A 144179-nucleotide genomic window follows, 5' to 3' on the forward strand; every position below is an offset into this window, starting at 1 on the left:
GGCCGCCATGTTTTTTTTGGCACCAACCTCTGATGCTCTGCTGCTCGTTCTTGATTCTGACGGGTCCTTTTGTGTCAACGGACTTCACGTTTGTGACACATCACTCCATGCATCTTGGTGTCCTGTTAAACTCTGACTTTATTGTAAAGAATGTACGATACGATCTGAAACTTCGACGCTGAAATTTCCAAGATTTTAATCTCGATCTTTTGGCTCCTTCCAGCTCCTTTCTCAGCCGTCTCAACCAGCACTTAGTCTGTCACTTGGCTCCCTTCACTCCATCCGTCTCTCCCTCTCCTTTAATTTTTCCTCCTTTATCACATTCTTGCCTTCAACTCCTCATATTATTCCCCGTGTTTATTTAATTCTTTGTCCCTGGCCCGGTCTGTTTATGTCTCCTTGTCCCTCTCCCTCTCCGGTCGTCATAAATCGCTCTCTTGTTGCCTGTTGAAGTGTGAGGAATGGCAGATCAGATGGTTTCTCACAGCTGCTGCAGGCGTTCCCAGGTTCACTTCGCCACACACCGCCTCCTGTGCTCCGGCCTCTCGGACCTGAAGGCAAAAATATACAAGACATGAATAGGATCTTAAATATTTGCCCAGCTTTGATGTGCGCTTCATTTGTCTTGCCAAATGGTACAACGAGACAAATCTCAGTGTAGAATGAGATAAGTCGGACATTTTGACCAATGGGATTCATGAGTTCCATGTAAATTGCCTTATTTGTGTCATCATTAAAACACGTGTAATTTGCGTGAATATCAACTTATGGAGATGACAACAGGACGCCAGAGCAAAGACTGGAAACCTGTGAAAATAGTAAAGTGTGTAAATGCACGCAGTTCTGCTCAAAAACATTTACGTCCATTTAACCTTTTCATACATTCTGTCAAATTGATACTGCAAATGATGTAGTTTGCATGCCAGGCCTGCAGGAGGCGGTGAAACTTTACAAACTGTCTTCTGCAGAGGCGTGTTTTCGTAACCCCTCCCTTGTACAGGGATGAACACAAAAGGGAATTCTTGCATCTTAAAAACTCTGCAGCTATTATTGAATAATAATAATAACAAGAGGAAGGAATCTACAAAGGAATCTTGCATCTTAAAGGTTTTGTCCAACCTCTGCGTTTTTTTGTCCGGCCAAAACGCAACAAAGACATTTGCGATTCACCGTCCTGGCGTTGTCGTGTAAACAAGGCCTCCATTTTTTGGACATGATCCAACAAGTTCAACATCGGTCTGACCTGAACAGACCGCTTTCAGGAGTGGCTTTGTTCTTGCCACTCTTTATTAAGGAAAACAATTAGTGGAAAGCATGACTAATAGTTGTCTTTGTTACTAGTTGTAGCTAGTTTTGCTTTTCCCTTTCCCAGATCGTGAACTAAACAGTTTTATGACCTTTCTTACACTTTCTGTCATTTGCTGTCGTTGGTCTTCATGGTGCTGTTTGTTCACTAATGTTCTCTAACAAACATCTGAGTCCTTTACGGTATATTTGGATTTATACTACATGTTTTAATGTGTAGTATAAACGTTTCAGCCCCCTTTTTTTATATCAGAAAAAGGAGGCTGAATGCAAATGCACATCGCCTATGTTGGATTTTATTTATGCAAAGTTTTGTTTATCCTCTTCTGTACATTAATTTGTCACCTTGTGCTCGTCTATGATATAACGATATAATAAAACCCATAGAATTTTGCTGCAGTAATGCAGCAAAACTGTAAGTTGTTCAGTCAATTTAAAGAAATAAAATCCGATAGTGTCTATGTCCTTTAGTTGAATCGGACACATTTCCGATTATTTTCCTTTTATTGTATTTAAATGCTATCCCAGGGTAGAGTTATGTAACTCCATAATGCCGTGTAAAGCATATCGCCAACTAATTGCAGGCAGCCTTTGTCTTCCATCAGCAAACTGTAAAAGCACTGTAAGCAGCTCAACTTGGACATTGTCAGTGTGAGTCTCTGTATGGCCCCTCCAGGTTGGGCCTCAGAGTGACGGCTCTGTGGCTGCATGGAGGCCCTGTGTGTCCTGTGTCAGCACAGTACAGCACAGCACAGCATAGCATAGCAGCCCCCTGCCAAATATCCCCTCACCATTCCCCACTTCTCAGCAGTTCTCTCTCTCTCTCTCCCTCTCTGTCTCTCTCTCTCACACACACACAAGCTCGTTCCAGGACGATCTCACGTCCATCATGTGACCTCCTTCTTCTCTCTGGTGATAGACTGAGCAAATTTACATTTCTACTATGAATAATAATAATAATAACAAGAGGAAGGAATCTACAAAGCAATAAATGTTTGCCTGCCTGTTCACCAGTTGTCACGCCGTCATCATGGATCAGATCATTATTATCACCGACAAGGATAAACAAATTGCGACCTCTGTCTTTCTCACCTCATCCTTCTTCTCCACTCGCTCCCTCCCTCCCGCTCCTCCTTCTCTCCTTGCCCTCGTTGACTGAATAGTGATCATGTTTGGCGTTTCATCGGCTCTTTGCGCTCGTCTCCTCTATTAAGATTGATGGGCCGCTCGACTATAAATGTACGCGGTAAGATTGAGACGGGGCCGCGTCCACGCAAAGACACGCACACACACACACACATGCACACATACGTAGAGATATTGGGGTCCGCGCGCAGCATCCCAGATAGCTACAGGAAGCCAGAGTGGAGGGGTGCCGAGAGAGCATGTGAGAATATTGCTTTCTCTTTATATGCATCAGTATCTAAACTGCCTTCATTGACAGCAACGTGGAACCGAAGTCAGTTTCCTTGCTCGTCTGCGCAAACGTGGCTGATTTGGATTCTTCTGGCCCTTTCCGATGTTGTGCAAATTGGATTTACGAAAATAAATGTGCTTAATGGAAACAAACTTTCTATAAAAAGTTTTTGTGCTAGGATGAAGCGATTTTATCAAAATGAGTGTAGTTTGCAAACTGTAATGCAAAGATGTTTTCCGCAACCTGCAAGTTATGTGATCAGCAATGCTGTTACCACTGGCGAAAAATACGAAGGCGACACAGGAAGTGGTAGGAGGGTGACGGCGAGACATGTTTCTGCAAAGACTTATCCGGTGAACAAACTTTTAATTGCGTCTCATAATTAATGGAAACATCGCAATTGTGAAATTGTGTTGTTTCGACATGAGCGGAATATCGACAAAGTGTTGCGCACATTCGTAATGGAAACGCAGCTACTTTGTGCCGCTCTAACACACGTGTGAGGTGATTCCCCCGGTGGATAAGAAACGGGGCTAAGGCACCCAACTAGCTCATCAAAGTCACTTCGATCCGTTCAAATTGTGGGACTTGAAGGAATTTGTCACGAGAAACATATGCAATCAGTATGCTCAACGACAAAATTTTAACACAAGGTACGCATGATTAGGTGAGAGACTTAAATTAGCTATGTTGAAGACAATAGCGTATAGCTACGTTCTTCATTTTAAAGAAATGCCTAATAAGAAATGGTCAATTTATGTTCTAAATGTACTGGGCCTGAATTTAATAAAGGCTTTTTGGAGGAATATATTTAATGGTTTTAATGGATGGGTGCTTTGTAAACATGCTAATTTTTAAGGAATAGCTTTATTTTTCCAAATAAATGGAAGTCCACTTTTGTATCTTGAGATTGTTTCAATTTGATTTAAAGAGAGATTTAAAAAAAAAAAAGGGCAAGTTTCTTTGATTCAATATCTTTGGTTTTTTTACATTCATTATTAAACATTTGATCTATGTGTTTCTGGAAGTCCTCAAACTGCATAGTTACTGATTTAAAGTGTAAGTGATAAGTGTGGTCAGTTTCAGTTTCAGATGGGGTGTTTTAATTGGTATAAATTTCAAGCCGCTTCCCATTTTGCAACGATTTAAACAGACGATGCCATATCTTCACCTCTCGGCCTTGACCCAAAGCCGCATTCGTTTCTCAAGACGAAGGCCGGAAAACCTTTAGGTTAATGACAACCTGTCAGTCTGTTGTGTTTGTGTGGCTGCGGCTCGGACGTCGGCGTTGTAGTTTTATTTGAACATTTTCCAATTCGTTGCAACACTTGCTTATTAATAGTGTGTGACCAAGCTGTTGACCAGCACCAAGAGAGAATGCCGACACATTTCTGTGTCGAAATGTTGCTTTGCTTCTCCTAACTTCAATCGTCCCACCAGATGAATAACACCAAGCAAGAAACAATAGCAGAACAAGCTGTTTGGCATTGGGTGCCCCCGCAAATGCATTTTCCTTACAAATGTGGAAACATTTAGCGGGGAAATTAACAGGCTTCCCAACTGTTTAAGCTTTAATACCAAGAAGCATTGTTGCAACGAGGAAAGAAAGGAACTAAAAACAAATTTATTTACTTCTTGTGGTCATCCAGTGTTGTACAATCCAGTTCAATAATAAAGTCACAGCAACTGATATGTATCTGCGTAGCTTAAAGTGCGGCCCGCGCTTTGCGACATGCGATTTTCTTTTACTCTGTGCATCTTGAAAAGATTCCTTGACTCCGAGGTCTGGTCGGAGTCCTTCCATCATTTCTTCTTGCGGCGTTCGACATAATCTTTTAGGGACGTACTCGTGAGGTTTAGCTTTCTCTCTTTAACAAGTGCACAGGTCAGGTGGTAATTTGAGTTTACTCAGCCCTTAAATCTGTCCTCTAAGGCAGCTGTGAATAACTGTCCTGCGTTAGGTTATGTGTTGAGCAGACGCTCCGGGAGGAACAGAGCAACAGATCGCTCGGCCAAAGAGCTGACAGACGTTTACTAGACATTACAGGGCCTCTCCTTTCTTTTTGGCTCGACCCAAAGTCTGTCTTACTGTCCCACAGAAACACAGAGCAACACAAACTGTAGAGCAGGGGTCTCAAACTCCAGTCCTTGAGGGCCGCCGTCCAGCAGTTTTTAGATGTGCCACAGGCACAAAACACTGGAATGAAATGGCTTAATTACCTCCTCCTTGTGCAGATCAGTTCTCCAGAGTCTTGCTAATGACCTAATTATTCTATTCAGGTGTGGTGCAGCAGAGTTGCAGGACTGTGGCCCTCGAGGGCTGGAGTTTGAGACCCCTGCTGTAGAGATTGCCCGTCTCGTCCCGTGAATGAGCGTTTACGTCGTCGTTCCATCGCTGCAGAATCGGGAAGAAAGTCCTAGAAGGTACCCGTGTCCTTGTTGTCGACTCAGAAAGACTGCAGGGGAAACACAGCGTCATAATTATTTCTCTAGTGGAACCTCACAGGGCCAAGTTCATGGGGCGTCTAATAGGGGAATCTGAGATTCATGGCATGAAGAGACAGTGATAAATCAGCTCAGTCGGGACAGATTTGATGACAAAAATTTAAAAGCTGCAACGGACACCCCCGAGCGTCAGATTCTTGCAACTGTCATCAAATACCCGGTAGACCATTAATGGGTCACGCAGACGCAGCTGAGCTGAACCTGCAGCACCATTAGCACACTCCCTGCCCTCACCCAGCCGAACCGGAGCACAGGTGCACTTCTTAAGGCAGAAAAGCCCCTTTTCCACTCGTCCTCTCATTTCCTGTTGATAAATCTGTGGCTCGTTAACCATTCTAAAGCACAACCAATGTCAAGCTTCAAATCTAAATCCTGTCACTGAAGTCAAGCCCACTCGGGTGTCGGCACACCAAACGTCTTTGTGGAAATGGTTATTCTGATTCAAGCTTGCTGCTCTCCAGCTATAAATAGGTACGCCAAACCGTAGCTTTTACTCCAGGGAACTTCTCCGTCACAGTCCAGCATGACCTCACCTGTGGACCACCACTTCATATGCTTGATCACGTCCAGCAAGCCACAACTCCACTCTGGGCGTCAAACACACGGCCCCGTCGCCTGCCTACATGCTAAGCAGTAGGCAGCAGTCTCAAACCACAGACCTGGCCTCTGTGCAAATAATAACTTCGGTGTTGAGTGCACAGGGCAGCAGATGCCACTGGTTCTAGTCGCGTCTTGCTGAGCTTGCAGAACTTTGTATTACAGAATTCATCTATACTGACGTCGCCTTTCTCTCATCTTTCACTCGTTTTATATTTCTGTTCCGTTTGTTAAGAGGTATTTTTGATAAGAAGCATTTTCCTTGTCCAAACAGTTCTGGTTTTCACCACAACCCAAGTAGAAATTTGACGAGCAAACAAAAGGAACACAAAGCTAAGGTTTTATGCTGGATGGGGAAATCTACCATCCCTACCATATGTGGAAAACGGTGTTGCAAGATGACAAGAAAACCTACTTTAAATCTCCTTTCATACCTGAGATGTATGAAAGGATTGTATTTTATTGTACTTTTTCTTTTTTTAGCATCCAACCAAACAACATCATTGTATATTGGTTTCAAAAGCACTTGTGTCCACACGGGACCGTTATCAGAAATGTTTTTGTTCACACGGAAACATCGAGAATGACCCAAAATGCTACTTCTACTCCTCCAGACCTGTAAGTGGCACCAAACATGGAGTATGAGAAATTTAAATTTAAATTTTATTGTTTTGTTTTTTTATTTAACTAATAAGTGGGGAGCTCTCAAGCTCATTTTTGAGGCCAGTTACCTGACAGGAGAGTAGTGGGGACGTTGCAGCACATATTTCAGTGCACAGAAGCTGGAAATCAACTGGTAAACACAACAAGACAAAAAAAAAGACAAAAAATCAAGACTGGAGTCTCTTGTGTGGAGCGTCGACCAAGTCAGTCTTCTTCTCCATGTCACGTTGGATTGTAACGCTAATAAAGCACAAAACGAACACGTAAGCTGCCATTATGGTTGTTATATACGAAACGTCGGACACGTTTAAGGATGAGGTCGGGCGTTTTTGCTATCCACATGAATACGGGAAAAATTTTCACTCTGGAACCCATTTAAATGAAAAAGAAAAAAAAACTCTGTTTCCACGTGAACGCAGCCAACATAAACGTTCCAGTTTTAGAACAAAACGTTCCTGTGTAGATGGGGCCTTAGTTTGCTTACGCATTTGCTGCTCTGTGAGACCCAATGTTGTTTGTTTACACTATCATGAATTGGTAAAAAGAAAAAATAAAGATTATTTAAAAATGATAACGAAGCCTAAAACTTTGCAGACACAAGATATCTCAATCTTTCTGCTGATCAGCCTCTTAAAAGTAACGCTGCGCCTCCCTTATTTATCTATACAACAATATTAACATGCTCTTTATTGCCACTGCTTTCTGCAGTTTTCTGTTGGTACTTCTGATTATCTTTATCCCAGAAAGATATTGTGCTGCTGTGTGTACCACCGGACTGACTTGGCTTCACTGCAGCCCCACTTCTGCAACTAATCTGCATATATGTGTCATATATTTTTGTTCGTTTTTTCAAACCAGTGCAAATACATTTAAACCACAGTCAAAATCTTATTCTCAGCTCAAAAACAGACAAAACATTGAAAAGGGGTGACTAATAACTGGCACAACGGTCGATACAATAGCTGGCTTAAAAGCCGGGGAAGCCAGTTATTGTGTTTTCCGTTTTTTTGGGGGTTTTTTCTCGGAATACATTTTCATTTTATTCTGTCAAAATATGCATGCAGCCATGGAGACACATGTTGCAAACAGTGCTGCTCCAGGAGAATAGGAGCCATTTTGCTTCTGGTTCTAATTTACAAAAGTAGGAATAAAGATTTACTTTTTTTTCGTTTTTCTGCCCCCAGAATTCCATCCACGGTGAATCATTTGATTGTGTTTTAAAAGAATCGGCGCAGAGCAGCACAGTTTGCTTCAGAGCCCAGTTGATCATTTGCATACACAATTAGTCGGACGTCATGGTTTCAACTTGGTTTGGACACACAGTCCCAGCGTCCTGATGAAATTCACTTATAACATAGAAAACTATATATATATATATATATATATATTGCTATAGGTGAAGTAATCGGCCAGTGGAACAAGTACTTTTCATCAATATTAAGGAATTAACTTAAAACAAGTTCATATATCTTGCAGAAAAGTTACTTACAAGTTAGTTTTGTCCAAGCGTACTAGTATTTGCACAAGAAACTAAACCAAAAGTATTTGGTCAGATTTTGTGGTTTTTAAGTGTCGCACCAAGAATAGGCTATTGGTGAAATTATACCGTTTTTTTTTTTTTGCTCCTGGATTAACTTGAAAATGCTCTTGGGTCACAAAATTCTTCTTTTTTCTTTTTTTTTTAATAAAAGTTCAAAACTATAATTTAATTTTGTTTCTTTATTTTAGTACTGTCTGCTCAATAAGAAAGTAGACAAAGCAATACTTTAATGAAAGAAACAATGTGGCCTGGTCCTGGATCTACTAATAATCTACATTCAAAACATGAAAGGTGTTTGGCATTAGATGTGTGCATGTGTACGCAGGCATTAGGACGCCTGTTTTGTCATTTTCTGTTTTGTATTGATTTGTTTCAAATAATGAAATAAATTTAAAAGAAAGGCACATAGTTCCAAGCATTTTTTGTAGGTTGATTCTTTTCTGTTGTCTTGGATTAGAGTCTCCAAAAGAACGCCGGATTTTACGCTTTTTCTATGAGAAAATCCTGGAAAAAACGGAAAGTGGAAAACAGGATTGAGTAGAAAAACGAATTCTTCTCATTACGCCTCACAATTTCCATTTTTATTTTATTTTATTTTTTAAAATACAAATTAAAATATCACCTTAAAAACTGTGTCCGTCTGCAACAATCGTCTCTGCAGGATCAAATCTCTGACCGGGTTTCAAATCAGTTTTTTTTTTTACTCTTCAGCTGTCCTGTCGGCCGAGGCACCAGCCCGACTCGTCAGTAGAAACTCCTACGCTGCTGCTTGCATTCTTCTATGTCACCAAAGGTCGATTCCTACCTACTGTGATAACCTATCGACCCCCCGTGGTCCTACTGCCGTACATGTCACTGAAACGTATTTTGCATACGTTCAAATTCATATGGCAGCACCAGCTCAGATAAAAACATAACGTGGAAGAAACTGAACAAGATTTATGATTCTTTTTTTTTTTTCCTGATTAGAATTTTACTTCCTAAAAGTATTTCCTACAAATGGCCTACGCTACTGATAAAGAGAGCAAAGATTCATCAGACCTTGGAAAAACACACGGATACACACACATGCAGAGGGCTCCTCCTCCGTCCCTCTGTCCCCCTCCTCCAGGCAGATAGCGTGACAGATCTGTCACGTCGGCACCTGGTCATCCCCAGTGTTAATGTCCTCGCCTCAGCTGAGAACCTCTCCACCACTGACACCATGCACAAGTGTGTCTCTGCGTGTGTGTGTGTGTGTGTGTGTGTGTGTGTGTGTGTGTGTGTGTGTGTGTGAGAACATACTGGTGTGCGCATATGAGATGTTCCAGTAGCTTTAAACTAACTTTACCTTCACCTCGCATATCACGAGCCTGGAGATGTTTTTAAAAGGCAGGGAGCAAAAGGAAGCTTTTGACCTCTCATGCACATATGTCTATGTGTGTTTGCCACATGTGTGTTTTCTGAGCGTGCTGTACAGACGCACCAGGCAGGGTTTCCGTCCTCTGTCACTCAGGAACAACAAGCCAATCATTCCTGGATGCTAAAATAAGCCATCCTCCCTCCCTCCGTCCCGGCCGCCGTGTCTCGCCGCCTCACATGTGCTCCTCTCGTCAGCACCTCTCCCTCTGAAGAGTGACGGGAGGCAACTGAGTTGGGAAGGAATGGATGATGGAAGTCGAGAAAGCTTGAATAATGGAGACGATTTGAACTCCTGCCAATTGCGGATGATCTAGAAATGTTTAGAAGAGGTTTTAGCAGGGTGGCATTGCTGGATCCACACACTTTTTCAATCAAAAAGTCCCCCCCCCCAAAAAATAAAAATCAAATAAAATAAACTTTTTATTGCATCTCTGTCTCTTGGGGAAAAAACAAAGACAAGTTTTAGGTATAACTCATTTAGTTAATTTGAAATTATGTTATTTGTTTGTATTTTTTCCTCAAATTGTAGTCACTAAAATACCAGAATTTGCACTTAACTTTGTTTGACATTGTTTCTAAATATTAAGTCAGGTATTGTGATCGAACGGTTACTTGTTACCAGAGCAGCTTCTTTCTAAAATGTACTTTTTTACATTTGAGTAATTTCTTGGACTGCTACTTTTTTCTTTTACTTGAGTTAAAATATGTCGAGGTAGTGCTACTTTTCACCTGAGAAGAACTTTTGGTGAATTAATATTTAATTTGAAGGCCACAAGAGACTTCTAGTCAAACAAAGTTAAATGTTTGTATGATTTTAAGGACCTAAATAGTGAGGCGGCTGCTGTGGGGATTGGGTTGGGGACCTAGCCCCCCAGCTGCTCCTCTGTAGATCCGCCCCTGACTGATGTCAATTAAATTACAAACTGTGAAATGAAACCAGAAGATTTATGTCCGTGCTGTTGTTACATCTATTACATTTCTGCTTTTTCTTCATACATGCTGTGTAATTCAGGTGGGAGAATAAATTTGTGCACTCCACAAACCTGGATTGAGAATTGTTGATAAGATTAAAGAAAAAAATAGGGGGGGGGGGGGGTGTCCAGCAGTTTGTCAGAAACATGGCGGTGGCCGTATGACGTTGTAAAAATGTTTTGGTTTTTTTTCTTCCTCAGTGACAGGAAATCTGGTCAGAGTTGATGGGGCTGTAGAATGTTTTTTTTTATCAGTCAAATCCAATCAATGTAAATAGATGTTCAATATTACTTAATTTTACTCATCTAATGCAGAAACATATGTTTATTAATGTTTTAACAGTTTGTTGTTGGGTTTTATCGATACGTTCTGGCACAGCCGGCCCTTTAAGGACGTTCATGATCTTGATGCGGCCCAGAACGAAAATGAGTTTGACACCCCTGTGTTGGAGACAACGACCCCAAACATGCAACCAGAACTACTAGAGGAGTGGACTGAAAATAAATGTCCACAGTCGCTCTATGCCCTAAGGTATAGAGCGACTGTGGACGCTCTATACCATAGAGGTATAGAATGGACGGTTCTGCATGGACGGTTACGTCGAGTCTGACTTTGTCGGCTCGTGCGTGTGCAGAAGCAGGGTGTCAGTTCTCAGGGATCCACATGAACTCTGAGACGATAAGGTCACACACTCACTGACAACCCCGCCACCTGTTGCTACACACATAAATACACTCGTATCCACACTTTCCCACCCACATCAACATTTACCGCACACCCTCTCTCGAGTGAGTAGTAACTTCTGCATACTTTGAGGTATTAGCTTACATGACCGTTGCACAGTAAAAAAAAAAAAAAAAAAAGGATATATTTTTCTCTCTCTCGCTCTCTCCCTTTTTGTGCTCATGCGTAGTTTCTTATCTGCTTTAGATAAGAAACTAGCCGGTGCTCCGTTTTCGGCCTCTCGGGCAAAGGTACACATATTTTCATCTTAAATGGCCTGTGACGGATTTAACTGATTCGTGTTAATAAAACCACAAGCGGTTATGTGAACGAGAAAGGCCGCACACATCGTCATATTAACAGATATTATTTTATTTTGGCTTGAAAAAGATCACAAATCGTGTCGACCTCCGCAGGCTGTCCGTGGTTTGACTTCAAAGAAAAGCTGTGGGTAAAGTTTAAAGGTGGACGTCCGTGCACCTGACCCCAGCCTGAAGAGCAAAAGCAGGTGCACCGTTGATTTTTCTTCTTCTTTCTTTTTAAGTGCGAAGGCTCTTTGTAAACACGTCTGCTCGTCCAGCCGTCCTCCTCCGAGTTGCGTCCACGTGGAGGTGGCTCTCTCTCCAGGAAAGCTGTGTTTTTCAAAGAACTGAACCGAGCGGGCGTCTGTCCTGACCAGATGTAGAGTAAGCAAATTAGTTTGTTATGTGTATTTTTACAACAGTTTAGTCCAAAACAGGGAGATCTCAGATGGTTTCTCATCAGCATGATGTCATCTTGTTAACATTTGTCAAGGCCCAGATGTTGGATAACAAGAAGAAAAGAGGCTTTGGTGTGTTTTTTAGTCCAAGTGGTGAAAGAGCCCTGCCTATAGTGTGTGTCAGTACAAACTCAGGCATGTGGCGTTTTAGCAGTTCAGTCTAAAAACAGAGAGAGCTGTGTGGGCATCATGAGGTCTTCTGCACAGTGGTTGGTGCAAACAAAACAAAGACATAAAAAAGAAAGAAACAAATATTTTAACAAATGAATTATCGTTCTTGTTTTTGCAAGTGGCGCAAACCAGAAGGGGCTCCGCGCCTCGTCAAGGAGTTTACACACGACCTCAACCAAAGTCAACCAGATAAGACGCTACTGTAGCCCCTCTCGGATTCCCCGTCAACCAATAAACACAGAGCGATTCCTCCCCCTCGGTTGGTCACAGTGATTTCACGTCTGGTTCAGAGATGTGCAAGTGGCAGATGAAACGTTAACCCCCCCATCTCAGTCTGCCTGCACCCTTCAAGCTCCGTCTTGAAAGTAACTGTGGTGAAAAGGTCTACGGTTAATGTGTTGGGGGGCTTCCTGTCAGGAAATTGAAGTGCTCGCTTTGATTCTCTGGACCTGCCCAGATTTTGCCCCGTCCGTGTGTTACTTTCTCACACACTCCTCCTTGCGCCGTACAAGTAACTTACAAGAACCATGCTCACAAGATAGGAAACATTCCCCAAATAAAACTTTGAGACGTTCATGTGTTTATTTGATCTGTCCTTCTTCTCAGGTCAGGTACACGGGAACTCAATTCATAGAATGCTCTGGACCAAAAGACACTTGCACCCGTAGCAGGGTGTAACCAGCTTTTCCTGAAAAAAGCCGGGGTAAAATTCATCCCATATGGGCTGTGACCTGCGATGCACCGCCTCCCGGCTGGCTGCCTGCCATTCCTAATGTCCGGGAGTCGAACAGGAAGCCCTGCTGTCCTCCGCCGAGCACGCCGAGGCTGTCCGTTAAAGTCCCGCTGGGAGACGAGCCGTGAAACGGACTCTGGTGGCCGGCGGTGGCCATCTTGTCGGGGCTGGCAGCGAGACGTGGCGAGGGTGGGAATGTGTAGCCGTACAGGCTGTAGGGTGGTGTGTGGAGGCGCAGGCCGGCGTAGCCCTGCGGGGCAGGGTTGGATAGGTAGCCCAGCTGAGCAGCAGGAAGGGCGAGGGAGCGGAATCCTTCACCTTCGTAGCCGGACGGACCTCTGGGAGGGGGGAACGGCTCGGGGGTGTTGCCGTAGCAGTGGAGGGGGTGCGTAGGCCGACTACAGCTGTAGTCCGGAGGGCTGAGAGGGCAAACCTGGAAAGGCGACGAGCACGGGGATGTGGAGAGCAGATGAGGGGGTGTTCCAACTCCTCCGTGAGTTCCTGGGATTCCTAAGGAGGAACCAAAGTCCGATTACAGCTCAAGTGTTTTGGTAAACAGTCAATTTAGAGGACAGACTGAGATAATTACCTAGATAGAATGAGCTGACCCTTTTGTCTTCTTCTGTGTAGTAACCACTCAACCATGATTTATAAAAGCAATCATGACCTGTGAACTTCTTCACATTGCAACCAATAGATGCAACAGAACAATAAATTGTAGAAAGAACAGTTTTCCCATTCATTCCCGATCTCAAATTTGTTGTTAATTTGTATTCCGGCTCTCCGAGTCATTTACTTTCTAAAACCACCTCTAGCTACAATTGCAGCTGAAAGTCTTGGGGAGTGTGGCTACCACCTTTCCACAAGACAGAGTTTTATTCATTCTTCTCAAAATAGCTCAAGCTTAGTCAGTTTGGATGGAGAGCGTCTCTGAAAACCAATTTTCAAGTCTTGCTACATAATGCCAGTTGGATTTAACTACATTTTGTTGTAGCTCTGGCTTAGAGGACCTTCATGCTGGAAGGTGAACCATTGTTCCAGTCTAAAGGTTTTTACTGCTGGTTCCTGCATACAAATGCATTCATGATCAACCACAGGGTTTCCTCCAGTGTATTATAAGCCTGGCAGGCCACCAGGCCTTACTTGTGCCCCCACCAGGCTAAGCATTGCTTATTTATTTAAGTCTTTTCAAAATGTTTGCATTTTTTAAGACTTTATAGGTGGTGTTCAGGTATTAATCATCCAATCTCTCAACAACACATAACAATCAAGGAATATTTTCCAATTTTCTGTCAACTTTAAACATTTTTAAACTCACAAACATGCTGCGCCGCTGGATGCCCTGGCACCCAACTATTGGGCTTAGCAGGTTTTCTGAGGGAAACCTTGTTTTTCCTTCTAATTCCCAATTATGAACTACTTTGTTCAGGTTGCATATCTTGAAGTTTGTGACAAACATTGAAGTGCTGTGAACAGCTGTCTAACCCCCACTGTCTGTATAACTACATATGAGCCGTTCCAGGTGGTTCATACTGGATCGTTCTCATTGCTGTGGAGCACATTGTTCGTTGCCGTTACCTTGCTTGGCCATCCCGGGGATGTCCTCGAACGTGAGTGTTCTCAGAGACGGACGCCAGAACGCGTAGGACTCCACTAACGCCTCCAAGCCCATCCTGCAACACAAACAAAACGCCCCCTTTTAACTGAAACACCTCTGAGCTCGTCTCCGCCAGCCCCCTACCCCAACCGCCTTAGCTGTAGGTCACGCTACATGCCAACCACCTGGCGGTCATCTTTAGTCGCCCGTGGGGCCTCCCTTGGCATCTCCATGGAGACGCTAGGTAATGAGGAACATAAACGCCACACTGCGATTGGCTGCTGCCCGTCGGGTGCTTGGAGGTAATTGCTTTCACACGGCTTTTACGGGCGAATCAAGACGAAGGAGCAGGAAGCCGCAGCAGCGATTTATGAGGTGGGACTCTCCTTCCCCCCCCCCCCCCCCCCCCCCCCCCCCCCGTCCTCTCCTCCTCAATCTGAGGCTCCCTCCCTCTAGGTAGAGCACAGGATTGCTGTGGTGGTGTAATGCGAGTGCTCTGTTACCGCTCGTTAGCATGAGGATAAAAGTACTCCCTCCACCACCACCACCCTTCAACCCCACTCCATCCCACACAGGGTTGTAGCCTCGGTGATAATTTAGACAAGCTGCCCGGAGCGGTTCTGTGAGCTCTAAGGCAGCCTATCAGAGCCGAAGTTTATTTAGCAAACTGCTTAAGTCTTCCTGTAATATTTAAGGGGAGGTTGTTTTTTCCCCCCTTTCCCCCCCACAACCTCCCTGAGTTCAACTTTTATAGGGTCAGCTGCCGAGGTCTCTGGGTTATCCAGCTCGCTGTTCTCTACCTTTCCACCCGCTCCAATTTTCGGTCTCACACATTGCCTCTCCTTTTCCCTTCTCCTCCTCTCTAATGATTTCTGCGAGGCCTCCGGGGAGTGGCTGTTTGGAGAGACTGCTGGAGTTTTACTGCCGTGTTGTTTTAATGCAGTGTTTATATATGTTTAGAAAATGTGTTTATACAGATTTTCCTCGGGACACTCTGCAAGTTTTATTATTCCGCGTTGAGGTCAGCTGGAATCCGACGCTCCATTAAGTTTTGCAGCTAAAGTTTGCTTTTTCCCCGTTGGAAAACATGCACGCATCTTTGTCAAAATTACATCTCATTTCGGATAACGCTGACGGCGGGCCCCGGAAGATGTGGCGGCGCTTTTCGCTGCTGCTTGGGACAAATCTGGTGCGAGCACTGGACAGTTTTTGTTTGAAACAAAAATATATATATATATATATATAATAATAAAATAAAGATATGCCTAACTTTTTTTTCCTCTCCTGTGGAATCAGAATGGAAAAGGAACAAGAGGAATCCGACAGAGCCAGAACAGAACGCAGTCGTGCATGTCGTACCCCCTCCTCCCTCCTCCGCCTCCTAATGGACTAAATAGTGTGCAAATCTCTGAGGTTAAAATAAACTCACCGGTTTCTGCCAGAGTCTCTGAAGCCTTTGGCAAATGGGTTTCTGTCAATTTTCAGCCTTGTAATCTGAAAAACAAAACATGACTAATTATTTCCTTGAAAATCTGTCTGCGATAATATAAACTGTGTGATGAATTTTTTTCTCTCTCTCTCTTTTTAAACAACCAAAATCATTTCTCTCTCTATAATCATTCAGTCAGCTCTGAAAATAAATACATTTATTCTTCTAAGGGAAGTTTTCTGGCAGAGAAGATTTTTTTTTTTTTTAAAGTTATGCATCTGAGTGGAGCAACGAAGGGGCCTGATCAGACGGTGGGTGGTGTTTAAGGCCCAACGCCGTGACCCGGATCAGGAGGGACTTTTATAGGCGTCGCCAACGTGTTCTGACTTCAGCCATCATGCATTCAGAGCTGACCCACTTCAGCTAACCCTCGCGCTTAAAAACGTTCCCTATGCTGGGCAGCATGTAGAGAGCCCAAACACCGTTCTCAACAGCAGGTTACACACTCTCCAAAAAATGTTTTTTAAAATACAACAGCTAGACGACAGCAATCTCTCTCCCTCAGTTTTAGTTATTTTAAGCAACAGCCAAAAAGGGGATTTATTGTTACAAGTGCTAAACTTTTACGTCACACTCATTCCTACTGCTTTAATTCAAAGTTTTAGTTTTTGCAAGCTTTACGGACAACTATAGCTATAGCAATGCCCCTCCTACACCTGATGCTGCACATTGCCAGTCAGCTGGCTGGAAGACGACTACTACTACATCTTTCTATGTTTTGCAATAAAAGCAAGTTTGGCTCTTTGGAAAGATTTTCAGTTGTGAAGGGGGAAAAAAAGGGGTGAAAGGCTCTCTTTAAGCTAACGGCACACACATCTGGCAAGCTATTTTAAAGTAAGCGTTTGGGTGTTTTGGAGTGATGTTACTTTAAGTAAAGGTTTCCTCGCTATTAGCCAGGTTGCAGTGGATTTGCAGACATCTTTGTCCTCTTAGTGGTGGTAGGCTAATGGCTAGTCAGACAGATCCCCATTTTAGTTGGTTTTAGTGTAATAAATAAAGCTTCTCGAACTGCAAAGGTTTATACCAGTTAGCAGCTATTAACCGTCCACACTTTCACTGTCGCTGTTTCTCAGCCCAACAACATTCTTGTTGCTATGCTAAATTTAGGGTGGCTGAGGCTGCCTGTTGTGTGAATCACTTCAGTCTGCTGTAAGTTCACCAATTGGCTTGTAAACTCCTGGGGTTTTGTTCCAGCCTGTCATTTGTGCAACAGCATCAGAGATGGTGAGTTCCAGTGCTTCTCCCAGGTCTCCTGGACTCGCAACCAGCCGATAAGCCAGATTGATAAACATTAGTTACTAAGTATTGACAGGAAATCTGTCTGACTAGATGTTAGCCTTCCACGGCTAACATCTATGGAATAAATTTATTCATTTCTCTATATGCTCATAGCAATATAGCATCTGTCTGCTACAGGTATGCTAAGGGAACTGTTATCTATATATCACCACAACAAAACATCATTTCAGAAAATCTGATCTCGGTCTTAAAGAAGCCAACTGCAGATAGCAACCTGAGCAGGCAGCCTTGCTAATCATCATTAGCTCATATTATTAGGCTAATATCAACTTGTTTCTACACTATAAAAGGCAGAAAACCAAAATGGTCTAAAAAGCTGTACAAAACATGTTTGCCTGAAAAGCACGGTTAACATTAGTCGTTTCTTCTTCCATCTTTTTGCTTGAAATATGCAAAAGTATGAATGGTTGCAATACAAAGAGAATCTCATATAACACAAGACTGGTTACCGAAGTTACATTTTAGCCAATAAAAGTGGCCGATGTTGCTTTTCATTGAACACTGTCGTGTGAAACGCCAAAGTGCATTTTTCAGATTTCATCGTTCACTTCGAGTTTCCAACCTATGTGCGCCACCAGTGTAGGATCGGATGCTGGCGTGGATGTGGTCTGTACCTGCTGGTTCTGATAGGCCGTGACGGTGGTGAAGACGGTCTCGGGGAAGGAGAAGGTGCGCGTTCCCTCCCCCACGGGGATGGCTCTCACCGGAGATAACTCCTCTCCGAACTCCTTGTGGATGACGTGGACCCGGGGTTGGTATTTGTGCATGGAGTGCAGAATAATCTGAGCAAAAACAGAGAAAAGGAAGACTTCGTCTTTCTGACAGCAATGGAAAAATGAGGTGAGAATGAAATTATCCAGAGTTCAGTTAGTAATAGGTTTTTTTTTTTCCCCTTAAAAATAAAAACACTCTCCATCTGCGATTAGGCATATTGCAGAACGTAGCATAAATTTGGGGTCCTCTGAAAAATAAGGCGTGGACACGTACATGTCCCTGGTCGTCCAGCTCGTTGTTGGTCAGCTTGAGCTTGTCAAAGCTGACAACTTGACGCATCCAAGTTTCTCCTGAGGCCGGAGAGTCCGGGTGGATGTACACCCTGGGGGGCACGGGGGAGTCGGCGTTTCCCGCTACCATCCACTTGGAGCTGTGATACACGTACCTTCACAATTCAAACACATGAAACGCACATTTTAATCACGCTGTCCATTTCCAGTATTTTCTTTTTTTTTTCTCACCACATGTTGCCAAATTCAAAGGCTTTCATTACTAATTGCTGCACAGATTTAATCACGTCACATTTTTTTTGAAAGGATTTATTTCAGGGCCTGTGCAGCTGATTTCATATTTATTTTACTTTTAATCTTGCGAGGAACTAAAACAAACGACGAAACGCTGTAAAGTTATCAGCTTGATGCAATGTGGTTTACAAAAACCATTCCATGAAGTCACATTAAAGAATGCCACATGATTTTTTTTTTCCACCTCAAACTGTACAACGTCAGACTTAATAGTGTTTCTTGAAAACTTGCCATGTTTTGTTCAATATTGATAAATTAAAATATGACATTTACTCAACACAGTTGCTGGATCCAGTCAAAGAACCTTATTTTTCATTTATACCAACTTATTATTACCAGGTTTGTCCTCTTCTGTTATTATTCTATCCATGTGTTTTAATATTTCAAATGTACGTCTGACATAACTTCCTTCTGGCATCAATAAAGTGTTCTGTTGATATTACTAACTGTAATAAATGACTGGGATAAATTGGTTGAGTGGAGATAAAACAAGTGTTTTATCAAAGAAAAAAGTGAATGATGGAAACTGAACACCTACTAAACTAAACATTCCGTATATATATATATATATATATATATATATATATATATATATGTGACCTAACTTGCAGACTGCATCCTGCACTCTTCATAATATTAAGAACAATTACAGTAAGAACAAACTGTGACCGAGCAGAGAGAGCTCTGCATTTCTCCGGCGCCGCTTCAGCGCTCTTTTTCAGGCTCGGTTGGGAACTCGTCTTCCAAGATTATACACTCGTCACTCCAGCACGCAGCTAAAAGTGCAATCACACATAAACGGCTTGTGAAAGTCTGGAATGGCAGAGCCAGTTAACACGCAGAGCCTTGGCCGCGCCGGCTGCGCTTTCAGAAGGACTTTTGTTGGTTTGACCCTCCGGGTTCGAGAGGTGAGGCGTCCAAAAGGCCCTCTCTTTCCAAACGGGACGGCAAAACCGCCGTGACAAAAAAAACCCCGCTGCCAAGCGCCATTTGTAGCGAGACACGAACAGGAAGAGACAGAAAGAGAGAAAGAGAGAGAGAGAGGGGGGGGGGAGCTGGACCTGTTCTGCACAGCTGAAAAATATCTGATTTGTCCCCATCATTCGTTTTACTAAATTCAAACTACTTCAGTCCTGCAGCCTCAGTTGCCATGTCCGACTGAAGGCTTCATTATGGGATCACGTGGGTCCCTGCTGCGTGTTGGGTCGGTTCGTTACCTGTATCGCTTGTTGTCCACGGGGATTATATCCATGGCAATGTAATACTGCTGATGGGGGTCCAGGCCCGAAATCTTCACACGCATGGCGGGGAACATCCGCCTGCGTGGAAAAGCAAAACATTTTATTTTATTTTATTTATTTTATGTATTTAGTTTTTTTGCGTCAAATTTGTCGAATAATAACTCTACTTCTCTTTCTTACAACAATAATAAGAATAATAATGTTTTTATTTAGAACGTGATGTCTATTCCACTTTTTCGGACTTTTTAAATAAAAGCAAAAAAATGTACTAGTAAATTTCTTTAACGATGCAACAGAAAATGTTGAGATTAAAACAATACTATTTGGATAAATAATTATTTGATTGTAACATATCTTACAGTTTTGCTGTAAAATACAAGCAATTATCTTTTTTTTTTTTTTTTTTACATTTTAAGTCTTTTGTCAATTATGAGCGGCAGATGCAGCTGTTAATCGTCAGAGTTAATTGACCTGCCTCAGTTCCTTCCCACCACATCTCCCGTCCTCACCGTCCGGCCTTGGTGATGATCATCTCCGTGCCGATCTCGTGGAACCTCTTCCACAGTTCCGACCCCTGCAGCTCCACGCTGGTCTCCTCTCCGCTGCCGGCTCCGGGCGCCGCCGCGCACTGCGTGGATGCGGGCTGCGGGCTCTCCAGCAGGGCGTCCTCGCTCTCTGCTGCAGCCGGAACGAGGGCAAGATTTTTTTTTATTTTCTTATTTAACATTCAGGTTTGTTTGTTTGTTTTTTTTGTCTTGTTTTTTTTTTTTTTTTTTTTTTTGTTGTTGTTTTTTTTTACACGATTCGGTTGGTTAGCATCACGCACCCATAAGTCAGGCATTACGCACTTACAAGATTACAGTAAAAAGCAAACAACTTTACAACCGGAAAGGGTTGTTATGTGCCACCCTATAAGATAGTTTTGTTTTTTTGGAGATTCAAAAAAGTTGCAGAAGTGACTGAAAGGACAGGATAACAAAATTATTTATAGAGTTAATATAATATAATATAATATAATATAATATAATATAATATAATATAATATGACTTCAAGCTGTCGCAGTAAGGATACCTAATTATATCCAAATTGTGGGCCAGTGTCTTTCCATATGTTTCATGCTGCTATATTTTATATGGCAGCATGTGTTTACTGTGTTTACTGTGTTTACTCCTGGCATTATTTGCACGTATCCAACGCAGGTCTGTCTGAGTGGTGCGAGTTCATGCAGTTTAGACATTGGCTCGATAAGAAGCCAAGCCCCCGTTAACCTCTCCACACACTCCAGATCCCCCCCCTCCCCATTTGTCAGGCGGTTTCTGCTTCCTGCAGGTCCTGCACTATTCTTTCCATCGCTTTGTCCCGTCTTTATACGCTGCTAATTGGCGTGTTTATGATAGCTGCATATCCCATAAACCCTCTCGCATTAGCCACACGCGGAACTCCTGTTTACTGGGCCCGTGGAGTGATCGCATTCTCATATTTAGAAGTGTGACAAGTGGTAATATGTTTACGTTTCTGCTCCTGATTCCTGTTGAAACCAGGCCTGAAAATACATCATCAGCAACCTACTGTTAAATAATAATAATTTATTATTATTATTATTATTATTATTATTATTTGCTTACGGGATCCGTCGCTTGTACATTCAGCCTCACTGCCCCGGTCGCTGCTGCACGCTCTGCCGCCTCTCAGTGCCGGACTCCCGGTTAAATCCGAAACCTCGTTTCCACCCTCGTAGCCGCCCGGGGACGCCGCAACATCCTCCCCGCTCGTCCTGCGTCGCTTTTCCGCCCCGATCAACGCCTCCACGGAGAAGGCGTGCGCCTTGACGCTCAGCGCGCACGGGGACCTCCGCTTCTCTGCCATGCTCCTCTCCGTCTCGCGGGCAGCAGGGCGAGGCACAAACGGCGAGGCGAACTTGCGGGGGGAAGTGAGAAAAGTTCAAACTCAGGCGCAGACATCTACAGAGGCTCTCCACCCGGCGGCTGTCGGCGGAGGACAGTTTGTCTCCGTCTTGTACCGAGAAACACGAGAGGGACCAGAGCTGTGACAGCGTCTCCGTTATCCGTATAGGTTAAGTGCTGACTTTTTTCTTTTTTTTTTTTTCGTTGTGGGGAAAGTGTCAACAGCGGAGCTTAGAGGCGCTCGGGAGAGAGGGAGCTGTCAATCCCAGAGCAGGGCAGCCAATCACGAGCGATTTCGGCCCCCCGGAACTTTCCCTCCCCTCAACCCCACGTCCCGCCCGCTGTGGGGGCCGCCCGTGCCGCCTTTTGTGGTCAGAGCGGAGCCGGTGAATGAATCATGTCCTCGGGCGGAGGAGAGAGCTCCAGGAGCGTCCCTCCGGGGACACTGCGCGCATTTTCACACTGCGACCCGACGTGCTTTGCATATCTGGCCATTAGAACCTCCAGCACGGTGCTCTCTACTTGCGATTGGCCCCGACCTAAACCTCAGGAATGGGAGCGTTTCTCGCAACCCAAACTCGTTTTGTACATACAGCAGGCCTGCTAATAAGAAGTAAAACAATTGCAAATAAAAAAGCCGAAACATTGTTATAATAAGATATTTTGGGGCTGTTATTCCTAGTTGACTGCAGCATTTCCTCCATGTTGGGGGGAAAGAAAATCACATTTTACGATGTTATATGAGCACGCAAGTTAACAGTTAACCCTTGTTAACAGAACATAACAGTTTAATGATAAATGCGCGCGTTGTCTCTGCCTTACAAACCGCGGTGTAACTAAGCAAATGTACGCGATGTGAACAACGATAAACACAACATGACACATTGGAGACAATAGAGCAAAGAATAAAGGTTTGATTCGGAATGTATGTGGCGTTCAAGTGCAAAGAAATCAACCCGGATTATTGCTGCTTTTGTCTTTAATTTTGTCAACAGTTATTCATCATCATCAACATTATTATTATTATTATTATTATTATTATTATTATTATTATTATTATTATCATTATTATTATTATTATTATTAGTCCGTGTCCCGCCCATCGCCCAATTACAGCTGGAGAAAGGCACAAGCCAACCAGGCAACCTGCAGGGTAATAATAATAATAATAATAATAATAATAATAATAATAATAAAAATAATAAATAAACTGACTAAACCCCGTCAAGAAAACCATGAGTGTGGTGAAAAACTTACTCTTGGGAAGGTTTAAGATATTAGCTGTTAGTAAATGTAATGTTAAATAATGTTTACACTCTGTCAGTCCTACATAAACGTTTAGAGTTTAATTAAAGATGGCGGCCTATAGTCAGCAGTTATTCTCCTTCTTGGTGTCCAGCAGACACGACTTTTGTTAGCCACAGTGTCTCTTTTAAGCAAAAACAGAAAAAAGGAAGGTGTTTGAATCCAGATTTTTTTTGTGTGTTAATAAAGTCAGACTGGATGGAAAGCTCAGTTTCTTAACCCTGAAGTAGTTAACGCGTATATGAATAACTCGGAACACTCAGATCGGAAACCTTGACATGAGTCAAGGTTTTCTATTGAGAAAGGGTTTTTAGACCTTAACTGTAAAACATTTTTTTTTAGCAGTGCAAACCAGATGAGCGAATCGTCTTAATCTTAAAGTCGCAACATTTAATATATATATATATATATATATATATATATATATAACTATATATATATATATAGTTATTGAATAATTCATTTGGTAATGTAAGCTGTTGGGTTTAGAAATATCGATTAAAATCTACGGAAATAAAATATTGATGCTTTTTATCAAGGTAAATCTTAAGCACTCATTTCATCAGTGTGCATTTTTTTTTAAATGTGATAAACACACTTGCTTAGCTCTAAATGTTTCATTCCGGTAGCTGAACTAATTGCCACTGGTGTGTGAAAGCAAAATAAAAAATAATAATAATATGAAATAAGGTACAATAATTCATCAAGTTAAGGTCAAACTGATCAAAAATAAATAAATAAAACAGACAACAACAAAAAAACAAGTGCGATTTTTCTAGAGGTCCTGGTTCAGTTTATTTTTTTTAATTTTTGTTTGTTTTTATGAAGCCCCCCCCCCCCTGTTTATGCGCGCGTGTGAAGAAAACAAAGACGTCGCGAGGACCGCCCGCGGTGTGGGTGCAGCCAGTGCACATGCGTGGACTTCCCGACGAGACTCGCCCCTAACACACCGCAGAGCTCCCGAGGCCCCGCTGACCAACCTGCTGACTCGTCACAGCCTCCAAACGTGGCGGAGTTCAACAATCTGAAATGTCGCCGTTTACATCAGGATGGGATTATTTTCCTTTCCACTCAGTTGGGTTCCGTCAGCTAAAAATCCACCCCCGTCGTTGCCCCCGCTCACGTCCTGCTTAAATAAACAGCACGTCCGGCCACGTTTGCTGGCATAAATTAAGACTAAATGCGTCCAGGAGAAGCGCCGTGCTCGTAATCCGCGGGGATTATCGCGCTTTTCGTCCCGTGGGCATTCGAGAAAAAAAATAAATAAATCTCCCAGCTCTTTATAATTACCTTCGATAAATGCTTCAAGAGTTGTTTTCTACTCAATAAAATTTCGATTAAAAAAAAATGAAATTGCTTACACTGTAAAAAAAAAAAAAAAAAAAAAGGAAAAAAGCTTCATTTTAATAAAGAGTGAAGTGAAATATCTGGGGTCTGTGCAGGAACAATAAAAAAATGTATATTTAATTTTTTATTTGTATTTTTTTTTTTTATTTATTTACAGATTTTAAACGAACGGCGTTTTCTATTAAACTCTGAGGCACTCAGACAACAAACTGTTAGCATTTACAGGATATGGTGCAGCGATAACCATTGATTTAATTTGGGTCAAACTAATAAATATTTCTTAATAGAAATAATCTATTTTCAGTAGCTGATAGACGGTTAGATTAGGTAAAAATAGATGGAAGTTACATTTAAATAAATAAAAAAAAAACTCAGAATAAAATCCAATTTGGAGCAAAAATAATTGTAAGTTTTCAAATGATTCCATTTCATATTAACTGGGTTTTAGACAAACAGGAAATGTTGGTCAAACGGAGAAAAAAAACGTATCAGCGGGTTCATGCAGCAGGTAAGCTAGCTAGGAGGTTTGACGTTAGCATTAGCATGTTGCTATGCTAAAGCTGGATACCGACATAAATTATTACAACACAGCGACGTTTTGAGTCTTATTAAAAGCTTCAACTTCCACAAATTTCATGTGCCAAGTCATAAAACACACACACACACCCACAACGTCACAGAGATGTTGTGACGAACGAGAATAACAAATATATTAGCTTAGCCACATCTTAGCTAAATTCTAACCAAACTGACTTGTTACCAAATGTGCTGCTTATCCGAAATATAATTCATTTTAATGACTTATATTTTACATTCTCCAATATTTTTATATATCGCACATGGTGGATTAGACTGTTTGTTTCAGACTAAACACAAATGCAAAACCTGTGTATTCATTGGCAAAGATTAAGCGAAGGATTTTTGCAATATTTTCGTGGAGAAACTTGAATATTTGAAGAAACCTAAAGCAAAAAAAAAAAAAAATAAATTGAAATAACAATAAAATATATGAAATTAGTGCACAATTCTGTTTTCATTTTGACTAATAAAAACTACATATATATAATTATAAGCAACTAATATTTGATCGCTTCAAAAAAATATGGCACGGCTCCTGAATTTGGTCTGTTAGTTACACTTGAGTATAATTAAGGTTTAGTTAATGTCATAATCAGAATAAACAAACACAATATTTTAAAAAAACAAACAAAAAAAAAACATTTCAAAGAATACGAAGTAACTGGTGATATTTTCCTCTCGCTATTCTTGATTTAACTTTCTGCGTCTCTCCAGTGATTTGGCGTAAAGGTTTGGTGAAAAGGTTCCCTGTTTCTTTTTCACAGATTATAAACACCGTCAATCTTACCAAGACCGAGAGAGCAAGATCGAAGCAACCATTCCTACCCTACATATAACTCTTATAAGTGGCCATTTGTGTCTCATACGTGTAAATCCCTCTTCGCTCATAGCAGTTCTGCTGCTACAGATAATCATTTATCCGCACTTTCCCTCCAAATAATCCTTTTTTTTTCTTTTTTTTTTTTGCCGGCCCTATACTGGTTTACCTCAACGCTGTAGCTTTAAGCAGGTGCGCCGTGGCCTTGTGACATTTACCACGAGGGCCATTAAGCCAATCAAAGAGCAGCACACGTAACGTCACCGTGGAGGAAGGCGTAACCCAATAGGCCAGTTATTAAAACCTTTAGCATAATTAGCTGGGAGCTTTGAAGGGAAAATCGGAACAGGGGAGTCTGGGTAATACATTGTTAACAGTTATTTAGCGCTCGCTAATGGGCACGTGCAGCACTGCCAGAGCTTTTAATGGCGGAAGTGGCATTAGGAGTAGGTTTGTGTGAACGAGGGACACTATAATAGCGACTGCTAAACAGTTTTTAAATCGTTTTTTCTTTTTTTAAGTGAAACTGTCCTCGTCGTGCTCTAATGTGTGGAGGACAAGGCGGTTTAACGCTAAGGAGTGAAACATCAGATTCAGGGCTATCTGTACATTTTATTCATCTGCGGCTCTCTCTCTCTGCCTCACTTTGTCTGAAGTTCTCTGGAGGACTGCATCGTTAAAGACGAACGCTAAGCTATAAATCCTGCAGGGTTTGTCTCCAACAGCCTTGAATATAGAACCTGACATTTCAGCTTACTCTTTTTTTTTTTCTTTTTTTTTTTTTTTCCAGAAAAGTTCAAACTCAGCCGGAGAGGATGCAGACAGGATGCAGAGTGTGTCCTCATCAATTTTCAAGTTGGATTTTGACTGGCTAATTCTGACACACGAATGCGTTTTGATCTAAACCAGTCCTTTGCATTCAGTGACTTTGCTATATCTACAGATTTTCTTCCAAAATTGCCTTGTTTTTATCTTCATTCAACTTTCTTGAAGAAATGTACTGGCATAGCATGATACTGCCACCATCTTGTTTTTTTATTGTGAGGATGGTTTAGGAGAGCTAATATTCTGTCACATTCACACCAGTAAGTTCAACTTGGACTCTAATTACTAAGACATGCAAAAATGAAAATCGCCAAATAGTATAGTAGGATTCAAATAAGTATAGCACTTACTTGATGTGTTTTTACTAAAATGTAGTCATTCAAAAACTCACTGAAGTAAGAGCAAAAAAGTATTTGGTAAAAAAAAAAACAACAACAAAACAAAAACAAAACGGCTACTGAAGTACTCAGTGCTAATTTAATCAGACTAAACACAAAATTATCTGCAGGTTGTGGTTCTCGGAGTAATAAAATAAAAAAACAAGCATAAATCGCATCATTAGAAAAGAACAAATTCAGGCAGAAGAAACCAGCTTCTCCAAATCCAAATCGTGCGCAGTGAAAAGCGACAACATGTTCACTTTGACCTCCAAGTGTCACAAAACACTCAGTAAATATGAATGCGAACAACAACAGCTTGTGTGCAAGTCTCACGGCGCTTCTGCACATTTTTTTCGGTTTAATGGTTTTTGGTTTGTTCGTTGTTAGTTTCCTCCTGAAGTCCTCAAAGTAATATAATAAGTGTGATGTAGTGGAAACTGCTCCTAAACGTGCATTTCTTTTCTCAAAAGGTTATACTCGAGTAAATCTGGGCTCTCCTCAGCCCTGCTTTTTAACTTAAGTTTATAAAAATAAAAACAAATGTTTGCACTATATTTAGGAGTGTCATTGTAAAACGGGATGAATACAATTGCACATTACATTTTGTAGATATTTATTTGAAAAAAACAAAAGGTCTATATTTTTTCTATACGTGCATGCTACTTTGTTTTGATTTGTCTCATTCAAAACAAAGGTGTGGCAAAGTGTGAAAGTATCTCCGGGGTGTTAATACTTTTCAGATTCTCTGCTAGCACACAGTCTCTCATCCTCCAAGTTCAGCTACTCCTGCCTCCCCCCCCCCTTAAACTGAACTGTACATTAAAACTGCTGTATTTACCGACATGCTTGATAAAAAGTGATGAATACGCGACATTTATTGGCTTCTTTTCTTTCTTTCTTTTATGAGCCAGCTCTGCTCTTCGTATGCTCAGTCCTCGGTGCGTCTCAGACGTTGTTGGAGTTGAACTTCCGCTCTGGCCGCTGCAGCGCACAGCAGGACGCAGCAGGACGCAGCAGGACGCAGCTGGTCTCTTATTTACAGCTCGTCGATGACCTGAGCCGATGCTGCTGTCGCATCGTTAGTTTCGCAGGATCCGACGAGAGCGCGTCATTCTGCCTCTGACCGTAAATGAAGCTCCTGAAACGCGGGCCAAAGCTGCACGTCTAGACGGGATCGCGTGGAGTGGGCCTGTTGAAACTGGAGCAAAGGTGGAATGGGAAAGGAAATATAGACGCTAACAAGGGGGGAGCAAATGCACAAGGATCTAAATTAGGAAATACATGTTTTATTGTATCGTGATGTATTTATTAGAGACAGATCCAGACATCAGACAGATCCAGCAGATATTTACAATCTATGGGGCAAGACGTACAGAAAGAAGTGTGCGAACGTAGTCACGTTCTCATTCCTCACATCGTTGCCCAAGCAGAGATCGCAAGCAGTTGTTGACAGCGGCCGGATGGAAATCTGTTTTTTATTTTTGCATTTTGTAATACTTTTGTTATTTTCCACCTTGAAGAGTTACCAGGGCTCTTATTATGACCGGAGTTCATGCGTGCAGTCCAATGGACATTTCATTCTTTCTGGAGCACAAAACACATAAAACATTTTTTTGTGTGTGTGTGTCATGTCAGAGAGACGATCATTTTTTTATTCATTATTTTTTTCTTTTTTTTTTCAATTTCCAGAACCCAGTTTTACCCGTCATGGCTACAGACACTTGTGTGTTATCTTCAAACACAGAACTTTGAGTTATGATGATTAACATACGTGCCTTACTTGACTGATATATGTTGTCTCGTTTTTCAGATTTTGACCATTAATCAGTAATTAAAACCTCCTCAACATTATAATTTACTTATATGAACCAATGAAACTGCTTCTTTTATGTACTGTTAAGGGCGCCTCTGGCTTACACTGGTGATTTTGGACCTATACAAACTCAAGTTGACATAGATATCACTTCATATGAAAGGATAGGAAAGGTTGGATTAAAAAAAACATTCTGTGGGAGTTTGTGCTACTGTGGTGAAAGATTTATTAAAGTTGAACCCTTTATCTTATAGATTTTGTGGAACTAGTGACTAGTATTCAGGCAGGAAATTGGCAGAAGGAGGCAAAAGTCTCAAAGTCCGAATCAAACCCCAGACAGCTGCAACAAAGACTAATAGCCTCCCTATGTGGGGCACCTGCTCCACTGCTAAACCAGCCCCACGCCGTCAGATCTGTGCTAGCTTGTTTGTGTTCTTTTAATGAGCTATTTATTCCTTTCACTCAAGCAACAGGTTTCCATAGCTACACACAAGACGTACACAAGTCTTGATTTGTGTTTCATTTGGTCTTTTTCTCTACTTTACATGCTTAACTCAAGATAAGCTCATTTATTTTATATCATAATGTGCAGTTGGACTGTTAAAGCTTTTTATTCTGTCATTTCAGCATTTTCTTTTAAAGGAAAGTAAACTTTAAAGAGGTTTGAGTTGACTATAACTTTATGATTCTATTACTGGAAAATTATTTTTTTTAAAAGTGTTGTATGTATCAGTACTTAACAAACAAACAAAAAAGGAACGAAGACCAATATCTACAAAAAACAATAAACTTTATTATTAAAGTGCAAAAATCACCAAAGTGTTATAAACATATTTTCTGAACGTTTCCATGGCAGCAGAATTAAGACTAACAAGCACCTTCTCTTCCTTCATGAAGTAATCTGTTTTTATCTAGCAAGTTAAAGATGAACAAGAAATAAAAGTCAATTGATAAAATAGTAATAGTACTTTGAACCCATTCAGATAATCTATATTGTAAGCTGTTTCCCTGACAACCTGCTGCTGTTTGTTGGCAGCGCCGGAGCCTAGCCGCTTCGCTAGCAAGCAAATTTTGACGTTAGCATTAGCTCTGTCGATAGATATGAGCTTAAATTCTTCCACAAACACATAAAGTTTCTGAACCACAAGATTCATAACAACTCTTAACTTTAACATGTACATATAAATTTTTAGTACAGCTCTTATAACGAACGTCTATTTAAAAGCTAACCCTGGTCAGCCAGAAAACACAGCTAACACTTCTAGAACTTTCCCGCTGTCGGAAAGTTGCATTTACCAACTAATGTGCTTGATTAAAAGCTGACTAATTATGACTTGCACTCAAAACTCCCTCTATTTAGTGTGGTAATAGCTTGCAGAGTAGATTCTAACCTCTACCCTTGAGCAAGGTGCAAAGCTGTACCCTCTAAATCATTTTAAGAACTTTTCAGTGTAAATGGGATCAAGTGCAAATGTTTTCTCCTTTTATGCGGCAGGGAAACAACTCATTACCTCACAGCCTGACTTCCCTCCCATCTCACCCCCCAGTCCATCAAAGAAATAGGGAGGGGAGGGGCGGTCAGCGTGAGGAAAGAACAAGCCAGCAGGTGCTGTTTTTATGGTTTTCTCCATCCAGCGAAGAAGAGGTGAAAACATTTTCTCCTCTCATAACCCAGGAAACCATGTGAGGAGTCAATGTGTGTTTGTGTTTGAGCTCATTAGAAGGAAGGATTGTGTATGCGGATGCTTTCATTGCCCCCTGTTGTTCAGGAATACAGAGATGTGTGTGTGTGTGTGTGTGCGTGTGTGTGCGTGTGCGTGTGTGCGTGTGTGTGTGTATGTGTTTCGGCGTGTGCACCCCTACGTATGCGGTCTATCTCCATTATAGTTTCTTGTGATCAGCAGCAGCTAAAAAAAAAAAAAAAAAAAACAACTAATAATGATACAAGATTGTACTGACCTAAATGAAGCTCCGAGACTATTTTTGCTCCATAGAAACGCAGAGAAATGAGCCTCCTCTTAACAGGGCCAAAGCTCAGCATAGAAACGCCACAATTTTAAAGTAACAACAATCATTAAAAATAAAAAATTTAAAAAAAATCATGCAAACATCTGCAGCTCGTAACTGACGTCTCGGGCCAACCCCGCGCACACGTGCCTCTTAAAGTGGAGAACAACGGGTTATTTTCATCTCTTAGATGTTCGAGTTTTTCTTTCTTTCTTTCTTTTTTTCTTCTTCTTCTCTCTCCTGCTCAACTGGAACCGTTTAGACATTTTATTTTTTTTTTTAATCAAAGAACGAAGTCATTAAAACTGAGAATTGGCGGCGAAGGCGTCCAGTGATTCCTGCCTGCGCTCGGCGTCCTGGCCGGCGCTCACCAGCGTTTAGTGCAAATGTAAGGAATGCAGTTTTATTACTGCATTTAAGCGAAGCCTGCGTTAAAGCATGCTCAAAACAGATACATGTATAGACCAGATTTTTATTACTGCGTTATAAAGTGCTTTTATTTTAGTTTTCTGCTGTTTTGGGGCTTTTCCCCCCCCCTCCCATCTGTTTCACTTTGTCCTGACTGTTTCAATTAAACTTAAAATGTTAAAGAAGTCGAGCAGCTGACGACTGACGAGAGGGATGGAAGCATCGACAACAACAGGGACAAAAATGAACAAAAACGATTCCTTTTGATTCAATTCAGCTTGTTTACGTGGTGTCAATTCACCACATAAGACACTTCACCCCCCCCCAAAAAAGTCCGTCCAGTCCAATCATACACAGTTTATTCTTCAAATGAGTTAGAAGATAAGGAAACACACGGAAAGGAGCGGACAGAGCATGCGTGGCGACGGTGGAGAGGGAAAAACTCCCCTTTAACTGGAAGAAACTTCCTGTGTTAAGTAGAAGAGAAACACATTTTAGAAACCGGTTTTAAAAGTGTATAGGATGAAAGAGAGCACATAGAGTTGTGCCTCAAAAGCTCAGCCAATAACATCGTCTAGCAGAGAGACGCGGTTAAACAATGCAAGCGCTTCATCTGTGATGTGAAGCTGTGGGCAGCGGCGGCTCCGTCCCTGGACGGACAGAACGCCAGACCAGGTGTAGCTTCTACGAAGAGCAAAAACCAAACAGAATACACAAATAATGCTTTATCGAGGAGGACATCATTAAGCCTGGTGTTAAAGGTCAGACAGTGTGTCTGGATCTGTTGAGAACATCTGGAACAATCAGATCTGTGGCTCGATCATTAGGGGCTTTGAATGTAAGAAGGAGAATCTTAAATTCTACTCTGGATTGGACAGGAAGTCGATGGAGGGACTTCCTGGGAGAAATGTGATGTCTCTTTTTTAAAACTATTCACGAGGACATGATCAAATTTACTGTAAGCTTTTGTAAAAATCGGACATTATCCCAAAATACCGTAACAGGCTTCACCGCTCAGTGAGAGACTTTGCGAGGACGGATCAAACTCAAAACAAAACTCAAATCGAAGACTCATTGATAAACAACGCACATATTGTTAAAAGCATATGACAACTAAATGTATGGGGGGGTTCTTCATGTCTTTGAATGTAAGAGCTAAAGAATCTTTTTTTTGCATTTGCATAAATGTTTTGCATAAAGCATTTTGCCACCTCACACATCTTGTCGGCATCCGATTCATCGGGAGTGGGTTTGTGTTTGTGCTCTTATGTCACGTCAATCCCATTTGGGTAGATGTGGTTTCAAATGAATCCAGATTTTCTAACAAAGGAGGTGTTCTCTATCGACCACATCCAACGACTACAACAACAAAAAACAAGATCAGAAAGAAAGGAAAAAAGAAATCGAAAGAAAGAACAAGTGCTCGATCCGCTAGTAGGATTTCTTTTCTCTTTTTTTTTTTGCACTTTGTGCAGATAGTTCATGCAAATGTCATTACTCTGTGTGCTTGTCAGCGAGCGTGCGCAGGGCCCTCATGAAGCCATCTTGCTGAAATGACACAGCCTCGGGGAGAAATGTGTTTTTGATATAGAGTCTCTTCCTCTCCCTGCGTGCGTCTAATACTCTCCCTCTTCCCAGGATAACAGGGTCACAGCACGGAGACCTCAACGACTCCACACCTGGAATAACACCACCCAGAATATCCGCTCCGCTCCGCCTGTGAGCTCGCATGTGGGCGCGTGCAGGGGTGTGTGTGTGTGTGTGTGTGTGAGAGAGAGAGAGAGAAAGAAAGGGGGTGAAAAAAGTGGAGCGAGTGCGGCTTTATGAATGACAGGGAGGAGGTGGTCATGTGGTGCTTTCAAGTCATCTGTCTTGCTAATTTTTTTCTTCTTCTTCTTCTTTTGTTTCTTCTTCTTTCCCAGTCTCTCCCTCTCCCTCTGACACATACTCAGAAACAAACCGAGCTTTGGTGTTTTATTTTTTATTTTTTGCGACGGCCGTTTTTTTTTTTTTTTTTTTTTTTTTAAGAGGAGGGAATATGAAACACCCCAAGACATTTGTAAGTGGTCAGTTGCATGTCTCTGCTCTTTTGTGTGTGTGTGTGTGTGTGTGTGTTCACACAACTTTTTCTGCCTTTTTAAAAAATAATAATAATTTTTTTACAAACCAGTGTGCGTCACCGCTTTCCCCTGTCACACTGCTGAGGTTTGATTAATAAAAGATGAGTTGAGGGGAAGTATGAATGTTTGGATTGCTCCCCCCTCCCCTCCCCACCTCCCTTTTTTTTTTTCTTGTCGGCCAAAAAAAAAAAAAAAAGAGAAGAGAAGAAAAGACGGGATGAAAGAGGACGAAAACCGAGTTAAAGAGGGCAGGGTCCGCTCTGATCACCCCAGGACTGAACTGTGAATGGAGACAACTGAGAAAAGAAACGGAGTGAGGGTGAAGGAGAGGAAGGGGGAGAGAAAGAGACAATGTGTGGAGCCAGAAAAAAGACAGAGAATACATATATTCAACACTGCATTATGTCTGTAGTGTGCGTGGGTGACTACAGGCCTCTTTTTCTCCAGCTCCCACACCCCTCCTTCTTTCTTTTCCTCCCTTCCTCCCTCCTCTCTCCCCAGTTTTTTAATATCCCTCTCCTTGCCCTCTTCCTGCTGATCTGTGCCAACCACCATGAAACCACCGCCACATTAGAGCCTTTAACAGGCACTGCCTGGCATCTTACTTTGTCCAAACACATTATAGCCTAGCCTTCATGCACACACACACGCCCACATCCACACACACACACACAAACACCCCGACACGCTCACAGCTAAGAGTGTGTCCATGTCTTAAATCAAGGTTCTCAATTCATAACTACATAGTTATAATATAGTGGAGAATAAGAAGCGGGATGGTGGAGAGGGGTAAAGGGGGGGGGAGATCGTTTATCCTTCCAAAACTACCACATGTCATTATGGCTCCAAATAAACTCCTTTAAGCTTGATTTAAAAAGATTGGGGATGGAAAAGCGAGGGGAATTAATGGTTCAAATGTGCCGAAAGAAAACTGCCACTTAAGTTCAATTTTTTTTTTTTTTTTCCAAGAAATATAGTTTGGACTGAAGTTTATAGACTAGAATAATGTTGTAACATTTATACTGTGTTCAACGCTGGATCCTGCCTGAATGGCGTACGAGGCAAGTCCCTCTTTTTGTACTCTTTAAATCAGCATTTCCACTGATAGCCCGGTTTAGTAAAGGGAAAAAAGTTTGTTTTTGTCACCTGTGTCGCCCCTCTGTTGCAGCCCTGGGCAACAGCTTATTAAGAGGAACAACAAGAATCAGATCTTAGGAGCATTTTAATCCCACTACAACCTTCTGTACAGATATTTCTGAAACAGAATTGAATAAAACAACAATTGGTTGAGTGATGAGTTGTAATTAGCAGTTTGAGCTCAATTTGCACGTTTTAAATATGGAAAAATGAACCGAAAGCTCCGCGAAGTTGGACATTTCTCACCGGCTCAAAATCCGCTAACATTGCCCTGAATATAAATTGAAAACAAAATGTAACTTGTTTCACAAGACTTGCGACAAAAACAAACTGCTTTACCGCAACTGCCGCTATGCTACAGGAAGCCGTGCCCACTATTAACCCGATAACTAACTAACTTTAGCTAACTTGTTACCGTGTCTCCTGCTAGCTTGTGTTGCTAGCCGGAGATAGCTAAACTGCTGAGCACTAGCTGGCAAATTCTGGTGGTTTTCATTAAAACAGGAAGAAAACTTTGAAATTCAGAGTTAAATAAATGAAACACAAGCATTTGTAGTCAACAACAAGTGTTACTGCTTTCAAAATTTATTGTGTGGTCCATTAAATGCTACAGTATAGAGAGTCTGAGCTACTCCAGCTGCAGACTTAGTTAATCTCTACGTCCATGACATTAGCTGCTTTTCATCCACGCATACCAGCAGATGTAGTTCAATTTCTCCCCCTAATTATGTTTGCACTACGTTAAGCTGTATGTAATATATTTGTATATTCATAATTGTACTCACAAGCAATTCCAATTTTATGATTTTGGGCAACTTCTTCAGCCTTTTATCTTCCCAACCAACCAACAACATCTCTCTCACACACACGCACACACACCCACACACACACCAATACATAACAAACACATTACACAAGCCAAACCGGCCCATGTGAAGATTTTATGATTTTCTAATGAGGCAGGAAAGATGTTGCTCACAGCCCCCCTGAGCAAGACGCAGCTGGACGGCGCTGACCCCACCTGCTGATATCACGCCAAGGTGATGATTGTTTGTTTGGATGTTGTTGTGGAGATCTTGGATTATAAGGGGATTATTGTGTTGATAAGAGCTGCTGTTATCCTTTCATAGCTGAACTACAAAAACAAAAGAATCAACCAATGGTATGATGCAATCTTATAATGCGCCAAAAAATGCCAACACACTCTCATTCACATTCCAGATGAACAGACATCCGGTTTGTGAACAAATAGGACACAAATGTTTGCCACAGATTTGCAATGGAATAAAATTGTGCTATTAAGTAGTCCACCCAGAATTTTCAAAATTTGTAATAAAATCTTCATTACAAATTCTGGACATTTCTTAAATATTTAGTGCCTTGCAATGTGTCAAAAGGTGGCCTGGTCAGGTAAAAATGTTGGAAGTCGGGTTTTGAAGACAAAACACAACAAAGACACTAAATGTTAAAGATGCATTTTCCATTAATCATCTACTGTACACCAACTTTGCTTCTAGGAAATCACCTTACTGATAGAAAACTACAACTTTGTGGCAAAATTGGATTCAACTAAAATGCGACCCAATTGTTCTAAAACGGTGTTTTTGTTAACCTATGCATTATTATAGAGACAACAAGGATTCGCTCCTTGAGTTTAGGAGCATCAACAACTAGAAAAAGGTCAGGTGAGGGACAGTGAGCGAAAAAGCAGACAAAGTCTAAAGAAAAACATTTCATTCATAAAGCCTGGAAAAGTGCTTCTTAAGCTCACAAGAAAGTTTGACTGCTTGGAAGAAAAATGGGAAGCAATGAGGGATGACAAAGACTAAGTGCTGGCTGAACAAAGATATTAACACTGGGCTTCCTGTACAAAAAAAAGAAAAAGAACGATTAACCACATCATTGCTTGCCCATGTCTTTCCAGACTCTCTGGAAGCCCAGTTTCACAAAGTCCCTACAGCCAAAAGGAAAAGAAAAAGTCTCTTGGTTGCGACAAAGACGGACTACCAGTAGTCATTACTGTCACAGACCATCACTGCCCATTCTCCGACTCTCCGGCTATGTAAACAACATTTACGCGTTTATTAAATCCACGCCTGTTCTTCTAGAGGCTGGTGGTGTCTGTGACGCTTTGTTTCCCTTTCATAATGGCCTCTGAGCAGGGAAGGTAATTATAACAGGCAGTCCTGTGGGCTGCAGGGGGATGAAAGCCTGGAAACTAAAATACAATATGAATGTTGGAGCCTTTAAAAAAATTGTTACGGAGGAGAAGAAAAAAAAGAAAATCTTCTGCACTGTATTTGTGACGGTTGCTTTTATTGCTGTTCTGTCCCAGAAAGCCAGCGTTAGGCATTTATCTGCACAATTAATCAAGCTTACCAAAGATTACAGTCGTTGCCACAACTTTAGTTGCAACTAAAAAAAAGGTACAAACTTAAAATCTCCATTGCTCAAAGTTAATTTTTGAGGTAATGCGTTTCATTATTCAGCGCAATTATATATATATATATATTTTTTTTTTTTAATTTAAATTTTATTATTATTTTTTTTCTTCGTTTCCAGGCTTGCAAGTCGGGGTTGTGGTTTTTGTAACTTTACAGCCTCGAACGGTTCAGTTCGTTTCTGCTGAGTTTTTATTGTGTTTTCATCAGCGTTGGCCGGCAAACAAAAAAACATTTTTATTGGAGGCCTTGATTAAAATGTTGTTTTATAAAGCTCTTACCGAAACAAAATGGTAATAGTCTGGTGATTTCCCCCTGTGGGCCGCAAAGCTCAACGGCTGAACTGGAGCGCTGCTCGTGTGTCTCTACCATTTGTACGATAGTTGGAGAGTTCACGCAACTGATAGTGAAAACCACTAAACAAACTAGTGATTGTTGCTCGCAAAGTCCAGAAAAGTTGCCTTCCTGCGTCTGCTTGCATGGACATCCTCTCCTTCTCTATATTCCTTGATCTTTTCCACATGTTGCTATATTGCGACCACAAACTTTATTGCATGTAATTTGGGTTTGTATGCGATAGAACAACACAAAATAGAGCATAATTGGATGATATGTGTTTCTTTATAAACTTCAACATTTTTGCTCCAGTTACAAACCTTTGGAGTACTAAAGGAACTACTGGCTGTGTAGGTCAAGAATGTCTCTATAGAAACATTTTTCGCATATTTTGTACGCAAAACGCCTCGAACGCAGTCAGATAAGGCGGAAGCTGTGAACACTAATGTTCACATTTTTCATTGGATTTGTTTCTGGACTTTGACTGAGCCGTTTCAGCACATGAACATACAAACTAAACCCTCCAATTGAGGCTTTGTGCTGCTGAAAGGTTGACAACTTTTTTTTTAATGTTTTTTTTTTTTTTAAGTTGTTTTTAAACCAACCATCTTTCTTAATGGCTCACGAAGTTTCAAATTTTTTTAAATGAAAAAAAAACAAACATATTATGAAACGTTATAATTATGAATAGAAATTCATATCCATGCAAAATGAAGGCAAACGCTTCGCTCTGTTAAAAAGTCCATACAGTGCTGATAAAATAACCTAAAACGTTGTATTTCTACTGTCTCTGTGACGTAGAAATTGCATGTCTTCTTTGAGTGCACGATAACACACACATTGGATTTACAAATTGGTTTGGTTCCTACTTATTTATGCATTTCAGAGAACTGAAAGCCGCCATGCCTTTAGGATCAAGCTACATTTTATATCTCGACGTTCCTCGAGTGAAAACGGAACCACGAAGGCAATCTTTCAGTTTCTCTTGAAACGCCCTCTAAGCTGAAGCTGTGAGAACGTCTTGTCACTGGAATCTTTCTGCTCTGTCTTAAGAAACCTTTAAATGGTGTCTGTGTTGTAAATAATTGTTGCTGTTTTTAACATTTAAATTGCACAGCATCTCCAGCATTTCATTTGTCAAGCTGTTTTTTTAATGTTTGTGTGCCGCTATCTTTCTTGGCCAGCTCGCGCTTGTGACAAAGGTCTTGATCTCAGCTTGTCTTCTATCTATAGGTCAATAAAGTGTTAATAACAATTTGAAGAACAATAAACATGATTTGTGGACTTGGAGAAGGCATTTTGTGTCCTTCAGGAGTTTCGTGGCGGTACCAGGACCCTTGAAATGGTTGAAAAGGTCAAAGGTTGCCATTTGTCACCAATTGTGATCATAGGTTTTATGGACAGAAATGTGGTGACCTCGGAAATACTGTAGGTCTCTGCCTTTTGTAGATGATGTGATTCTTGTGTTTTCATCATCCGGGTTTCACTGGAGCAGTGGGACGAGAATCTGCATCTGCAGAACTGAGACTGTCGTCTTCCGAAGTCCCAACCCAAGGGAAGGAGTTTGAGTATCTCGGGAACGACGGAAAAATGATAGACGGAAAGGATTTCACCAGCTTCCTACTCCCTCTCTCAATTTTCCTGCACCTTAATATTTAGCAGCGGTTCACTCCTCACACCGCTTTTTTGTTCCCCCACCCACCTTTGTCACCTCTAAGTGGCAGCTTCAAGCGCTAACTGGGAAAGCACAGGAATTTAATAAGCCTTTTTAATAGTCCTCTTTATTTGCTTTAATCCTCACCCATGCATCGTTTTCCCCCCTTCAGCTGAACGCCCCGGCCGAACGCGTTCATGCATGACAGTCTGAACTTCATAGACATACAAAGGCCATCAACGAGCGAGCGTTATATGCGCGGATACGTACACGGGTGATGAATGTGTGGTCTCCTGATTGGTGTTTTTTTTTTTTTTTTTTACCTCCCCCGTCTCCCGTCTTTTACATATTACGTTTCCACACACATGCGGCGGCGTTCAGATGTTGCCCCGCTTTCATCTCTCGCTGCTCGTTTTATTCCCATCTACAGCGAAGAATGTGTTAGTTTTATGGGAAGTCAGCGCAAATGCCAACAGACTTGTGATGTGCCTGCCAAACGATGACGACTCTATTGACGCTGTATAGCTGTCAGGCATCGGCTCAGAATTGATTAGACCAGGCATTTGTGAGGAGGTGAGGAGCTGCGGGGAGAGGAATGGGGAGCCGGGGTGTCTGGGCTGTCACAGCTTAATGAAAGTCCTGGTTATCCCTGCAAGGGTGGGGGCGAAAAGACGAATGTAAAGTGTGTAATTTAGGTGGAGGCATTTTTAATGAGGGGGGGATCTCGGCAGGTAACTTCCTCCAATCCCCAAACCCTAAGCCACCCCCTTAACCCCTGTTCCCCTCCGGTCCCCCCCAGGTTTCCTCGGTATATGGGGGAAGAATCCCCATCTGGTTGGACTAAACAGCAGATTAGCACATTAGCACTGGAAGAGGCAGGCAGGCTCTGCAGGAAAAGACTCGGGCTTACACATGGGGCTGGCGCACATGCCGAACGACTCATTAGAAGCAAACATAAAAGTTGCACTAAATTAAAGGCAAACTCCGTGCACCTTCATTAACAGATGGTAAAAGTTTGACTCATGATTGGAGTATTTATATGCTGTGCACAGCCATCCCCGGAGCTGCACACATCTGATACTTTGTCTTTTGTTTTTTTCGTGTGTGTGTGTGTGTGTGTGTGTGTGTGTGTTTTCTTTCCCAGCAAAATTATATCAACTTATTGCTTTTTCTTCTTTTTTTTTTTTTCAAAGAGGCCCTACAGTGTTTGGGTTCTCTTATCCTTTTATGCCCCGGTTAACACTTTCTTTGAAAACTGTAGAATGATATCTTTCTGACAGTCGTGGCATGCAATGCACAATTCTGGTTCAATTTTGCATTTGTAGGAATATTAATCTAAAGCTTCTTGCAAAAGTACTGAACTTTTTCACCGTTTGTCTCGTTACGACCACAAGCATTAGTGTTTTTTTCTCTGAGACACTAATGCAAAAACATGCGGACATGGTACATTGTTTTCCAAACTCTGTTCCTTTTATAAAGGAAAATGTGCAACAAGTGACATATTCTTACTCTGATAAGCCAAAATATCGTCCATTTGTCTTCTGAAGTATTGCCAACAGGGTTCACGTCTGTGTAGCCTTACATCTAGTTGTTCTGAAGTTTGTTAGAGAACATTAGTGGACAAACAGCTTCATGAACACCACAGCGGGCAGGTCATGGAGAAAGTTGTGGAGAAGTTTATAGCTGGGTTGGGTTATAAAAGCTATTCTGAGCCTCGAACAGCTCCCAAAGATCTGTTGGAATGGAAAAAAAAAAAAAAAAACAAGATAGTGCCAAACTGTAAACCTACCAATAAACTTGAGAGGCTTGAGAGGAAAACTTTGATCAGAAAAACAGCAGAGAGCTCCACCGGTAACGCTGGAGGAGCAGCAGAGCTTCACAGCTTAAGTGGGAGAAAACATTGTCAACATTGGAACTATTATTTGTCCAGTCCACAAATTTGCTCTTTATGTAGCACAAAGAAAGCCGCGAGACGCCCCCGCCTGCCACAAACCATGTTGGGGACACAGCAAGCATGTGGTCGAATGTGCTCTGGTAAAAACCAACCAAAATGTACATCACCCTGAACACACCATCTACATTTACTGAGGGGAAGCTGCTGAAACCCTTTCCTTCGATAGTGGAATGGTTTACCAGGAAGAAAATTCATGGTAAATGGCCCAGTTCAAGGTCACTCCCCAATAAGACTGAGGATCTATTGGCAAGAGTTGAAAATGGATGTTCAAAGACACTTTTAATATCAAGACACTTGGAGAATTAGCTTGACCGAGGTCCAGATAATTTAACCTCAGGCTAATTTGAACATCAACACCCTTTCAAAGACACTTGCAAATTAGCTTGCAAGCAGACTTGCTTGAATACAACTGCATACCAGACATTTAAGATTTACTTTCAGAGGCAAAATGCACTACTTCGTCTTGGTCTGCCATGTAAAATCTTAGCAAAAATACATTCAAGTTTGTGGTTTTCATTTGGCAAAAGAGGTCAAAGTCCAAGGGTTATCAAGAGTTTCTCAAAACAGTGCATGTGATCCAGTTTGAATCGTGATAGCATACATTCAAAAATGTTCATTAATGTTTTGTACCTCCAAAAGTAAGGTATAGTACAGTAAATGGGGTAAAAATGACACACTTTTTCTCCTCCATCTACACAAAAACCCTACGACCTCTACAGCGCGGAGGCCGGCGGAAAAATTCAGCAAAACCCGGGAGCATTGTTGAACCTTTTCATTGTGTAAAATCTATGCATAGCATCTACGCTCTTGAGGTTAAGAAAATCCGAGGTTCAGCGAAAGCAGAACAAAACAAAATAATAAAAAGAAAGTAAGAAAGCAAACATACAGCACTGGAGCGCAACGACTTGGTAACTCCGGTCCGGTGGAGCCGGCCAGATGTGTTTGCTTTGGAAGTAGGTCGTTGGATGCGGCATCGTCCAATGTGGGTGTTATTTTAGGAGATACCGAAGGTGCTTTTCGCAATGTGCCCTTTTACTTTTCCACATTTTGTCACATTAAAGCCACAAACAGCAAAGTATTTTTTTTATTGGGGTTTTATGAGACTGGCCAATAGACTGCGACACATCATTCTGAAGGAATAGGGAAACGATACGTGGTTTCCAGATTGCTTTTTCCCCGAACGAAAGAAAATCTGAAAAGTGAAAGGTTCTATTTCGATTTATGCCGCTCAAACTCCCAGCCAGTGTTGGTCTCATTTAAACCTCCGCCTCCTACATGGATTGTGTGACAAACTGCAAATTGGACGTTTTATAGTCTCCTCTGTCACAACAGTGTGTGCCTAGCTAATATTTGATGCTAGCACCTCCTGACTGTTTTTCTGATGGATGTTTTTCTAGACCGTTTTGTGAGTTTAGGTGAAAGGCCACGTTTTGGCAGGTTTGCAGTCGTGTCGTGATCTTCTTTTTCAGATGACGAACTTTACGAGACGTTCAAAGATAATAGTATTTTAGGTCCTAACCCAGCTTTATCCCAGACTGTCTGAGAAAGCTCATGCTGTATGAATACTTTAGGGAGGCAAAATGAAATCTTTTCCTCAGTTATCTTCCACCTGACCTTTTAAGAATGGCTTTTTAGTCATCCTCGCTCCCTATCCATTTAAAAGACAGATTGGTTGAAGCTGGTCACAGGTTCCCAGGTTTTTTGTTTTTTGTTTATTTTCTAACCTCCCCTTTTAATGATTCCAGAATCAAGCTGTGAGAAACCACAAAAGTTGCCAGTCATGGCAGGAAGGGGGTGCTGGGTGCGCACATGCCTATGCGCTGGCGGTAATAAAGTGTATCCCATTGTGAAGTGCCGAGTTAGAAGTTGCTAAAATTTCCACTTCTGAGAACACAGCTGGGGGAAACACGAGATTATGTGTGGAGAAACTCCTCCTGACGCCCCGGTTCCCTGTAGACCAGGACGACACACGGTCCGATTTGGGTTCGTCTCATGAATTGACACCAAAGTAGAGGATTATCTAGAATAAAAAGTGGACATGTCACCCATCTCTCCTTTACTACCTATGATTAAATTTCATTTTCCTTTGGAATTTATAAAGTTTTTATTTTAATTCCTTTTAAATTGAATCTGAATTGAATTCATTCACTAACAAAGGCCCGTCTGTCTACACAAACGCAGTTTAACAACCTCGTTTTGCCGAGCCAGCAAGGTGTGTTGTTAACAGCATAACACATGCCTAATGGATACACACACACACACACACACACACACACACTGGCGGCCAAGTTCATGCTACCTCCACACACCTAATTAACAAACACAGTTGTTATTGCCTGCACCTAAACACACACACTAACTCTAAATAGTTTGGCCAAACACTAATGAATGGGGAACAGACTTTAACAACTCTCTTTACCAAACAATAACCCACCTAATCATGTTCCCACATATTTTCTAACATGTATGACTCTTAAGACTGACTAAATATACAAACCAGATATTTACATCCATTGTACAAAAAGATGCGTAGTGCTTTTCTCTCTTTCTGTGTGACCTAAAACTTATCCAAGCCACTCTTTAAAATCGGAAATGAGGACATTTAGTTTTAATAAGGAATGAATGATCGACTCTCCCACTAGTTTTTCTGAGTTTCTTCTTGTTTCCTGCTCCCACCCTCCATGCCCCCCACACCCACAGGCATTTGTTAATAACCCACCTGTTCCTCATCCAGTAATCACCCTCAGCCCCCTCCTTCCTCGTACCAGGATGTATACCTCCATGTTCAGTCGCTTCTTTGTCGGATCCATCTGCTGGAGGTCTTTGCAGGGTGGCAATGCTGGATGAAGTATGTGAAAATCCCCCCCATTTCTAAATAGACTATGTATATAAAAAAAAACATTTACTAACTCAACTTGACTCAGTCTGGTTTCTTGGTTGCCTTGGCTCAGTTAGGTTGTATTTAACTGTCAAGTTGCTACAGCTTCAATTAAATTGATTTAACTCTCTTTAGCAATTGTATTAAAGTAAAATAATCAGTTGAGAGAAATTAAAAAAAATGTTTCCCCCATTTATTTAAATTTTTTACATTATATTAAGTTGACTTACAACAAAAAGTTCATAAAACACTAAAGAAAACTGAATTGTCTCATCCAAAGCAAGACAAGTTTTAAGTATAAAAGTCATTTGTAATCGAGTTAAATTATACTTGTTACTTGAGTGTGTTATTTTTAAATATTTGTCTTTAAAATACCAGAATTTGCTCTTAACTTTCTACCTTTTTGGTGTGATTGAACAGGCACTCGTTACCTGTGCAGTTTCTTTCTAACATTTGCTCTTTTTTTCTTTTTTTTTACACTTAAGTAAAAAAATTATGGATACATTTTTACTTTTACTTGAGTAAAAATATGTTGAAGTTGTGCTACTTCTACCTGAGAGCAATTCCTGGTTAATTCTCATTTATTTTGAAGGCTATAAAAGACTTCTGGACAAAAAAAAAGAAAAAGAAAAGAGCTTCATTTTTATAAGTGTGATTTGAGGGAAATAAAATCAGAGGGGGCAGCTTGGCCCCCCGCTTGCCCCTCTGTAGATCCGCCCCTTCTCTGTATCCTTTAGAAGAACACTATAACAGATGTGCAAAAACATTTATGTCACAACACTTTAACAAGCAGCTCAAAAGATTTTTGGTTCACATTTCAAACATAAACACTCCTCACTCATCAGGCAACCATGCGATGATGATTTGGGGGGGAAAAAACATTCTGACCAGCGGCTTTTAAGGAGACAGGACGTAAAACGCGGAGAATGTAGCTCTGGGTGTTTGGGCATAAACGTTAACATGAAGTGGTCACGAAATCAAGGCGGGTGGAGCCCCCCGGGGATTTAATTGTCCTAATTAAAACAGCAGAAATCACCACAACAATTGAGAACAGATTTTCACCAAGGTGTCTTAATGACACTCTCACCATACACAATAAACACAAACGGCAATAATGGTCCATCTTTAAGGTTTAGCGCTCTTCCGTCGGTTTAAAGATTATTACTCATAACCGTTTCAATCGCGTTTGCCCTGGGTAAATGTGTGTTTATGCCTGCGTGGCGCAGCGTTTTGCTAGTGTGGTGCATGTTGCAGGCATCCAAACACACACCCCTGCTGTTCCAGTCTGTTTCCTCCCCATAAAAAGCAACAGTTAGCACTTCATTCTCAAGCAGTTCTGACAACATTACACAGGTTGGTTTAGGAGAAGAGGGTTTGTGGAACAAAGTCGTAGGAATTAAAAAAAAAATAAAATAAAAAAAAGAGGAGGAAGAACGGAGGAGAGGAGGGGAAACGGAAGCCTGGTCACATAGCTGGGAATATTCACTGAATTGGTTTTAACGAGTTTAATAAATTTCACCACAAATGAGGTGAGGGAAGCGGAGCGGGGCGTGGGGGGAAAACGGAGAGAGGTAGATTAGTTTGGGAGAAGGAGGTGAAACTGAAGCTTGGCTTAGTGTTAGGAATATTTTACAAGCTGCATTAATGGCTGTTCTTAAAACACGGCTATTACCAAACAGCCGTGGCGTTGTATATCACAGGCGATTATGTTTGCTTGCACAGCTAAAACACTTTTGTCTCGCAAAGAAAGGCAGTGCTGCTCTGACACCTTTTGAGTAAACAGCGGCCTGCAGCTCCCGCCGGAACAAACTGCACTTCACCTGAAGAAGAATGCACAGTCCGGCTATTTCAAACCCGTTGAGACGGATTTGTGGGTCTGAAAATATCACGTTGATTATTTGAGACGCGGGCTCAGACAAGCCATTGGGAAGCTTTGACGAACTCAGAATCACGAAGACTTGCTTAATTTAGGACCATTTCCTAACTACGTTAACTTCAATTCATGTATGACAGAAAACATTTTGCTTATTTCTTGGACACCAGCAACACTGACACACACACAGGCACACACTCCTGCCCATAAGAGGCAGCGATGTGCCTGAAGTTAACTCGCCAGCCATCAAGAAGATGCCCAGCCTCGAGTTTAGCATCCCATGTAGCTACGTACAAACATTAAGAGAGACTTGAGAATATAAAATATTTTTTCCAGAACTTCTGATGGTTTATATCACATTAAGTTGTTAGTCATACTATTTGTTACCATAGCACTCTAATGTTTGAGTAGATGAAACAGAGAGAAGTATATATAGGCTTACATTGCTACTAGCAATTAGCATCAAAGACTCTGATGTGATTATTTGAATGGCCAAACAAAATTAATTTGAACTGAAAAACCTTCCTTAGATGTTACAATTCGATTTAAGAAAGGTATTTATAAAAAATAACCACAAAAATTCCAACTAATTAGGTTATCTCATTTAAACTCTCACATCTAGTGTATTTACAGTGCTAACTTTAAGCTTAGCAACAATTAGCTAATTGTTAGCTTCTGGACCTAAGTAATAAACATTGGTGTTACTTATTGAAGATTTTATAATACTGATAGGTCATTACTGGATAATGACCTAGTTATGATTCTATACAAAAAAAAACAACCTATAGAAATGATGGATATTAGCTGACTATGTTTGCTGTCTGGCTGCTTCCTGTTAGCATGGATTTCTCTTGCATATCTGTTTAAGAACCGCTAAAAATGACTCCACTGCATAGCTTATAGGTGGGAAAAAATGAGGCAGGAGCCAAAAGAAAGACTGGCATTGATTGACCCAATTTTCTTTTTAAATAAATATTAATTTGTGTCAGTAACTCAAACTCATTCAAATTGGTATTAGAAGATTAATATGTAATACCTTTACATCAAATGGGTAGTATGCTTTTGTATTTTGTATCAGGTTCTTTAATATCACTGTTAAATCTGATGCTTTTTATTTTTTGATAAGCCATGACTTGCCTGAGATAATCAATGCATTTTGCTAACCAAGTCTCAGAAGTGATGCTATTCATCTCTAAAATGTCAGACTCCATGACACTCCATAATCTAAAAGAATAGTTTATAAACACATCCCTCATTTGCTTGAATCGAGACTCTGTGAAGCAAATCTTCGGTGCCCCAGTATGATCCTTTGGTGCTTTATTGCGGCTTTATTGCCTTTTTATGAGGTTAATAGGTAAAACACAAAATACAAATAACATCAGCCTTGAAATAGCCCTTTGCAAACCGGAAGTTGGGATTCAGGTACCAAAACCAGACAAAGGATCGTCATGTAACCAGGCCACTCTTGAAATTAAAAGCCATGAGCATTTATACATGAGGCAGAAAGGACGGATTAGCAAAGACACCACAGAGGATGAGCCCAAACCAAAGCCTGCCACTGCTCAACGTATCTTACCAATTTTCTACTACATAAAAGACCTTGTTTCCACTGAGCTGTATGGCATGGGTCAGTGCTTTTGGGCACGCTATTTTATGGCTGAAAATATTCAAGAGAGTGTGTTCAATGCCAGTTGGACTCTCAGTGGACAGGCGGCGCTAAATCAAAACGTCTAACACGGCGCCCTACGTGACTCACTAATACGTCTCGCGAGCAGTAATGTTTTCCTGTCCCCTAATCAATGGATTGTGTTGTATGAAGCCAGCAGGTCCGCTCTGACCGTACCATTATCCTTTGGCCCTACAACTGAAGAAGGCCTAGGAATGGTGTGGTACGAGTCGGGTGTATGGGTCACTTTTATGATGGAAGCAGAAAATAATAGTGTAGTGTAGCGAACCGTGCGTACCGATCAGTCGATGCGAGGCATTGGACAATTGGACAAAGGTTTGGTGAGGTAAACAACCGTAGTGGGAACTGTATTTCAAAAGGTCTCTGAGGCTCCAATCTGTGCATTTACCATCTTTCCACTGAAAACACAAAGAGTGGGAACAAACAATGACTACATTACATTATTTCCTCGTTCAGAAAACGTCCTCGAATTGGCAAAAACAATACGAAGCAAAATCAAAATGTATCTTTCAGTCATGATTCATGAGTCATGCATGTGTGTATATGTGAACGGAGGGGCTTGGAAATACTTGGAAATACATAAAGCTGAATATTTCTCTTTGTTATTCCAGGCGCCAGGCCTGGCTCCGAGAGGAAGTGGCAGACATTGTGGTCAGAGGGTGAATACAGTATGAAATAAATCTAGTGTGTGTTTCTGTGTGGCGATTAGAGGTGTGGCATCAATCTGTCTGGCTCTTTCCTCGTGTCTCCTTCGCGTCTTTCTGGTCCAATTAGATCGAGCATCGGCGGCGGAGGCGCGCGCGAAGGCAAACAACACACTCAATTTGTGTGCGGACAGGTAAGCACGCGCTCCGAAAAACAGCTCCCTCACTTCCTGCCCGCCATCTTCCCTCCTCCGCCCGGCTGAATAACCTGGTTATTAGGCAGCAATGTGCCGCGGATTTTCTGAGGCTCTGTGTGCGACACATCTGGCCCGGGCCTTCAGGAAATGACTGGTTCACTTCACTCTTGTCATCACCTTCCAACACGTTTCTTTCACATTTCAATTTGGGAGCGGCACAGCAGGCCACTACAGCACATAAACACACATCTGCGGATTGCAGACACACACACACTTAGCCACACAAGGACGCACATCTGGGCACGGACGCACACCAGGTCCAAATTAGGAGCGGCGGGGCAGTCGGAGAGCTCCGTTTTCAGCCTCTCGACTCAGAAAGGTGGGCTTATTCTTATTTCTGAGGCATTTCACTGCAGGATTTCGATGGATGGAGACATGTTTTTTTTTTTTTTTGGCTTTGGGTTCGAGCCACAGCACAAGGTTAAAAGGCAGCGCAACTGAACTCTACAGGCAGCGCAAAATGAAACCTGTACTTTAAAGGTTTCACACCTTCTGACATTAAAATCATTATTATTGGGTCTTTATATCTGTAGTGGAAGTTAACCGATGCAACATTTTAGTAGGAATCTGAAAAGTGTGCCATGAGAATGTATTCAACCTCTTTTATTCTGATGCCCGTTAACAAAATCAGACGTTACCTGATCGGTGAACGGAGCCCACCGGTGTGGAATTTGACTCCGGCTGCTCTGGAGGAACTGCAGAGATCCAGAGTTGAAGTGGAAAAATCAGCTGAAAGGACAGCCACTTCGTTGTTCCCGCCACTGATTCTGAACACACCATGCCCACTGTTAAACATGGTGGTGGCAGCATCATGATGCGGGTTTACGCTTCTTCAGCTGCTCAAAATTCCTGGGAGGACGGAGAGAACTAAATGCAGGGCGATCCCGGGGAAAAACTCGGAAGAAAAAGCTACTTTAGCTCAAACCATGTTCATGTTAGGATGGTCTAGTCAAAGTCCAGGCCTAAACCTAATTTAGAATCTGTAACAAGGCTTTTAATTTGATTTGATTCGATTAGGACGGTGCACATTAGTCAACATTGCCGAAATTCATGGCGGCGTAAATATGCAGGAGAACTTCCCCCCCAAAAACGTGACATCATGGCAGTGAAAAGTGCTTTTGAAATAGAAATGGCTTATTGGAGTTTAATTCAAATTTGCTTTTGAAACTGGGTGAACTATTTAGATATTGCACTGAGTACAATTTAAAATGTGTTGGCTTGTTGAAACGGCGTTTCGATGCCCCCAAAGAAACACAATGTGGGCAGAAAATACGAAAGCATACTTCTTTTGTTTCAAATTAAATATTTAATGACTAAATGTGATCAGTGTTGAGCAGAACAGCTTCTCTCTTACATTTTTTAAAATATTCCCTCCTCCCGTCCCCTAACAAAAGGTGTGTTTTAAAAATCCAATTAGTGTCACTGAATTGTTTGTGTGAGTTTTCACCAGACCCACATCCTCCTGCTGTTTCCAGACTGACGCGGCTCCGTTTCTGGCGGATCTCAGCGCTGACGCAGCCTGACGTTAGCGGAAGGTTTCCGCGGGCAGCAGCGATCCCGTTGCCACGGCGTCCAAACACTGGAGACGGACCCCGAGAGCGGCTCCGCTGTTTGTCTGCCTAAAACAAATAAATAAAAATACAATTTCAAAAAATAACCAACAGAACCATTTCTAATCAACAACACAGCAGCCGAGGCCACAAAACACAAAGATCTCAACCGCAGGAACATGCAGGCAAACGACTCTGACGACTGCTGCTCGGCCCGGCCCGGTTCTGACTGGTGATGACACGGTTAAGTCCTCGGCGGTGAGTGCGGCTGAAGGAGGAGGCCGCAGCCTCCGATAAGGTCTCCGGGGAGCGAGGGGTCGACCACATCCAGGCAGAAGGACAAAACTAGACCCGGACATGATTGACGGAGGGACAGTGAGATCATCAAAGACTGGCAGAGTTTAATCCAGGAAAAGGGAAATGTCTTTGTTGAGGCAGTAATTGAACACATACGAAGGAGCGAGCGCTTGTTTCCACTGTATCCCTGTGTCGCCTGTTCAGTCACGTCGGTTTGACTAAAGTTCCTTCACGTTATCAAGTCGCTTCTGAATCTGAACGACGACAACTCCAAATATTCCGTACGCCTCGTTTTGGCTGTGGGATGGTGACGAACCTGGCTGCTATTGTTTTCGTTTTAGTGGTCTGGCCCTTAACATTTTGCAAGGACATTGTGGGAACAACGAGAACCTTTGGAAGGTCTGTGCAAAGCTGTGGAGAACCCCCTCTCCCCCCGGAAAGGTCAGACAGACACAAACACAAAGGCCTTTTATTTTCACCTTCAACCTGCTGCCTTTTTGATTTGATTTTCTCAGAATTGAGCTTGCAGTGTTGTATTTTATCCACCAGAGGGCAGGCAGTGACAGCTGCCGTGGAGAAAACATCAGAGAGATTACAATGTTTTTACCACAACGTTTTATGGATGGACTGAAATTCTGCTTTCCGTCTTCGTGAATCTCTCAGGAAATTTCTAAGTCAAGAGAATTGAGCATAAATCTGTTTCCTATCTGCAAATCTGGAACGTTTCTGCCAGTGTTTGTTCCGAATCTAATATGGAGACACAGTACAACCGCAAGCTATGTTGGGCATTTTTTCTTGTTAAACTGCCGGCTTATTAAACCATAATAAACAACAACAAAAAAATGCTGCAATTAAAGCTGAAAGTCTTGCGTGGTATTGTCTCTACTTCTAGAAACTGACATTTGTGCCCGTTATTCTTTCGCTAAGTAGCTCAAGTTTGTCACAAATTCTCAATTGCCTTTCTATCTGGACTTTGACTGGACCAAAATACTTGATCTTATCTATTCTATTGTAACTGGTTGTTTGATTGTGTTTTGTTTCCCACTGGAAAGTCAAACTTCTGGGCTGCACAGTGGCACAGTTGGTGGAGCTGTTGCCTTGCAGCAAGAACGTCCTGGGTTCGATTCCCGGCCCAGGGTCTTTCTGCACAGAGTTTGCATGTTCTCCCTGTGCATGCGTGGGATCTCTCCAGGTACTCCAGCTTCCTCCCACAGTCCAAAAAAACCACGATTGTCAAGGTTAATTGGTCTTTCTAAATTCTCCCTACGTTGTTTGTCCTGTCTGCCCTGCGACAGACTTGTGACCTGGTGACCCCGCCTCTCGCCCGGAACGTTATCTGGAGATAGGCACCAGCAGCCCTCCTGACCCCTCTAAGGGACAAGGATGTACAGAAAATGGATGGATGGAAGTTAAACTTCTTCCCCTGCTTGAAATATTTTGCTGCCATGGAGGCAGGTTTCAACATCTTCTTCTTCCAAATAATAGAGGTGAATCTCTGCAGCTCCTCCAGAGCTGTCCGGCAAGTTAGTTTTAAGTAGATGGCCGAGTCTTGTGATAATTTTGAAAGCCTGTGCCTCTGCCTCTATTCATACTTAGCCAAGCTGCTATTGATGTGTTGATCAGCCACATAAAATGAAGAAAGCAGATCTACATTTAAGATTGAGGTTGAAACGGCACGAAAAGAAAAAAGTGTCAATATTTCTAGATTGGTCTGGATATGTAAATCAGGTTTCTCTGCTTCTTTTTGAAGTACTGGGAAATACTTCGTTTTGTAAATTCTCAGCTACGAAACTGATTTTTTTTTTTTAAGATATTGAATTATTTGTACTAAAAAAAAAAAATCCAAACCTTTAATCTCTTATTGCAGTTTTACACAACCATGCATCTCTTTGTTTTTAGTGCCAGTCTTATCAGAACGCTCACTTGTTCCTTGCAAATATTCTCTCTTTTTTGTTTGTTTTTTTTTATCACCGGTAGTAATCAGTTAAGGATTTCAAGTTATGATTAATAACTTTTTCAACTCTCATTAGTTGTGTGCTAGAGAAAAGAAAGGAACACTTAAGAAGATACTGTTTTGTTTTACAGCCTTTTTTTTCCTTTTTTGCAAATTTGTGTAAAAGCCATTCCACCATTGAGCCGTGCCATTAAAAGAACCTTTAATTTTCATATTTGATCCCTTTTTTTCTTCTTCTTTTGAGCTAAATGACAGGAAAGTAGTGGAAACGAGAGCAAAGGGGCTGGTTGGAGGCCCGGGGTCGGCCAAGTCTGCCTTAGTGTGGTTTCGGGGAGTTATTTGGTGTTAAAATATGCCTTAATGGTTGCTGGGGATCCATTTATTACAGGCAGGAAGCAGAAGGGGGTTTCTCTTCTCATTTAATGCGACCGCCGAGAAGCTCGCCAAGTCCTACGAGGCTGGCCAGCATTCTTCTCTGCCTGCACACACGCCGAATATGTGCAAGCTCATAATTATATTTCTTGAATCATTCGAAAGAAGATTTTTTTTTTTTATTGCATGCGTACCGACGGAAAAACATCATCTCGACAACAAACGCGGACCGCAGAGCCGTAGGAAACAGCTTACAAATATATGTGCAGGCATGAAAGCTGCTCACACAAATAGACTGTGGTCTCTGGCAGTGAGAATGACCTTTTCTGAACCATGGAAACACACACACACACACACACACACAGAGAGAGAGAGAGACACTGAACAACCCCTGCAAAACATTTAAGCGAGGAAAATCTGGGGTTATATATATATACATATATATATAAATAAAAAAATCTCCTGAGGTCTCATTAATTCACATTTGTTTTGTAGTTGCAAAGCTCGGTTTCTCTCCTTCTCACTCGGCATGTCGATCACATTACTGGACTTGTTTTTCACTTTCCTCCATCTGATCGTCCCTCGCCCTCTCACTCCTGGATGCAGCAGGCGACCTCTGCATCATCCTCCACACTCTCTCTCTCTTTCTCTTCTTCTCTCTCTCCAACTCATTATTTCCGTCCTTTCTTCCTGCGTCTGTCCGGTGTGGACCCCAGGTAAAGCCTGACACCCTTCCGCGGCATTAGGGTCTATCTGTTGACACCTTCGCCCACATGGACGGCAGCAAGGGCGTGCGCAGGCATTCGTGTGCTTGAGTATTAAAAAAAAAAAAGGGCACCTTGAGATTTACTACAGGCCACACACTACACTGTAAAAAATAAATGAATACAAATAAATTATTTCTGAAGGGCACTTTTTATCCAGAGGGAAAAAAAGGCCAGATGCTCTCTAGCACCACCTACTGTCCATCTGTGGATATCCCCGGGCGTTAACACCTGTGACTCCCAACCTGCGTTCAAGAGCAATTACATTTTTCTGGAAATAAACGAATGGCTATAATTTTTTTAAATTTCCTTTCCCTTTCCAACACCAACCCATCTCGGTTGGTCTGTTTTTCATCTGAAACGTGTTTGGATTTGGCTGCTGCTAAAGTCTAACTGAAGAGCGCGACCGTCCCCTAAACAAGGCGACTTCAGGACTCGGCTCGTTTGCACGTTTTTTTGGGGGGGAGGGGGTTTATGCCTCCATTTCTGTCTCAACTGCTTCTAAAAACGACACATTCGCTTCAAAAAACACTCAGACATTTCATTTGGCAATAAATACATGTTTTTTGGTGTCTGGAAAATGACCCGTTTCAAAAGCTTCCCGGTTGTTAAGTCCCAAATCTGCAGGCACTGCCACTCTCCTAGCAACCCAAGTGAAGCCCCGCCCATCACCTAGCAACCCAAGCAGAGCTCTAGCACATTTGGCCAGCTGATTTTACCACAGTATGTTCTGTACAATGGCTGCTGGAAAAGGCAAGATGTTGTTCAGAAACTACTTGTTGCTTTCTTGTTGGTTGTGCAGGAGGCTCTACTTCTGCCCTTCAAAGATGAACCGTTGTAAAATTGCCCATCTGTTTGCAGCCATTTCCACTTGCGAATTGGAGGGTGGGGGGTTGGGGGGTGGGGCGTGGCCAGCAGCAGCTCATTTTAATTTAAAGTGACAAGAGTCCCTGAAACAGCTCATTCTGAAACTCACCGGACCAAAATCTCATTATCCAAAGAATGATTTTGTGCAAATAAATGTAGTGAACAAGTTTTGCATAGTCCATTCCAAACTGCTCAACGAAGGATAATAGGTCACCTTTAAAGGTTGTGTAATAGAGGGTGTGCGTGTGTGTGTGTGTGTGTGTGTGTGTATGTGTGGGCGTGTGATTGTATTGGGTTACATGCAGGATACAGGGCTCTGTCCTTCCTTTCATCAGCTGAGCGAGGGAAAAGTGTCCTTCAGCGTGGTGCAATCTGAGCCTGAGGTCCGCTCAGACATGGGAGCAAACAGACGAGGTTTCATACACATTCATACACACGAGGTACTGAGAGGTATTATTATTGGCTCTGGCAAGGACAGCGTTATTTAGAGAATCAGTGGAGGAGCTGCACAGATCCGTTACTCTGGTGGGTTGAGGGGACGACTATTAGCTGTGCACTCTACAAACCCTAACCCTGCCTGTATGAATGAGTGACAGTAACAGAGCTGAAAGAAAGCCTTAAGAAGATCAGAGTTGTGGTTTGGGACGCCGCTGGGGGTCACAAACACAAACTACTTATTCTTATTCCTTAGAGAAACTCCTGTTAGGTTATGATTGTGAAGTACTCTGTTGTCGTTTTGTTTTTTTTTCTGTTTTTTGTTTTGTTTGTATTTCCTCTAATTCATGTGAAGCGCTTTTAAATGCCTTGTTGCTGAAAATATGCTATATAGATAAAATGACCTTACCTTATCTTACAAAACAAGAGGGGTGAGGTCCTGACATCATCCTCAGGAATCAAGCTAATTAAACTGATAACAGAAATGCATGTTAGAAACCACAAATGACAATACTTAGAAATACTTGAGTTAAAATAAATGTGTTTGCTGTTGTTGCTGCCTGTGTTAAGCAGAAATGTTAACTATAGTAGGGGACACAGCATGCATGTGGTCAGAAAACCACCAAGAAACCGGTGGCCAGGTTAGGTTTATAAAATAAAGTTAAAAATGTGACCTGAACCTCCAGAGCCACATAAAGATAGTTGCAAAGTCGGCCTTCTATTATCTGAAGAATGTTTCCAGGATTAAGGAACTAATGTCTCAGCCAGATCTAGAGAAACTCATTCATGCTTTTATCTTTAGTCGCACTGTTAACTGCAATCGTGTCTTCACAGGTCTGCCTGAAAACCCAATCAAAGCTGATCCAGAACGCTGCCGCCGGCGTTCTCACTAAAACCAGGAAGATGGAGCACATCACGGCAGTTCTAAAGTCCTTCCACTGGCTCCCAGCAGCTCAAAGAATAGACTTTAAAATGCCGTTGTCAGTTTGTGAATCATAGACTAACAACAGTGTGGATACGGACTGTATGCGACGCCTCAGGGCGCCATGCTAGAGAGGGCGCCAAAACGATGGCAGAATACTGATTCCTAGTTGGCTTTTTTTTTTTTTTTTTACTTTTTGTGCATTAAAATCCATTGGAGGGTTTTTAGTTACAAGTGTCATCAAAACACACTTTTCAAAGTTTTATTTGTAAAAATAAAAAAGCCTAACACTCATGCACCATTTTGCTTCCTCTTCTCACTTAGACAACACCTACGCAAAACCATAACAAAATACATTGAAGTTTTTAGTTGTAACATGACAAAAGTTTGAAACAGTTTAAGCTAAAAAATACATTTTAAGTCCATCCTTGTGTAAAAAAAAAAAAAAAAAAAAAAAAAGTCTGGCTGAAGATTTGAAATGTGGCTCCAGGAAGTAAATGAAGCTGTTATAAATGGTTACGGTGTAACTGTGTGTGCGTGGGTGTGTGTGTGTGTGTGTACTGTGGCGGCGGTAAGGAGGAGGGTGATTAGGGTGTAGAATGTCCATCTCATCACCAGAGCTGACCTGAGAACACACCAGTTAATCATCCACTAACCAGTGGAGAGACACAGGACGGATCCGCCACCTGAAGAAAACCAGCGGTAGAGACAAAGCTGAATAATGTGAGGAGGGATCCACTGGACACTTCGGATTTGGGGACCTACACCTGAGCGTGGATCACACACAGATCTGCGTCTGAAACTCCTGAAGCTCCTCTTGTCCTTCAGGGCTTGTTTGTTTTCTTTGGCGATATGTGCCCTCTGCAAGAGCCGTTCTGCTTGTGGACCCAACCATGGCTGTGAGAGGGGGCCGCGCGGGGGCCCGGCCTCGCCTGGGATGCCAGCTGCAGCAGTGAAGCCCACTCTGGAGGAGACAGTCCCAGAAGGAGGGGGGGTCGGCGAGTCCCGGCGGGAAGCCTTGGGGCTGCCCCTGCCCTCCCTGACGTTCACCAGGGAGCTGCTGAGGAGCTTCCCCCACTCCAAGCAGGTGGGGTCCTACCTGGTCGGGAAGATGATCAACAAAGGCTCCTTCGCGAAGGTGATGGAGGGGCTGCACATCGGCACCGGCGAGAAGGTGGGTGCTTTCCTACTGGTGTGGAAGTCACACTCTCTGGCAGGGTGGCACCCTGTCTAATGAAAGATCTCACTCACATTAAAATGATGATTACACGGTATCAACCAGTCTGGTGGCAGATAATTACACACAGAAGAGTCTGAAGGGAGGCGGTGGCCTGTTATTATAGCCTTGTAATGTTTGAAAAAGTGTGTCAGATCCATCAACACCTGGCTATTTTATGAGCAACTGCTCACTCAGCAGATTTAACAGATCTGTGCTTTACTTCTGCAGCATGTATATTGTTACACGTTAAAAAAAAACATTATATTAGTACAAAAACATTAACTAAAGAACTGATTTACCATCTATATTTATTAATAATAATAATAATAATAATAATGTTGCGGTAAAAGAACATAAACAAAGATGGTAGCCGAGTTTCCTTTGTCGATATTCCACAAAAACACAATTTTGCAATTGCCGTGTTTCCATTGCATAAGAAACGCAATTAAAATCACTCATGAATTAGTTTGTTCACACAATACGCCGTCTAAAGATAAGCGATACGCCGCACCGTCGTCCTTCGTGCACTTCCTGTCGTCTTCTTCATCTTTTCTTCCAGTGGCAACATCTGGATTGGCCGACAAAAAGAGTGTTTCCATTGCTGTTACACTGATTTTGATACAGCGGAAAAACCAACTCAAAGTTAGGCAATAACTTTGTAGTGAAATCGGTGTGTATGTATGATGCATACATCTTGTTGTAATTTCAGTTTAAGGCAGTTAATATGTAAATATAATCTAAATACACATTCTCCTTGTTTAGTTTAATGCCAACACTGAGTAAATGCAAAGACTTGTAGATTTTAAGGTTGGTGTATGTACTTGTTACTCCATAGTGTTTTTGTTTTATCCCTGTATTTATTATTGTGCTTTATCATCAACCTGCCAATGGGATTAGAGATGGAAATGTGTTTACATGTAAATGTTCATTCATACAAATTGTCCCGCTTTTAAAAATTAATTTTAACTTGAAATTTTGCATGTGCTAATTTTGCTCTTCTTGTCGTCTTGCAAAAGCAGCAATGCTCCTTGAATATAACCACAGACTTGAATGGGTTTTATGTGGATTACATGGGATAGCCAGGCACAACATAATGCCTAAATGAAACACATTTCCAACCTTTTTCAAACTTTACTTACAGATAAAATTCCCCCAAAAATGGCACCATGTATTTGTTGGACTGCAGTATGTCTCGACTAGTAGTGTCCAGTTAAAGCCCAAATATTTCTGATTATTTCTATAAGTCTTGCAAAAAACACAAAGAACATAGGGTGATATAAAACCTTCCACTTAATCTCTGGATGTACATTTCGGGTTGTTGTCCTGCACTTCTCAAGCCTTCTGTCTATTGTAGATTTTAGGTATTTTCCCTCTGAATTACTACACATTTCTCTCTAAAAAAAAACAACAAAAAAAACCTGCAAAAACTGTGACCTGCTTCCTTCTTGTTTCTGAGGGTACTCCTCCCCACAGCATGATGCTACCACTGCTATGATTTGCCATGGGGCTGGAGTGTTTACAGTAATGTGCCTTACTAATTCTCTCCTTCACACAGACTTCTGAACATTGGTTAAAAAACAATTTTTTTTTAATCAGTCTCTGTCCCATCTAACCAAAAAAAAACCAAACTTGGCATTTTTCTGAACAAAATTTCTCACCACTTTCTTTTGACTATGGCTTTCTTGGTATTTCTATCAACTTTAGAAAAACGACATATTTTTCATCCTTCCACTTCACAATTATGGACCACATTGTGTTTGTCTTTTAATAAAACACCCAAAACATAAAGTGAGGTTTGTGGTTGAATCATGACAAAATGTGACAAAAACGTTTAGAACGGACTGAATGCAACTTACAGAAAAGAAAACGCCTTAGACACAAAATGAGCCTGTGCATGTATACGTACAGTTTCCTGGCCAATGGCCAGGGTCAGTGCCAGTACTTAACTACCTAACCCAAACTACGACCTGGTTGCCATAGTAACGTCCTGGCTCACCCGTGGGGGTTTGTTTGTCTTAATTCCTGTTGGTGTAAGAAATGTTTGTGAACGCTGCAAAGAAGAAAAAAAAAAGAGACAACATCACTAAGATTCTTTCTAGTTTCATGTTGAGTTGTAGTTACAAACACAATTCTATAATCATATAAAATAAAAATATAAAACATGCATGAAACACATTGTCATTAAAATGATTCCAACTGGAATGTTTGTGTTCAATGTATTTGTTCCTAAACAAATATTCTGGCCTTGTTGAAGCAGTTTGAACAGATTAAAAAATGTATTGCACATTTAGAAGGATATTTGTAAATGTTCAGCCTTTTTATGCCAAAATAAAAAAGTGTCTCACTTTTAAAGACCAGCGCTATTTGTGACATGATGTCACTGTGAAATATTAACGTTCATCTGATAACAGTCGTCACATAGTAGAAGAACCACAAAGAAATATCCAGTAGATATTGCACTTAACTATTGGTCGACAGTAAAAGGTGAAATAATTTAACATCAAGTGCCAACTTTGCATTAAAAGTGTCATTATTCACCAAATGATACTTCATGACATCAGTCATAGACATTCATAAAGACTCCTTCATGTTCATGACAGGTATTATGTCATGTGTACGATGGTGTAATGTGTGTCTTATGCACACCTCTTCAAATAAAGTGTTATCAATTTTTTTTAAATCAAGTTCCCTACAATTTCTTTATTTGCTTTTTCTTTTAAATTTCTGAGGCCTTTGGATATCAAAATGTGATCTTTGTTGCATCTTAGAAACATTTGTTTCTGACATTAACAAAAACAGCTCCTTTAAATCTGAACAGTAACAACAAGTCGCATGTTCTGCTTCGCAACATAAACTGTGCCTTCGCTCACTTTTTTGGCTCACTTTTCACCCAATAACTCATACAACCTTTGAAAGATAAGGGACTATGGATGCAGTTGTGTTGAAAGTCTCGTCTAATTGTTAGCCATCATGTGTGCAGGTGGCCGTTAAGGTGATAGACAAGAAGAAAGCACGCCAAGACTCCTACGTGCTGAAAAACATGAAACGGGAACCTCGAATCCATCAAATGGTCCGACACCCTCACATTGTGGTTCTTCTGGAGGTAAAGGAACAAACGACACCCACTGTTAATAAGTGTGTGAACGTTAACGTACCGCGTAAATCCTGCGTGTCAGACCCTGGAGACGGAGAACAGTTACTACATGGCCATGGAGCTGTGTGCGGGAGGAGACCTGATGGACAGGATCTGCGACCGGAGGAGGCTGGGAGAGAGGGAGGTGCGGCGCTACACCCGGCAGATCCTCTCCGCGGTGGAGCACCTGCACAAACATGGCATTGTGCACAGGTCACCACACACACACACACTATGAGAAACACAACGTGTCTGACTTCCAGTCTGCTTTTAAAGAGGCAGTATTATGTCAAACGTACTTTTTTACATCATGTTACAAAGTGATTCCCTCACCAAAAATATGCCATATGCTTCAATCCTTTTGTGCATGTTTGAGAAATCCTTTAATCTCCCATGGCAACAGCCATTCAGCTGTGCAGAACCCCTGGATAGACCTAGCTCCGCCTTCGAGGATGAAGCTCCTCCTCAGAGTTGCAGTTTTCGAGTTTCCGGGTGTCAGAGTCAGTGACTCTATGCATCTGCTGACTACTGCACATCTGCTTCTCAGTGAAATTCTTTTTAAAACTTTCTTAAAGGGTTAATAGAAGAGCGATGTTCCTGAAAGCAGAGTTGCGGAAAGAGCAGGAGTTTTTTTTTTAAAAGAGACAGAGGCCCAATTCCAAGTCATTAAATTACAAAGTCAAATTACTTTTAAGTCATTTTAAAAGTAATTTAATCCTTTTAAATTACTTTTAATTTAAAAGTAATTTTAAATTAAAAAGATTGTTTTTTAAAAATTACATTGCCTTCAGTTTTCATCAACTGCAGACAATATAGGTACCTGATTGTGCTATGAAATTGCACGATGTGTCTGGAAAGCACATAATACTGCCCCTTTAAGACAGCTTATTCAGGTTAAAAACATTAGAGCCTTATATGATAAAAAAAATCATAAAAATGTGTTTTAAAAAATCCATATAAACTAACATCACAAGTATTTTTTACATTATTTTCATTCAAATTAAAAATATGTCTTAATGACTTCCACAACCCGTTGGAAAAAATTTATTTGAATGTCATTGAAAAGCCCATTTATTTTAGGGCATTTATGACAAAGTGAAACCCATTATGCAGATTTCTGTTGCAGATAGTGCAAATTAATACAATATATCGATGCACATCATATAGATCAGGGGTGTCAAACTCCAGTCCTCAAGGGCCGGTGTCCTGCAACTTTTAGATGTGCCTGTGCTGCACCACACCTGAATAGAATAATTAGGTCATTAGCAAGGCTCTGGAGAACTGATCTACACAAGGAGGAGGTAATGAAGCCATTTCATTCCAGTGTTTTGTACCTGTGGCGCATCTAAAAACTGCAGGACAGCGGCCCTCGAGGACTGGAGTTTCACACGTGTGATATAGATGGTCAAACACGGCGGAGGTAGTCTTTGTTATTTCCAGTTTTGGACAAAGTTTTGGTTTAATGGAGCCATAAAGTGCTGACGGTGAAAGTTGAGCCTTTGTAACAGAAAGAAAATGGTTTTGGAGTGACCTAGTCAAAGTCTGGATAGAAATCTGATTGAGATCTAATTGCGAGGTCATGAGAAATGGTAAAATGTTTCGGTCCTTTTCATTTGGAATAGAGGTAAATCAAGGGGAAGGAAAACAAATTCTTACCTTCCCTTAATTTTACTGGTTTTAACTTTGAGTCCCGTAATAAACTATGAGACCAATCTGCTAACTTATGTACATAACTTAACTACAATGTCACTGTGAAAATGTGATATTTTACTTAAGGTTATCATAAAGACAAGATCACAGTGGAACAAACCTGTTAAGTCATATTTGTCAGAAAACACACACATACACACACACCCCTTGTAGTAGTTTGCAGGGCATTAACAGCCTTCAGAGTAAGACATGGAGTCGGTGTCAGGTTACCATTTCTCTCGCACTTTCACATCCACGCACACACGAGCACCACTGCACACACACTCACATTTTGCTTCAGTTTGGGGCCTTGGCTCTTCTCAAGGTGGGAATGTGATTACCAGGCGGTGACTTCATCATCCTGATCCGGCGCCACGATTCACACATCATCACAACATCGTGGACTTCCTCTCTAATGAAGTCCCCGAACGACATCGCTTTCAACTCCTGAACAGCACCTCTCCCTGTCAAACCCACCCACGCATCCACACACAAACACACCAACACACGCACACTCTCTCTCTCTCTTGACACCACAGTGCTGTAGAGATGATCATACTGGAAATGGAGGGAAATTTTGCACTTAAACACACCTCCTGCCACCCACATTCAATAAGTTCACCGCATACATTTTTCTGCTTTATTGTGCGATCTCGCTCCTTCTTGCTGGTTTTCTTTCCTTCTTGCCCTCTTATTCTCTTTGAACCTCCCGTGGGCTGCTCAAGCAAGGATTTCTGGATTTTTGAGTGTCTGCTGGTTAGATGAAGGCAGATGAAAGAAACATGGCAGATTCCCAGGCTACAGTTTATGGGATCTCTCTCACTCCTAACCGCAGATTTTCATTTAGCCAGTAGTTTTATAGCTCGAAGCCTCGCCTGATGGCAATGAGGCTGGGGTACAATGAGGGGAGTAATACAACTTTTTATCAACTAAATGCAGAGACTGTTCTCTGCTGATGGTTGAAAATAAATCCAGAGCAACAGCTGGTTAGCCCGACTTGAAAATCGCTCAGTTTGGAGGGTTTTTTAGAAAGTGATTTAACGGTTTGAGCAAACTCTTTTCCTAAATTACCAAATGGGAAAATAGACCTGAGTTCCACCCAAAACCCAAATTTAGCAGCTTAGCTTTCTTGCTGCTGCTAACGGTCCCATTCAGTCAGATCTCTATAAATACACAGATAAAGTTGAGTAAGGCCAAACCAGTGCTGTCAGACCTCTAAAACTGGTTCCTTTAGCAGAAAATACTCACAGAAAACTCCAGAATTTTACAGCTAAACCAATCAGATTTTAATGGCTAATTTCCAATCCTCTAAAGTCTAACGTGTCGACACGGATCCTGACCGATTCCAGTTTAGAAATGTAGCATAAGAAACAGGAACAGTCTATTAGTAATGTTTCAAACAAAGGCAAAAACATTATAAAGACTGTTGCTAGCATCATGTCTTAGCAATTCGAGCAGCTAGCACAACTAGTTCCATCACACCAGGACTCACCATGTGTGTTCCCAAGAAAAATGGACTCCTGGGAGAAGACAGAGGAGCTTGAATTTTGTTTTTTTTAGCAGATTGTCTGATGTTACACTGTCCAGACACAGTGACAGTTTTAGGAATGGATTTTTATAAGCAGAGAATAAGCTTTAAGCGGATAATTGTCTCATTGTAAACCAATTTCTCCTTGCATCTTAGTGGAATTCTCAACAAAATCATGGACAAACCATTTCAAAGATACAATAATATATAAATGTATTGTTTTGATTCCTTAAAAAAAAAGGTGCATTTTATTTATTTTCTAGAGATTTAAAGATTGAAAACTTCCTCCTGGACGAGCATAACAACATAAAAATTGTAGGTACGTTGAAACATGTTCGCGTCCCACATCCGGAAGTTGAATTGTCTTTGTTTCCAGCATCTCAAAGTGTCGTAGTAAGAAGGCATTGCTGCATGAATAATGATTCCCACAGACTTTGGCCTGAGCAACACTCTGAAGCCGGACTCTTTATCCCTGGAGCTCCTCAACACGCAGTGCGGAAGTCCTGCCTATGCCGCGCCGGAGCTGCTGGCTCACAAGAAGTACGGCTCCAAAGTGGACGTCTGGTCCATGTACGTGACAAACTCTCCCTTCGTTTGTCCTGACCACATCAAAACCAGCTCACTTTTCCTCCCACGTGTTAGAAACGCTAACGTTATGTCATGTTTCTGTCTGGTGTTGCTGTCGCACAGAGGCGTGAGCATGTTTGCCATGCTAACGGGAACCCTGCCCTTCACCGTCGAACCTTTCAACATCAAGCAGTTGCACCATAAGATGGTCAATAAGGACATTAGCGACATCCCTGGTGACATCAGCAAAGGTCAGAACATTACTACATTATGAAATAATAATGCTGTTTTTGATATTAATTAAAATCATGTCTTGGCCCAATTAAGCTGCTCTTTTTATGCTCTTCATTCAACATTGTGTAAATTCTATGACCAACGGGTTTTTTGGGGTCTTTCACTCATTGTATAACATTTAAGCTCATGATATTCCTCTTTGTGTGGTGGAGGGCAGCATGGCTCAGATCTTCTATTGTGAGGAGATCAAATCAGTGGAGGTACAAGCCCTGACATGTAATTTACTTTTTAAACCTCATTTTGGTCAGTTCTTTCTTGGCTGAGTGAGATCTCTAAGTACTATTATTTGATAATAGCAATACATTTTTGCTCCCTTTCTCTTGAACTATTGAAAAGTAATTCAATAAGTTTCCTCTTTCTAACTGAGCAAGTTATTTTTGTTAGATTGCAGGTGTTACCCTTCTACCACTTCTCATTCAGAACAAAACAGTAAATAAAATAAAAAAAGTACTTTTGTGGCATTTAATCAAACAAAGGTTCTGATTTGACTTCGCTCGTGCCGCAGACGCCGTGTCATTCATGATGCTTCTCCTGGAGCCAGACCCAGATAAGAGACCCAGCGTCAGAGATGCGATGGAAGAGCGATGGGTCAGCGAGGGATATGCCAAGAAACCGCTACACACACTCTCACATAAAAACAGGTAGTCGTACCACGCGGAATCAGATACCCTTAGAGTTGACTTAGACCTAATTGCGATACATTGCAAGTGTTTAACTTCTTTTCTAAATGTGACCGAGAAAAGGGAAAACACGAGCTCTCTCTTTTAGCTCTGGAAATGTTTTGCAGCAGTGTTTGGATGTGGGTAGAGGAACCAATAAGAAGAACTGAATGCATTCCAACAAAGAGAACTTTAAAAAAAAAAAAATTTTATGGTCTGCATTGTGACAGCTCTGAATATTATAGCATGACTAAAACCCTTCTGTCACTTTACGCATTGTGGAAATGCAATCATGTATGGCTCCAGCTGGGAATAATCCGTTCTCTCTGGCCTGCTTGAGTAACAGAAGCCTTCTAGTTCTGGTCTGCGCTCAACCAACATCACGTGTCCTTCCTTACCAGTCCCAGGGGACCCATCGCTGCTCTCTGTCCTTTGTTTTTCAGGATGGTTTTCAACCCTTCTACGCTCTTTATTTCCCAGGTTGTGTCCGGAAGACCTTAACTCATCTGTGCTGGCTCACATGACGGAGACACTGGGTTATTCCCGCTCTGAAGTCATCAACACGGTCACCAGCAACAGACCCTCCGCCGTCATGGCCTCCTATCACCTACTGCTCATCAAGTTCAACCGGAGCCACAAGGGGGCCAAGGCTAGCAAGGTTAATGCTTCGCAACACACGGACACGAAAACACACCGGTGTGTGGACATGTGTCATGAAAGTTTAGCTGAGTTGAGCTGCCGAAGACCTTTCATCATGACAGATTTTAGGGAATAGTTGCATTGTTATGGTGTTTTTATTTTTAAATAAATAGTATAAAAAACTACCTATTAGACTAATTTTAACCAAATCGTGATCATTATATCTGAGTAAAATGTTTTACTGATACATATTACATATTGATTAAACCATGAATCAAAATCTAACCTAAATTGAGGCCTACTCAAAGCAATAATGATCCGGCTAATATTTCAACATGCGCTAAAGTTAAACATCATTAAAACTAGCATAATTAAACTAATATTTCCAACAAAAGTTCCAGTTGACACGGACGAATGGGAAAATATGTTTACTCACAGGACATTTAAAGAACTGCGTACAATTAAAACAAGCAAAAATATCCCGGTGGAGATTCGAAACGTAGGTCATAAAGGGTTAATCTTTCAAATGTTTTGTTTCCACTGAGCTTAACGGGCATGGATTGGTGTGGTGCGGTTTGGTTCTCCATTCTGTCAGTTTTCATTGTAAAAACGGTCCATACTACCAACCTGTAGCACGGCATTCCTGGCTAGCTTGTCGTCATCTTAGCTGTCGCTCTAGTATGACGCAATGTCTTGCGGGCCATGAAATGGCGCGCTGAACCACACACGTGCCGTACCGCTCAGCGGAAACGAGGTAAAAGAGCCGGATTGGGTCTTTGGCCCTTCGCACCCTCCTCTTAGTTTGGCTTGACTGGGACAGAACAACTGTTCAAAAAGCCTGGAAGTTGCTCCGGGGCAGCAGGGTGTCGTACTGTACGTTCTGTCACAGGCTGTGGGACGCACGGGCGGTTCCAGCTGAATGGATGGGCACACAGTGAGAACAAATTACTCATGGTAAGGGAGAGACACTCTAGATTCATTTTACTGGGTTAGACCCCAGGTTTGCCTCCATGGTTCATGGAGGAAGAGAGTCTAAATGAATCATTTAATGATTAAACAAACCAAACTAACCAGACCTCGTTGCCATGGATTCCCTGCTCCTGCCACCCCGACCTGCTGCCGGCTGATTGCAACCACCTGTTCTGCTGACTGTATAAACTCCTGCTCTGCGCTCGCTCAGTGTGAGATCGTCTGTTGTCATCCCAGCCTTTCGGTGGTTAATATCTTTGTTCCTTGTTGTGCGTGACTCTTTCTGATGACACCCTGGGCAACTGCCTACATGGCCCATACTGAAAACTACCACTGGGAAAACAGGTGAATACTTTGATTTCACTCCCTTAGGTAATCTGAACAATTATCCATCCAGTGTTGGATAAACGGTTTGGGTCAACAATTAGACCTGTTGCATAGAATGATATATCCTATCTAAATTGAAGATATGCTGACATTTCCGATGCCTTTTGTTTGACTTTGCAGAAGCTCGAGAACAACGACTGGACTCCTCCGAGCAAAACGACATGGAGAAACCGAAGCAACACTGAAACGAAGACTCAGCAACAGGTGAAGCTGATTTCAGAGCTGCCCCTGTGGGGTGTTGGGGTAAAGTTGTTTTTCAGCAGACATTTAAGAAGACGACATCGGCTTCCCTCTAAATAACTTGATACCGTGGTTGAAAGGTGAAAGAATAAAGAAGTAGGATAGAAACTGAAAAAACTTCAGAACAACAAAAGAATGAGCAACAAAATTTGCACTCAACAAGCTCCACTTAACACTTTTTTTTTGTTTAAAGTCACATAAGTGAAGAATGGTAAGTTTAAAAAACATGTTGGTCACATGCATTAAAAAAACCACTCAAAGTCACACTGAGTTTAAAAGCCTGATATCCTAAAAACCGCTTTTCAGTCTGTTAGTCCTTGTTTTTTGTAACGACTACCAGAAGGCAGGAGTGAGAACAAGTAGTGCTGTGGGTGAGTTTCGGTCCCGGATGACGTTTTTAGCTCTGTTTGTGACCCGGGTGACGTAGATGTCCTGCAGTGAGGGGAGAGAAGTTCCACAGACGATCTGTGCTGTTTTTTAATGACATGCTGGAGAGCTTTCCTGTCCTGAACAGTGCTGTTCCCAAATCCACTGATAGAGTTTGCCAGGATGCTCTCTACTGCAGACTTGTAAAGGTTTGTGAGGTTGTGCACTAATGACCAAGTGTGGTAGAAATGTTGTTCAAATAGGCTAACTAAGCCTGCCTCTTAGCATCTTTATTTAGGCTAAATTATGACCGTCTGATGGTCACAGTTCCATGTCACGTCTACTTGTTTTTTTCCTTTCTAACGTTGGACTGTCGCAAACGAATCCGAAACTACATTGGCTTCTGAACACAGAGTTTGACAATCAACTCCTTCCCATTGGCAGAACTCACCAAAGACGGAGAAAAGCTTGAAGCAGTTCAACAAGTCGCCGAAGGTCCAGCAGACGAGCAGAAGTCAGAACAGGAGGAAGACCACAGATTTGCACAGGAAGGGCCACCGTGAGGATGACGAGAACTGTCCGCCCTCTCACGCTCTGCCCCACCTTCCCCGCTCTGCTTCGCCCCCTTCACCTACTGACCCTCCCTCCCCCGAACCTCTGTCTGCAGAAGACGAGACGACTGATGAGGAGGTGACCATTTCTATCAACACCAAGGATGCGTTGTTTCCTGAAGGTAAAGAGTTCTGCTACATACAGTGTGAAAGTATCCAAACCCATTTAACTTTTTCACATTTCGTAATATTACTAACATAAATTTTAGGGTATTTTTTGTTAGGATTTAGTCATTATTGTGAGGTGGCAGGAACATTCTGCATGGTTTTCATCAGCGTTTGCATATTAGAACTTGAAAAGTGTGTCGATCATTTGTGTTCAACCCTCTTTACTCTCACACTCCGGGAGCAATTGCTTCCAGAAGTCACCAAGCAACGTTGGACTAGACGTGCACAATACAGCGTCGCTGCTGATAGCCTGAGCTCATCATCCTCATGGTGTTAAACATGGTGGTGGCAGCATCAGGCTGTAGACATTCATTCTGTTTTCTGCAAGTAACACTGAAAGAACCCATGTTGGGAACGCAATCTAAATGCTAGACGTTTGGAAAAGACAAGTTATTCACTATTCATTATCTAAGAATGATTTTGTGCAAAAAAAATGTAATGAACAAGTTTTGCATAACCGATAGACCTTTCCTAACTTGTTCTAGAAAGCACACTATGCCACCTTTAGAATACCAACAAAAGATGCTAAATGGTTGTGACATGACATGAGGATATTTTAGGACTGTGAATCCTTCTGCAAGATACTATACTCAATGGCTTTCTGCGTGTGCATGTCTGTTCCAGTGTCGGTGTTTGGAGACAAAGAACTCGTCCACGCTTCCCCTCCGAAGAGCTCAACATCGCAGCTCTGTGACTCCGCTCCCTGCCATGTCCCCTTACTGGCAGAGCCAACCGGAGACGGCGTCGCGTCCCGACCGATCCGACACTCCCACCCGCTCAGGACAACGCAGTCGGACGGCGCGGCGGACCCAGGGTCGGACCGCTTCCGGGACAAGTACCACCAGGACAACTCTCACCGCCTTAGCGTCAACGAGCGGCTGGAGAAGCTGCAGGCGTTTTACTCCGCCGAGAAAAACGCCGTCTCTGCCGGGATCCTCCTGGAGACCGGACCCGTACTCTCCGTGGACAGAGGGCAGCCGGGTTCCATCCAGGCCGCACAGGCGTCCCCCTCCGCTCGCCTGCCTCGCCTGCGCAACGTCGGGCCTAACGACGGCCGAGGGAGGAAGGTGACGTGGGCGGGCCTTAGTCGGCCTGGACCGCCTAGGCTTCTGCTGAACGGGTCGAAACCACCGGTTTTCCCTTCGCAGAGACAACACACTTTGATCATAAAGAGCCTCGGGCAGGAGCCGGGGAGGAGGAGAGAGCTCGCCTCAGCAGGGGAAGGCGAGCCGGCGGGAGAAGGGGTTGGGGGCGACAAGAGGAACTCTGTTCAGCTGCGTTCTGAACAGCGGCGGGTGGCGGACCTGAACCTGCCGCTGCTTCCTGTGGCGCTGCAGGGGAAAGATGTCAGGAAGAACCAGCTACACAGCATGGACTACTGAGACTTAGTCCGGTTGGAGCGGCAGAGTCATGAAATGTTCAAGGAAAGCTGGTGGAAGTCAAAATAGTAGTCAATAGGAGTACAGCCAGAGACAACTGCAATGAACTACCATAAATGGCAGCTATAGAAGTGTACAGCCTTAAAGCTAAGTTCTTGTTATACTGTTCTTTTCATGCCACACTCGGAGGAGCCCATCCTAGATAAACACCATTCCGTTTGTTTGTCTTCAGCTGCAGTGCCAAAAATACTTCTGCCGGATTCAGTCTTCAAAAGACCGGGTTCGATTTAAGTCATGGGAAACGTCTCGAACGTTTCCATTCCCTCTTCCCATCAGACTGCGGTTCAGAGTTCGTTCTGACCTTTTGGTTTTCTTGCGCAGAATCGGAAGCTAAGAAAGTAGACGACAAAAGAAAAATAAAGAATGTAAAGTCACCTAAAACATTTCCTGTCAGAATGGCATCATCCATCCACTTTCTGAAGCTGTTCTAACCATTTCAGGGAAAGGTGTCAAGCTCCAGGGGTCAAAGGGCGAGTTTCCAGGTTGCCAGAGACAATTCGCACAAGACACCTCAGTATCTCCATTTCCTCTTATAGGGGCAGTGCTATTTGTTTCCCAGTCACACAGAATAATTTTATAGCACACGTAAGTAACTGCTACCTTCAGTTGTCATAAAAATCTTGCATATATGAAATATGACTTTAAAAAAGTTTAACTTTGCTATTTAATGGCTTGAAATTGGGCCTGTGTCTCTTTAAGAATGTCCTTCTCTTTCCAACACTCCACCTTGAGGAAGTCATCACAAAAAAAACCACAACTTAATTGATTTCAAGCCACTAAATTTGTCGTAATTATGCGAATATAACATTTGATTTGCAAAAATGGTAATCACATAAGTAAGTAAACTTGTTAGCCTAGCGAAAGCTTGGAGGTTTTTTTGTTTTTATAAATCGTTCATGTTAGCAGTTTGGTGCACAGTTTGAGCATTTCTCAGTTTTCATATTTTTTTAAATTAAACCTTTATTTAACCAGATAAAAATCCACTGAGATTAATACCTCTTTCACTAGGGTGACCTGGTCGAGAAACACAGCATCATGACTGACAGAAATAACAAAAATAGACATTAGAATTATATAAACAACAATCTGAGAACGAAAGGCAGTAGTTGTGACAATTCTAATTTTAAAGAAACAATGTCAATTTTAACCTTAAAAATACTGTTGACATGACATCCATTCCCATTTTTTTGTCTATTTAATTTTACGAAACGCTTTCAGTGACACAACTTCTGATGGTTTTAGTCCAGCTTTGCTCATGAAATCTCTAAACTGGCCAGATGTGTGTTATGTGACGTAACATAAAAGCCGGCATGTTGCTCCCCTTAACCCTTTCATGCATAGTGGTCACTACAGTGGACAGCTATCTAAAAGCCATTTTCTTGTGCTTCCTGTGGATTTTTATGTTATAAATGCACACAGACCACTGAAGTGGACACTAATGCATCATAAAATATACCATCAACTACTGGCCATCAGCTGCAAATGCAAGAAATTATTTTTGTTAAATACAATATGGCCGACAGACAAAAAAGCATGAGAACCGACCCGGTCCCTCCTTCTACTGTAGACGACTCTTGCAAGTAAAAAAAATATTGTGACATCAGATAACCCCTAAGGAACAATACTACTGATGTATTTTTCAAATAACAACTTTGTATTTGGACAAAATTACAATGGATCACATAAAAATAAAAAATAAATTATTTTTACAAAAAAATTTTCCCACCTTTTTTATGCCTTAAGAAAATAATTTTAAAAAATGGAAAAAAAATTCTGACACAAAGGATCATAATTCATGCACCTCATTTCGGTCCCACACACCCCTCCCCCCCTCACGTGGAGCTCTATGGATCATCAATATTTAGATACAAAGATGAGGAAGAATCTGGTAGCGGCTTTGTGGCAGTCATCACATCGGCTGAATAATTCACCTTCTGTTACATGACACCATGTTTTCAGTTGTGGGTGTGTGTGTGTGTGTGTGTGTGTGTGTGTGTGCGTGCGTGTGTGTGTTTTGGTGAGGCGCTTGCCCGATGAGGACAGATCGAACCACACTCAGGTGGATATATCTCCCACTCCAGTTACCACTCCGGCTACTTAACACTGATATGAACCGCTAAGCTCTGACACTGTATCAGACATGAACACAAGCCGATATAGCGCAAAGCTGTTACACCATCAAGGACCAGGCTATCAGCAAGCATGTCATGATAAGTAGCCCTCTATAGAGTACGAGTAAATTTAAAGAGAATTCAGCCTCTATCTGCTGCTAGCATCTTGCATTTTCTAAATGTTTGTAATCTGGCGATGTCGGCTGGCGTTCAAGACCCTTCCTCTGTGCCTCCGTCCTTCTGCAATCGAGAATTTAGATTAGCCCGAATCTGAACTGAACATGCATGGAAGAAAAAAAGGTTTGGAAAATCAATTAATAATGCAGGTTGCACATAAAGATCTGTCCACGACTGCTAGAACATTGAGTGCACGCTACATTGATTATTGTTCTCCCTGAACGTGATGTGCTTTCAAAGTGTGTCAGTGGGTTGACCTGCTGCCCTGGTGCTAGCTAGGCCTAAGATGGTGCTTCAATTAGTTTAATATTTCTATGAGCACGTAGAAAAGTAATAATCGTCTTGATCATGCTGTCCTAGTCAATTTCAGTCTTTCTGAGAGGACGGAAGAGAAATGGTGTCAAATTGAGATGAAATTTTACTATGCAAAAAGCACAGAGAAAGGCTGTCCCTCCATAGTTACTAAATTGTGTTTGCTCTGTCACGCTACACATGCCTGGACTCGTCTACTGGTAACTGATTGGTTTGATGTTAGTTTAGCTTGGATTTAAGTTAGTTACTTATTAGAACAGCCCCAGAAAAACTTAGAGGTTTGGTAAAAGATCTAAGGAGATGATAATCCTGTTGTTTAATCAAATATGCCCTACAAAGTTGCTGTTAGAGTAGTGAGGTTTATTCAGATATAAAGTTATGCTAGTTTTTTTTTTTTGTGGGCTCTAGAGTCCCTTTTTTTTCATGAAGTAGGCTGACAGGAAAGGGGGAAGGAGAGGAGGGGAAGACATGCGGTAAACGTCGCCGGGTCTGGGAGTCGAACCCGCGACAGCTGCGTCGAGGACTTCAGGCCTCCAAATATGAGTCGCGCTAACCCCTACGCCACCACGGCACGCCCAAGTTATGCTATTTTTGTGGTAAATGTACCATAAACCAGTACTCCAGTTACCCATTTATGGTAACTTAAAGTCACCATCTTACTTAATTGCCTTCAATGTGAGTCTTTGTTACTCTTTTAGGACCTTTCTTGACATAACAACTATCCCTCTGAAGATACATATGCCTTATAGATCAACAACTTTGGGGTTAGGACCAAGATTGGAATTGAATTAATCTTCAGGTTAGTGGTGTATGGGTTCAGGTTAGGGTTATGGGTATGGGCTATGCGCAAACACGGTCCGCCAAATGAAAGGAAGTCAATGCTACGTCCCAATAAGCTTGTGTATGTGTGTGCGGGGTCATACATTGTTGGTCTGTGAGTGTTGGCCTCTGTCATCATCAGCTTAATCCCTGTGTTGAAGGCCATTGAGAGACGTCCTCACACCTGGAACAGATGCAGGGTTAAAGGGTAATTCAGCATTGCACATGCCCTCATCATCACCCTTCACATCTAACTAATGAGATTAGCCCATTGCCTCAGTGATATAAAAGTATTCACGCCCACTAAACATTTTTACGTGTCCCATTCCAAGAATGAGCGTCAATGTGTTTTGAGTGTGTGACAGACCAACACATGATTAGGACGTGGGTCTGATGTGAAGATCTGAAAAGCTATTTGGCGAGATCTGAAATCCCCCCAAAATAAAATCCAATGCAACCAATTACTTGTTATGGATTATCTGTGGAAGCTAGCTTTCAGGTCCGGCTTCCGATTCTTAGACTGATGTAGTTCTAGACATCTAAATCCTGCTAGTGAGGCTCTGGCTGTGGGGTTGCTTATCGGCATTTTGCAGCTTTTAACAGGTTTTCTTCCACATATCATGATATTCCCACCACCATGTTTCGCTGTGGGGATGTTGCTATCAAGGCAATGTGCAGTGATGGTTATCCTTCACACAGATGACCTTACTGATTAGATGACTTCTAATCTAGATAGCATTTTATTCGAGGTTGTCAGAGGAATCGCTTTTCAGATTCTTTGCATTAAAGTTTGCAAGGCATGAGTTATTTTCCCTCCACTACACAATTCTGTGCTACTTTGTGTTGTTTTAACACAAACATTTCCAACAAATCAGTCAGTGTAATGTGACAAAATGTGAAAAGGTAGACCATGGGTCCAAACACGTTTTCCAGGCAATGTAAGCGCAGGAATATAGGAAGATTTCTTTTTTAAGCGCACAGTTTGGTGGTCATCTGGAGATTACAGGAGCAACAGCAGAATGAAACTGAAGCTGTTACTCTATTAGCACTCCAATAGTCTTGGGTGTCTCTGGGAATAATCGCAGTGCCCATCGCATCGTTTGCATGGGCATGTGTCTGTGTGGCCAAGCGTGTTTTAGCGAGTGTCTGGTTTCTAATGATGGTCATCCATAATTGAGTTCGGCCTCACAGCGGGGGGTGGGATGGCATTTAACTGGGCCTCGGCGGGACGGTGTGTTTGTGTCAGGGGGGGTCAGCGGCGCACAAAACGTCCGGCAGCGCTGGACAGTAACCCGAACCCAGCGCTGTTTAATAGATGCCACGTCTGATTAACTGTCCGTTCAGGATCAACACCAGCCAATTCATTAAAAGGACGGCCTGACCAAGGGTGGGACCCGAGCGCTTTAAGCCCAACACATGACTGCGCAAAGCACTCAACTGGGTGATGAGCAAAAAGAAAAGCGAGCTGACAGAGAACAGAGATGTTTATCTTCCTTTAAACTACCAAACACAGCAGAGTTTATAATATACAACACAGACTGGACACTGTGAAATGGATTTGGGGTTCCACTCTTTCAAACGAGAGCATCTGTAAATACGCAAACCCCTCCAAATAGAACCTAGTGTAACCACACCGCATAAACACTAAATCTTACCAAGTCTACATTCTTGTGCAGATATATTTGTACAGATGAAATAAGAAAAACTAACTTACAAGGAACTTTCCAGAAAGATATAGGAGCTTGTTACAACTTGGGAAAAGTGTCTTGCTATGAGTGAAATAATCGGACACATTTTTGTAAATATTAAGGAATTACTTACTTAATATATCTTGGTAAAAAGTTACTTGTAAGTTAGTTTTGTCTTAATTCAAGTGTACTAAGACATATGCATTACAAACTACACCAAAAATACTTGGTGTAGTTTGTAATCTAGTTTGTAGGACTTTGTGTTTTTGTTGTGAAGAGAGACAGAGAGTCAGTGGACATCGATTCTCAAGTCTTGCCAAAGGTCCTCCAACAGATTTAGGTCTAGACTTTGACTAGACCATTCTGACTTAAACCATGTAAGATATGCTTTCTTTTGCATCTTCTAACAAGTTTCAGAACAGTCCTGTATTCAACGCCTTGGGTCTTCCTGTCCACTCTGACCAGCTTTCCTGTCCCTGCAGAAGAAAAGCACATCCTTATACCACCACAGTGTTATTTTCCCACTGTGCACTGATAATTGAATACTGGTTTCGGTTGACCAAAGCGTCTTCTTCCACACATTTACAATGTTCCCCAAATGGCCTGTAGCAAACTTCAAACAGGACTTTACCATGTTTTTCTGGCTACTTCTCCATTAAGGCCAGGTTTGTGGAGTGGACAAAAGTTGTCCTTCTGGAAAATCTCCTTCTGCACCTCTCTGCCGCTATGAGCTATTGGCAGTTTCTCTGACAAACGCTGTCCATGCCTTGATAGGCACACATGCTCTACTTTTAGACAATAACAAAACAATCATCATGTAACTTAACTCTCCTTTAAACGTCTCCGCAACCTGCTGTGCTTCTCGATCTTGATGATGCTGTTTGTTTCCCAATGCCAGACAATGGATGAGTGGACTTTGTGTGAGAGGAAGTCTAAGGTTTATGGATACTCCTTAGACGCATTAGCCCCTTCTCTGAAAATCAATCCAACACACACACACACAGGAACCTCCTGGCTTGATCACAACTTTTGGTTTGGCTGAATCCGCTAACAAACGAAGCATTTCTGAATGCTAATAATAATAAAAACCCTAATGAGATGTTATTTACAGCAAACCCGCAGGTCCTCTGCCAGCTTCTCTCCATTATTCTTCGGGATGACTCCAACTCTCTTCTTTTTATCTGAATCGTACTAACCTTGACATTGACTTTCTCTGCTGACCTTTTCCTATCTTCCCAGTGAGGCTGATTTAAACGTTTCTGTATGCAGACAATAAAAAGAAACAAAAAAAAAACTTGGGGTTTGGGGGAATAAATGTTTGCTGCCAGACAAGCTTGCAGGCACAAATACATATCAATTACTAATGAAGTCTGTAAAAGAGAGCAGAGCCACATGAGTCAGAGGTGTTAAGTTCAGCACATGTTGTTCATACTGTGAAGAAGATTGTAAAAATGCCAACGGCTGCATTATCTGTGAAAGTCGTTCAGTGGAGGGGAAACGGTGCTGAAAAGACTTTTATGGTTTCCATTTTAAAACGCTCGGCTTTAGTAATCAAAAAGCTGGGAGCAGAAATCGGCTGATCTGAAGCGCCATCTGCTGGACGTTCTCATAAGTGCAGGTTTTATTTTCAATCAGCAATATGACTTTTTTTTTCTTGTTTTACGCATTATAAAATCCTGATTATCACCAATAATGTCTGCAATAGATCGTTTTTAAAAAATTTTTGTCAGTTTTTTTAGTAGTCTAGTAAAATATGAAGATAACCAAAAAATAATAATAAAAAATTGCAGATATATTTGGATCCTTCCTCATGTCAATGACAACTTCAAGTAGAAACTAAAGTTCTGAATAATGATTAGATGGCTGATGAAAAAAAAATATGGGAAAAAAAATTGACTGTAATACAATGCCATCGAAGAATGGCGTTATTAATAAAGATTGGATCAAAATGCTATTCATTAGGAACTTTTGCTAGCAATCCCAGTTCTATGTGTGGTGATAATTGGTGGATTTTCCAGCATTATGAAACACCTGGAGGTGTTATAATGGCTCAAAAATCTGAAAAGTGATGACAATTTTGACTTGATGCCAGGAAACCAAAGTAAGAGCTGAACTGTAGGGACTCACTCCAAAAAGCAGTAAGAAAAGCATCATCAACCGTGAATCGACTTTTCACATAAAAACCCTCCGGTCTTATTTCAGTTGTTTCTGAGCAAAACATGAAAACACCGTGTTTTTCTGTTTGTTGTGTCAAACGTTTACGACGCCACACAAACCTTTGACCTTGACCCCGTGTTAGTTTTCTACAAAAATAGCCTTAGAGTAATTCAATCAGCTGAGATCTTATCTTACTCTGAGGACGACTCCCTGCAGCAGCAGAGTCCAAACCTTTTGTCACATGGGCCAAAATCATAAAGTCAAAAGGACTGGATGTTTTTCCTCTCCTTACTCAACCGTAAAATAAACCATTGAATACTTTAATTAAACAAATAAAATACTCCGATTTGTTGCTGGAAAGGGATGAGTAAATTGTCACAGATACAAAATTTTAAACAGGTTTTGCATGTCTGTCTTATTTAAATAAATTTCAAAATTTTTCTAAAAAGAAAAGAAGAGCCCAATTTAGTCAAAATCAGGACTTGGGTCACTTTCTTTGAAAAATGCTCCCTGTATTTAGACACAAATACAGCAGGTGACTTTAAGCTAGTTGTCACTGGATTAATGTGGGAAATGCAAAAAAAAAAATTAAAATCTGGTTATTTAAAGAGAAATAATTGGTGTTGTTGCTAGCATTTTCTTTTGAAATGTGTATAATAATTTCATTCTAATTAAAATTAGTAAGTTTCCATCTACACCAAACGCCTGTTCCGGGGGGATAAATTTGATTCATTCTTGAAATAAAGCCAGAGGGCCACACACAATCAGTTCAGAGGCTGCAAATGGCCCCCAGGCCACACTTTGAACACCCCTACACTATGATGTTCCCCACTGAGAAGTATATAAATTTTAATATACAGTTTCCTATTAAACTGTAAGTAAATCATGCCGATAATTCAAAATAGATGCACATTTAATTACATTTTTTTCAATATTTTGATGGATGCCTCTCTGTCTGCTTTCAGGAAATAAATGAACCCAAATCTATCAATTTTGGACTCAATTGTAAATTTGATATATTGTCATAGTAGTATGATCAGACTGCTCCGGGATTGCTCCAGCAACTAGCTCACTGCTGCCCACATGTGGAGACCAAAGGAAATACAAGAGGTGTAGAGGTGAAGTTCTATCTGGGAAGAATAGAGCAAAATGTTTTTTAATAAAAATTGTCTTTTATTTGTGTTTGAGCGGTCCCGTCCTTCACTGGTTAAATACACCAACAACAAAAAAAAAAGGTTAAAAGAAAAAAGTCCCAATGACACTTGAGTGTTTGCCTGAGCTGCAGTACAACAGCTTAGCTCACTGATTTTGGGGGGAGAAAAAGAGAAACCCAGGCAGGGTTGAGACTCCCCCCCCCCTTTTTTCAAGCAAAACAAAGCAAAGCTTACATAAAGGAACATTAGAATCTTAAGGAGCAAAGACTGCAAATGCATGAAAATGTAATTTTTGTTTTATTGAATGGCACAGTTGTTCTCTCACAGGTGATCCCTCACTGCATCCAAGCAGTGCTCGTAGTGTTCACACACAGCAGGAATTCCCACCATCCCTCCCCCAGAAAATTCCACAGGAGGGGGAAAAAACAACAAAAAAATGGATTTGATCCAATCAGACGGTAACTCGGCAAAAATAATAATAATAATAATAATGAAACATTCAAACAAACCAAAACAAAGTACGTAGACAGTATTAAGTGCTGTAGTGTAGACAGCTTTGTGGATTGCAGTGCTGATTGGCATCGAGTCCAAGTCACAGGAGAAAATCTGCCTATCGTTAAACACTTGGTTTTAAAAATAAAATTAAATAATAAAACAGGTATTTACACACACACACACACACACTCAAACATACAATCGTACTTCCTGAATAGACATGTAGACACGGAGCTGTACAGAGCAGACAGTGCATTTACCCATTACATCACGACGGCCGTTAGCGTCCACACGGCGGGGCTTCGTTAAAGAACTACAAATTTCCCACAATGCAGTGCAAGGCTTAACAGATCACACATCGGTTATAGAAACTGTTCGGCGTCGCTTAGTAACCGTTTAGTCACCTGCAAACACGAGCTATTAGCTATTTCTCTCGTTCAAAGCAATGTTTCCTATGGCGCTTTCCCGTAAACGTGACCACAGATGGCTGTATGGGAATGGCTCGGGTTTTTATTTTTTGAAGGTCGCAGTTATTCCGTCAGACCAAACCTAGCGTATAAAGTCATTTTTATGAGATAGCAAGCGGCTGGAGTTTTCGGCCTGTATGTGAAGCCCCTCTCTCGCCTGCTGCTGCCGCACTTTTGAGATGAAAAATGCTAACTCGGCAGTTTGCTAATATTTCCGGTCACAAAAACATGGCGGTTAAGCAGCTAGCTTAACAGGCTAGCTGCTCGAGATTACCCCCTAAAAAAATTACATGACAATATCAGCTTTTTATTGTCTATTTAAAAATAGAACAAAAACACACACACAGAACAGAACAAACGAAATTTGTTGAAATAATCAGTTAAAAACCACTACGTTTAGAATGCGACTCTACTAAATTTATGTATGAGTATGAATCAAAATCTAAAAACGTTTATATATAATGGCATAATATTTTTTTTATATTATAACAGAAGGTTACTTTAGATGAAGGGACATTTTTGCTTTTCTGTTTTAAATAAAACAATCATGTTATATATTTTTGTTTATAACTTTTAACTGTATGAATTATGCACTACTTGGTCCAGGATTTAAAACAGAAATGTATAACATGACTCAATTTCTATTTTAAACTCCACAAAAGAGCAAAAATGATTTCTATAACACAGCATACTGATTACTAACATCAAAACAGCATAGTATACATCTATTTATAATTTCTTGGATTCTGATACACAGATCTGAGCTGCAAATTTTTAATAAAACCGCCTCTAAGTTTAGCAGTGGTTTTCAAGTGCTAATTTCACAAAGTATTCCTTTTCTTATCTGCTTTTCATGGAGAAATGCAGACAAAACAAGACGCAAGCAGCTGGTTAATTAGTCAGGCTATCTGTCCAGGTAGCTACTTCCAGACATCCAAATCTACATCTTACACGTGCACAGCAACAGGTGGGGGAAGGGCCATTCTTTATACAACTGTCGAAAATTCTAATCAGTCTGGCATAATCTCCGGCATGTTGGGTAAAGAAAATAGCTCTTTACGTATGGGATGACGGAAGGACATTTTTAAAACCCGGCATCCCGGTACCCAGCCTACACCCAGTATGTCAGGTAAACAGGACCTTGGATGGGTATTTGTATTCAGCTGCATTAATCACAACTACTGACACAACGTTAATATTCTAATTTTGTGGTTGTAACTAATTCTGACACAGACACGCATTAAATGGTGCTACGTTGCTGACTTTTCAGCTCGTCAGAGACGAGTTGCGTGTACAGATGCACCGATCGATAACAGAGCAATAGGAACCGGGCGGATTTTTTCCCTAATGGGATCCGATCTGATTTTTTTCCCTCCCCCTGTCCTTTAAGCGCATCAAAGCTAGGAAATGCCCACAGTTTCAGGAAATAAACGTAAACTTTGAGAGACATTTAGAGAAATGAAAGGAAAATGCCACTGATATTCCTTCATGCTCCGTTAGAATCGAAACTACAATCTCTATTAGAGAACCTGCGGAAGTCATTTGTACTTTATTCCTTAGAAGAAAACGTAGTAATTAAACCTCTAAGAAAAAAAGAGAAGAAAAAAAATCGGTATCAGTCAGGGAAGCTCCGATTGGTGCATCTTCAGTTGTGAGAAATGCCCGCCTCAACAAACCTAAACCTTGTTTTGTGAAAAAGTCGAACATAAAAACCCAGCCAACTTGGAGACAAAAAGACGAGTGGCGTTCAACATCCTGTAAAAGAAAGACAAAAACGACGCTAGCTCTGCGCCACATGGTAGAAAAAGAAATGAAAAGAAAACCCACGACAACAAGCGGCGTTAAGAGGTTTTGTGCTGTCCTGTGCGGAGGCTTGGTCCCTCAGAGTGAGTCCGCTCCGTTGGCGGCTTTTGGACGCACTCTTCATTCAAGCGCTGCGCAACATAACAACTACCGCAAAGAGAAGCGTAGCCAAAACGGATAAAAAATAAAATGAAATGAAATTTTAAAAATATGGAAAAAGGAAGAAGAACGAATCAGCGTGAAAACACGACACCTCAGAGGGAAGGGAGAGCTGGTACTCGAGTAAAAACTAAGAAAGGGTTAGTAGAGGTCAACCTGATTTGAGTCTCGCCCCAGTTAGTCAATAATCAGCTCCGAGCGCAGAGGAGAATAATTAGTTAGAAGGGAAATGTGTCCAATAGTTTACACTCTTTTAGGCTTCGTTACAGAAATTTCACCCCAAACAATGTTTTTAGAATATATACAAGAAGTTACTAACATTTACCACAGATGAGTCACTGGAAGATTTAAAAAAACAAAAAAAAACTAAAAGGGGGAATTGACCAAACGTTTAAATTCTGGACAAAACTGGAGCTGCAGTTTCCCAGTGTTCCCGGTGCTCCCAGGTTTGATCGACAACACTCCCTCAGACATTCCTGTTCAGACATTTAGACTGAAATGGCGTTTCCCCAGGGCATTGCTATACATTCATAATACTATGTGGCTTCAGAGATTACCCATATAATCTGTATTTAGCTCACACGTCTGTCTTTTTGAGCCAACCCGACGGAGCAGACTGTTAAAGGTCTTAACTCGGAAAACTAGCTTCAGTTTAAGTATTGAGGTTTGGACGAAGAGATCCTGAACGCTCCGGGTAATGGGGGGGGGGGGGGGGGGGGGGGGGGGCCTCCCCGGTACAGTCTCATGGCTCCTGTGGGCTCCCATCTGCCGTGACGGAAGTGCATTTCCGTAGGAAACAATAGCACCTCATTGGCTCGACAAAGACGGCCAATCACCAGTGACAAAAGCCAGAGGCCCCGGGGCCCAACCCCGTCGCCGTGACCGGACTCTGATCGGGTTCGCTTTGGGAATTTGCGTTCGAGTGTGACTGTGTGTGTCGTGTGTGTGGAGGGCAGAGGAAGGCCACTGTCCGTTTCACTTGCAGCGTCCTTTTTGTGAAGGGGGAGGGGGCTCTGTTTCCGCGGTGAGGGTGAAGTGTCGTTAGGTGGAACAGAGGAGCAGCTTAGACCTCTGCCGCCGTCAGGCCGATTCGTTCCTCCTCCTGTCAGTCCCGGCTGGGCTTCTTCAGCGAGAAGGCAAAGATGCTAAAATGGTCGCTGAGCTGCTTCACCTGCCGATGACAACGACAAACGTTAAACTCCAAATTCAAACATGTTGCAAAGCTGCAACACTGCTAAATCTCACCAAGGATTCTTGCTCGTTTCTAGTGGAAATATGTCACTTCATTAGAAATAAGACGACACTAACTTACAAGTCACTTTTCAGCACTACATTGATGAAAGAAGTACTAGTTATAATTGAAATAACCTGCCAGTAGAACAGCACATTTTAACTCATCATATGCAGGGTTTCTCCCAGTGTATTATAAGCCTGGCAGGCCACCAGGCTTTACTTGTGCCCCCATCAGGCTAAGCATTGTTTATTTAAACAATTTTTTAAATTGTTTCTTTTTTTTAAAAAAAACTTTAGGGTTGGTATTAATCCTCCAATCTTTTAATAACACATATTTATCAGGTGATATTTTCAAATTTCCTGTCAACTTTAAACACTTTTTAACTCAAAAAGACGATGAATGACTGCCCTGGGACCCAGGCACTGGGCTTAGCAGGTTTTCTGGGGGAAACTTTGACATGCAAAAAATATCTTATTCCACTGGCAGATTATTTCACTTCCAACTAGTAATTTTTCCAACAATATTATGGAGTCATTGACTTAACACAAGCTCCTATGTCTTGCTGAAAAGCTACTAAACTAAAAATGCTTGGTAAGATTTTGTGTTTTTTGCAGTGAACCAGTGAGAAACAGGCTGATTATCAAGCTTTCCACATGAATAAACACGAATATCTGCTTTTATGTCCAAAATCTGCAAAAAAAAACCATTTACAAAACTTTAAAAGTTAAAAATATTGCATTCTAAATTATGTTCAGGCGCTTATTACTTACTTTTTAAGTAAATTAGTATGAATTTAACTCAAATCGGTTAGAATGTATTGATACCATGAACACTGGGGAGACATAACATTTTTCATTCATTTTATTTCAAATTTGAATATTCTATTCAATTAAACCTGGCATAAATGCACATTTAAGCCGGGTTTCTACCTTGCTTGGTCAAATGGACGAAGGTTTCAACAGATTTCAGCCAACCTAAGATGGAAATCTTGGATTTCAGCCATTTTCAAGTTAAGAATGTCTTTGTTCATCTTTCTTATGTCCACATGGACCACGAATCAGATGAATAAATCAATCCATTACAATTTAATTCAGAGCAAAAACGTTGATCGGTCGCTCCAAACCCGATGCCAGACTTCTTCATCTCAACAATGAATAACGAAATAACGTAGCATTTTTATCTAATCTGCTTTGATTCGACTCTCATCCCACCACTACAAATGCGGTTATCAGTATGTGAGCGGGAGCTCTTACCACCGATACGCCGTAGTGTATGTGCGTGAGGATGACCGCGGCCGTCCATAAGTAAAGCAGCAGCGTCTCGTTGGTGAAGACCCTCGTGACGGCTCCGCCCACCACCACCGTCATCGGCAGCAGCAGCCAGGTCAGCGGCTCGCAGCGGGTGTTACTCATCTGACACACGATCAGCTTACACTGGACAACGGACACGCAAAATCATGATTAAACAGAGAAATTTGAGGGGAAAAAAAAAACCCCAACAACTTACGCATGGTACTCACTGTGACATTGGCGAACGCCGTCCCCACCATGAGGCAGTACATCCTGGGCTGCAGCTCCAGGATCTTGGACGGGGAGAAGACGACCCAGGCGGTGGACAAGACGAAGAGGAGGACGGGGGACAGGAAAGGCAGGAAGGCTTCGTACAGGTTGCTGTGCTTCAGAGTGTTGCTCCTGTAAGCCCTGAAACATCCGCAAGGCCGAGACGTCTTCACGTCGTAGCAAGGCAACCGCAGAATTCAAAGGTTTCATTTCAGAGCACAAAGTAGCGCACAACTGGGAGATGGAATATTTCACTTCTTTTTTTTTTTTTTTGACAAATGAAACCTGAAAAGTGTGGTGTGCATTTGGAATCAGCCTCCTGAGTCGACACTTTGCAGAACCACTTTTTGACGACTTTTTACCACTGCAAGCCATGAGGGGGCAGGTTTCTATCAGCTTTTGACAGCTGGAAAGTTCTGACAATTCTTTGCAATTCTCCACAGATTATCTAGTGGATTGAGGTCTAGACTTTGACTAGACCTCAATCTAGTCAAAGTCTAGAGGTCTAGACTTTGACTAGACCAATCCAACACATTACTGTGCTTCGGTATAAACCATTCTGCTTTAGCTCTGGCTGTATATTTAAGGGTCTTTTCCAGCGTCTGACAGGTTTTTGTTCAGGACTGCATTTATGCTGCGTTCCAGTCATACTCTGAACTGGGAAATTCTGACTTCCCAGTTGGAAAAAAAATCAACTGGGAAAGTAGGACCAACTCTGACTAAGGTTGTGTACAAAAGCTTCCTGACCCATTTTATTTATGACTTTGGCAACATGTGGATTTTATGTCCCTTTTACCCACTCTTTTTGGTTATTGTGTTCTATTTTACATATTTAAAATGTTTTCCTTTTCCAGTGTGAAGTTATGCAGAAAAGGAAAGTCTGATTCATCTTTAAGAAGGCAAACGTGCATTATTATACCATTATCAAAATATTACTTGAAAATGGTCACAAAATAAAAATATTAGCATTTATCGCAATGCTGACAATTCCAGTGAAATTTGTTATCGTGACAGGCCTACTCAATTACATGCTACTTAGTTGATTACCTAAAAATTACAATAAAATATGATGACGTTCGTGGTTGGAATGTGAGACGGTGTGAAAAGGTTCAAGCAGTATGAATCCTTTTGCAACACCTCCATAAATACTCACTTCAAGACGTTGTAGAGGCTCATGGGTAACGTCACAGTAAACGAACAGCCTGGAAACCAGCAGAAATTCATGTTAAAAGCAGCCGGAGCAAAAACACAAACGCAAAACATTTTAAAGCGACCAATCAGAGCCCACCTATGATCATGAAGGTGAAGAGGTCCCTGTAGAGAAGGTTAAAGATCACTGGCTGGTACCAGGTCTCCACTCCCACCACAGCAGTCACCAAGTAAACAAGGGAGATCGTCTAGAAGGAGACGGGACAAAAATAAACAATAATGTTTTGTGAGCCCAGCATACTGAAACCAAAATCACTACATATGATATGTGTGTGTGTGGGCGGGGGGGGGCGTCCTCACCACTTGGCTGATGTCGTAGCCCCAGGGCAAAAACAAGATGCCCGTGTTGTATTTCTCCCAGTGGGACAGGATGAAGGAGAACAGCACCACCCACAGGATGTAGTAGAGCGTGACCACGCCCACGCCGCTCTCCCCGCGCCCAAATATGGAGTACACGGTGGCCACGAAGAAGATGCACGCCCAGCTGTCCAGGCCGTGGTCGAACAGCTCCCCCAGCGGCGTCGAGGAGTTGGTGCGGCGGGCCTGTTTCCCGTCGACGCCGTCTGGTGAAAAAAAACAACAACAAAAAAACGTTACGCGTTTACAGACGAACGATGCAAACAAAGAGACGCAGATGTGTGACACCTCCACCCAGATAAAACTGCTGCTCACTCCAGAGAAATTCCTTAGAGTTACACACATTCCTACGTCCCACTGCTGCTGCAGCACATATGGACTTCCACCCAAGAGTCCCATGGAAATGGGTTAATATGATTTATGGAGCAAACTTCAGAACAAAGAGGTGCTTATGGAGAAACAGTTGACTGGGTTTCCCTTTAACTTAACAGCCACATGATTACTAAGGCGGCGTCTTTGGGAAATAAACTTGAGAAGTTGTGACTGAAGTCAAAAGGAGATCTGATTCATATTTTGCTAACTTGTTACAAGTGTCGTGTTTTACAGAGCGGAATGGAAATAACATTAAAAAGTTCTATGAATTATATATCTATAAAAAAAGAAAGTTGAATTTGTGGTGGATTTTCTATAAACCAAACATGCAACAGTCCCGTTGCACAATTATACACAGACTGACACAGAAACTACATCCTTTTTTGTTGCCTTCAAAATTCATAATTTTGCATAGATATTTATTCAAACCTTAAATTAGAATTGAGTTAAAGTGGTTGGTTTTGTGTCATTGACCAGTACGTAACATTTACAAAAACATTTTTTAACATATTTTATAAAATGGTCACCGTGTTGTAATAGTGTAATATGAGACATAATCTGTGAAAAAATACATAAATAAATAAAATCGAGCTCCTCCATCACCTGCTTGTGGTCTTACTGCCATCTGAAGAAATGCAAAAACAACCAATCAGAGGCAGGAGGTCGGTCTTAACGTTTCTCAATGTGCTAATGGCAGAGAAACAACTTACCGTTACAAAAAAACTGTTTATCGTTATTGGCAGGCATGCTAACTAGCCTTAGCATTCATGGCAGGCTGTGCTGGTGTGTGCCAGCTGTAGAGAGCAAGCACGTACACGAGCTTGACTGACAGCGCTAAGACCCTCTTACAGGCTCTGATTGGTTGGTTTTGACCGAGCGCTGGCTCTTTGCTGGTTAGCTTCCGTGTTCGGGGAAAAGCGGCTCGGTCGTTTCCGGTCTATTGAATATGGCATTTTACACTCGGGGCCTGTTGGGGCTTGTCCAACGTAGCAATTAATGATGAACATCGATCCAAAGCCCCAACAAGTAATCTGGAGAAAGGTTTTAAGATGTTCGCCTCGTTATACGTCCACAGATACGAAGGTGAGTTTTACTTTCCTTAAACTTTGTGGCTAACATTAGCTTTAGCTTATGCTAGTAGACAATATTCTCTGACATTTTTCTTATAAAAATGGGATATTTAAGTATCTAAACATTTTAATCCATTCTAACGGACGTTAGATGTTTTTACCTTGCTTTGTACTTATTTTCAAGTATATTATGTGTGTTTATTGTCGTTAGTGTCAGAGAGCAAGTAACGGAGGAAGTTAAAGGTTTGGGCTTTTTGCTTCTGAGGCATGAGGAAGCACAACAAGCCCCATAGCTTAAAAGTAGGGCAGCACCGGTGTCTGAGTTTGAGTTCAGCTGACTCAAACTCTGAGTCAGCTGAATCTATGAATTTTCAGGTTCATAGTTGTTGCTTTTAGAAAAATATGGTCGTGTTTCTTAAGGTCTCCGTGTTACTTAGTTTTAGTACTTTTACATGCTTCTTGTTAAGAACTCAAATAGGACGGTGTTTACAGCAGTGTGTACAGGCGGATCAGTTGCTCTGGTCTGCTCTCTGGTTCCCATAAACTCGATCATTCAGGCTGAATACAGAAGTGAGTCCATGGAAATAACACAGGAGGCTCCTTTACCGTCTTCTTTAGGCTGAAGAAGTTGATCCGGAGTGATGTGAAGGCTGTAAACTTTGCTGTGCGGCGTTAGCTTTAACTGGTAGCGACGAATATTTACAAGCTACCGTCTTCTTAATTCAGGACCGCTTGGAAATCCATGAAAACTTAAAAGCCCATTATATTAGGAAGACAGCAATGTTCATAGTATTGTTTTATTTGCGACTGAAATAAGACTTTGTCTTTTCTAGCTGCCATGGTAACTCAAAGCGGGATCAAGAAAGCCGCGTGCAAAGAGCCCATTGTAGATGACAATATTAGCACTGGGAGAAAGCAGAGGAACTCAATTTTTTTTTTACAGATTATCTGTCTGACAGTTTTGACAAATATGTAAAAAAAAAAACAACATTTCTTAATTTCTTTAAAATAAAAGTTTAAACAATCCACAATTTCTTTCTTTGGTTGAAGTTAAGAAAAAAAAAACATTGCAGAAGCTGGTTTATCCACGTCAAAACCAGTTCTAATGTGTTTCACTGTCTGCGTACAATCTAGACGATTACGATCTCACTGTCAACTGTGGAACAGCACCAGAAGATGCTAATCACTGCCATGTCTGACGGCTGACACTGTATTCTTAAATCTGAAAGCCTCACCATGACTCCCTCACGTGTTTGTATCTGATTGTGTCCAGATAACTCAACCTGCGTCTCATCTGGACACGAACATTTCCTCCAGAAGGATTCTAGCCTGCAGTATGTAGATATTTGTGTTTCTATGTACATTTTTGACCCTGTGCGGGTTGAATGAAACCAAAATAAAGTAAAACTTGTGCAGCTGAATATAGTTCTTAAAAAAAGAGACTGAAGCTGTATGTTTATTCTGGTCCAAACCCATCACAGAAAACCCAGAATAATGAGATTCACGCTCAAAAAAAGTGGATGTAAAGTTCTCACTGACACCATCACTCAATCATTCAGTAAAATTAAAAAAAATATATTCAAAATATAATTTTATCAAAAAATTGACAAACTAACATCACATTTTGAGTATTTTCCGGGGCTAGGAATTGCGATTCTCAACATAATCGTTTCCTTCTGCACCTCTAATGTTAGCCGACTGCTGTGTGTTACAAACTGACTGCTCTTCCTCATGTGACCCGTTTCCATGCGCCTGCGTTACGTGTGACCCCTCGCTCTCAGCACTGCTGAGTGCCTCCGAGACTCCGAGTCAAAAATAATAAACTGACCACCAAACAGATTTTTGGGAAAAGCTCCCCATCGCTGATCTTCTCAGAAAGTCAGAGAGAGGAGGGAGATGACTCCATCTCCAGAGGTCGACGAGGTCAGAACTCACCGAGAGTGTAGGCTAAGAAGTTGAAGATCCCAGCAGCCACCCACACCAGGCTAGGCACATGCTGGTTTCCTGCAGCTGAGACACGAGTGACGTTAACACACGACCCGAACATTTACAGTCAGAAACACACAAAGCAACTGGTTTCTACTTTTCTTATTCAACATAAATCTATTTAAGATACAGTGATTTTTTTTTTTAGGTCAAAGTGTCTGTGGTAAGACGACACACCAAAACACAGAATGTCAACACAGACTGCAAAGGCTAGCCTTTGTTTCTGCATTACAGATACGCACCGACGTGGCAACACTGATAACATTCTCTGTGTATGTGTGTGAAGGATTTAATAAGTTAAAAATTGTCCTGAGCAACAAGCGTCAGTCCCGTTTCCGTGAGTGACGCACTTTGGCCCCGCATAAACAAAGACGGAGCTGCTCCCCCTTAAACAGTTGTGTGTCACGGCAACGTACGCCCAGCGGGAACGAAGTGATGGACCTACAAGAGGCAGTGAAGTCGAAGTCGTAGAAGGCCAACATGAGGAAGTTCAGCACGAGGAACATGAAACCAGTAAATGTGATGAGGTTCGGAGCCAGCCATGTTGGTAAAAACTGTTGGAAGAGAGAGGGAAACACAGTTGATGGAGTTTTATCCATTAGAAATGAAGCACAAAAGTTAAAAGAGCATGTAAAACACGTTTCTGTGCATAGATGAAGCAAAGTACTTGGAAAAAGAAAATCTTGTAACCAGGTCAGAGCGATTAATCTGAGTCATATTTTACTCGTTATTTTATTAAAACTCTTTATCCGGCTAAATATGTTACCTCATATTTTTTTCCACTACAAGAAAGCTGGAAGTCCAAACTTTTTGGCAAAATGAAATTTTTTTCTTTTTAATCATGATTGCAGAAACCTTTTTTATTTTTACCTCCAAATTAAACACACAAAAACAATATTTTAATATAATAAGGAAATCTGCCTGATTCCCTTTCGACATACTTTTCTTCAGTTTGGATGATTTTGGGTCAGCAAAAATACTTTATTTTCTGCATTGCCGGCTGGATATGGAAAATGCCTCTACCTTACCATTTACGGGACATAACGTCACAAGGTGAAGCTTTTATTTTGTTGGTAAAAGGTGATGATTGGAAAGGTTTTTCAATTTTTCCAAGAGCGCCTAGTACAAAAGTACTTTATGTAGTACAATGAATCGCCAGGTTTTGTGGAAGCACAGTAAAGTCTGGTGAGACATTTTTTCCAAAAACGCCACGCTCCAGAAAAAGTGCGACTAATTGCAGGCCGTAGACTTCCAACGTACTACCAATAGTGTGTTACTATTAAAGCATTTTAGGCTTATCGTCGTTTTTAATGGGAATGAAACCCTTCCTAAAAGCCCCGTCTGCCCTGGTCTCGGCTCTCTGGGTGCAGCTTGAGGTAACGCGAGCCGGAAGCCTTAGAGCTTTCACCCCGCAGCGCAATCAGCCGTCCGTCGACGACCTTTGGATCGTGTTTTGATATCACTTTATCAGATTTGCTTACTTGTTATTATCGTTATGCAGCTCTAAATGGCAGAAAATATGTGAGGAATGAAAGGGCTGTAAATATATATTTTTTAAAAAGACGTATACATTTCACAAAGCAAATGAAAAATCGGTACTTTTTTTTTTTTTTTTTTTTAGTCAGGCATATTTTGGGACGCTCTGTCGAAGTCCACAGCTGTCGCGGATGGCTGGAAAACGTCATGAATGATGGAGCTCTCCACTGGCTCTTACCTTCACTAAAAAGTTCCAGAAAGGATGCATAACGTAGACGGACAGGGGGTTCGTGTCCACGGCGCTGTACTGCGAAAACAAACAAATAAAGCCCGTCATTAAAAAAAAAAAAAAAAAAAAAAAAAAAAAAAAAAATATATATATATATATATATATATATATATATATATATATATATATATATATTTTACACGTAAAATAATTCACACACATTTTCTATGTCATTTAATTCCACGTGTTTCATGTTTACAGGATCCTCCAGTGAGCCTTGAGAGCAAAACAAACCCGGCTCCAGTGTCTGTAACTTTATCTAGGTATGACAAACACGCGTAAGAGATCCAGTGGCTGCTGTCAGGAGTACACGCTGTACGGCCCCTCGTCACGTCGCTATTTTGGTCAACCGGGCCCCTTTCCTGTGGATTTTTAATCTACCTTCCAATCTGTATCCCCTTAAAGGAGGAGCAGGATCTTCTTTATTTAAAATAAATATTTCACAGGAGCCACAGGTGTGTTTACTGTCTGTAGAGCAGCAAGAAAATGCAGCCACGCCCCACTAATGTTTAACATAATGTTACTGCAATACAGCTGTATCAATGTTGTATTTTTCTTCTTCCTGTAAGTGAGAATTTCTACACGTTACTCACGCTGTAAGACTTTTCTAAGTCAGATCACACGTTGCACTCTTATCTCCGAGGAAGAAAACTGGAGGAGCGAAACTGCACACCAATCATAGCAGCACAGTACACACACACACACACACACACACACACACTCATCTGTACGCTTTGGTAAATTATTTGAAAATCGATTCTCGTTATAAACAAACTGAAGGAGCTAAAATATAAAGCAGAGGCTGCAATGTAGTGGCGGGTAGCAGGGGTTTTAAAGCTTGTGGTTTAAAATAAAAACATTAAAATTTTCCCATCGTGTTGTTCTGCCTGTTGAAAGTCTTTATGAAAATTTGCAAGGTCTGGAGTGACCCCCACTTGTTTCTGAATACTAGTGAGAAGCAGGTTACGAATGAATCATGAATTACAGATCTAGCCAATTTGTTTCTTCCATTAAAATATCTTATGTTTAATTTACTGTTGAGCATGTAAATGTAAGAAGGAGACATTTTTAATTATTTCTTTTTTGTGTGTGTTTTTTTAATTAAAAGTCAAGTTTTTGTGGCCCATGAGTAGATCCCACTCTACAATTCAAAGTCTGGACACCCCTCTACATTTAACATCTACATCAATTAAGACAAACAACTTAGACGGGCTAATTTATCCCTGCTTGAGGTCTATGTGTTCAAACTATAATAATAATAATAATAATAATAATCCAGAAAACATTAAACGGACCGCCATAATAAATGTATTGCTTCTTTTTCATTAGCATTAAGAATATTTTGTCATTTTTTTCTGTATTAAATAGATGCACTCAGATGATATTATATGGCTACTTTATTTTTTTTTTAAATTCATTTCTGCAACTGTGGTGATTTTTACGCAAGTTTATAACACCAACTGAGTGTCTACTTGGAACACAGTGATGTAGCAAGTGGAGGAAGGCAATGAAAAGACAATTACTAGCAAAACGCCTCTCATGACTAACAAGAAATACAAAAACACAACTAAGAAAATTCAAGTGTAGCTTGCAATGTAATTGTAGGCGGTAACCAACTATAAATACAGCTCATACTTTACATTAAATCTTTTTTTTTTTCTGCTTAGTTTTGAGATAAACTGCATGATCAATAAACTTGGGACAAATTCACTTCCAGTCCAAACAGGAAGTGAGAAACTTAGGAACTACCTAAACAGAAATATCACAACATATAAAGTGAAAACAAAATGTGAGACAGCCTCCGGCTTTATGCTAGTGTACAGTTCCCATCCCTCCCTCTGGTTCACTAGCGTATTATTACAGATATACTTCAACAATAAATACCAAATGAGCCTTCCATACAAACCAAACCTCTCTGAAAACTTTGAAAAAAGCTTCTTGTCAAATAGGATAGAGAGAGGATGGCTAGCCATTAGCCTCTGCACCATTGTAAAGCAGGAGGCTGCATGCCACTACACTTCCGGTCAATATAAAAAGGATGTTTAATTAAGAACATTACATTAGGTATGGTGAGAAACGCGCCTTAATGCTCAGTGGCGATAAAGGGTAAGCCACAAACAACAATTATAAGCAGTAGGGATGTTCTATAAAATTACTAAATAAAAAGTTAGAATCGACAACTAAACAAAGAACATTTTTTAGCATGACACGAATGAAGATACACACATCCCGATTACATTTAGTTGATAAAAAGCTTTATCAAGGCTTAAGACCGGACTAACATCCGGTAAATGTGTAATTCCCCAGCATCAGCGACCAGGATCGTGACAGCTCTCAGCCCATCATTTTCTCTCTTACTTTATATCTGTCGAACCCCGCCAGCTGCTCCTTTGTGACATATTCGTAAAGAGCCATGACGGTACAGTTCGGCTTCTTCTTCCTCTTCCTCTGGACGTGCAAATCCTTCACGCTAGCTGCCGATCCGGAGTACCATCTAGCTTAGCCGCCGTCTTTCACGCCGGGTGAGGTGATGTCGAGTCGAACCACCGGAGCCACTCCTTCCCCAACGAGCACTCCCAGGTCGTGGTGCTCAATACCGCCCCCTTCAGATCTGGAGGATAGGCTTTTAAAAACGGCGAGAAAAGTGAATAAAATGTGTTTCTTTAATCATAAGTACGCGACACATCATTTTTGTAGTAGTAATATATATATTTTGAAAACAAAAGATAAAAAAATTTCCGAGACAAGGTTTCAAATTTGCTCATTTGTGATGAAAGGGCGATCTATAACATGAATTTCTATGGCACTAGTGAAATAAATGTGACGTGGCTCTAGGTTGCATCCCGGAAGAAGGCAGCTTTATTTGCGTATGCCGAGAGGAGCTGGAGTGTCACTTGTACGTGATTAAAAAAGAAACCCTAATTTAAAGAATAAGGTAACGACTACAGTGCATAAGTTTCATTTCATAATGTTTATGTTTTCGTATCTACTTGTTTGCACCTACGTTTCTTCAGTCAATGTAGCATTAGTTGCACTAGTTAGCCTACAAGCTAGGCTAACATTAGCTCCTGACATTTCCATCTTTAAATGATTCCTCAAGCTAATTTGATCAGTAAGGGATGTTCTGTTTTAAAATATCCTTTAAATTAAGTTGCGTGTTAGGATGCAGATGTGTTTGTGTATATATTTTGGTTGCAGCACGACCGCTTCACCAACTTAAACCATATCGTGCTACAAAATGTTAAGGTCGAATATAACCGAAGTTGGCTAAAAAGGTACCATCACCACAATGTTATTTAATTCATAAGAGATGAAGAGGTAGGAAGATAAATCTCATCAGTCATAATTTGGGTAACTGAGTTTAGACTGCAGGGACCGCTGTACAGTCAAATTGCATCATAATATGGCATTTGATCCTACTTGTGAGTGCTGAGTATGCACAGAAACCAAGCAGATGGGCGGAAAAAAGTCAATAAACTCATACCAGTTGTCAGTTCTTTGGATTATCATTGTCAACATCCCAATTTGCGTCATCCACGACAGCATCCATCAGGGATTTTAGGACATTGGTCAAGCTGTAGGATGCGTCTATAAATCTGTTAAAAGTTGCTCACCTGTCATAAAACCTTAAGGTCAGCCTGATTATTCTGATGTAATGCATGCAGTGTTTTTTTTTTCTTCTTCGGTGTTGTTAAAGAAGAAACAACTTTGTAAAATCTTGTAGTTGAAATCTATTAATTTCCCAGCTGTGTTCGTTTGATGGTAGGGGAAACAACTTAATTTAAGCTTTATTTGGAACTCTTGTTCTCTTATCTGAAGGGTAAACAATGACTTTAGGACAGCTGTCACTGCAACGGTGCCCGTATTTTTCTTTCAGCAGTTTTAACACCTTTAACTGTTCACTTTTGTATATTTGGTTAAATTAAATAAACAATGGTACTTAAAAAAAAAAAAACATTACAAAGTGAAGTAAGGCAGTGATCAAACTTGGGCCAAATCCATGGCCTGAGCTGACGTGCTGTTTCTTTTCTCCAGGATGGTGACTGACGTCCAGCTGGCCATCTTTGCCAACATGCTTGGCGTGTCGTTATTCCTGCTGGTTGTGCTCTACCATTATGTTGCTGTAAATAACCCCAAGAAGCAGGAGTAGGTTTCACTACAATGACCCGTGAAGTGCGTGTATTTCTACGTAACTTTTCCTGGGGGTTTTCAGCATGATGTTATCTGATTGAAATGTTTGTTTTTTTTTCATTCATTCCATAAAGTGCATGATTTGAGGGAAGAGTGGAATGAAATCTTTGACCTGCAGTCTTAACACGCATTACTTTTCTTCTTCTCCTCAGGTGAGATAGTTGGAGTCCTAATCTTCCCTTGTAGAAGATGAAGTTCTGTTGCACCATCCTTTTTTAAATCTATTAAAAATGTCTGAATTCAATTAGTCTTGATCCGTCTTTTTTTTCCACACCTCCTTTCTTAAACATTCAGCTTTATTTCAAATGGTAAAAACACCAGAGGGGAAAATTAACAGAAATATAAGGGCTAAAACATGAAACTGTGTTGAACTTTAACTTTCAAGTGATTTATTTGATTACCCATGGAAAATAAAATTTATTAAAAAAAAGTTAAAGCAGATAAAGTTATAATTTGGCAGCTATAACTGATTCTGGGAACTTAGAGGTCCATATGTTTAGAGATCTTTACATATACAGATATTTTAAGAGTGTAATCTCATTGAATTCAAAAAGTAAAATTAGTGTAGATTTATTGCACGCTACCACACTTTCCTTCCACTCAACTTTCCATTAGTTTATGCATGCTGCACTGCAGCTAGCCAGAATCTGAAGCAATGACCTGTTGTGGCTTCGCTGCAACATGATTGTTTTCAGGACAAAAACAAAAAAACTGAAGTTTTCCCCCATTCTTCACGACTTAACATTTTTGTATTAAATAATTTTTCTTGCTCTTCTAATAAAATTTCCTCAGAAACGTCCAACGTATTTCATTTGCGGTAAGCTTTAATAACACGACATTCACGTGTGTATATGGAAAACAGTGAGAAATTCTGGAGATTATTTGTATATAAAAATCACATGACCGAATGTTTATTAAAAGGACCATTGCTACAAAAAACAAGTCCACACGAGGGAAATATAATTTTACCAACACCACAGCGAAACACACATTACTCAATACAGTCCATTTCATAACAGTTGCCGATTTCATTCATGTTTTATAGAATGATGTTTGAGAAGGTGCTGTTGTGCTCAGTTTTGGAAAAAAAAAAAAAAAACCAAAATAAGCGATACAAGTTAAATAAACACAGCAATGCATAACTGTACAGGTCAGAGCATATTTAAACGTTGCTGGCAAGGCAAAATAAGACTAAAATAAAATATGAAATACAGTGATGGGAGCTGAAGTGTTAAAGGGATCTTTCAAGTTTTCTTTCTTCAGCAGCTTAAAAAATCTGAAGGCATCATTTATGCCACAGCTGCTGTTAGTCACGAGGAAAGGCACTTAATCCTCAGTTGCTCAGTGATTGTAATGCACCCTTGTTAATGCTGCTCAGCTACTGGAAAAGGTCAACAAAACGGTTGTATTGCACATTAAACACTAGAAAAAGACGCTGTCGCTTCTTAGTCTAAATGTTGGTAAATATATCTTTTTTTTAAACAGGAATGTAGGCTCACAGTTGGCACAAAAAAAACACTGTACTTTAATTGCAAGTTGGTGGAGTTTCTGGGCTTCTCCCCACAAGGTCACTGTCTCACACGTTCATCACCTCTGGCACGGCACAACGGGCCTCTCCTCAGCCTTTACAGGAAAAGACTTGTGAGGTTTTCAATGTAGACGCCCTTTTGCTTTGAACATTTCTTTTTTCTTTTCTTTTTCACCTGAATCTTAACATGTAGCTTCTCACCTGTTCTCCAGTTTCGTCCATCTCTGCTGTGGTCTCTGCGATAGCTTCTGTTTTGTAGTTTGGACTCTTGTCTCCGTTCTTCACCAGCAGCGTTGCAGAGGCCAGCTGGATCCCGTCGACATCTTTCTTCGATAAACCTGTACGGCCAGAAAACTTAATATTTTCGTCTACGATTTGACTAAGGGATTAAAAACGTCAATGGAAAGTATTTATACCCATTAAACCTTTTCACCACATAATACATTTTAGAGTGATTTGTAGGGATTACATGAGGAAATTCATGAAAGTAAAAGGAAGAAAGGGCTTACAGGGGCAGTAGCCCAGGGCCACAAGTTTTGGGGTAGAGGCCCAAAAATTTTATTTTTTTTAATGTGTACTGTGCATGTTCACACTGAAGTCATGGGCTCATTTTGCATGTGGTGTTTTATTAAAATATTGTTGGATTATTAACTGAAACCAACACTCAAATATTTAAAAATAAACATTTTTTGGGGGGCCAACATGGACACATCTGCCACATGTTTAAACCAGCCATCCATCAATTCATACCTGCAAATACGTAGACCTACTTATTAGTGTTTTGTTCTGTAATTCAAATGAGTAACTGTTTTTTTTGTTGTTTTTTTTGCCCTCCAGGGTTTTTTTTTGTGGGCTCTAGTGTTCCTTTTACCAAAGTAGGCTGACAGGAAAGGGGGAAGGAGAGGAGGGAAGACATGCGGCAAATGTCGCCGGGTCCGGGAGTCAAACCCGCGACGGCCGCGTCGAGGACTCAAGGCCTCCAAATATGGGTCGCGCTAACCCCTACGCCACCCATGGCACGCCCTCTTTTGTTTTTTTTGGGATACGCCACCACAACTGGTTTAATCAGAGGCCCTTAATCTTCTAAACCCTGTTTACTGTTTACCAGCTTTTCACACCCACAGTTTGGAGTTGAGACTTTTTTTTGTGTGTCAAAATAGCTCAAGCTCAGACTAAAGACTTTTGTAAGACACTTCCATCTTCAGGCTTTGAAATGGATCTTTAGGCAAATGGAAGCAATTTGGATAATTTCAAAAAAACGAATTCACAAAGTGGGTATACATGCCTGTTATGGCCATATGTCGGTGGATCCCAGGAGGTCTGAGCAGCTTAAACACTGTAAAGGAAGACACCTCCTTGTCTCCAGATAAGGTGGGCGACGTATTAAGGAGTGGGAAAGTAACGTCAGCCGACACCGCTCGACGAATCGGGATGCGGCTTCCGTGCAACTGAGGCTCGCACCTATGCAGGCGAGAGAGAAATTACTAAAACAAAACAAAAAAATAGCATCTATAATTCTTTTTTAAGCTGACAAATCTCCACGTCACTTCTTTGTGGCTGAAAACCCCAATTGACGAAAAGGCTGGACTTACTTGCTGAATTTGATGGACGACAAGATATGTTCAGGCCCCGCGACTTTGGATTTCTGTGACAGATCGACACATTAAGATGTCATAAGTCGAGTCTGGAACCTAACGCTGCAAGTAGACTTTTTTTTTGCAGTTCCTCCTCACTTTGAGGGTCTACGTAAGCTAACCTCTCTACAGGCGTCTGCTGGGTGATGAGAGCCCGCAAAGCCTCGGCGGCCTCGGCCTGGCTGCCCGGCGCGCGCGTGCAGAGGCATTCTGGGCCAGCTACTTGGACTGGCTCCATAAAGCTTAAGATCTGAGTAGCTGATACCTGTCAACAACAGGAAGGCACATGAGTACATAGACATCTTCTGCACAACACTTAAAAGAAAACATGTTCAATCTCTATAGCTATTAGCACTCTATCTCACAGCTAGCTTCTAAAGTTAGCTTATTTTATTATTCTATAATAAAAGAGAGATCAGAGGACTCAACACAATCGCTTCGTAGGGAGACGCTTTTTTTTATTCCAGAAGTCAAACAGTGAGGCGGTAAAAGACAGCAGCACAGTCAAGAAAGATATTAACCAATCGTTACAAGGACAAAACACACATCTGTTTGGTGAAGGAGGTTAGCACCACATTGAGGAAAACGGCACGATTCTCACAGAGAGTATAAAGCATAAACATCTAAGTAACTACGAACCTAAAGCGGCTTTCCTCGTTTCAAATAAAAAGGTGGGCGCACATTAATGTTGAACCAAGTCGGACAAAGACATCAAAATTCACAGTGAGAGTAAAATACGACCACAGTATGCTAATCTCGTTCGTTACTCGATGCACCGAGTCAGCAAGTAGTGTTGGTCGAACACTAGAAAACGGCTACATGAAAATAATCAGCTTAGAGATTTGAAGGGAGCATTAAATGAGACTTTTGTTCGTTCCCCAAACACCAACCTGCTTCTACTTGTTTGCTTCATTTGCTCTTCAAAAGCTGAAACTTTGCTTCAAGTCATTTACAGATAAGGACTAATGTTGCTTTTCAAACAGTTTACAACAAAGGAAGGCACGCTAGAACTGCAGTGGCTCACAGCACAGGACCAGATGGCAACGTCAGCAAAGCCAGGTCAGAAACTACTTTGATCCAAATCAACCCATCAATGTTTCTGCTAATAAACCCGTCTAATATCACAGACGCTCCATCTTGGCACCAAACTAAAACACACACCACCTCTAGCTACTAGGAGGATGACACGTAAAACCAAAGTGCAGACGATCACTGTATTTATTCCACAACTGAATAAAGACGTTTATATATGTAAAAAAAAATAATTTTTTTTTTGAAAATGGTCATCGCTTATGGTTTTTCTAGCTGCTAAAAATATAGAAACTTTAACCAGTGGCGGCCTGCGGTGTCCTGTTTACACCAAAAAACATCGAAAAGGCTTGAATAAATAATTACCCATATATTTTATTTACAACTAATACTGACATCTTATAGCAAATATGTGAAACTTGATTTTTTTATTATTTTTTTTTTATTACTGAATGTTGGCATCACTTGCTTACTTTCAAGCAACTGTATGATTGCACCACTTATGAGGAATTCAGCCAGTGACTGTCGGGATGAGGATTTTGGCATTAGGCTACTCGGTCAACATCATGTCACGACCCGTTTGGGTCCCACACCGGAATGACACAGCTTTGAGATAAATAGGAAAACAAATAATCACTGAACTGCTTACACATATGAATATATATATATATATATATAGCTCATTTTTAAATCAAATTCTGATAAAATAGACATTCAAGAGAATCCTAAAATATACTATAAACCAATTGCAAATGACTGTTAGGAGGCAGCCTGCACTTGTTTTATATATAAATAAGCACTAAAACGCAACAGGAAAAGTTCAGTCTAACAGAAAAATAATAATGCTACAGTTATAAGTCCAACATGGGAACATCTCTGATCTCTGAGTGGCAATGAGGAACTCCCTTTAAAACCCAACAGGAAGTATGAATAAAGAAAATAGAAACTGCTCTTAAAAATGTAAATTACATTAATTTCTTGTAGCTTATTACTTCTTTATAAAGTGAATATTACCGTATTAGAATTTCAACATTTACATTTACTGACAAAGGGACAAAAAGAAAAACGTTAAGCACCACGACAAGCACCCTTAAGGAATGGTCCGGTTTGGACATAATCTGGTACCCATGGAGACCAGGTATGGGTTATGTCAAGAATTTAATTAGCAATGAAAGGTTTTAAGAAGTTACATCTTCAAAACAACATAAACTTCCCACCATACCATTCCTACTGTTCCGAATCCTTTTAATGTAATCCATTCCTTACAACAAAGAAAGTCAGTTTTTTAGAACACCGTGACAACCATTACACTTATCAAGGTAAAGCTCTGATTTTAAAAAGAACAATTGGTAGCCCAGCTAACCAATCGGCTAATAGCTTGTTACACTGCCAGTGTTACTCTTAAAAGATAAAAGTAAAAAAAGGATAAACTTTTCTACAATAAGCTAAAGCAACTTCAGGACTACGGTACGACTAAATTTAAATGTTTATGTAATCGCCACTGTAGCCAACTATACTTGTCTGTATGTTGCAACCTGTGGCTTATAAGCAAGTACAGCTTATATTTGTGTACATTGTTTTTCTTTTCAATCGTTTGGAAATTACAGTACTGAGAAGCATAATATTAAAACAATGTCTGATGTGGAAAACATGCTGGCATGTTTTCCACATCAGAAAACAATGCAAAAACAACCGCATTTATGGAGCAATCGTTCAGATACTTTTCCTTAAGAAATGGAGAAAAAAGTGTTTTTTTCTCAAGGTAATCATATATTTTACTGGCCATGCCCAGCATAGATGTCTGAACACACCCACAAATTGTGTCATCCCACATCAGCTTCAATAAAAGCGCCTGACCTCCTGTAAACCGAACATGCGCTCTCTGTAACAGAAAGCACTCAAAACACCTTCTCTCATTGTTTTGACCTTCATGTACTCTTACATCTGCCTGTAACGCTCTACACTTTGTGCCCGCCTTTTCTCCTTGAAAGTCAAAGCATCGCTGATCTGAACGTGGACCCAAACCGCATCTAAACCAGACCGTTCCTTCAGGGTATTTAACATTGTTTTTGTCAGTGTGTCTATATGCACTGTTGACATTCCAAAACTTCCACAACGGAATGCAGTCGGCACTGATGTGCCTACAAAACTAGCACCGTCAATGTTTTAGCACGCAGAAACGCACACACAAAGTTTTTATACAGAACTTGACACACTTTGTGGTTTGCCATTCACACACAGACACACTCTCAGTCTCACTGGGTGGGGTAGGTCAGATTTAGTCCGAGTTCGGCCCCATTGGGGAGCTGGTGGTGGGCGGCAGGCTCTGGAGGAGCAGTGGGCTCAGTTTGGAGAGCAAGCCGGGTCGAGGCAAAGCCTGGAAGGAGGGGAGCAAGGTGGACAGGCGGGGAGGCTGAAGGGTGTACAGACCTGTTATATTGACCGGAGTCGGTAGAGGACAAGAACTTGCCGCGCACACAGAGGAAGAGGAGGAGGACGACGACGAGGAAGGGGGCGAGCGAAGGTGGCAGGGGGGTTTGTGGCTGTTGCTGGGAGACCGGAGAACAGAACGACTGTGGGAGTGACGTCTCTTCTCCTGAGGCTTAGAGTCTGAGGAGAGAGAAAGAGGAAGAAAGAGAGAGAGAGACACGCACGTACACCCGGCTCAGAAACATGCAGGGAACTGTGCGCGCACATACAGAGGTAAAATGGTTTCCAAGTTTTCTACTTGAAGACGGGTGGGGGGGGGGGGGGGGGGGCGTTGTAAATGATGGAAAAGAAAGAGAGGAGATGAAATCTGGATAATCACAAGAACAGGGTCTCTGCGGGTTTCACCAGCTCAAATTTAAGGCCTTGTTAAGACAATTATGAGTCAAATTTAAGACCTGTACCACAACAGAAATGTACAAAAGAAAACTGCATATTCTACGTTGTAGTAGTGCCAAGGTTTTTTCTCAAAATGCACGTAACATCGTATGGGTTGTCCAGCAGCATCCAGCCAACTGGCGATAAATTTACACTTTCAAATAACAGACGCAAAAGAAGCTAGCTTCCTAGCTAAAAAGGGGTACATTAACAGCTAGTCAACGGTAGCCCCAACCGCCTAAAGTCAGAACAGAATGACAATGTCTGCGTGGAACTAAGACGTTTGCTTTGAGAGAAAAGACTATCGAGAAAAATAAACTACCTAGATTATATGATATTAAATAGTCCTGCCACAAGAAAATTTAAGACTTGATGAATTTATTTAAGGCCAACTTACATTTATTATTATTATTTAAATAAATAAAAATGAAGACATTTTAAGGCCTTAATTTTAGATAAATGAATTTAAGATTTTTTTTAAGGATGCATGGACACCCTCAATAAATATCTTCATTGTGATATTCAAAGACAAAGTTGTTGTTTTGTGTTCTAATTTGTTTGAATGTATGAAATAAAAGTATTTTGCATAGGTAAGATTGGGGCTATGAACTTGGGAAAGGGGCCCTTGTAAATAAGCATGTATGCTGATTTTAAATAAATCTGACTGTAAAGGTTTTCGAGACGCAGGAGAAAAAAAAGCAAAAATAATTCTTTCTCCAAAGTGAATAATTAAATATCCTTACCCGCTTATAGAAACCAAAACTATGGAATCCAAACGCAACCATTTTTTTCTAAAACATATTTTCTTTCTCTCAATAATCCTGGATGAAGAAAAGCAACATAATAACTTCAAAACCAAAAACAATGTGAAGGAAAACATTTAAAATGACTCATTGGAGATTAATGGTAGGACTTAAAAATCCACCAAACATATCAAGCAGAAATGAGCAGAAGAAAAGGGATGAACACAGGAGACGGAGTTTATGAGGTAAAATCCCCTCCAGTGACACGGCGAGGCAACATCAACTTACCTTTGACTGGTCCGAGTGTCCTGTTGCCTCCACGTCCACCGGCGTGTGTGCTGTAATGATGTGTGTGATGCCGGGGCGGCGGGGTGCAGCCGAAGGTGAAGCTCGGAGAGCTTTGGATTTTTGGAGAGGGAGTCTTGCTGCTGCTGCTGCTCTGGCTGTTGTAGCGAACGCGGCCATTCGTGTTTTCTGATGTTGACCCAGACAGAAAGCTGCTGGAGATCGGGACAAACGCACAAACCGGTTGGTCCAACTGTTATCCGGAAGCAGGGACGATAAAAAGTCTTACGGAGAGGACTCACTTGTTGAAACTTTTCGGTGGCGACACCTTGCTGCCGCTACTTTGTACTTTGGGGAGAGCGTGGATTTGCGTGTTGAGGCCTTTGGTGTTGCGGACGTGCTTGAGGATCCAGGCTCGGAGGTTGGTGAGGCAGGAGTGCTCGGACAGCACCAGGCGAGGCCACGGGTTGGACTCCGCCATGTCCAGGGCAGAGATGGCCACGGCACGGCCCACCTGGTGCACATCAACAAGAATCATAGAGAACCAAAGAGCTATGAACAACAGTGCCTTAAAAAAGTTTACAAGGAGTACGTTCTATGTAAAAAGAAAAAAAAAGTCAACATTGTGAAATGGAGAGCAAACTAGTGACAAAAAATGGTCAGTATGTCAGCTATTATGACCACAAACATATGAGGATAACCTAAGCTAGTCCTGCAATAAAATTCATTACAAAGAAAAATTGATTTATTTTTGGATCACTAACACACGAGTCTGCTTTAATCCATGTATGTTATGTAGGGTACAGTTAAAGAAGACTAAGTACGCATGCATGTCACATGGACAGTTTTGAAATGGAGACTTCTGTTCAACGGAATACATTGGAAGTTGTCAATACTTTTGCAATGTTTCTTCCTACCTGCTCAAATATCTCTGGAGTGTATTTGGGAGGAAACGACGAGGGTGGAGGCGGAGTCGCCCGGCCGTTGTCGTGGCAGGCGGGTGGCATGGAGTTCATGGTTTTTCCTGTGTTATAGTTGCACTCCAAAGTATAACTGATGATCACCAAAAAGAGAGAGAAGTGATTAACACCATGTCTGTTAAAAGAAATGCATCAGCAGGTTAATTTCAGCAAGACTACGATAAAGCCTGTCATCGCCACTCGACTAAAAGTCGCTGTGCCATCTGCAATAACAGTGAAAATAAAGTGTTGCACTGATACATTTGAAGAAGAGTAACCTGTGAAGCACTCCTATCGCCTTGTGGACAGCCACACGACCGCTGCCTTCTTTAGACTGACCGTCCCGCTTATCCCGCGCGTACATGTTTTTTTCGGAGAAGTTACAGCCCAGGAAGTCAAAGTGGGCAGAGTTGACGGCGATCAGCCTGGGATACAGCATGTTCTCCACCTGGAGAGAAAGAATCAACAAAGGGGAAATAAAGCACAGGCTTATTTGACAAAAAAAATTCCTTTTTTATGTGTGTGACAAAAATAGTACAAATGGACAATGATCCTCCTACCTGCTGGTTCTCGTCAGGCAGGTTATTTCCATACATGAAGCATCCCCGTTTGGAGGCGTGGCCGTGTAGGTCCACGTAATAGGCCACGCCTCCCTCCTGCGGCGGCACCGACTTGCTTTGCTTCTCCTCTGGATCGGCTCGGTCCCCGGTTCCGGACGCTACCTTCTCCAAGGAGTCGGCGGAGCAGTTCTGGTCCCCTTTCCCCAACTCCGCAGGGCTCCAGCTGTTCTCCTCCATCACCATGGAAACCTCGGCCGGCGGGGGAGAGCTCCCGCCTTTCTCCTCGTTCCGCTGGTTCAAGCTGATCTCCAGCGGCGTCAAGGGAGGGGACTGGTGCTGGTTTGCCGGCTTGTTGTTCAGAGGGGTGGGCTGCGTCATGCTGTGTGCGGTTGGTTGTGTGGTGTGTAAGCGGTTGTGTGTGTGATGGTACAGCAGTAAAGCTTTAGCTGCATAGATGGAAGGGTGGAGTTCAGGGTTGGGGTTCAGGTACTGTCTGTTAAGGTTCACTCCTCTGGAATCAGTTCTGTGGGGGGAGAAAAAAACCCAACAAAACAAAAAAAACATTAGTGCCTCGCAAAAGTATTCACAACCACAAACAGTCAAAGTTGATGAGAAATTGATGGAACTAAATAAACAGCAATCCTTGAGACAAAGGCAATGCCCCAAAACAGCCAGCCAGAACCGGTTTCACACCATTTAGATCAAAGCATCTTTGTTTGTCGAGTGGCCTAATCAAAGTTCAGGCTTAAATACAATTAAGAAACTGTGGCGAGACTTATAAATTTAGGTTAAAAATTGTGACGAATGGGGAATGAAATTCAGTACCCAGCTGGGGAAAGTTGGTGGGAATTTATCCCAAAGAGTTGGTGATGTTACTAAACACTGCAAAGACACAAAATCTTATTAGGTGTTTTTGATCCAGTTTCTAGTTAAAATATGTTAGTACACTTGAAATAAAGCAAAACTAACGTACACATAACCTTGCAGAATGACATAAGAGCTTGATTTAAGTCAATAGTTCCTTAATATCAATGGAAAAGCACTAGTTCCGCTGGCAGAAATTTATAAGTGAAATAATCTGCCAGTGGAACTAGTACTTTTTCATCAAAATTAAGGAACTATTGACTAAAAATAAGCTCCAAGATCATGTTGAAAAAGTACCTTTAAGTCAATTTGTATGTTATTTCAAGATATTTGCACTAGAAAGCAGACCAAATATTCTCGGTAAGATTTTATCTTTTTGCAGTGAAGAAAATTGTGGTTCTAGAATGTATTAATTCAGATCAAACTAATCACAGAAGAATGTCACACTTTTTTGAAAACCCTTGCAAAAAGCACTAGTTTGTGTTGGTCTATCACAAAGAAACCCATTGAGGTTTATGGTTGTAATGTGGCAAAATGTGAAGACGTTCCAGGGGCACGGATGCATTTGTTGAATCGTCACCTGTAGTGTCCTCGGACCACGCCGTCTGGGTTCAGAATGGGAATGAGCTTGAACACGAACATGCTGCGCAGCGTGTGCGCACGCGGGTCGTCTCGTCGCAGAATGAAGTTGAGGAAACCGTTGAACACGAACGAGGACGGCGTTTCTCCGGGGTGTACGCGGCTGCTGAGGAAAAACACCTGCAGGAGCAAACCACCAGGTCGGGATGAGCTCCGCACCCGTTGCAAGAACACGCCAGACCAGAGCTCTGGCGCGCTAACCAAAGCTGAAAACATTACCCTCTTGTCCGGGAAGCGATGCGGCCTGGGGGTGTTGGTGTCAGGAAACAGCTTGGGTAGACGGGTTTCTCTCTCATCCCACATGCCGGCGCAGTTGGTCACAGTGAGGAGGTCCACCCTGTTGCCGTCTAGAGAGTTGCACAGCAATTCCCTGTGATAGTACACGGTGCCCGGTGCGCTGAAAACCAGACAAAGGAGGACAAAAGAAATGCTGCTAACAATTCAGCCACGAAGTTGGCGACCCCCACCTTCTTCAAGTTAAACAAAATTGGTGTCAAACGTTTGCTGGAGCAAAAATTTCAGTTTGTGCCGTTATCATTTTTAAGATTTTACAAAAATAAAAGCTTCCTGATGTCACCAGAGATCAACCTCCACCCTCCATATGAACAAAAAACTAAATAAGGGCTGCAACTGATTATTCTAGTAAACAAAACTTACTAGAATAAGTTGTCGATTATTCTGACAACTAAATCGGGTAAATAAAAAATTATAATAATAATTGCCACATTCTGCAGATTTTTCATTTAACCACTTCAGCATTTTTTATACAATGTTAGGAATACATTAAAGATGCAAATAAGAACAATTCACTTCCTTTTTAAAATAAGAAAATCAACCTTTTATTGCCTAAGAAGCTATAGCATAGCATTCACTTAGTGAATTAGGACCAGGTGAAGTTAAAACTATGCCATAAATTTGCAGATAAAGGTGTTTTTATCTTCAATGCAATATTTACAGATATTGCATACAAGATAAAAATATCTTAAATACAAAATATTGCATTTTTTAAGATATACATAGTCAAATTTTGGCTTAAGCCTTAAGTGATGATCTTGAATATGCTGGTTTTTCAGTCTGTATACTCCAGTTAATGATAAATTGATTACTAAAACATATTTACAGACAAACGTGTTCCTATCCTAAATGCTAAATGTATATATTTTGCACAGTATTGGCTGAATTGATAATCTGAATATGCTGGGGATTTTTTTCAGCAAATAGCATTGTTTGGAGTCTGTATACTCCAGTTAATGATTAATCGATTACTAAATTAGTTGACAATTATTTCAATAATTCTATTCATCGCGAATCATCGGATTGTTTCGGCCCTAAACAAAATTGATAAAAATTAATTTTGCTCTGTTTGTGCAGCTAAAATCTTTGTAGCATAGTTAGCTGTTTCTGTAAATGTGGTGGGGGGTAAAGAGGTCTGGTGACCTTTGATGATGTCTGGAAACATTTATTAATATCTTTAAAATAATAGCATCACAAACAAAACGTTTTTTCTGCACCAATTTTGCTTGATTTAAAGAAGGCGGAGGTGAGAAGGGGTGGTAGTGACTTCAGGTGTTCCCTGTTCGTCTTCACCTGCTCGGACTGAGCTGAGCAGCGTTGGGGTAGCTCTCATCCAGCTGCTGCAGCATCTCCTGGCACTCGCTGTAAGAGAACGGGTAGCAGAAGGAGAAGTAGGTGGTTGATCCTCGCACATCCAGCAGCCGGTGAGTGAAAGACAGAATGAACTGGTTGTTTACAGTCTGTGAGGAAGCGAAACAAAGAGAGAGAGAGGTGTATTTTTTAGCAGGATAATAAAAGGCCGACTACCTCTTTCCTAGATTGTCACACCGACAGCCTCAGAGCAGGACGCGGCGGGTGCACTCATACCTCCACTGTGGGTCTGTCGCGGATTCTCTCCCAGCGGTTTTTGACCGGTAAGGTGCGAACGAAGGGAGCCATTCCCTGGCTGTAAAGCTTCCGCTGATTGTTCATGTTCATCACGTTGATCTTCAGCAGTCTCCCGGGCATGGCACCGCGCACGCTGAAGTAAAACCATGATCTGGAAACGACACATCAGAAACGTCAAGACAGAAAGTCAGACAGAAGACGCATCTTTATTGACGACAGCTCACCTGTTTCCGTTCTCATACTCCGTGCCAGCACAGTCTGGCTGGGTCCACACATTGAACTCGTAGTCTGGGGTGAGATGCAGCCCTGAGGGGGAACTTCCAACTTGGGCTCCATCGGACACAGGGCTTGAGTTGCCCTTCTCTACTTTCTCCACTCGGGCCAGGTTCCCAGAGTCAAACCTGGAGCTAAACACGATGTTCCCAAAGCGGACCTCCATGCCTATGAACACAGTTCTCTTTCTGCACTCAGGCCGATTGTTAAGTGCCAGTCAGATATCTGACACTGATAACCTATAAAAAAGATGAAAAATCTGGGTACAAAACATGCCACGTCTCCTAGATTTCACAACAACGATTCAACTTTAGATTCTTAACAGTATTTCTGACTGAATGCTCCTCCTGCTAAATTATTGGCATGAATGTTACAAATTTGGTTGATTACACTATAAAAAAACAAAACAAACAAACACCAGTGCAAGATAAATTTAGGGTAGGGCTGGGCGATGAATTGATTTTATCAATAACTCAAATTTTCTCTTTTTGAGGATTTTATTATTATTTTTTTTCACCAGTGCACTTTTTGGATTTCCACCCAAAAACTGCCATCTTGTTTCACAAGAATGTTTTACGGGTTCTATTTGTTTTGACTATGAATTCAGATCAACTCACAAAAGAAATTATATAAATAAAACCAGATATTTTCTGTCATTTGTATTTTTTTCTTTTAAGAAAAAATGTGAGGGGGGAAAAAAAATCTATTAAAATCAGAAACAAAATTTGGTATAAACATACTAGAAATTTCATTTTTAAGTTCAAGTGCAAGTTTATTTGTTTATTACGCTTTCACGTGGCCTCCATATTCTCCATATCTCAATTTAAAAGAGCAAGACGGGAGAGACAAACAAGTCCAATTAGTATTCAGAGAATCTGCTATTGGGCATTGGCTTCAGTTCAAACATACTCAACCTCCAACCGTGAAGTGAGTTTCATAAGAGAAGTGGAAAGTACACTACACGCTAAAATATTTAACAGAATATATTAAAGCTCTCCGGTCGGCACATAACAGCGCCGCTCCGTGGTCGCTCAGAGAACTACAGCAGTGTCTACAACAAACAGGGCGCAGTCTATTCTTTAAACGCGCGCACAAAACGTTTGCTTTCTCTTCAGCAATGGCTGCTTTGTTGCCAACTCTAACAACCCGAATGCAGCCGCGTACGTGACAGACAGACGGCCTTGTTTAGGTTTAGGATTAACAACGTTACCAGCTGACTGACCCAGTAGAGTAAAAGGGGGCGTCAAGCAACAGCCTTTAAAACCCAAACGACGTGCCGTCCACATTATCTAAACAACTGCGTGAGCTCGCAGCACAATAACGTTCCGAGCAGCAGCAGTCGCCGTTAATGATATATGTCAGCTAGCAGGATTTCTCGAAGCTACCGAGGCTAACCTAGCAACCAGCCTGGCAGCAACTGCTCGGGAAACATGTACCGTTTTCGCATAAATTGTCCCTTTCTGACCGCGCATGTTCACCACAATTATTCTCCAACGGACCCCATACGTGAATAAACAGCGTGTCGGTCTCACCGGGCTATTTTTGGTCGATGTCCATTTTTGTTGTCACCGTCCGTTCTAACCCTCAATACATCATTATCTGTGCTGCGTTCAGGTTTCTCCGGAGAAAACACAGCCTGCCTCGGATTTTCTGTGTCGCTGGAGGCTGGAATCCCGATTGCCTAAAACGCTGCGTCTCCCCAAAATAATAATAATAATAATAATAATAATAATAATAATAATAATAATAATAATAATAATAAAACACAAACCTAATAAAATGCAGTCATTAGCAAAGATAAACACGCAATCGATATAAACGATTAATAAAACCGTAAATAACTTAAACGAGCGGACTCAAAAGTTTCAGTTCTCTTTAACTGAGGGTTAAAAAAAATATATATTTTTTTTTGTGATTTAGGTGCCATGGGATTTTTCGTATATTTTGTGCTTAAGCTCGTACGTAAACACACTCGTTATATTCAAGCCCAATATGAGAACAACGTACAATAATAATAAACACAAACAGACTCTGTAATCTGACATTTTTACTAGTTACCTGCTGGGTTCGGTTTTCAAATTTGAAAACTATTTGTAAAATATCAGAATGATTTGATTTTATAATTATTTAGTTCTCTGATTAGTCGATTACAAAACATTTCAAGAATGATCTTACGATGGTGTATATTTAAAGGTAAATGAACAGAAACACTGCCACCTAGTGCCCACAATTACCCAAAGTGTCTTCATCCACCTTTATGGATCTTCACAAATCCCTACATCACACAGAAACAAATTTATACATCCTATTTTTGCAAAAGTGTTCTTATTTTAAAAAACAAGACAAGAATTAAAATAATAGATTTTTTTTAAAAAAATGACAACACTTCACCTGGAGTAGATATTTATCAAACATTACACCCACTCAGTTAATCCATGAATTTTCTGAACTGCTAACAAGTTTTCTGCTCCTCTATGAAGGTTATTAAGAAGTCTAGTGACAAGCAGCCGATTTTAGCGGTTTCAAAAGGTTAAATGGAAACCTGCTAGTCAAGTCAAGATTTATTTATATGGCACATCTACAACAACCTCAGCTGACCAAAGTGTTTCACAACAATCATAACATCACAGGTAGATAAATAATAAAGGAAAAAATAAAATAAAATTAAGTTTGATAAAAAAATAATAAGACAATTATAAAATTGGCAGAAAATAACAAAAACTACTAATACGAATGAAAACCAAGACATACTCAAAATAAAAAAAAACATTGCTGCCTAATGCGTAACTTACAAAGTTGTTAAACATATAAAAGTTAATCTAATCTACTTTTATGATCACCTGCACCATCCAATAAGAAATATGTGCTACAGTTCCTCTGATCTGCTTCATAACTCATAATAAAAGCTGGTTTTATTACAAACTAAGAGAGGAAAATGATCCTTGATGTAACTCTAAATCTTTACCTGTTTGGTAAAGGATCTGTCGCTGCATGCGACTTCCATTTCATGCAAATCCCATATTTGATTTACCTTCGTTCCCTGCTTGTTGTCGGGATGTAAAACAGTCTTCCAGAACTTTCTCCAGGATTTGGTAATTTATTCAGCACTCAGCCTCGCAGCAATTCAAAAGGAGATCGTCTTTTGTTTGCAGCTGTAATGAACTTAGATTTGTACCCATTTTTGTTTCATTCTGGATGTAAATGAACTTGACAATCAGATGTTCAATTTGACGTCAGTTTGCACAGGTAATGTAAGTAAGGAGTCTGTCAGTCCTTGTCTGGATTTTTGTAGGATAGATTCAGACAGTTTCTTTGTTGCATATTTATTTATTTTTATTATCAATTTGCAGACACAAATATGGAATGTGGTTTCATTTCTGTTCTGAAGTGTGTTATTTAAGGTTTGGCTAATATTTCAGCTTCCCTCTAATTTCTTCAGATTTAATCCGGTCGTATTGTTTCGTCTTTTAGAAAATCACTTTATACTTTCTTCTGATCTCTGCTTACTGCTTTAGTTGACTTAAGATATAAATCACCTTTTCGCCGCATTTCACTCTCACAGCAAACCAACTCAAGCTGATTTTTCTTTGATCACTTATTGGTGATCAGTGGCTCAATAACTGAAAAATCTACATAGACGTTACCATTCATTAAATAGATGAAAGCTAAAACTTCCCACCATTTTCAGCTGATTTATCCGTCAACCATCACTACGCATTTATTCAAGTTTCTTACTTAATAACAAATCAAATAACGATTTGATTTGAAGTTGAGATAATTCTTTAAAAAAAAAGATTAATTGTAGAAAAAATACTTTTAGTGAACATAAGTTGTTTCCTGTGTTTTTGTCTCTCTCATATTTGCAGGTGTTACATTATGCTGGAGGCCTCTTGGGCTGATGAGAAGAAGCAGCTTGAAAGATGAGTAATAACCACTTTCAAGAGTTTAATCAGTGTATTATTAGACAGCTTAATAAATTATTTCCTAACTAACAATACTCCTTTTGGACTAATTCTCTTCGGTTTAATGTGTGATTTTCACCCACCGCTCAGAGTTCACCTTTCTGAAAAAGGGAGTTTTAATTACTTTGCCAGGAATATAGTCCCCTGGGGTCAAAGGTCAATTATGCCCATCTTCTTGGCTGTAACTCATCAGGTTACCTACAGTATTTGGCATGTGAACCTGCCTGATTGGTAATTTCTTCAAATGTGCTCTTCTCAAGTGTTTGTCACTATGTATTGTAGTGTTTTTTAAAGTCAATTTAATAGCTAAATTCAGAAACTGATTCCCTTTTTCTCCCTCCATAAAGTCTTCACAGAAGAATCTCTTTCCTAATCCGGAGATTGCGTAATAAACCCAACGTTGGTAATGACCTAGCCTCTCGAAAATCTTCCACAGGCATCCAGCTAGGTCAAAAGACCTGATGTTCCTGAGCGGAAGACCCATTCATCCATTATCTGAACATGGTTATCTTTGAGGGGGTTGGTCACTGGGAAAGGTTGCCAGTCCATCGCAGGACTGGAAGACGCTGTTGTCCCCTTTTGAAGGCTTCAACTACTAAACAGAAATGTGCTGGCTGTTACTAACATTCTTTAAGAGTCTCGCTCAGTCAAAGTCTGTCACCTTTTGACTATAGGTATGCTGAAACTTCTTGAACTGTATTAACTTCCTTTAAAGGTTTGATGTTCACCTGAAAGGACTCACCATCAGTCAAACTAATCGATGTTCCTTGAACCCTGAGTGAACCCACTCCTCTTGTGAGATGCAACTTATTCCCCTTACACAGATCCCAAACAGACATTTCTGTTCCTCTGCAGGAAGGTATTCTCCCACCTTGTTTTGTCTTCCTCACAGACAACACACACGACATTCCCTGAAGGTTTGTGGCTTCGTTGGGACAAATGTGATATTTCCACCACAAGAGGGCAATGAAGCCTTTCTGCTCAGTCGTAGCGGCATTTAGTCCAAACACACATTGTTCAAGAACTTGTCACTTTGGTGACAGTGAGAAACTGGTGTGGTTTAGAGGTGTTGGAGAACCTTTATGCTCATGGATCTTGTTACAAATACATTCTGGGCTTGGAAGTAAGAAAAATGGGTTGATTTAAATTGATTCCAACAATCTGCTGTTAAATGTTAATGTTAAATGATGACATAATCTTACTATTCTTTGCTTTTGCATAACTGATATGTTATAATTGTTAATGTTTTTAGTTTTGTTTTTGTGCAGCACGTTGTGATCCGTCTTTAAAAGCGCAGTATAAATAAAATTTCTTTAAAGAATACACACATCGTTATTCTTTGATTTTCCTGGAAACATGTTGATGATGCTAATTGCTTGCTGAACTCTTTGAGCCTTTTTGTTGCATGCAGTTTTTTTTCATGAGCTTTATTCTCTAGTTTTCTGAAATTATTTCCAGCCTGAACTCAAATACCACTGGGATCCCCACACTTTTAAAAGTACTGTTGGAATTTCATTAATAAAAACTATTTTTGTCCTTATTTTTGGGGTTGAAGCTATGTAAATTTAACAACTAAAATAAACAAACCCACTAGCAAAATACTTGCTAATCATTAAGTTCATGTACTGTCTCATGTTTGTCCTCTCACGTTAAAATGAAGCAAAAAAAGAAAGAAAAGAAAATCAAGTTGTGATTAAGGCACTACAAAAGTAACAAAATGTTGATATTTATTCTTTTAAGGTCACTTGTTTCTGACAAACACAGTTAAAATGTGCCATTCATTGGGGTTAAGAGGCTTAACTAGTTAGAAAGATTCACCTTAGCGTTAGCGCTGTTGCTAAGCTAGCCAAAGCTTGATACAAACTTAAATCCTTGCTCCAAAATGACACATTGGTTTGTTTTCACACAACAGTCGTAAAAGTTCCAGCCTTCCTGTTTTCTGAACAAGAGAGATTAGCTAACATTTGACTGAAACAACATGAATAATTCTTATCAAGACGAAAAAAAGTGGCTAACGTTGGTGTAATTTTACCGCTAGTGACTTTTGCCCTTACACACCATTATGTTTTATTAATTTCATCTAATGATTAATAATTAATATGCTCAAAAATGAATTTTTAAAGGGTATTAGTAATACCAACGCCCAACTAGAGCGATAGCATAACAGAATTAATGGGTCTGGATTAAGATTAGCCGTGTCATGGATTCTGCCACATTTAATCTTAAACAAGAAGTTTTGATCATTTACAAAAATAAGCATCAAACTTCATGCATCTGATTTGATTGTGTATTGATTCTGTCCTCATTGTAGGATTCTCCTGATTCTTTCTGTACTGTGTCCTTTGATGTAATGTAGTTCAATTATTATTTAGTTACAAATCTTTTTTATATACACTCAAATTGTTGAAATTTACATTTAAATGCTAGTCGACATTGAAGCATTTGTTCCCTAATTTGTCACCTTCAACTGTAATCATTCTAAAAAAAAATACAAAAACAGTTTTGCAATTTGGATAACCAAACCAAGCTGGCTATTGTTCTCTTTATTGTGCGTTATGAATGCGCAGTACGTTTCATTAGGAGGAGATTTGTGCCAGGCGAGACGCGTTGATACCCCGCCATAGGGAGCAGCCTCATAACATGGCCTAGTTAAAGGGTTCCTGTTGTTCGCATCCCAAGTTGGTCAAAATTTCCCAAGATGAGGCTTGTAAGCGTGTGTATGTTGTTGCTAAGGAACTGTTCCTCCTGCGTCCCCCAGTAGGGGGGTTTCTTTATGAATATCATTACATATCCCCATTCAGAGGAGGCGAGACACCTTTATCCCTAGCAGAACATGTATATCAGTAGTAGTCTGAGCATTCGCTGACAAATTCAGCTGCAATCCAAAGTAACGGCTCAGAGGAGATGCCTCGGTGTTTAGTGAGACTTTCTTAAAAGTTTTAGTTTTGATCTAAATGCCACTGATTCCAGATCATAACCAGCTGATATTTTACAGAAGAGGCTCAGTCATATTTGCCTCCGATTAATCATGGAAGACATTAGGACTTCATCCAGAGGTGTATCCACAGGAGGGCCAGTCTGGGCCATGGGGACCCCTAAAGTTGCGGCCTCTCTTCATCCTACCGTGTGCTCTCTGTGTGGGGCGGGGGCTCCGGGCGTGGCCTCCTGTCGTCCTGCTGGGCCTCCATCTGCTGTGGAGGTGCTTAGGTCCTCCGATTGATGGCAAGACAATGAGTTTATGACACGTGTGGCGGTGAGTGACAGAGGGTCCCATCCCAGCCGGGCCTCCACGACGACGACTAACCTCCCATTTGTAGTCGGCTCTGTGCCAGGGCTAATGGGAGGAGTGATCCTCCTGCAGTCGAATGGGACTTGTAGTTTACAGCTGGATGGTAATTTAGGACAAGGAGCTAATCTCTCTGGCTTCTGTCCTGAGACTCTTTGTGAAGGAAGCAGCACATAGAGCAGCCTTTCAGTGTTCGGCTCAGATTGAAAACAACGATGAGCAGTGAAACCCACCATCAGTGTAAACCAGCGCTAATAGTTGCTCTGCTGCCCGAGAGTCTATTGTTCCCCTTTTCAGGGATGAATCATGAAGCCTTGTAAGCCGGTTTCTGAAGCATCCCAGTTGACCCAGCAGGACTGCCTTCACACACCTGTCAACACGCTGTTTCCCTCCACTTTGGTGGGCCCGGGTTAAAAAGAAATCACTTCCTTCATCTCCTGCTTCTCTTCTCCTTGCTGAAAACAGGGATGATAAAAGCTGGAGTTTCACATCTGAGCGACTGCAACAATGCTGCCGCACCTTCAAAGGGGAAGATGGCACATTGAGAGATGACAGGCTGTTGATGTGAAAGTGTTGTCTTCTTCCTGGGTGAGATCAGAGGAGGCCCGGTAGACGCTCAGCAGTCTGATCTGACCAGTGTGGCGGGAGAGAATCGTCAATCCCTTTCACCACCTGTGTGTGTCTATCAGTTTGTCTTGCTGAGATTTATCACAATGCAAGTGCAAAAGAGTCAAGCTGTTTTCCTCAATAGCGAATGTAACGCTACTTTTTCGGCACGTGTCAAACAAACCCTTAGAATTTAACTAATTTGGTGTAACGATTTGCATCTGTTTGCATGGATGTTACTTGTATTTATTTCTGAGAACAAATTGTGTAACAAGTGATATACAACAGCAGTAGCTCAGCGGATTTCTCCCTCTAGAAAGGTGGAGGGGCACATCGAGCCAGACCGGATGTAGTTTCAATAAAAAGTAATAAATATATAAATAAAAGTAAACTAATTAATAAATAAATTTTTCTCTATTCATTTATCCCAGCTTACATGGCTACATTTTTAAAAAAGAGCTGCTTTAGGATTAAGGAAGAAAGCATTAGGTAAAAAAAAAAAGCACTTTTGAAATCAGATTAAACAATGTGGCATGTAAATTGTTTCCATGACAACTTGATACAGAAGTTCAGAAGCTCTGCTTGCTAACAACTTTGGCATTAGCGGAGTGAGTCGCTAAGCTAGCTATTGCGGCAACCTTAATTCTTGTTCCCACACTTTCTCAACCACAACTGTTATGACACTTCATAACCTTTACTAAGTTTTATATTGATTGAAAATATGAATAATTTTTAACATATCAGCCATATTGTTCCCTGCACACAACAAGGGACATGAGCTAACTCTTTTCAAAACGTTTCAGTGGGTAGCTAATGTTGATAGAATTGAACATTCTATCAACTACTGAACATTTGCAAAGTAATTTACTTGATCAAAATGGAAGTAATAGGAATAACCTAAGAGCCTTGACTGGGTAAATATTTTTATATTTCAGAAGCCAAAATCTAACAGTTATTTACACATTTGTTACTTCCACAGTAACAGCTTATTCAGGAAGACAAGAAGGCTTTGGATCCATCTTCAGCCTTTTTCTCTGACGAGCTCTTGGCAACTTTCTCTGTCCCCCTTAGCTTACTGTTTGTCAGTAAAACTTCAGAACAATCCATCTATCCATCAGTCCGTCCGTCCATTTTCTTACACCCTTGTCCCTAGTGGGGTTGGGAGGGGTGCTGTGGTGCCTAGCTCCATCGAGACATTTCGGGCGAGAGGCGTGGTACACCCTGGGCAGGTTGGCAATCCATCGCAGGTGTAACATTTCAAATGACCATAAAATAACTGTCTATGTCTGTTTGTAAAAACATTTTAACATCTTGTTTTTTTCTGTTAATGTGCAAAATTTTATTCATGGAAACGTGACCAAGTTTTAGAAGCTTATGTTAGACGATGTCTCTTTGGGCAAATTTGACCAAAAATATTTCACTTTTGACTTGAGGACAAACTGAGTGAAGTCATGAGAAAGTACCGTAAAAATGAATCAGTAGATTTCCAGTTTCCAAAAAAAGGGCTCTTCTATGTCAAGACAAGGATATGTAGGATTTTGTATGCATAATTCTTTCTTGATTTTTTATTCGTAAACATAACTTTATATATATATATATATACAGTATATACTGTATAAACTGTATATATATATATATAAATGTGCATAAAATACATTCAGACTCTATTTTAAAAATGCAAAAATTATTCTACCAAGTTCACATGATGGCAGCCAGTGTCCAAACCAATTTCTAAATCAACCACAGCCCATCAGCTCAGCAAATAAAAAAGCTTATAGCAGTAAAGCTAAGCCAGCAAAAGATACAAAAAAATGAAAATATTTTGAGAAATGAGCGTGCTAATTAACTGCAGGTGTGTCTCATATAGCACAAATGATGTAACACTGATGGTTTTGGACAGCAATGACCAAATAGTCAAACTGAGATTACGTCCACTGGCTAAAGGTAGACATTTTATATGATGTGTCATGGTTTCTGTTGTTTTCCTGAAGAAAATTGGAGTTTATGAGTTTATAAAAATTGTCATAAACTCACATTTCTGATTAGGTGCATTTCTGATTTCTGACAAACAAAATTAAAGGAGAAAGACACGTAAAACGGAAGATGCACCTAATTTGTAGGCAACCTAACGGATGTAATTGGGGCCTACGGACACCATACGCAGGACATGGAGGAGCACCTGTTCCTGCATGGCACCCTGCCACTGATCTCTGTCTGCCTGCTGTGGAGGCTAGCTACCCGCTGATGAGGAATTAGAAAGTCATTAAGGAACACAAATAGCAGGATGGCACTGCCGAAACCAAACTCCCAACTACATTTGCGTCTTCATTGATAGAAGGAGACAAAGATGCAAATTATTGATTTCATTTGTTTCAAATCCAGATAATTTTTTTTGGTATAAAACCTTTTCCCCAATAAAAGTCAATTCTGAAACATCATTATTAATAATATATCTGGTCTTATCCTAGTATTATGTAAAAAACAAAAAGTACAATGTTCAACATTTTGATAATGTTCCATGCCTCATTTATGTCATGTTGAAAATCCAGTGGTGCTCCCGGGTGCCATCTGTTTGGTGCTCACTCATCATTCCCCCCAAATACGACTAGTTGAGGGAACCTAATTAAAAGCTTCAAATAATGTTGCAAAAAAGTCTCCACAGCTGCCTGGGTGGGACATCGCTGACTCCAGAAGTTCAGCGGAGGGACAGGAGTCTCTGGTTTCAGGTGACAGCTTAAAAATATGCAACTCTAATGTGTCTCTAGTATTTCACCCAAACGCTGAAATATTAGATAGACGTGTATTTCCTTTGGGTTAAACTTAGCTGCCATTATTAGAAGTCTTTGGACAATTTTCAGCCTGACTATAAGACTGAGGCACTCCCTATATATTTTAGTAGCATGTGCCATTCAAAGTGCAAAGGAGCACTTGTGGAAAACCCATGAATAAAAAGTACCTCACTTTGCAGATTTACTCAGCTCTGTGTTGCATCCTGGTTTCTGACATCAATTTCCACTTCAGAAACATGCTCAACAAAGTCAACCCAAGAGCATTCTTGCACACAGTTCCCAGACGAAGATTAGAAGCTTAGTCGCTGATTAAGGTTTATAGCTTAAGAGCAAATGTCAAATCTACAACGCTGAATGCCTTTGCATGGTAGTTTGTCCATCAATCTTTATCAGCATCGACAGCTCTTACAGTGTCAGTCTTTGCATTGTCATGTCTTGTGCTGAAGCTCATGGTCCTGATCTTGATCCGGCTGTAAACGTAAGTTATAAACACAGGCAGTTGCTTAAAAACTGTCTGCTCGTGGTAATATCGAGACATTACGTGCGATTTATGTCTCCCTCCATAACAACAGAAACTTGGAATGCAACCTTAGGCTGTCCCAAAGTGAAACGAAACATGTTGCTAACCTTTTTCAAATAGAACCTGTTAGAATCCAGCTCTAGCAACAACCCCAGGGTTTCCCTCAGTGTATTATAAGCCTTGTGGCCCACCAGGCTTTACTTGTGCCCCCACCAGGCTAAGCATTGCTTATTTATTTAAGTCTGTCTTTCTTAAGTATTACCTTTCAATGATACATAATTATCAAGTGATATTTTAAAATTTTCTGTCAACTTTAGAGATTTTTTAACTCAAAATCATGACGGGCTGCTGGATGAATGACTGGCCTAGCGCCCCAACCACCGGGCTTATTACGTTTTCTGGGGGAAACCTTAAACCCTGATCTTGTATCTGAACTATTTTGGTAGAAAACCCTTCACAGATTTATCTGACAATGTATCCATTGTCTTCCGGTTGCCCTAGATTTAGTCATTGGAGCAACAGGTCCAAGAGGTCCAAATGACTCTGAAGGATCCCAAAGTTTTCCTAGGCCAAATGGAATATATAGTTCTTCCAGGACATGTGAGTCTACACTGGGGTCTTTAAACCTAAAACCTACAAAAGAAGCAACCAGAACACATCCTTAACCAAAAGCCTGAACCACTTCATATGACTCTTTTCAATGTGGAGGAAAAGCAGAAGAAAAATGGAAGGAAGGAAGAAAGGAGAGAAAAATGGAAAGAGAAAAGGAAAACACAGATAAAAATAGAAAAGAAAGAAAGAAGAGAAACAGAAGAAATAAGGAAGTAAATAAAGAAATAAGAGTGAGGAAAAGATAATAGGAAAACACAATTTCCTTTTTCCATCCTTGATCAGACTTGTAAAAGAAGCCCTAAATTAAATTCAAAATATTTCCAATACTTTCTACTTTACTCAAAAAGTTTAAACTTGTTTACTCCTCCACTTCTCTACACAGCTAATAGTTGCTTGCTACTCTCACAGGTTCTCGAACGCTCAAAGTTCCTACTTCACATCCTGATTATGAAGGAGACCAACTACAGTTTTCTTGTAAGTTAGCGCCGACGCTACGATTCCAAAACCTCGCAAAACCTCCTATGAGTCCCATGTCCGGTAACTTTGGCAGAGCGTGTCGGATCGCTGCGTGATAAATGTCCGTTTCGCAGAAGCCCTCCGATGCGTCAAGAGCATTACAACCCATTTCAGGCCACAGCGCTCAAGAGGTCGCGGCGTATGGGGTGGGGGGATCTGACAGATGCAATGAACATGGCTTTAACTCCCATCTTTTACACTTAAACTCCGCATGCATAACGCACTGTACGACCGAGAGCTACCCCAAGGCTCAGTAAGCGTGTGAGTCATTGACATACCAGCGACTCGACTGCACAGTCAATTACACATCTACCTTTCATGGGACAGTAGCACAAGGCAGGCAATGAGTTCATCCATGCATTCAACCTACAGCAGCCGCGCTTTCACCAGAGGTGAAATCCATATGCAGACCAGGGAGACAAGAGGATATTAGGCTAGTTTTTTTTTTTTTTTCTTGTTCAATGCAGAGAATAAAGGTTAATAACAGTCCTTTCCTGTGTCATATTTGACATGACCAGTCATCGCAGTAATTACAATCATTACACTCCAAAGGATGTCTAGTTATCCCTCTTAAACACAGGCCACACAAAGGAAATCAATTATTCAATCAGAGCTCTCCCATTCATCCCTGCCTGAGTTCACTTAATTTTGGGCCTGGGTGAATCTGCCGCAAATAAACCCCACGACTGCCGAAGAAAAGACGAACAGGCCCCTAATTTGTACGCTTTCAGACGGTCAATCACGTTTCAAAGGAATGCAAGCTTATTCTGACAATCAGGGAGACATGAATGGGAATGGGTTTCATCTGCTGCTTTACATAAGTTATCTGGTGATAAAGAGGGCAGACGAGGAGAGGGAGGGGTGAGCTCTCTGACGAGAACTACAAGCCTGGGCCTCCCTCCCCTTCACCCACATCCCCCGCCACCAATCCTACGCTCACCCACCCTCCCCTCCTCTCTCGTCTTTCTCTCATCCCCCTTTCACCTCATCTCTCACCCATCCTCCGCTCCTCGTCTCGCCCGTGCCCACTAGGATTGGCAGCATGTAATTTAAAAGCATGGGCACAAAGACCAAATGCCAAGCCCATAATGGAAGCTGGTTGTGTTCGGATTTAAATGGGCTTCTCTGCTCGGGGCTCAGGGCCTGTAATTAAGATCACTGGGACAAAGGAGAGGAGACAGTTCGACAATGCAGTCGGGACCTGGTTGGAGAAGAGGGGTGTGAAAAATATCAACTCCTTGCACCAAAAATGGAAGATATACATATGTAGTATATATATATTTTAAAATGGACTCCTTAGTAGCGATAAAAGAAGAGCAAAGTTATTAAGGTGAAAGATGAAGAAACGTCTCTTTCTACTACCTAGAGTGACAATCTGATGGGTGAAGAGGGGTTCATGGGGCCCATTTATTAAAGGAATAGTTCAGGATTTTTGCAGTGAGGTTCTGTTAAGGTGTCAAGCAGTTCATGTCTTACCTGCAGTAGATAACTCTCTTGACGTTTTCTTTGTAAAATGTCTAAATAACCAACAACTGAAAATGCTGTGATGGTTGGAAGTTCATAATGAAGCTTTTACTTAAACTGAGACAGTTTAAGTAAAAGCTTTATAGATGTTCATTCTTCAGAACAAGTGGTTGGATGGTTTGTAAATAGTTTTTTAGGTAGGCTACAAAATTTAGACTTCGGACCTATTCCAAATCTATAGAGGAGTTCCACAAGGTACAGTTCTCGGTCCATTCTTGTTTTTGACAGTAATAGCCTTGGACTAAGCATTCCAGCCTCAGCTTTCCAACACATCATGTGCAGGGTATTCTCCAAGACTTTCTTAAGTGGTGGGGGAAAAAAAAAATAAGCGATATATTTCGCACGACTTTACCAAAAGCAAGGTCAGTTCTGTCTGAAAATAAAAGTAAGTCTGATAGGTCAACACAAAAGATTTTCTGGTTACTTTTTAATATTTAGGACATTTAATTGTACTGAGCTGATTCATTATCCGTTGTAAAAAATGTAAGGTTTTATCAGAGAATGTTTTTATTTCTATTCAAAACAGAAATTGGTGGGCAAAACTTTTTAGCCCGTTTTCTGACAGAAATTTATTTGGTATCATGTCAGATAGTTTATCTCATGGGACATTAAGACTTATCATTACTAATGGTTTCCTTTCTCGTGATTCCTGCTGAACAATGTCAGCCGAACCTTAAATACTTGCCATGCGAGTCAAGCGAAGCTCCTCCTTACCTTTGACCCCATTTGAAATTGATACAAGGAATCATGTTAGCGTTCTGCACATTTTGAAAGTGGTGCTTCCAAGAGCAACAACTGAACTTGGACAGAAAAAATGCATTTAAAAAAATCTGTTGGTCTTTTAGCACATTACGCCTGAAACGATCTTCAATTTGAAATTCATCTGAAAGACCTCAAGGAGCTCTGGGGAACCGCAGAGTCTGTGCTAACTGTATACAAGTTTGTCTATCTGGGTACAGTTTGTATGAGATTTGAAACTCAGCAGTTTTCCTGCTGCCTTGCGAGGGAGATCTATTGTCAAAATGGGACAAACCTGGTTATACAAAAGAAATAAATGACTGACTGAACAAACCTATGTCCGATTTGGTCTATCTTAATTTATGCTAACTTAAAGGACATAGAGAGTTATCTAACACAGGTAGGATATTTACTGCTTTACTGTTCAATATATAATAATAATAATAATAAAAAAAATCGGAACTGTCCCTTTAAGATGACAATAAGGAAACGTAGCTGAAATTAGTCTCAAGGATCCACCACAGAAGATACACGCCTTTGATTCCCTGCGGAGTCTGTCACGTCGCAAAGAGCAGCTGAACTTCAGAGAGAGTTACTATTACCGAGCACCGACTCCATCAGCATTCCTGAAGGGCTATTTGATCAATCTGAATGATGAAAAGACAATGGAGAGGCCTTCATACCCGGATAGAGGGCTGGAAGTTTCATCCTCCAACATCCATACTCCCGCCATCACTCTTTCGAGTGTTTTTTTTTTTTTCCCTTCTTTTTTTGGTTCCCGAGGACACACTCTAAGCGCCTGGTGCTCTGGGTGGTTGTGTGTTCAGACCTTTTTCCGTTTAATTAGATTTGTTAAAACAATTTTTGGAGTGCTTTATTTGGTAAAAGCTCTCAGGGGTTAATATCCGCAGAACACTTCTGTTCGGCTTCTTTTCACCAATGGAGCATAAATTATTTAAATTATTCAGAATTGTGCGACCTTTTATCTCACCCCCTTTGAAGGCAGCAAATTAAAAATGCAAATGGGCTAACTAATTAATATGCAAATTCATTCATTCCCAGTTAACAATTAGCAATTAAACCTGCAGTGTCTAGAAAGAGCACTGACAAAATTAGCAACTTTTTTCCCCCCCCATTTAAAAAAATAGCCTATACTCAAAAAAAAATGAAAGAAAAAGAGAGATGACTTTTGCAGACAACCACCTGTCTTGAAGCAAACTAAATTAATCAGAGACGAAGCAATGTGAGCGTTGTCATTTTGCAAACAGAAATGTATTGGCTTTTCTTTTCTTTGTATATTTCATGACTCAATCAAACGTTAATTGAAACATGAAAGTCGAAGAGAGATTCTCCAAGAGTGTGAGGCGGGTTTTTTTTGTGTGGTTTTTTTCTCGAAAAAGCAGAAAAAACAACACATACAAGCCGGCAGACAGAGAGGGTTCCTCATTACGTAACACAGAATTAACAGCAGGTGCAGCGTTTTATTTTATTGCTACGGTCAGATATCCGGAGCAAAGAAGAAGAAGAAGAAAAAAAAAAGTACAGCAGCAGCAGAACCATAAAACACAGAGAGCTGTCAGACGGCTTCCTATTTCCTTCAACGCGCTCAGCTGCAATCACGGTGCTATCTCCCATATTACACCTTATGATACCTAATGTTACAAAGCCGACATCAATCATGCACGCCGGGCCCCCGAATGTCTCTCCAGTGTGTGAATTTAACCAGATCCAGATCCTTTGAAGTGATAGCTGGAAGGTGCAGGGGCACCTTCCAGGAGGAAGGCGGCGAACGCACCTCCTTGTAAAGGTTATCTGTGATACACAGACCCGGGGGCAGCCTGCCTCCGTGCACATCGATGCCATTCAGCCAGGAACGTACACAGGCGATGCATGTGCGGAGATCACTGTCAGCTGCCAGGCTGCGTATGACAATGGAGGTCAGTCAGTCAGTCATTCTGGAAGAGGGGGGGGGGGGACAAGAAGTAGTGGAGAGAGTTGAAGACGAGAGATTTTATTTTCCTCTCTCTCTTTTTGATTAACCCTTAAGTGAGTAAAAAAAAAAAGACCTTTCGAGTTCAATTTCCTGAAATATCTTTATAACGAACACTTAATATCATTTCATTATACAGCTACTAATTAAAAAACGTTTAGCTTACGTTACGTCATTTTAATTTTTTATTTCCAGTGAGATTGCAGTCATTGGACTACGGCTCCAAACTTTCATGAGCGGGTCAAGAATTCATTTCTGCTCAAATTGGATGGAAACCTTTGGCTCTGATCAACAGTTTGAGTCAGGACTATGTGTTTTCTGAACCACTGTGTATATGTCTCACCCCTTTAAGAGATTATTTAACACAGTGACATCTGATAAAGACATTGTCTTCATGTATGACCTCAGAAAATATTACGTCATAAGATTGATGCATGTCAACAGCATATTTCCACGTTAAATTTTTGACTAATGTGTGAAAGATTATATATTAATATGTGGCAACTAATACTCTTCCTGGAGACTGAAAGTTGATATTGTTCTATTGCTGTTATGAAATTTGTTTTTACTTTGTTAGAATGTGAAATTCCAGCACTTACATATAATTTATATATAATCTCCTGTGGCAAACATTCAGCTGCTCAAAACACTTAGGGGGACTTAGCTCCGCCTTCAAGGACGAAGCTCCTCCTACGATGATGAAGCTCCTCTTGGGGGCTGCAGTTTCCAAGCTTCAGAGCGTTCAACTCACGGAGCAGCCCTCCCACCTAGCCCCCCCACTCAGCTCCTTCAGACTAGCCAGCAGCAATTAGCAAACACATGGTTTAACTGTGCATCTGCTGAGCTCAATACAATTTTTTTTTTAAGGGTCAAAAGAGGAGCGACATTGTGATGACTTCCTCAAGGCAGAGTTTTTAAAGAGACAAGGGCCCAAATTCAAGGCGTTAAATTATGAAGTCAAATTTGCTTTTTAATCTTATTTGATATCTATAGCATTAACATAGTTAATTAAAAAATACAGTGGCACATAATGCTGCTCCTTTAAAACAACCATGTAAATATGCCAGATTTAGTCAGATGGGCTAATTTTCATCTGAGGTTGATGGTAACAAATAAAAAAAAACAATTAACACACAAACATGTATGAACACGCATAACATATCATTTACAGTAAATTACAAAAAATGTTAATAGTTGTTGTGATCTGAGTTTGTGTTGGGATCAAGATTCAGAATTTCCAATGTTTAAACTACATCAGGATTGATTACATTTGCCATGGTGTGAAAATCTGGTTTTATCTTTTTGTTTGCTTTTTCTCACATTTAGGCATCAACTGCCACTTTGGAATTAAAATGCCATGCAATATGAACAGTCCTGATAGATATTAACCGAGTTAATCAAAAAGTAAGTCATGCTGTGAGTTTCACGTGACAATTTTACCTAGAATATGGCATGACGGGGTGAGTGAGTCAAAGAAAATCTTGAGTCTCTCCCCCCAAAAGAGTGAGAATTTGCAATTCTGATTATGCAAGTTCTATTTGCAAACACGGTCTTCAGTATTTGAATAAAAAAAATAAAAATCGCTAACCATAGGAAACCTTACATGCAATTAGAACGCGCTCAACCGGGGTGTGACGTCATCCCCCGATCCGAGCTTCCAAGACAAATCGGTCGCACCATTATAATCACTGTCAGCTCCACTTCGCCTGTCAGCCGGCGACATCCACCTTGAAGCTCGGTCAGCTCCATCATCACCTTTTGACAAATGCTCCATGATTGCCGGGGCCCTTAAACATGATTCTTGTGTTTCATTAACTTGCACTAAGTGCCCACGTCCCCCGACGCCCGCATGCTATATTGCTCAAAGAAGGCTCATATATTATTTATTGCAGTTTAATATTGTTTTTGAATATTTGTAGTGCCTTTAGGCTTGGCTTGAAGACGCATTTTGCGCTTTTAATTTCTCCTCGGAATTGATTTTTTTCTTTTTTCTTTTTTTGGTTCGAGCGTCGGTTGATTAAAAGCGTTTTCTTGAGTAAAAAAAGTTTTAACAATCACGGTGACATCATCCATATTACCGCTCTTCCCCTCCAACATCTTCAAGACAGTTTATATTTAAAGCAAATTGTGTAATCAGATCATTTCCTGTTTATGTCCTGCAAACCAGAGACGGTCCTGTATATACACACCTTGCTGACCGTTAAGCTACCAACACCCTGCGGCTCTAATTCACTTCCCGGTTCTCATATACATGCTGCTAATATACTACTGCCGCATAATTGCTGCACTCCCCACAAGACACTCCACATGCATCTCTTTATCCGCTCATTCGTGGAATAAATAGAACTAAAACACAAGAAATGCAGCAAAGAGCCTCTTTCAAGCAAATAGGCTGGGGGTGGGGTAGATAATTAATTCTGAGATTAATGTACTGTAGCAGTGGTGTGTTATTAAAACGCTATTTTTAAATTACAGCTCAGAAAGCACCCCCTTGGGATTAAGAGTGTTAGCCACTGATCTCTGCTTAAGTTATGGATGGAAAAGGAGGGGGGTTATATTTAACATGCCCAGGTCCCATCTTATGGCTCATGCTGTGGGCTGACACTGGAAATCTTTTTTTTTTTTTTCTCGTCTTGTTCTCCGTCTATCGCCTCAGAGACTCAATAAAAAGCCTAAAGTGCCTTTATCAGGGCAGCTGGAACTTGTGCTTTCCGCTAAGTATTTAGAGTGTTTGATAGGCGAGGGCCACTGCCGCCTCTTACAAGTGGCATTGGATTAATGGCGCATGCTGTGTCTATTGTAAAACAATTGTTGGCGGAACAAGGGAATGTTGGGAGGTAGATGGAAGGTCTTTTGGTGATTTACCGTTTTAAAAAGGTGCAAAGCCCAGTGCGGGGCCACGGTGTGGCTTGAAGACCAAAGTCGTCTTTCGTCGTCTTAGTTTTCTGGGTTTAGAAATGATTTCTTGGCTGCAACGCGACTGCTTTAAAGAGACTTCCAATGTTTAAAAGGTCAAATTTCAAGCAGGGAAGGTTCTGGGTTGTCCAGTACCTCACAATGGCAATAAATCGCAGCAAACTGCACAATTATTGCCACCCATTGAAGAGGTCTGGAAAGACCAGTGAAATAAATCCATCTTTGAGCTACAATGGCTTGCTAAAGTTTTTATGCCTCTTGCAATTTGACTGAATTAGAACTATAACTTTTACAGGAATAGAGTACTATCACTACAGTAGAACATAATTATCAAGTGGAAGGGAAGCGATACGTAGTTTAAACCATGTTTTTCAAATAAAATCAGAAAAGGGTGGTTGGTATTTGAACGGATTTTGCACTTTTCCAGTCACAAGCAGCTGTTTAGCATTTCATGGACCTTCTTTTTAAACTATTTTGTAAAACAAACACTAACTAATTATGACAATAGAAGTTGAGTTCTGTTGGCAGACTGACCTGTACCAGAACTAAACTGCAATTAAACCTACAACCTTCCGATTGCAAGGCAAATACTCTATCCACTGTCATCCAATTTTGGTGAAAAAAAGGACATTCAGAACGAGTCCGCCCTGAATCAAAACTTTGTAGGACCGCCTTCTGCGTCAAACACTTTTGCGTCCTGCTGAACCAAAGCATTGGCATGGCATGATACTGCCACCACCATGTTTCACTGTAACAATGGATAGTCCGATAGACCCAGTTCAATTGCGGACCAACGTTGCAACATTTGTTACATTTTCAGCTGTTGCGGTTGGCTTTCACACTGCACTGTGTCCGACAAACCAAAACTTTTGAGCAACCTGTTTAACCCGTTAGCCTGTGGGGCTCTGCACCAAGAACTTTTGAAGGAAACTACAAGAAAACCTCAGAAGAAGACATGAGCGCAACTTCCTTCTTTACCAAGTGTAAACAAAAACGGAGTGGTGTCAGATTTTAGCCGTTGTAGGATTTCTCTTTTGTCTTAGGCAAATGTACCAAGCCATTTCTCCCACTAGCGTTAAGACACATGGCTGTGTTTTGGATGTATTTACCCAGAATGCCCCTTGCTATAGTCTACTTCCTGCTTTTGTAGTGGTCTCAGTCCGCTTGCCACCCACATATACATTCAAACCGCACCAGAGTTCACTTCAACCAAACCGAGACCAAGGTTTGTAGGTGGAGTAGAATTCTTTTTGTTTTTGTCGCCTCTGCTATTTGACATTTGTCTTAACAGGTTTGCACGTCTATCACAATTGGATTGAACTGCAACACACCATAGCAACTTCTTCCATATGTTAGCTGTGTCTTCTCCTTGGCCTTCAACAGTGGCATTTTCCTTGCCTGTCGCCCGGAAACATCCGGTGTGAGTGCTTTGGCGAAGCATTGTATTTATGCCTTTATATTCTGTTTCTAAATGAAGTTAGCTTGCACCTGCTTGATGAATCAGATGAATGTGAAAGGGAGCATAAGGTTGCAGCAGATGGATTCAATATTTTTGCTCAATCCCATGCTGGAGCAGCACTGAACCGCCAAAGCTGACGTTTTGCAGAGCTGTCAAATTAAACTGAGACTGTAAGTTTAATATATGTGGAGAATGCCCAACTTCTTGTACTCATTCAAATCACCTTTTTCCCCTACGTGTAGTTTCTAAGAAAGATGAGGACTGATTGAAAGGTGAAACATAGATGTTTAAAGATTGTTTTGAAGGTTTTCTGAAGAAGAAATTCCTGAAACACTTTGGTGACCAATTTTAATATGAAAGTCTTCTTAAATTTTGTTAAATTTACACACTATTTCACCTTATAAAACAAATAAAACTGTGCTTCAGTGTTCAGCTTCGTTAAAGTGTGAGATTGGCTACAGGTCCTAGCTACTGCTGCTTTATAATGTAATGCTTTATAAAGCAATGCTGAAGTTACGCAGATAACGTCTGATGAAGTTAAAGTGGCTCCTGGCAAAGTTTTTACGCTGTTGGTCTGATTTGCCTGTTTGTCAGCAGCGCTTCTTTAAATATTATGGGTAAAGTTGCATCATCAACATTTTGCCAGATGTGAGGCAGGGCCTGAAGTGATTAAAATTTGGTCTCAACCAGAAGCCAGTTCTGGATTCAGGGAGTCTTTTCTTACTCTTCTTGGAGATGTCACATGGAGCTCGCGTACATCTGGTAAATCTGTATTATGTTAGCTAGCAGCTCGAGTGTTGAGTCAGATTTTGACAGTCAGTTCCTATCATCTTGATAACTCCAGTACAAACATACAGTAGGTGACCATCACCAGACATAAATATGAAGTTCGTTAATTTACAGAAGTGTGTTAGCATAATGCCGGGAAAGAAAAGCATCAGCAGTAATGGTTTTAGAGCAGAGGTGTCAAAAGTGCGGTTGGAGGGTCATTTGTGGCCCTTGAACAGATTTTGTTCGGCTACAACCACAAGTCAAGACTGGTAAAAAAAAATTTACCAATAAAACAGAAAACTGATGACTCAAAAATTTGGAAATTGCCTGTTTTTCTTTTAATAAGGCAACAGTTCAAAGCCATTTTTATGTATTGCTTTGTTTTTCTAATAAACATAAAAAAAAATTTATAAAAAAGGAACAAATTTGAGCATTTTTAATTTGATTCATTTTGCGTTTGAATTTGCCAGTTTTGGGTGAAACGTTTGTACGCCACTGTCTTGGGGAAAACAATTATTGCTACACATGAATCTGTGCAGCACTGTTCCCAATAGTTTTACAAAGAAAGATTGTACAAGTCGAAATTATTTACGACAGCTGCCACTTTTCCCAGGATTGGACGTCCTTGGAAATGAAGCTGGACCGATGGAATGGTCAGAGCAAAAACAAAAAATATTTAGATAAACTATCATTTAAAAACAAAAACCAAGCAGGACCTATCTAGCTGCACAGGTTTCAGTCAGAATGAAAAATGTTAAAATGAATAACTTTACAATTAGAAAAAAAAAGAGTAAAAGAAGCACATTTTTGAAAGGATAACCAAATATTAATCACAATAAGGCAACACTTATATGTATCTGGATACCTGAACCAGAAGCATCTCCACCAATATACAGTACATAGGACATATTTTACCAATAAAACTATTTGTACTGTTTGCTTCCATTCTGCATATGGAATGTCTAATTTCTAATTTGTTGTTCATGCTCACTATTTATTGTTGCTCTTTGCTTCATTAATCCATGTTTTGTTAAATATGTTGAGAATATTCTTCAAACTGCTGTGATTCCAGCACATGACCATAAAACTAGTCGCTATATTAACTTGCGTTAGAGCGTAATTATATCAGAAAAGAGAAAACAAACGCATTTGCGATGTGGAATGAATACCATTACTAATTATTGACTGAACATTAAAACTCCAAACAGGTTTAAAAGTCACATTTGCAGCATATACAGGTGCTGCACAGTTCACACCACGTGTTGAACTCAAGCCTCCTTGGTGTTACTTTATGAAGGACAAAAAAAACATCTCAATCTAAAAAATACTGTAGAAGAAAAAAAAAGTTTGTCTGCTGTCAGATGACCGCAGCATGAAAGAGGTCGCGTTGCAGCACCGCGTCTGTGGGCGTCCTGTTCCGTTTTTAACGCTGGCAGAGAGCTCCATGCACCTGTGGCTGCTGGCAGACCATCCGGTGTGTCGCTGCTCCGGAGGGACCTTGAAGCCGGTCGCAGTGGGAGAGAGGATCTGTCCTGCTAACCGTAATTAGCGCAGGCCTGTTGATTCACCGATAATGAGCGGGAGTTCATTAGCGCCACTCTAATTGCTGCCTCCTTTCACCGCCGCCGCCGCAGCCATGCCAGCCCCAAGACCCCCTCGCACTCTGAGAAAAGTTTGCTTGTCTGTCACATAAGGCAGACACCAAAAAAAAAAAAAAAAAAAGAAAACAAATATGTAACGTTTCAGCGCGTTGTAGTAGAAGCAGACGGGCAATCACAATTGCATTCCTTTTAATAAACGTCAATTCTTATTGTATTTAATCAACTTTACGATCAACTTACTTATTAAACACAATAACATCTTGCAATATAGTTTGAATAATTGCTTAAAACGAGACAAAAAAGACATTAAGATGTGAGAATATAGAAGCCAGTAGTTGTTCTCTCCGCAAGCCGTCTTCTTTGGAAGAATTACAAGAAGAAAGTCACTGCTGAAGGAAAGCTATCCTGTTTATATGCCGATTTCTACAGGCTGCAACAAAAGCATCTGATTAAAAGAGACCAAAACTGAACTTTTTGGCAAGAAACCTGGCGCTGAACTCGCCATCATCTCTCACCTTGTAACATGGTGGCGGCAGCATCATGCTGTAGTTTCGTTAGTGGAGACATGTCTTGCCACCACCTGAGTGAAGTTGGCCCCCCATCTTCTTCAAATCAGACAAAATTGGTGTCAAACGTTTGTGCAGCAAACATTTTCCATTTGTGCCGCTATCATTTTAAAGATATTAAGAAATGCTACCAGAGGTCATAAAAGGTCAACCAGCCCACCCCCTACCTTATTCAAATCAGATAAAATTGGCATCAATCAACTCGACTACATTTGTGCAGCAAAAAATCTTTGTGCTGCTTTGGCTTTTGAAGATGTTAATGAAAGTTTAAAGGTCATTTTGATTTAGTCAAAATGTGGGGGAGCTGGTTAACCTTTTGACCTTTAAACTTTCATTAATATCTTTAAAGCCAAAGCAGCATAAACAAGAAAAAAAAAAGTGGTCGAGTTGGTTGACAACAACTTTGTCTGATTTGAAGGAGGAGGTGTGGGGAAGGAGGAGTTGGTTGATCTTCCATGACCTCTGGAAACATTTCTGAATATATTTTAAAACGATAGCGGCACAAACAAAAATTTTTGCTCCACAAATGTAGCACAAACTTTTGACACCAATTTTGTCTGATTTGAAGAACGTCACTCAGGTCTTGCACCACCTGCTACTGATTTTTGTTTCATCAAAGTGACAATGTTAGGAGAGTTATTTAGTACTGGTAAGATACTGACTGCTCATAATGCTTAGATCATGAACTTAAAGTGTTATTTTGACAGAAGTATTTTATTAATTCAAGTTTAGTTTTATTATAACCCTGTTTTTTTTTTTATTATTGGAACCTTGACCGACACATTATGAGAAACTGTAAAAATATTCCTATTTCCTTAATGTAAGTAAACATAGCATGTTTCTGCTTGAGCTTAAATTGTTACCTAGGTTTTAAAAGACACCTCCACTCATTTTCCACTTCTTCATGCTTATAAGGAGGAGCGATCAAGATACATAAGATATCATGTCATAAAATATCAAACCAGACATTATAACGGGTTGTTGTGCCAATTAAACAGTCGGAGAGAGAAATAAAACGCTATTTTTACGCTTGATAGGGAACATTGACAGTGACAGCGACCGTCTAAATCCATCAGATTATACCATACCACGCGTTCTAATGGCTGGCAGTAAAACATGCTCTTTTCTTACAATTATATTTTTCCTTTTGCGTTTTGCCTGACAACACGACATTTGTCGACATCATTATGAAATGAATAAATAAGTGGAAAAGGTACTTTTTTAACGCTAATAATTACAATGAAAAATCTCCTAAAGCTAACTTTTTTTTTTGTTTTCTGCCAAAACAAAAGCAGAAATAGTAAAGCATTGCACAAGATGAATCGTCGTGTAACTACATTAGTCTTTACACTGAAGCTGTGATGAAAATTAAAATTGTTGTCGACGTCACGTCAATGCGAACAACAAACAGTTTTCCTCCGAGGTTTCTTTTTTCTAAAAAAAACGATTCCCTGATATGCTGTACCTTGCGGAAAAATCAAAACAAAAAACAGTCAGACCCATACATACCTGTTATGAATCCAGCCTCATGCTACGTATTTCACAGAAAAAAAAAAAAAAAAATTTTCTGGAACATTTGCAGTCTGTCTGCTCAACAATGAAATGAAGACTCATTTGCCTGATCGCAGTGCAGACAGCGTCGTTACCTGTGTGGATTCAGAGTCAACAAGGTCATGGTAAACCGCAGAGGTGAGGCAGAAGTCAACTAAACCGTTTTGTAACGTTTGAAAATTGTTCACCTCAACGACGGAGGTGAGGTTTTATTAAGACCCATCTTAATTTATAATAACTGGGGGATGTATTTCATGTCTTCCTTGTACAAATGCCGCTGAGGTCAGTTCTTCTGTTATTACTGGAGCGCTGTGCTTGGTTAGAATTGCAAAGCAGCAAACGTTTCACATATAAAAAAGCCAGTCCTATACGCAGTGCCTTGTAACATTATTCACCCGAAGCAGAAGGAAAATTGAAAACTACACGTGGCTTTCAAACTTCTTCACAAATAATATCTAAAATAAGATCTAAAAAGTGTGGCGTGCGCATGGTATTTCAATACTTTGTAGCGTTTGCTGCAGCTTCGTCCACATTTGCTGCCACCACCACACGCTAACGGTGAGGATGTTGTGTTCGAGATGATGTGCTGTATTTTCTACCGCACACATCAGCGCTAAGATGGCGGATTCAAAATTTAGATGCTCACCCGTCTGCTGTCTTCATTGGTCTTCATGTTTATTTACTAATATTCTAAAAAAAAAAATCCCTTATTTATATTTTTAGATTATATCATATACAGAAGGACTTTTATTCAATTACTGATTGGATTGTATTATAAAAGGGGGTGACTACAATTGCAAGCCACACTTTTCAGATTTTTCCCGTTCACTTACTTCATGACTCCCTAATATCAAATTGTTAATTCTGAGTGTTTCTTTCATGTTTAAATGTTTTTTTTTTGTTGAAAATATGATTTTTGAATTCTATACTGTTTATATTGTTTAATTACAATATTGCCTATTTATTGTCCTTATTGTCCTACACAACGAGGTGATTGGTCTTTGTAGACGTTGGTTTTATTACATAATCATATTGTTTTTTTCCAGACTATTTTTTATGTTCATGTTTTTACACCTTTTGATGACCAGATGTGATCGGTCAAACACAAACAACAATCATTTCCTGTTTCTAACAATTAGAATATTCTTGTTTGATTGAAAATCTTGCAGTAAAAATGTAGCAAATTGAACTGTAAGTCTAATCTGTCTGATATTCATCTAACAATATATTGTAAGCCATATATCATTCTCCTTCTCCATCTCTATTAAAGCATACTTTGTGTTGGTCTATCACCTACTATCCAAATAAAAATAATTTAAGAATATGATGTGATAAAATGTGGAAAAGTTCAAGGGGTATGATCACTTTTTTGGCACTATCAGCACCCCAGACATCATTCTATCACTCCACTCGATAATATCCAGTTGAGCAAATATTCTTCAAACATATTGCTAAGTTAATGTAATTTAGATGATGATGCTGTTTTTCATTTTGCTTAGCAGGCTTCTGTGATTTCCTGAGACGAAAACAAAACAAAAAACAGTGATGTTTACATTATTTAGTCCAAAAATCGATTTAAAGCCAGCCATTTTATTTCAGGCTAAAGGAGAATTCCGCACACAAAAAAGGGCAAAGAGTCAAACCTGCTTGCTGTGGGGTTGGAGTTCCCCATTTCCTTTTGGTTTTGTTTCAGTTTGAAAACAGATAAAGGGTCAAATTGAGTCAAGAGAAGCAGAAGTTGTTTCACGTATGAAACCTCACAGCTAGAAACGTCAGAAACATTTTAGAAACGCTCGTTTCTAAGATGAATGGATGGAAGACATCTGAGTTCGAGAAGAAGACGGAGTTTCTAGATATAATTGTGCATACAAGCAAAACAATCGTGCCGATTCAGCAGTAAGGTAAACTCACCAACACCTGCGTTATGGCAACAACTGTGTCACCGCCGTGTTTCTAAAGAATTTGCTTTCACAAAATCGATCGTTCATGTGTAAAGATTAGCTCGTTTAAATACAAAATTATATTCAAAGAAATGAGTAAAAACTCCAACTTAAAATATGCTGAGAACACAAATTATAGTTCAATATATAAAACAAAAAAAAAATAATTTTGTTGCTTTTGATGATCTGCCAGTGTGTTTAAGTATGGAACATAAAAAAAAAGCAAGCTGGATTTTTTATTTTTTTTTCTTTGCTTAACTTTTAAAACATTCAAATTAAAAAAACCTGTAACACACACTTGGAGAAACACATATTCAGCACTCAGCACCTTGCCATTGTTCTCCTGTCTGCGCGCTCAGATCTCTGCTAATTGCTTCTCTCAGCTGAATGATGTAATTTAATTGCATTGGCTCACATGACCGTTCTCAGGCAGATTTACACACGTGTCGGGTTCAAAAATATGCCGAAACTTTTTCAGAGAGTACAGAATATTATCACTGCCTAAACTGCCAAACAGCTGCTGGGCTCTATAAACAAAAAGGCGTCTTAAACAACAATTTAGTTATTTGTATTTACGCAGAATTTGAGTGCAAGCACTCAAGAGCACAGAGTTAGTAGGATGGGATGTAGTTGCGTAATTTTTGAAAAACACGACAAAGTCGTAGGGGTGCGCAGGAGTGTGTGGAAAACTAAAATCTGTATCGTTTTTGGTACAGACTTTCCATCAAACTGTGTTTTTTTCAGCAGTTCTAATAAACAAGTTTGGCATATTATTTACCAAAATAACTGTTTGTGAAGAACTACGGACAACAAAGTCTTTGGTGTAAAAAGTTGGACTGCGTAAAATGACCATAGTTCACTGCTGCCATTGTTTGAAAATGGCAGCAATCCAGCTAAAATCTCCTGGTAAGACACTGACTGGTGATGATGACTCAACAGAACCCCACTTTTGTCAGCCAGTCTTTAATTGTGAATCAATTTTTAAGCAGAGAAAGGTCTTTTTAAGCGATTTGAATATGTGAATTAGAAATTGTAAAACTAATGCAACAAACAATATTGGATTTTAATATAAATCAAACGATTTAGGAGCATGAGGATCTGAGGTATTGCGATTTTGTTATTTAGTGAGGTAACACCAGATAAATAAAGATTTATAGACACACAAAAAAATCATTAGACATTTTGAAATATTTCCCCAAAAATTTAAAACTATGTGCAAATTTTGTTAGCCTGGAACTATTTACAACTAAAACAGAAACAACACCATAAAAATACACAATTAATAGCTTGTAAACGTCCCAGTCTATTTTTTGGGGGGATAAATTTCAGCCGGTTGTTTCTGTGCATTTCAATAAGCCCTATTACAATAAAAACAGTCCAATGAAGGCATTTTCCAGCTTACGCTGTGCTGCACCTAACAGTTGGCTGGTTGCGAATCCGCTCCTCTCTTTGAAAAGTTATTTCACTTTTCGTGCTCAGAAGTCAGCGACTATCGGATAATAAGACATCTCGGTCTGGGGTAAAAAAAGTGTTGTGACGTAAAATGCGTTTTTGCTTTGCAAAAGTATTTATTAAACCGCAGACAGGTCGAAAAACTGGACAATTCTTCGACCTATCCGGTCGAAGAATTATTCAAAAGTACCACATTTGAACTGTGGTACTTTTCAAATGCATTTGGGAACGCCAAGCATTAAGCATTCGATTAATTCATCATTAATCGAATGCTAACGCTTGGATGTTCACATAAAGACGTCTGTTGACGCTCTGATTCCTACCGATCTTTATGATTATGTTTCTTAAAAAAAAAAAAAAATCGGCCCATTTAAAAATCTTTTCTCCACTCTTTAAGTGTCTGCAGCTGGAGAACACTCGCTTAGCCGCAGGAGACGGGTGTAGGGACAGACAAAGGCATGAATACAGGGTGCCGTGGTAACGTCGTTTAATACCGTGTATTTCTCCGTAACAAGTGTCCATCCATGAGGCAATCTCACCTCAAGAGAGTGATCTGTCTCTTCTTTCCCCTTTCTAAGAGGATGGGGGCTTTATCAGTGAGACCATGATGAATTCTCAGCAGACTCCCTCTCCGTATGGGCCCAGAGTGAGCTTGCATTTAAATGAACCTTCTCTTCCTTCTACACAAGGATTTCTAAACTCTCTCTCTCTTGTCAAGCACTACATCAAACACAATAACAACAACAGTCCCAGCTCTCTTTTTACCCCTCCCTATCGTTTTCTACCTTCTTCTTTAAGTCATTTTCCTCACTGACATTTTACTTTCTTTGGTCCACATCACCAAAGACTCCTTTCATCTCCTTTTCATGATGGACTCATCTACATTTTTTTAAAAAAAAGAACCTTACGTCACATTTGAGTTTGTTGCTGCGCACCTTTCAAACCACAAAGTCAAAAAGCCGTCACGCTTAACCACCTAGTTTCTTGTCTTCTTTTTTTCCTCTCTCTCTCTCTCTGTCTCCCTCTCCCCACATTTCAGAACCAGAAGGTGAGAAGGCAACAACTTGGTGATCAGAGCATCAAAGCCGCCAATCTGCCCTCAGGCTGGTGCTTCAATCTTGGGGTGGATTACAATACTACGAGAGCCTTATCCCCCAATGCCCGCCGCTTTTTAGGCGGCGACCATTATCTACCGTTCACATAAACGCTACAAAAGCCCTCCACTCATTCCCGCTGTTCTTCCACAAACATTCAAATTGTAGAGCAATTACTTAGGGTTAGGGTTTTGCTTAAACTAAGACTAGATAAGAACATTTCCACTATCCAGCAGCAGTGTTGGCGCAGATTAAGTGTGCATTCACAAAGCCCTGTTTAGTCCGTTTTAGTTTTTCTAGTTGCCTAGAAAGTCCCGTTTGTTTTGGGAGGTGTGACTATCCAATCGAAATCTGATGCGGACCAAAAACAAACTCTGGTCCGCCTAAAAACCTAGATCTCCGTTTGGTTGAATTGAATCCGATGGGATTCGAATGCACATGTGGATGCCAAGAGGCCCGGAGACCGCTACAAAAGCAGGAAGCAGACGACAGTGTAGGGCATTCTGGGTAAATACAACCAAAACAAACCTGCGTGTCTAGCGCTAGAGGGAGAACTGGCTTGTTATCAGACGTGGAAAAGTGACATCCTACTAAAATGTGACGCTACTACGTTTATGTTCACATTTTATAAAGACGGATATTTTGCTCAGTGTCTTCTTCAGAGGTTTTTGCGTCGGTGGTTCTTGGTGCAGCGCCTCCACAGGAGAGGAGGGGAACTCTGGTCCATCTCGGTTCAGATGAAGTGAACTGTAGTACTTTTCAAATGCATTTGGGAACGCCAAGCGGATCAAAGACCGCTCCAAAACCAGGAAGTAGACTATGACCCAGGGCATTCTGGGTAAGTACAACCAAAACAAACACACAAGTCTAGTGCTAGTGGGAGAAATGATTCCTGCTCTTTTACCAAAGACAAAAGATAAATTTCTACTACCACTACAATCTGACTCCACTCCATTCTTCTTTACATTTTGTGAAGAGGGAAGTTATGCTCATGCTTTGAATTCAAGGTCATAGTTCAGGTATCATCTGAGCTATTGAGATGCTAATCAGTTGCTCCTGGTTGTAAAAAAAATATATAAGAAATCTTGTTGCCACAGTTACGCATTATAACATCTCACAATAGGTAAAAAAGTAAAAGTGCAGCATCCAAAAAGAAAATAATAGTTCAAAAAACAAAAAAAAATCAATGCCTCATCCAAAAGAACAAATCAGAACTAACTTATCAGAGTTGTCCAACACACTAGCGCCATAAGAACACAATTGCCCACCATGGTAATGAGCCAGTCATTTGACTAAAAAACTATGAATTGGGTCATCAGGCAGATTACATGTTGCATGCTACATATTGACATAACTGCTGAACATAGATCTATTCTGATATGTTGGACCTAATTCACAAGGTCATAGAGACCATAGAGAACACAGATCATCCCAAAAGTTTTGAGAAACGCCATCACTGCCCTGCGCCGTCTCCATGTGGCCCAGCCTCTGAAACTCACACCAACTTCGCACTCAAACTGGGGATTTTCCCCCGTTAATCCACAGCCGCTATTGTTTCACGGCAAATTGAGGAAAGTTCCCGAGAATGTGGAGTAATTATTCATTATCCCAACAATTTGAGAGCAGCTACCTAATTTGGCTCTGTAATTTTGGCTTTTTCCTGCATACATTTGCACACTGATGTGGCCCGCTGGATGCAGGAGAGGCTGTGTTTTTCCTGTGTGATGTCTCACACTGTGGTGCGGCCCAGTCGGGGAGGCAGGGCCAGCTGAGACACAGAGATTGGTTTTGTTCTGCTTTCGCTGTGCAGCACTTTAACATATTCAGCGTTATTGCTTCTTGTCAGCAGCATTGTGACGGTAAACAAACACCTCTATCGTGTGTGTGTGTGGCTGTATGTATACCTGCTGGAGATTGTTTAGGGTGAGCTCTGTCTATTGGATTAAGACAAAATATACAAATTTGAGAGTTTTAGAACCGTTTTCATCACTTTACACCTAATATGAAACACGAGATCAAGTCAAGTTTGTTTGTGTCGCGCATTTCAGCGACAAGGCAGTTCAAAGCGCTTCACCTCATAAAAACCAGTTGTGAAACAAGCTATGAACATTACTTTGTGTCAAAATGTTGACATGATGTGTGTTGTTGTCAAAATCATCAGGACACATCAAATATATTGATTGATGTTCCGCTTACAATGAATCAAAGGCAACTGTAAACAGGTGGGTCTTTAGCCTTGATTTAAAGGAACTCAGATGGTATGAATTGTAATACGGAACTGACATCCCGACACAATGTGCATTCATCAGTAATATTTCATTTACCGTAGGTTTCATATAAACCACTCTCCCTATTGCCTCAGATTCCGCATCTTTCATGTATTCCATGTTTCTCCGACTAGTTTTTTTTTTTTTTTTTCCGAGCTGCCGGGCGGAGATACGGCCACCGGCGTCCGTGGCCGGCTCTGTGTGCTGTGCTCTGACTGTCTCCCCGAGATTTGCATAAATAAAGCACGCGGTCCCAGCATGCCCACGCTATTGCCCAGGTGCGAGGACATTTGCATACAGAGCTGTGATAGGGCTCCCCTGGGTCCCCTCGGCGACCGGCGAGCGGGTTGGGGGAGGAGGGGTGCGGGGCCGGCAGCGCCACAAATGAGTTCTGAATTGGAAGCTTGCCGCTGCCCTCCGTTTTATGTGTAACGGAGGCATGGAGCAAGCCCAAGAATGACCAGAGACAGAACAGGAAGAGATAAAAAAAAAGAGAGAGGAAGAAGATAGAAACGAGGAGATGGGTAGCATATGGCAGAAGGCAAGGAAAGCAGCAGAGGCAGCTGCTTAGATACGGCTAACCCATATGTTTGATCGTAACTTGGTTTGCTGCTGGAGTTCCCTGACATCAGGGTGGGTCACTCAGTTGTTTATGTACATCATATAATGAATCCCATAATAAGTTTCAACAGCGCCGCTGATATATTGCCCCATATTGCATTGGACATCCACCAAAGCAATACGAGCCACAATATTTCTTGACTTTGCGCGACTTCCCGTCATGCGTTTCCATTACCGCGGAGTCTCGGTGGCCTTTTGAATCAGCAGAATACGGTTTGGGGAGGCAGGGAGCCGAGCCCGGTCCTGATTAGTCACACACAGCTCCTCCAGGCGGTGCTCTCTCATCTGAGCACCATCGAGCCATCCCTCATTCAAGAGACGAGTTCTGACGGGACGGCGGCCAAAAAAGGAGCCTTGTGAGATCGGCGAGTGGATCCTGCCAAGTGATAGATGCGGTGGAATCGCACGCAAGCACAAATATTAAACAAGAATGACTGGATGGGGTCATGGCTTTATAAGCTTTAAATATGTCACTATCATTAAATGCTGCAGTGACTTGTGTCTCTTGAACTTTGTTCGCATTTTGCGATGTTGCAGTCCCAAACTACCGCGTATTTTATTGGGATATTGTCTGATTGACCATCAGAAAGTAAAAAATAACTATGAAGAGGAAGATTGTCTGCATATGGTTAAAAAAATGCAAATACAATCTCATGGAAGCATAATATTGATGAATAATACTTATTCATCAGTCCCCCAAGTCAATACTTTGCACAGATATACTGAAATATTTGCCAATTTGTTCTTGAAAAATAAGTCAACTGCAGTCAAAATGGACGGATTATGTCTGTCAGTATCCAATTTATATAGGTGTTATACTTTGACTGGGTCATTTTAATATATAAATATGTTGATCTAAACCATTCCATTACAACTCTGTTGGTTTACAAATAGAACTTTGCATGTAGATATACGTAAGCAGGGAACTGTCTTTCAGTGTTTGCTGAAAGACAGCAAACACTGCTGTCCGTTTGCTGTCCGTTTTAAATCACTTCAAAGACACATAAAGACAATTGCAAAGACGGTCTTCTATCACCTGAAGAACATTTCTAGGATTAAATTACTCGTCAATGTATTTATCTTTAGTCGCATCGATTACTGCAACAGTGTCTTCACAGATCTGACTAAAAGGTCAACAGATGCGGCTGAAATTCTCACCAAAACAGTTGAACATGTAATGCCAGTTTTAAACTCTTTCCACAGGCTCCCTATAGCTCAGAGAATTGATTTTAAAATACTTTTGTTAGTTTATAAGTCGGTGAATGGCTTATCACCAAAATACACTATAGATGTCTTGCCATGTCAACCTTCAAGACTACTTAGGTCCTCTGTTTCTAGTTCTGGTTCTCATCTGCATCCCCAGGACCAGAACCAAACATGGAAGAGCAGAATTCAGCCTTTATGCTCCTCTAATCTGGAGCAAACATCCAGAAAACTGCAAAACACCTGAAACACTGAGTTATTTTAGATAAAGGCTAAAACCCACCTGTTTGATGAACATTGATCAACATATCTGATGTTGATGATTTTGTGTAATGTTTATTGCTTGCTTCATAGCTGATGACTGTTTGATGGTTTTATTATGTAAAGCACTTTGAACTGCCTTCTTGGTGAATGTACTATATAAACAGACTTGACTTGATCTCTGTTATTAGAGCCCTAGACCTTCCTCATCCTTCTGCTATTAGAATAAAAGAAATGTTTATTTCTTTCAGTCTTTTGTATCGAAGGTTTACTTTATCATACATACATACATACAATCAACACGGGGAATGCCTGGGCACAATCCGAGCAGGAAAAAAATAAATCCTCCAGCAGCATGAAGATATGCTCTAAAGGGCTCCTGCACCTGGCCATCACCTAAGAGAGACCAAAATATAAACAAGTATTTAACTAATTGTCCACAACTGCAAAGACATTTTGACCTCAATTAACAAGGAAGCTGATCTAAACAAGCGAGTGAAAACTCAAGGCCAAACAGTGATGAGTTGCTCTCATCCAATATGCTCAGAGGTCACTGAAAGCCCTCATTAGAGTTTCTCTGTTTGGGATTGTAAATGTTTCACAGTATTGGCACACAGCTGCAACGAGGTGAAGATGTCTCTTGAATCGAACCGCCGACACACAGCGAGCTCTCCAAAAATCATTGAAAAATATTTCGGGGGCCACGGTCGTCTCCATACCCTGATTGACCTCATGTGTGGTTCGCTATCACATGTAAATCTTTTTCTTATTGGAAAAACCAAGTGTGTTTTGTATTTTCCAGTGCCCGAGACGCTCAGTAGACTCCAGGAACCGACCAATTGCTACCAAGCAACTTGACCTGAGATTAAATGCAACATTATGCTAATGGCAGTAACCCACCGCGGATGTTGATGTGTCAGTTGAGAGGCTGGCTTGCAGTAGTGTTGCAAGAGACACCTCTCAAGAATGATTCAATTAAGGGTTGCAGAGCACATCCGACGTTGCCTGAGCGACCAGATGCTGTTGTTCAATTGCTTGCTGTTGTCTCTTAGTGTTGGAGTAGTTCAGGTGTAAAAAGGGTTCTATGTATACCACATATTTTGTAGTTTTTACAGCTTGGTAATGGGGGAGAGTGAGGTAGAACCTTGACAGAGACAAACAGAACAACCATGCAAGTGCAGGAGAAAACTTTGCCATGCACATAGAGAATATGCTAACTTCACACAGCTCTTCTTGCTGTAAGTCACAGTGCTTCTCAATTCCAGTCCATTTGTCATTGGACACCCAGTCTATTACAGTTTAACACAGAGACACAAGACATCCAACTCTGCATGAATACACTCACGCTTAATGGCAATATAGAAACTCCAATAAGGAAAAACCCTCAAAGGGGAAAACATGTTGACTCTAATTTTTAACTCTCCTCATTTAGAGGCAATCAGTGCTTATTCCCTAACTTTGGAAGGAAGCTGGTTGGCTGGTTGGCTAGATGGTTGGATGGATGGATGGATGGATGGCTGGATGGTTGGTTGGTTGGTTGGTTGGTTGGATGGATGGATGGAAGGAAGGAAAGAAGGAAGGAAGGAAGAGCAACTAACTGTGCTTTGGTGGAACATTCTGGTAGAACAGAAAGCCGTGCAAAACACTTTTCAAGGCTAACAACTGCTAACACACGTAACATACCTGTAAAATTTCCTTCCTCTGTCTCCACAATGAATAACCAAAGTGTTTTTCTAAACAAACCAGGCCCGAGTAAAAGACTAAGAGCCTGTAAAGCTCTTGATTCTAATTGTGACACAGGATTCATTAGAAGCAGTGTCCAAGAGTGACTTTATATTAAGTGTACATTACCCTTTCTGCCTTCAAACACTAATGTCAACTTCCATAAGTTTGGCCAGTCGTTAGCATTATTTATTCCAAAACATGCGTTAAAAATGTAACCAGCTCCAATTTAACCAAAACGTAGACATCGTTAATCGATATCATGAGCCCCAAAACTGTTGACCACGTTATGAAATCAATAGACGTCTTTCCTTTTAAAAACACAATTTCAAGTTGTTTAGAAAGAAGGTAGTTTTATATTTTCAATGTCCGACAAACGTTCCGACAGAAGACTATCGAGGGTATTTTGTATCTCACAGATTTTTGGCTACATAGAGCATCTACTTTTGATGGCTGGATGTACATTCTTTACAAGATTAGCTACAAAGGCCTCACACAAACACTCATACAGTGTTAGATTAATTGCTGCAAGCAATCATTCAGATATCCGAGCAGATTGATACTATCCGTTTGTTGTTTTTAATTGGTCCATGGCTCCAAAAAGGCTTTATACTGACGGTCTAAAGGACAACACGAAGCTTTGCCACTGATATAGCTCTGTGGCTGGCATGACCTCCACTCCAAGTCTATTCAGGGCTT

At 40.9% G+C, this 144179-nt stretch overlaps 5 protein-coding genes and 1 long non-coding RNA gene across 11 annotated transcripts; 3 read left to right on the top strand and 3 right to left on the bottom strand.

Moving 5' to 3' along the window:
• Positions 1-11474: 11474 nt before the first annotated feature.
• On the bottom strand, positions 11475-21872 carry tbx18 (T-box transcription factor 18). 2 transcript variants are annotated; one of them, XM_028041176.1, is made up of 8 exons: positions 21338-21872; positions 20221-20386; positions 19688-19789; positions 18160-18331; positions 17787-17954; positions 15814-15878; positions 14366-14460; positions 11475-13297 (listed from the first exon to the last, which is right to left on the bottom strand). In XM_028041176.1, the coding sequence occupies exons 1-8, from the start codon at positions 21576-21578 to the stop codon at positions 12765-12767; spliced, it is 1542 nt and encodes a 513-aa protein (XP_027896977.1). In that variant the 5' UTR covers positions 21579-21872; the 3' UTR covers positions 11475-12764. The 2 variants fall into 2 exon arrangements, with proteins under 2 accessions (XP_027896977.1, XP_027896976.1); XM_028041175.1 differs by having other exon boundaries at positions 20221-20389; positions 21338-21870.
• Positions 21873-56968: 35096 nt separating this feature from the next.
• LOC114159159 (hormonally up-regulated neu tumor-associated kinase homolog B) lies at positions 56969-69530 on the top strand. Its single transcript, XM_028041278.1, has 10 exons — positions 56969-59561; positions 59635-59804; positions 63072-63127; positions 63240-63378; positions 63499-63626; positions 64175-64310; positions 64809-64986; positions 66444-66527; positions 67374-67662; positions 68333-69530. The coding sequence occupies exons 1-10, from the start codon at positions 59499-59501 to the stop codon at positions 69088-69090; spliced, it is 2001 nt and encodes a 666-aa protein (XP_027897079.1). The 5' UTR covers positions 56969-59498; the 3' UTR covers positions 69091-69530.
• An 8237-nt stretch (positions 69531-77767) lies between these two features.
• Positions 77768-92605, bottom strand: selenoi (selenoprotein I). Its single transcript, XM_028041040.1, has 10 exons — positions 92400-92605; positions 89991-90059; positions 88722-88830; positions 88226-88300; positions 84792-85054; positions 84571-84679; positions 84436-84484; positions 83243-83423; positions 82977-83156; positions 77768-81660 (listed from the first exon to the last, which is right to left on the bottom strand). The coding sequence occupies exons 1-10, from the start codon at positions 92454-92456 to the stop codon at positions 81553-81555; spliced, it is 1200 nt and encodes a 399-aa protein (XP_027896841.1). The 5' UTR covers positions 92457-92605; the 3' UTR covers positions 77768-81552.
• On the top strand, positions 83655-84337 carry LOC114159024 (uncharacterized). The gene is made up of 2 exons (XR_003598528.1): positions 83655-83743; positions 83786-84337. It is a non-coding gene; the product is annotated as an uncharacterized LOC114159024 (long non-coding RNA).
• A 215-nt stretch (positions 92606-92820) lies between the features above and the next one.
• Positions 92821-94476, top strand: ost4 (oligosaccharyltransferase complex subunit 4 (non-catalytic)). Its single transcript, XM_028041041.1, has 3 exons — positions 92821-92976; positions 94077-94214; positions 94385-94476. The coding sequence occupies exon 2, from the start codon at positions 94078-94080 to the stop codon at positions 94189-94191; it is 114 nt and encodes a 37-aa protein (XP_027896842.1). The 5' UTR covers positions 92821-92976; position 94077; the 3' UTR covers positions 94192-94214; positions 94385-94476.
• Positions 94477-94786: 310 nt separating this feature from the next.
• agbl5 (AGBL carboxypeptidase 5) lies at positions 94787-109177 on the bottom strand. 5 transcript variants are annotated; one of them, XM_028041035.1, is made up of 17 exons: positions 109046-109176; positions 107465-107752; positions 107220-107391; positions 106926-107092; positions 105558-105735; positions 105280-105458; positions 103836-104358; positions 103554-103723; positions 103234-103369; positions 102619-102830; positions 102320-102528; positions 100854-101033; positions 97517-97659; positions 97353-97405; positions 97046-97221; positions 95962-96098; positions 94787-95855 (listed from the first exon to the last, which is right to left on the bottom strand). In XM_028041035.1, the coding sequence occupies exons 2-17, from the start codon at positions 107677-107679 to the stop codon at positions 95820-95822; spliced, it is 2886 nt and encodes a 961-aa protein (XP_027896836.1). In that variant the 5' UTR covers positions 107680-107752; positions 109046-109176; the 3' UTR covers positions 94787-95819. The 5 variants fall into 5 exon arrangements, with proteins under 5 accessions (XP_027896836.1, XP_027896835.1, XP_027896837.1 ...); XM_028041034.1 differs by having other exon boundaries at positions 102320-102531; XM_028041036.1 differs by lacking the exon at positions 100854-101033 and having other exon boundaries at positions 102320-102531.
• Positions 109178-144179: the final 35002 nt, after the last annotated feature.

This window comes from Xiphophorus couchianus, chromosome 15 (assembly GCF_001444195.1).
Source record: "Xiphophorus couchianus chromosome 15, X_couchianus-1.0, whole genome shotgun sequence".
Taxonomy (NCBI): domain Eukaryota; kingdom Metazoa; phylum Chordata; class Actinopteri; order Cyprinodontiformes; family Poeciliidae; genus Xiphophorus; species Xiphophorus couchianus.

What these genes read in the sequence shown, in the direction of transcription:
- tbx18 (XM_028041175.1), bottom strand. Translation starts at nt 21,578, where the DNA reads ATGGCAGAGAAGCGGAGGTCCCCGTGCGCGCTGAGCGTCAAGGCGCAC. An exon ending in GTGGACAACAAGCGATACAG is followed by an intron (nt 18,332 to 19,687) that starts GTAACGAACCGA and finishes TGAATTGTGAAG; the next exon opens with GTACGTGTATCACAGCTCCA. An exon ending in CGGCCTATCAGAACCAGCAG is followed by an intron (nt 15,879 to 17,786) that starts GTACAGACCACA and finishes TTTGTTTTTCAG; the next exon opens with ATTACAAGGCTGAAAATTGA.
- agbl5 (XM_028041034.1), bottom strand. Translation starts at nt 107,679, where the DNA reads ATGGAGGTCCGCTTTGGGAACATCGTGTTTAGCTCCAGGTTTGACTCT. An exon ending in CTCCAGAGATATTTGAGCAG is followed by an intron (nt 102,831 to 103,233) that starts GTAGGAAGAAAC and finishes GATGTGCACCAG; the next exon opens with GTGGGCCGTGCCGTGGCCAT. An exon ending in CAGCAGACGCCTGTAGAGAG is followed by an intron (nt 97,406 to 97,516) that starts GTTAGCTTACGT and finishes GATCTGTCACAG; the next exon opens with AAATCCAAAGTCGCGGGGCC.
- ost4 (XM_028041041.1), top strand. Translation starts at nt 94,078, where the DNA reads ATGGTGACTGACGTCCAGCTGGCCATCTTTGCCAACATGCTTGGCGTG.
- LOC114159159 (XM_028041278.1), top strand. Translation starts at nt 59,499, where the DNA reads ATGAAACGGGAACCTCGAATCCATCAAATGGTCCGACACCCTCACATT. An exon ending in ACATTGTGGTTCTTCTGGAG is followed by an intron (nt 59,562 to 59,634) that starts GTAAAGGAACAA and finishes CCTGCGTGTCAG; the next exon opens with ACCCTGGAGACGGAGAACAG. An exon ending in CCCTGGTGACATCAGCAAAG is followed by an intron (nt 63,627 to 64,174) that starts GTCAGAACATTA and finishes CTCGTGCCGCAG; the next exon opens with ACGCCGTGTCATTCATGATG.